Source organism: Mytilus edulis, chromosome 1, assembly GCF_963676685.1.
Source record: "Mytilus edulis chromosome 1, xbMytEdul2.2, whole genome shotgun sequence".
In the NCBI taxonomy this organism is placed as follows: Eukaryota; Metazoa; Mollusca; class Bivalvia; order Mytilida; family Mytilidae; genus Mytilus; species Mytilus edulis.
In genome coordinates, this window is record NC_092344.1 from 51,520,524 (window position 1) to 51,647,844 (window position 127,321).

The following is a 127,321-nucleotide window of genomic DNA, read 5'->3' on the forward strand; positions in this document are numbered from 1 at the left end:
TCTATATAACAAATATATTTCGAAGTCCGTACATACACAACGATTTCCCATATTTGTTTTGGCAATTTTTAAAATCTCGAGTGTTGACATCTGGGCTTATGGTACCTTTGGAAACAAGTGGCATCGACACAGACGTTAAACAAACTTTCAAAGATAACAGGCTAATAACTTGGTTTACATTTAACAAATGTGGTTCTCTTTCAGTTCCCATCCGGTTTAACTTTCAATAGGAAAGCATTTATTGCAAAGTTACTGATGTTACCTTCTATAATCGTAGAAATTCATATAAGATAACCGCAGCATATATACCAGGACTAAAATGTCTGTACTTCAGACCCGTGTTTCGTTTACACTAGATCTATTTGTGAGCCTCGAATAAAAAAAAAGAAGAGCAATGATGAATGATGATTGCGATAGGTTTTGATACAAAAAAATTACTAGGAAGTTTGCAGGTTGCAGAAATATTTGTACCAATTTAATGATAAGCGTTTTGAAGAACGTCGAACATTTCTTCTTTTAAGTAAAAACCAACACGTTGATAATAAAAGCCAACGCGTTGATAATAAAAACCAACGCGTTGAAAGTAAAAACCATCGCGTTGAAAATTTCATACGGTATGTTCATACCGCCAATGACACTCATAGCCACTCATAGCCGCAGGCCACCAATGGGTCTTCAATGTAGCGAGAAACTCCCTCATCCGGAGGCGTCCTTCAGCTGGCCCCTTAAAATATGTATACTAGTACAGTGATAATAGTACTCACGATGAAAAGCGTGTTTAACGTAAAATCGATATAGAATTGTTGTTTAAGACCTTGCAAGCCAGGCTTTATTATCACGTTATCAGAAAATCTGATATGAAATAAATTTAAAAAAAAGGTCAAGCAACACCATTACGCTTTCATAACTTGAACGGTCATCCACATTTAGATTTGGTTTCTCACAGTATATAACTATGTTTTATAAAACAATATAGTGGAGTAACATTAACCATAACATTACATTTTTAATAACCCCACCTAAGACACGGTTTTATAATTTATCCCCTAAAGGTTATTATGACGTTGTGATGTGTCTGGTATTAAAAATCTCGTACCTTGCAATTTCCGTCAACTCAAGATCAGAGGTGATGTAAAGACAATGTTTTTATTTTCAAAATGTCAATATTATATACCATCTTAGTAATCAAATATTGATTGCAAATAGGAAAATTTTTCGAGAGATTTTAAGTGTCAGTATATGTTATTGATGTGTTTATATTGATGTTTTCGTCCAGAATAAGTGAATTCATTTTATTAAAGATGTTGTTTTCTGCAATATTTCAAAAAAGCGTGTAGAAATTTTGTATGAGATCCGTTTTCAACAACATTAAGTAGAACTGGAAAGCATTTGGAATTAACTGAAATTTAAAGTTTTTCAACGACCAGTTTTATAAATTGACCATAAACCCACTAATTCATGGTATGGTATCAATATGTCTGACCTGACACTACGTACTTTTTATTGCTTAATTCTTTAGAATTTAATATGCAATGTTTCGGGTTTTTTCGCGAATAATCCCAGGTAAACCCTCATCAGAGGTCGACCTTTATATATTTATTTCGTATCTAGTATCATAGATAGATGTGTGTCTGTTTCATAACAGGTTTTTTTCAAATTTACTACACGTGCATATAGGTCTACGTTGTAGCTAGTCTTTTTACAGACTCTATAGAGTTATAATTATAGACATAAAGCAGAGAAATATGCTATAAAATAATATTAAATTCCACTTAAGAATGAGAATTGATGGATTTAATAAATTTAATGAAGAAAGTGAACAAAGTGAACAACTATTTGAAAAAGTACACTGTTTTCGTGCCTTTGGAAGGTACGAGAATTCTTAGAAACAATAGCAACATGTACTAATGAGAAAATCTTATATATACGGTCTAAAGTATACATGTCTTGCAAATTTCACCCTAACGAAACAGTTACACTAAGTTAGCATAGATGCATATAGCAACTTCCAAAGAAACCAAAGATTAGAAAACAAATGACTGAAATATTTTTGAATATCTTAACACGGTATTAACAAAATTTTGGTATATAATTCGGAAAGATCCGATTGCCAAAAATAGATAAAAAACTATCTAAATCCAAACCAGATAGTGGTTTTAAAAAACAATAAGAATATTGGCAACATTATAATTAATCATTAAGCCGAAGACATCAATTTGATTCACAATACCCCAACACGGCAGTATACAATCATTATACTGTGAAACAGATGTAAAAAGACGTGATGCCGTTTACTTTCAAGCGATCACGTAGAAAGGAAAATCGAATGGGTCCGGTTATATTCATGTATAGACCCGACCTGGTATCTTCACAAACCTCCCCAATTGTTAAACAGGGAGACATTTGTATATTATCAAATTAAGAAATATTCATGGAAGCCATAGATTTGTTGGAAATTTACACATGGCCTGGGCCGTGATATTCGAATTTTATCCTGAGCGTTAGCGAGGGATAAAATTAACGAATATCACGGCCAAGGCCATGTGTAAATTTACAACAAATCTATGGCTTCTATGAATTATTTCGATTCTAATAGGACAAATACGATCATTAAAAAACTGAAGCGGTGATGGGTATACCGTGTATGTGGCTGTTCTGTTTTACCCACTGTTCGATAAATGTAAAACAAATCTAATAAACCTGCATGAATGATTTCTTAACTAACCACTAGAAAAAAATTTTGATTACTTTTTTTACTTCTCAGTAAACCCAACATTTGCAATTTTAAATTTACATTTTTTATCGCAAGCTGCCGTTAAATTTACTGTTGACATGTTGTAACGCCATGTTGACTTGCTGAAATTAGTAAATGTGCGAATAATGCAATAGAACAGAAAACAAGCAACACCTACCTCAATACTTTATTTTAATGCAATTGTATCCAAGTTTAGAAGGTAAACGCAAAAGAAAAACCTTCAGCTTTGACGTTTTCATTCGTATGACGTCATGTTTTGAAATGACGTTAATGCGCCAAAATCATTACTGGAATTTCGCGGAATTTTAATTTATTTTGTTTTTGTCCATTTTTCCGTTCTCTAATGTGTAAATTCTTTTTCTTATGCGTCAGAATCAGAATAAATGTTCTGTAGGGTTTTCTTCAATTGTAATTGTTGACACAGCGAAAACCACAACCGTTTACACATAGGTTACGATACATGTGGATTTACGTGGGAGGCATATTTAAACAGCCATTTGTGTAGATCTTGGAGTGGGCGCTAAGTATAGTTATATCGAGAATTTTATCACGGTGTTGTTTACCAAGCGAAAGAAGCACGTCATATTAGAATAGGTGTTAAAACATACACGACAGTCTACTGTGAATTTCACAGTATAGCACTGATAATTACTATCTCTATTAGATCTCGTGTTGAGTTATGATAGATTAGATTACGTGAATAAAGACAATAAGTTCTTTCATTATATATATGAATAATTAACCAAAGATGCTGATCAACTTGGTCAGTTTCTGTAGTCTGTAAAAAGACTAGCTACAAAGTAGACCTATATGCACGTGTAGTAAATTTGAAAAAAAAACTGTTATGAAACAGACACACATCTATCTATGATACTAGATACAAAATAAATATATAAAGGTCGACCTCTGATGAGGGTTTACCTGGGATCGTTCCCGAAAAAACCAGAAACATTGCATATTAAATTCTAAAGAATTAAGCAATAAAAAGTACGTAGTGTCAGGTCAGAAATATTGATACCATACCATGAATAAGTGGGTTTATCGTCAATTTATAAAACTATGTTATTCATGTGTTTATATTGATGTTTTCGTCCAGAATAAGTTAATTCATTTTATTAAAGATGTTGTTTTCTGCAATATTTTAAACAAGCGTGTAGAAATTTTGTCTGAGATCCGTTTTCAACAACATTAAGTATTTGTAAATTTGGTCTTGCCTCTTTTGTATCTACTAAAAATTTTTACTGTAGTATTGAAAAATAATTTCTTTTGAACCGATTAAATTTTAATATCTCAAAACAATATTGAAGTCTAAAAATTCACAGATAATATGTGTCGAAGGTTAATGAAAATGTGTCAATTACATAGTTATCACATTTCAAATGTTATTCTAAAATATTAGATATCAATTTATTCTGTAAAAAAGGGACGAAAGATACAAGAGAGAGAGTCAAACTCATAGATATAAAAAAAAAACTGACAAGGCCATAGCTAAAAAATAAAAGACAAACAGACAAATTACGTTTTTTGATTGAGTTAAGCCTGCCAATTGATATTTTATCGTGTTTTTTTCTATGTTGTGATGCTATTGTTTCAGAAAAAGGGAGAAGGTTTGGTACCATTAAAACGTTTAATCCCGCTGCAAATGTTTGTATCTGTCCTAAGTCAGGAATCTGATGTACAGTAGTTGTCGTTTGTTTATGTAATTTATACGTGTTTCTCGTTTCTCGTTTTTTTTATATAGATTAGACCGTTGGTTTTCCCGTTTGAATGGTTTTACACTAGTAATTTTGGGGCCCTTTATAGCTTGTTGTTCGGTGTGAGCCAAGGCTCCGTGTTGAAGGCCGTACATTAACCTATAATGGTTTACTTTTATAAATTGTTATTTGGACGGAGAGTTGTTTCATTGGCACTCACACCACATCTTCCTATATCTAAATAAAAGTACAGAAGCACAACATAGAAAACTAAAGACTAAGCAACACGAACCCCACCGAAAACTTTGGGGTATCTCAGGTGTTCCGGAAGGGTAAGCAGATCCTGCTCCATTTATGGCACCTGTCGTGTTGCTTATGTTATTACAAATCCGGTAAATAGTCTAATTCGGTAAATCACATTCGTGAAAAGGGAAAGGGTATTGTAGTTTCGACGTAAGGAACATATCCGATTTCATCTGTGAAACGGTTATTCCATAACGGTTAACCAACTCGTGATGGCGTCCGTTAAATTTACGAAGGGATAATTTCAACTTCACCATTTGGAACCCTTGTGAGTAGCAATCCTCTATCAAGGAATCATGATATCAAATACAAGCACGGGAATATCGTATCGATTGGGAGATATTTACTCCTTATGTAGGCGCTGCTGGAATGTCGCTACATAGGAATGGAAAGTTCACAATTGGAAAGCTGAAATCATCTCTTTTGTCGTAAAGTTTTGTTTTCAACGACCCTCATTGTCAATTTCTAGATGTAAGTCAAGATATGAGGCAGACTTAGCTGTATCTGTAGTATTCTTTATCTTCAGTTCGATGGGATAGATTTGTTCAACATAGTCACCAAATTTTGTATTATTTAGTGAGAGAACATCATCTATATAGCGGAACGTAAAGTTAAAGGATATTGCTAACTTCTTATCTTTCTTCCTAAGAAGTTTCTGTATGAAGTCAGCCTCATAATAATAAAGAAACAAGTCGGCAAGAAGAGGGGCACAATTGGTTCCCATTGGAATTCTGACAGTCGGTTGAAAAACACGTTCTCCAAACGTAAGAAATATGTTGTCAATCAAGAAATAAAGCATCTTGATAATGTCAGTTTCAGAGAATTTTTGGTTTAAATCAGAGTGATTCTTTACAAAAGAGGGACGAAAGACACCAGAGGGACAATCAAACTCATAAATCGAAAAAAAAAACTAACAATGCCATGGCTAAAAATGAAAAGGACAACAATAAAAATAAAAAAATAGTACACATGACACAACATAGAAAACTAATGAATAAACAACACGAACCCCAACAAAAATTATAGGTGATCTCAGGTGTTCCGGAAAGGTAAGCAGATTCTGCTCCACATGTGGCGACCGTCGTGTTGTTTATGAGATAACAAATCCTGTAAATAGTCTAATTCGGTAGGTCACATTCATGAAATGGACGTAAGGAACATATCCGATATCATTTGGGAAACGGTTATTCCATAACGGTCAACCAACTCGTGATGGCGTCCGTAAAATTTACGAAGAGATGATTTCAACTTCACATTTGGAACTCTTGATTTAATAGCTTCCTTGTGAGCAACAACCAAAGTAGGATTTATCCCTCCCCAAGTCAAGATACTTGTATCTACGTTCACCATTCTTTTTAATGAAATAAAGTAATACCAACTCTTTCAATTTGTCTTTTAGTTTGGAATGGGGAATACTTGTGTTAAGTGTAGAAAAGTCAAATGGTTTAATACTATTGCAAGATGAGAGAGTCTTAGATTGTGTGTACTCTAAAAGATCTTTGGAATTTTTTAATATCCATATCTGATTCTCCCCACCTCTAGAAAAGGCTGTTTCACAATAACTTTGGAGCCCGGCTTTGATTGCTAATAAAATAGATGTTAATAAACGTCCATCATTTACGTCGCCCCCTTTTCTGTTTGTTTCCTTTTGGGTTAAAGCTCTTCATATTTTAATAAGCTTTGAATTTTCAAATATTTTGGCATCCAGCATCACTGAATAGATATTGAATGTCGAAATTCGCATCTGGAGCAGTATCGTTTATGTTATTTCAACATATTTTCCAGAGAGAAAAAAGTTGTGATTGATTGTCGTAATGCAGAACATTTCCAGCTCTGTAAAAAAAAAACACTAACTGGGCATTTAGTTTTGTTTATGTAAGTAGTGATAAACATAATACATTTGTCAGTAAAGGAAAACTGTTGATTAGTTCTGGAATATAAAGTTTCTCATTAAATCTCCAATATTTGCTGATATAAGGTCGCAAATACCGGACACATAACGAATGAAATGTCGTCTGAGTTGTCGAAATTCATAATTGATTTCTTTCAACTCAGACATTAAAGATTAATTTGAAAAAAGGTCGATGCTGTGTAATGTCTTTAAAATAATTGTAAAAAGCAGCTAATATCTAAATTTCGAGTAATTAAAAATTAATTGACGAATATCTTTATTGATTCAGTATATGCATTCGTAGTACCAGGAACTATCAATATACTTAATACTAAATAAGTATAAACTTCTCCTTATTTTACAAATTCGATGAATTTACCATTTTAAAATCATTTCTTATAGTTCTGTACAGAAACATTGTATAATACTTGTCATGTGTCAAATTTTAAGCTTATTAAATAATTTTTAAATGTCCGGTTTTTTCGGTCCAATTTATGCTAACGCTATGAATTACTTGTAACATATCATCACTGCAATATATCTATAACCCAAGACATGAAAACGTCCCTTGTGCAGATTGTCACACCTCCTCAGTGTCCAGTTAAAACAATTCATTGTTTGTTGATAAAAACACATAATTTTCAATGCACATTAAAATAATAAATATCGATTGCGTTCAGCTGATATTTACACTTAATTATTTATTATAATTTGGTTTATTCATTGATCAAAAATTTGTAATGTAAATCGTAATCGATGTTATAGATCTTTAAACAAACACGTTTATGTATATATCAATACACAGTGATTCCAGAGAAAAAACACATGAGTAGAAAGACGACAAAACCTGTAAATAAGATTTACTAAGAAAATAATTTCCTTAATCAATGCATTTATAATATTAATGAACACAGCAATGATAATGCCTTTAGGTTTGCGATATACTTCGGTCGTTCTGTGGCGAAAGGACATTCTCAGACTTTTCTACTTTCAGACATTATCTAGATTACCACACGGTTCGACGCATGCTTTGACATCTGAACTTTTTTTGAATGTTTATCTTCGGTGCATATGCAGCGTAACATACATTTTTTACGTTATATCTCGACTGTTCACAGCTAAGGTTTTTTTTTACATACATTATAGTAAATTACTGTTATCTTTTTCATAATTATATTTCTTTGTATACTCGAACACTAGGTAGACTTGTTTGAAGGAGGAGCTTGATAAATGCCAAGGTCACTTTTTTTTCAAACATCCTGACGCTGTATGCATAAATTATATGACACGTGGAATGTGATGTGGTCTTTATTAATAAAAATTAGAACTGTGGACGTTGTATGTCATTATATCAAATATCAACAGAATGGATACAAGTGAATTTTCAATGTATGATTCTCTCATGAATAAACATTCAGCAAAGAGAATAAAGCTCGAGATTGCAGAAAGGTAAGATAATGTTATTTATTTTGGTTATTTTAGATGGCAATTTTTATAATTCATAACAGGGCATGCTATCATGAATGAAATATTAGCTTGACTTTTTTTTATCATTACTGAAATGACTTTTAGAAACTTAAAAACATGTTTTATTTCATAAGTTCCATAAGATTATATTTATATGTTTAAAATTTGAAGCTGAAAATTAGCACGTGTCTCAACACATAATTTTGGAAGACAGACTTGCCAAAATGGATAGCTTTACAAAGTGAAACAAAAAAACAAAACAAAACTGGACACTGAAAACTGAATTTGTTTGCAATCTTATATCCATTGTCGAATCAACTTTTTTTAATATACTGCGAAAGTACTTTTATTGGTGACTTCTCATTTTATTGCAACTTTTTAAAATAAGGTATTCTCATTTAGCCAACTTTTTATTTTTGATAATTATTGGGTTGTTTGTTTAGTAATAATAAGGTGTCTTTTTAAATTTGACAATAAATTTTTATGTTTTTAAACTTTTAAAAAAAATATATATAAAATAGGCCATAGTAAACTATTTTTAAATAAAATTTAGTATATTTTAAATAATAAATAAATGTTATATCATTTAAACAGAAGAAACCTTTAAATCAGTAATATATGTTCATTTGAGGTTCTGCTTTAATTTACATTTATGTATATTAACAATAACATGTATATTTGGTATAGCATTTTTACTTCCCAATCTGGATAGCTTTTGGTAGTATCATATATTGTTTCAATATCCATTAGTTAGTCACATTATCGGACCTCCATTTTGCCATCAAGTTCAAGCACCATATGTATTCATGTACCATGTACCACCTAGTGACGTGATTGCTTTAATTTAGCACTGTTGTACAATAAAGTCAATTGTTCATATTCAATCATGTATTTCACATTAAAGCAAACAATATTTAAAACGAAAAAACTTTATACTTCAGTGTTTGTTTGTCTTGTATCATGTATTCTTCAAAGAAACCAGACCCTAATCTAAAATTTTGTTAATTATTGGGTTGTTTGTTTAGTAATAATAAGGTGTCTTTTTAAATTTGACAATAAATTTTTATGTTTTTAAACTATTTAAAAAAATATATATATAAAATAGGCCATAGTAAACTATTTTTAAATAAAATTTAGTATATTTTAAATAATAAATAAATGTTATATCATTTAAACAGAAGAAACCTTTAAATCAGTAATATATGCTCATTTGAGGTTCTGCTTTAATTTACATTTATGTATATTAACAATAACATTTATATTTGGTATAGCATTTTTACTTCCCAATCTGGATAGCTTGTGGTAGTATCATATTGTTTCAATATCCATTAGTTAGTCACATTATCGGACCTACATTTTGCCATCAAGTTCAAGCACCATATGTATTCATGTACCATATACCACCTAGTGACGTGATTGCTTTAATTTAGCACTGTTGTACAATAAAGTCAATTGTTCATATTCAATCATGTATTTCACATTAAAGCAAACAATATTTAAAACGAAAAAACTTTATACTTCAGTGTTTTTTTGTCTTGTATCATGTATTGTTCAAAGAAACCAGACCTTAATCTAAAATAGAGAGATATTTATTAGTCTGGCTTCTTCATAATTTGATGCTAATTGTTGAAACCCAGGAGCTTCTGAGCTTCCCCATGGACCCTCTACCAGGGCAACCGTAATTACACCTTTCGTTCATAAAATCATGGCCTAGGACTATTGAAATGTTTAGTAACGCCTTATACCGTATGATTTGGAATTTCTCGTTATTGGTCTTCTGCTGTTAAAGGATCCATCCAATCATTTAAAAAAATCATAGACAATTAATGGAGGAATTCGGCATGAAAATGTTAAATCCTGACACTGTTACTATAAAATATACATGCTCCAAGTCTGGAACCGTTACATTAATGCATAACATATTTATTTTATTTTCATTCTCCGGCCCCTCTTTCAAATATGCTGGAAACGCCCCTAAACCTACATAGACAACAGACTAACCCAACTTAAGGATAGACTACAGCAAGGACAGATCAACTGTTCAGTCTTTGTGTAGTAAAACGTATTCAACTTGATTTTTTTGACAATTAAAGATACGTTTATAGCATTTGTTTATGTTACTGTTTTCTTTGAGTGACATGTTTATGGCCTAATTAACACCTTTGGTGGTCTTTAATCTGTTGATCACTTTATCATGGGTTAATTAGTGTTATTACTATGATTTACAGGGGTCAATGTTTATTTTGTAATTTCCTCAATCCAGACTATTTGTAACCTTCGTTTCTAAAGACTTTAATTTTTTAATTGTTTTTTTTTTTTAGAAAACTAAAATCCACGAATTTAATAAACCACACATGTAAATATTGCTCAAACCACGTTAATTGATACACACGAATTAAAGTACTTTCACAGTAGTAAACAAACTGTTACTCCGCCTCTCCATTGAATTTAGGTGTCAATCTTAATTACAATGCATGAGAAAACGACCAAACAAAGTTGGCAAGCAAGGCATTGAAACTCTTGGATTGCATGCTTTAATATTTTAACTGTAATGCGTTATAACAAACTTCGCTAATAAATTGATTTGCTTAAGAGATAGTATATTATATCATGAAATTGTGATCATCAGTTTATTTTAGTTTTGGTATTTTTTACAGGCCTTTGAACTTTGCAATATCGCCAGATGAACGTGAGATCCAGTCAATTAAAAAGACAAAAATGCCAAGGGTAAGATTTTAATATTATATCATTTATATTGTCTTCAATAAATATGACTGGTAAGCTTGAGAATGCAAAACAAACTAATATGAGTGTCAACATTTAGTTAAGTCGGAGGAAACGACCCTGGATAAATTTTGTAAAAGAAGGGAAATGGGGCATTAATTCATGACATCAAATTCTTTCACGCAATTGAAAAAACGATGCAACGGAAAAAAATACTTTACGAGATAGTAAAACTATTTGATTTTTAGGTTCTAGAATACTTACTAGGTTGCTGAAGGTTACTGTAGAAACATGTGTAACGCTCAACTAATTAGAATCGTACATTTAATTACTACAAAAGAGGGACGAAGTCAAAGTCATAAATCGAAAATAAACTGACAACGCCATGGATATAAATGAAAAGTACAAACGGAAAAACAATAGTACAAATGACACAACATATAAAACTAAAGAATAAACAACACGAACCCCACCAAAAACTAGGGGCGATTTCAGGTGCCCGGAGGGTAAGCAAATCCTGCTCCACATGTGGCACCCGTCGTGTTGCTTATGATATAACAAATCCGGTATATAGTCTAATTCGGTAGGTCACATTCATGAAAGGGAAGGGGATTGTAGTTACGACGTAAGGAACATCTTCGATATCATTTGTGAAACGGTTATTCCATAACGACCAGCCAACTCGTGATGGCGTCCGTAAAACCACGAAGAGATGATTTTAACTTCACCATTTGGAACTCTTGATTTAATAGCTTCCTTGTATCCTTCGTATCAATTGGATGATATATACACCGTATGCAGGTGCTGCTGGAATGTTGCTAATTAGAAATGGAAAGTTCACAATTGGAAAGCTGAAATCATCTCTTTTGTCGTAAAGTTTTGTTTTCAATCGACCCTCATTGTCAATTTCTAGATGTAAGTCAAGATATGAGGCCGACTTAACTGTATCTGTTGTATCCTTTATCTCTAGTTCAATGGGATAGATACGTTCGACATAGTCACAAACTGAAGTGCAACTTGTTTGATATTGTTTCCAATAACATGCTTCTACCTGAGGGTTTTTTTCTGTTTTGTAATGATGACAGCTTTAATCTTCAGTTTGGCTGTAATCTTATTGTACTAAAAATAAAGTTAAAACTTTGAAAAAGTAGACTTTTTTGTTAGAACAAAAATGCACAATGAAGACCCAACCATTGTCAACGGACTGCCTAACCAAATATTTTATGGAAGAGTACTATGGTTATCGTTTGTGGTATAATTATTAAAACTGACATTATCATTTATAATTTTAGGATCCAATGTCACACAGAATCATAGAGAAGAGGAGACGAGATCGCATGAATAATTGCTTGGCAGAACTCAGTCGGCTTATCCCATCAAGTTATTTGAAACAGGTAGAATACTAAATTATTTTATTCTTACTTCGCTGAGTTTTAAAACTGAATGTTGATATGACTTGGTTTATGGTAATTTTGTCAACAGAGATTATAGCTTTAACTTTCTTTATTACATCTTTTTGTGGGAATTTGATTTCGTAGATTTTGTTAATGTACATTCAATTACTAATTTATTATTGCCTTTTCGGCAGGATTGTTCAAAACCAAGAAATGAAGTTTTAACGAAGTAAATGAATTATTCCTCGATCCTCAGAAATGAGAAAATATAAACATATAAATGATTTTAAAAAAATGCATATGTCAATTTAAAATTGGATTCCATAATATTTTTCAGGGTCAAGGTCGTATTGAGAAGACGGAGATTATAGAAATTGCTTCCAAACTTATACGAAACCTGTTGAACTTGCATAATTTTAGAGGTATGAAATATATTAATAGTTAGCGTATCTAATAGTTTCAGTTCAACATTAGAGATGTGATATTTTGCCGAAAATAGGTTTCCAACGAGGAAGCAGGACATTATGCTCCTTTCCAAAAGACATACTTCCGTATACTTTCATTTAAGAGGAATTTTAGCATTCTGATTTAAAGATTTAAGGATTATTTTACACGGGATTTTATGAATATAAGAACTTAAAATGGGTCATTGCTATTCAAATAATCACATGAGTATATATATATATCCTGCTTCCAATATCAGTGTAGGCATATTTACAGATTATCATGGATAGATATAAATATGATATACTAGTCATGGTCATGGTCTTTCGGTTTTGTAAGTAAGTGATTTTTGGAATATATCAACATGTTGATAGACGCACTTGCATTACCAATTCCAATAATTCTCCAACAATGATTTCATAATAAATGGAATAAATGTAAACTAATTGAACAGGTCGACCTTATAATAAAGAAGATGCTTCCAGGTTATTGAAATATTTTGTTACCCTAAGTAAGAAATAAGCCAAGACCTTAACCAAATTTATGTGTTTTTAATAAATTAAACATCTTATTACCCACGCTGCACCAAATTATCTTTTTAGAGAAGGCCTTGCCTCATATCTTAAAATTAAGGATAGTGTCTCAAGCTTAAGCCATTTGGAAGCTTTGTCAGTTTTGCATGTCATGCCAAAAATTTGGAAGACCTAAAGAAGACATATTTGGCTAATTTCTAAAATACTGGTACTCATAACTAACAGACTATTGTCTTTTAATGATCATCCGAAGGACAATGTTTAATAGATTTATTGTACCTTTATATTAATGAATCCAACCAACTAAATTCAGTTGTTTCTTTTCATTGTTATATTGTTCTTCTCAAACATCATAAATACAACATATAGAGCTATCAATTGACAATTTTTGCATTGGAATAATTTTAGAAATGATGGAGAAAGAGTTATCTTCGGATTGTGGTAGAACAAACCCATGTTGTCAAGAAAAGTTTTACATGGGATACAAAGAATGTCAGGAGGAAATACTGCGACATTTAATTGACACTGAAGGGATGGATCATAGAGATGAATTCTTTCAGAAAATTACAACTTTTTTAGATCATAGCAGTAAGAAACATCTTAGATTATCAACAGGTATTAACCATTCTTATTAATGTTGTGAAATGATGTTGATATTAAGCTCATCTTTCCTGAAGGGTCAGTGAGAACTATATTATTTCTCAAAATTAAAACCAACTCTTTTTATATTCCATGCGTTCAAAGAGGAAACTGCAGTTTTCATGACAAAGTATGAGGTTAAAGATTAAGTCCAAAGTAATTCGACTGCAACCAACCTACTTACGTTGTTCATACAATCAACGGTCAAATATCATATGATCATAAACAAAGAGAACTTACAGCAAACAGTTATAAAATTACATAGTTTAAACGAAGTTAAGTTTGAATTGTTTTACATTATCTTATCGGGGCCTATTATAGCTGACTATGCTGTATGGGCTTTGCTCATTGTTGAAGGCCGTACGGTGACCTATAGTTGTTAATGTCTGTGTCATTTAGGTCTTTTGTGGATAGTTGTCACATTGGCAATTATACCACATCTTCTTTTTTATATTAAAGAAAACAAGTGTTAAAAGCAATCCGTAACTTATTTATCTTCTTATCAACATAACCTAAACGCTTTTTGTAATTAAAGATAAAACCGAAAATTATATTTTACACATCTATTTGAAACTAATCAATGGATACGAAATTATACAAAACCACTTTGGCAATTTTATTTTTTTTATCTATTGATACTTATTTATACACGCAATATAGTATGGATTTAAAAGATATAATGCATTTACAAAATGAATGGTAAATAAATGTTCATAAAATTTGAAAAACAATCTCCTTAAAGATATGCGGTTGATATTCAAAGAGCATTAATTTTAATAACTGGCCCCAAACGCATTTTGTTCAAACAAACCAGCAAATGATTGACTGATTTTTGGTGATTCATGCCACTTTAAACACTCTTGACTATATTTGGCCGTCAGTTTTCATTGGAAGTGGAAGTTTGAGTGACGGTAGAACACCACCGAACGCGGACAAGAAAACTGACAATCCTAGTAAATCAAGTTTGGAGTCGAACACACTTGTCATGTGTGGGGTTCAAACTAAACATGAATTTTAACAGGCTAGTACTACTGTAGATCAACTACTAAGACCACTTTGCCACCGATACTCCCATTTAACCTTTTGGAGCGTTGTGATAAAAAAAAAAATGATATTGGCAATGGGGCATAGCAACCTATGAATAACATTCTTGTTTTATAAAAAAAAAGAAACCCGCTGATATAAATAAGTTAAAATTTGCGATATTGGACTTGAAGGGCAAGTTTAATTATTAACGATAAACTTCACATTTTGCAATTTTCTTATAAAGCGGTTTTCATCAAAGTGAGAGGGTTAGCGCTATAAAACTAGGTTTAATCCACAATTTTCTACATTTGAAAATGCCTGTACCAAGTCAGGAATATGACAGTTCTTGTCCATTCGTTTTTGATGCGTTTTGTTTTTTGATTTTGCCATGTGATTATGGACTTTCCGAATTGATTTTCCTGTAAGTTCAGTATTTTTGTGATTTTACTTTTCAGGATGCATTTTGTTCTTTTAAACTGACGAATAATTTTTCTACGACTCAAACTCATAGCTCTGTGCTATGAAGCTTACGCCATAAGGTAAAAAGATAACACAGTTGCATTGATGCATATGCACTCTACTGATAATCTAATATTTCTTCTCTGGTATTGTACTTTATAGTCTCTTTCGGTCTAATTTGCTGAAATGACATGTATTTAACTTTAACTAATACATTTGTTATACTAGTAGTCTTCTTTGTATGTGTAGTTATTTTGGTTGTTTATTTTAGTTTTAGTTCAAATTTTATGTTAAATAGACTTTTTGTTAAATAAATTTTCACCATGCGTCATTGTCTGAACAATAGTCTGTAATACAGTGTACATGTCACTGGGTGTAAAAACTAATACTTTAAATTCCATATCAATTGCGACTTCTTCTTCACAGTATTAGGCATAATTGAAAGTCATTTAGAAAATTCCATGACCAATTGTTCGGTAGTTTATCTGAATATCTTAACAGATGTGTATGAATAGAGATGAGCCATTTTAAAACTGGTGGTGCAATTTTCAAAATAATCTTCGGTTATGTTTAAGATTGGTTGAAGAGTTGACAGGCATTGTTCCAGTACTAGTTTTTCACTAATGTTCTGCATGATGAATATTTTACATTGTCATATCAATGGTTTTGTCTTGGATGTTACATAAATAGCACTAACATGTGTTAAGGTTGCTGGTTATGCAAACAGTCATTGCATTGTCTGTAAGAGAGTTTCGGCGCAACCTTAACTACGAAGAGGTTTGAAATATTATATTTGTGTATGGTGTAATCAGTGTTCATTGTTTAATCATTGACTTTTCTAGGAGATTTTGGTGAGTGTGATTGTTGTGTATCCAACATCAATTTGCTTCCCAACAAATAAGAATATGAACATGTTTTTTATATTTATATAAAAGCTATGTAGTATATTTTATTACTTAGTAAGCACATTCTAAATGATTTAATTATTTGATTTCTTATCTTGAACACAAACTACGAACGTATCATGTGCTCCTGGTGTAACAGTTTAATTTTTTTTTTGTATATAAAATTGATCAACAAATTTCTCGTTATTTGATAATTTTTAATACTTATTTTAAAAGTGTTGCTAATTATGAATAAAAATATATTTAAACCATTTTAAGATGAATAAACTAGACTGGTCAAGATGACCCTCTATCTTAGATAATAATGTGATAAGGTTTTCTCTCTCCTCTTTTTTTCGTTACGGTAGTACAGACATTTCATTTAATTGTTTTCTATTTTAGTAAAAACTGCATCTGATATCCAAGATGTAAAGCCTACTGATTCTTTGACGTCAGAGGCACCAGGTTCAAATTTTAGCATGGGAATTTCAGAAAACAACATTGCAATGATAAAACAAGATGAACATCTTTGTACCCTGCTGAAGCGAACAGAACAAACATCAAGCCGAACATCAGGATACAGCAGCATCAGAAGCCAGTCATTGTCAGAAAGAAGCGTATCATGCATTACACTACAGTCAGTTCAGGGAGATACAGCAGATAGAGATGAACGTAACGGCTCTAGAGGAAGTTTATACTCTAGCGAGGAGAATTCATCCGAAGGCAGTAATGGCAGCAAGAATGATTACCACAAGTCACATGCTTACAAATTTAAGCAAAATATAACAAACAGGTTTTCTAAAGAAAGAAGACCTTGGGATCCAAAAAATGAAAGATCTTCAGATTCAATGGAGGATGAAAATGAACAAGGAAAGCGAAAAATAGTAAGCTACAGTACTTCAAGCCCCAGCACTGAATACAGTCAATATTTAGGATCTGAAAATAGTTCTACAAATAGTTGTTCCAATAAAAATAAAATTCCACGTTACCAGAATGACTTTGGGAAGGATGGTCGTTTTGATTCAAAACTGGTGCCTTTACCTGCCTTTGTACTTCATCCTCTTGGAACGCATTATGTTCCCGTATCAATACCTCCTACACATTTCAAAAGTGTGTTTAAAGACGATTCCAAGGGATCAACAGCATATCATCCCATTAGTATCCCTGTGAATTTCTGTGGTCCAAGTGTTTCTATACACACACAGGTAGAACAGCAGCTCATATGTGCCTTAGAAGGACAGAAAGAGGAACGATGTCATGAAAATTCATAGAAAACGTTTTGAGAGTTTTTTATGCATATTTTTTTTTCTAACAGCGCTTGTGTTTATATTCGAAAAAAGGTATTTGTTTCTCCCAAAAACGTACCAAGTCGTTCGGTTGGTAGATAAAGTATGGTTTTGGCAATTGAATAGACTTGCGCTTTTTAAATATATCTGGAAGTTCGTTATTTTTATTAAAAAAAACACCTTTGATGAATGTTTTGTATACACTATTTTGTATTGTTAAAAGGAAATGTCTGTGCAACATATTTTCAGCTTTATGATTTCTGATTATATCTTATGTGATGAAATGGTCTTTCCTTAAATTTTGCTCAACAACAAGTTACAATCACCTTTTTTTGAATGTGTATTTACTAGGTAAATGTACAATGTATTTTATCATTACTGTATATTTTACCATTAATGTATCATAACTGTATATTTTATCACTTCAACACAATAAATTTGAAGATATCAATTCACTTTTAATAAACTCGTTAGTATTATTCATATATGAAGCACACATGCATGTGTTCGACAATATGCGGAATTTTAACAAGGGTAAATCTCATGAAGATGACTGAAATGGAATTTGCTTAATGCTGTCTCAGACGTTAGTTTAATTAGGTTGTTGGGTAGAAGGTACTAAAAGCTTTTGAATACCGTTGAAGGGTTTTACAGCTAGTGTTAGTGTTAGATAACATTTAATCAGTGGGTATTGTGCTTATATTTAAAAATATGACTGGACAGACTTTCTCGCTCTTTCTCTAATTGTAATCTTTCAACAACAATGAAAAGAAACTTTGAAGACCCACTTATTCAGTAAAACTTGCTAATTGTTCCAATGGTCTAACAATTTCAAATACGCATAGGCTTCTAACAAATACTGATGTTTCTATTTTATAATGATATTTCGTTAGACCTGCATCGAATGTTATATCTGATTCATAGTCCTACCTGGGAGACAGAGTGCTTCTTTTTCAGCGGTGGCGTATACGATTTCTATGAATAAGAAGCTAATGAAAGAGATATTGAAGATACAAAAGTGAATATTACGAAGGCAGCTTACAAATCCGTCACTAAAAACGAAAAAACGACGAAAGGACAAACAACAGTATAAAACAGTATATAAAACAATAAACTGAGCAACACGAACTCTACCAAAATTCTAGGTAATCACTGCTGTTCCGTCTGTGCAATCGTAATACATTCCACGATTGGTACTCGTCCACGACCTATATACTTCATATCATGTATTTTATTTATGCATTGTCTTTGAGATAACTCTCAAACTAACACTGCAAAATATGAAAGAAAGTTTAAATCAACATTGGTAACCAATCAGTTTGATAAACTAAAAAAATAAACTGTTATCCAAATATGAAAGAGATCGAACATAATAGCGCGTCTGGCGTTAATATTAAATTTGAATCCTGGTATCTATGATGAGTTTATTTACAAACACTGGGTCGATGCCACTGCTGGTGGAGATTTATTTCACCGAGGGTATCACCAGCCCAGTAGTCAGCACTTCTGTGTTGACTTGAGTTATCATTGATATGTTCATAATAATAAATTAACTGTTAACAAAACTTTTTTTGAAATTGAAATACTAAGGCTTTCCTACCTCGGGAATAGATTACCTTAGCTGTATTTGGCAAAACTTTTAGGAATTTTTGTTCCTCAATGCTCTTGAACTTCGTATTTTATTTGGCATTTTCAACATATTTTTATTCGAACGTCACTGATGAGTCTTTTGTAGACGAAACGCGCGTCTGGCGTTAATATTAAATTTGAATCCTGGTATCTCTGATGAGTTTATACTAGTATACAAACCAAATATTATCCCTAATTGGAAAAATAACAATAATGAAAACACTTTGATATCAAAATAAAATCATTTACTCCTATCAATACCTAGCTGATATAATACAAAGTTTTAACACTTTACAAAAATATTTTGGATATAAACTGGTATAATAAGCCATACACTTTATTCTATTCACAATGTAGATTAGATTTCAAGATGTTAAACGTTTACAACTACACAAAAAGTTTTAAATTAACATTGACGTGAAAATTCATAGAAACAATAAAAAACTTAGTTTGCAAAACATGTTATTGGTTTTCTCTTCCTTAGTACATCCCAATATACCATACAATCTTCCCCGACATGCAAATAATCCGATATCCGGAGCTCAAAAGTGCAATTAAAAAATGTGAAGGAAATCTAAAAAACAATTAACATCCCAGCATTGAAATACAGGTTTATTCAGGATGTCCTCTTTAGTAACTTTTGTTGAGAGATGACCTCCAAAAAGTGCCGACAGTCTTACGATCTGATAAACACAAAAACATGAATATAAATAGATAATATATAGATTAGCAAATGCAATTGTTTAATGACAGTAAATAGAAAATAGCTTTGTTTAAAGCACTTAATTCTGAATTTCCTATATCATTTGAATAGATATTCAGTATGCAGTTGAAGAATCAGAAGCTATATGTTGTGTAATTTTTTTTATTAGTAACAACTAAATGCTTGTACAAAATTTGGAGATATCAATACACATTACAAAAGATTCGTTATTATTCATATATGAATTAGTTTAATTAGGTTGTTGGGTAGGAGGTACTAACACTTTTGAACACTTTTGAATACTTTTAAAGGATAAGTTAACATTTATGTGACGTATAAAATTTTCTGACGTCAGACACTCAATAAATGTGTTCGTAGATAGTAGATGTTTTTGTGTTCTGTTAAATTGTTCCTTTTAAAATTGTTAAACGATGATGATTGATGTACCAATATTTTGACTATTATATTTATTGTGTCTGTTTATTTAACGCATCAATGTTAAAATATCGGAAATTGATGAGACTGTCATTACAAAAGTGAGAGGGTTAGCGCTATAGAACCAGGTTTAATCCACCATTTTCTACATTTGAAAATGCCTGTACCAAGTCAGGAATATGACAGTTCTTGTCCATTCGTTTTTGATGCGTTTTGTTATTTGATTTTGCAATGTGATTATGGACTTTCCCAATTGATCTTCCTCTAAGTTCAGTATTTTTGTGATTTTACTTTTTAACATTTATCAGTGGGTATTGTGCTTATCTTTAAAATATGATTGGACGGACTTTCTTGCCCTTTCTTTAATTGTAATCTTTCAACAACAATTTAAAAAAAACTTTGAAGACCCACTAATTCAGTAAAACTTGTTAATTGTTCCAATGGTCTAACAATTTTAAATACGCATAGGTTTCTAACCAATACTGCTGATTTCAATATAATTTTATAATGATACTTCGTTTAACTTGCAATGAGTGTTGTGTTGTTATATCTTTATTATATCATTAACTTTTATCAGTGGACTGGACTGTCTGTTTGTACAAACAATGCTTATATTAAATACAGGTAAACTAGTTTCCTTATTGGCCCTCATCGTAGAAAATCAGAAAAAATGGTTGAATAATAAAAATGCAACCATGTGTTTACCGTTCATTAATATAAAGGTCAAGCATAAGGCTAAAGTTCAATACAGCTGAGTAAGATAATATAAAAAAAAATGATGAAAAAAACTATTTTAAAGATGTTCAATTTGATTTCATTAAATGATATGTTATTTTGTTTTTGAAACAAGTTTATATCATTTTGTATTATTTCTTAATGATGAAACCAGTGTGTTCATCAAGGATGGTCTGGAACATATTAAAGTTTTCTTGAACACTTCTGTAATTTATTTATTTATTTTCAGTCTGAAACTTAATAAACTTTCTAGTGAAATATGAAAGGGCATTAATTTTTTTATGTCATCACAAATTTGTGATATTTTATTCTCTGTTAAACTATTTTTAATAATGAACCAGATGGAATGGTAGTGATTGATTTAAGCATTAGTCTTGCAGCTCTTTTTTGTGATGATATAATTGCTAAAAAATAAAGAGTTAAAATGCATTAAAATTGTCCATTTCGTTTTAGCTTACCTGGCCATTGGACAAAGTAAGATATTCCTACTGTATATTTGTATCAAACCTATGAGACAAATTCGTGTAGGGTTATTTCCCTGTAATGACGAATCTACCTATTTTTCTTAAATTCCTGCTTTTAACTTTGAAAGCCAAAACATAATAAACTTGATAAAAAAAAAGAGAGAAACCTCAATCAGCCAAAAGATTCACAAAATGCGATTTACAAATAAGTCAACTTGACTGAAAACGTGGGACAATTCCTTATTTACTCTTTGGATGTTAAGTTTTCTGCAACTAATTTTTTAAATCTTTAACTCAATTTAAACTTGATTTATTACTCTTTAAAATCCATAGCTAAAAAATTATTTCTTATGGTTACTAGTAACTTACACTTAACCGAAATAACATTAACACATTAGGGTCAAATTAAAGTAATACTGTACACTGGATACAACGCCAATTTTGTATATGCATCCGATTATATGGTTTCAAATAATGGCCACAGTAGTATACTTGTGATCAAATGGCATAAATAGATTGAGAGAAAACAAGTCCGGATAAAAAAATTAGTAATAAAAAATTAAAACCGAGGGAAACACATCTGCTATAAGTGGAGAAAAAAGAACACCAGGAATACCCATGTGAACGAAAATAAACGCCAACATACGAGCTGTTTGATAACAACTGCCATATTCCTGAATGGTCAGGAAATTTTTAGAAAAATGGTGGATTCGAACTTGTTTAATGGCTAGTTTACCCGCCCACTTAATGACAATGTTAAAAGATTCGCTAAAATGACAACACTACATGGCAGATATACAGAACAAACACACGCAAGAACATTTATCACAATGAAACACACAAACAAATAATATAAAAGTCGACACAACATATACAAACCACAGAACAACAACGAACAACAGGAAAACCGAGGTGAACAAAAATAAAAGAACATTTATCACAATGAAACACACAAACTAATAATATATTAGTCGACACAACATACAAACCACAGAACAACAACGAACATATTATATCAACGAAAGACACCAAAGAATATCACAAACAGTGACGCGCTTACGTAACTTACGTGCAATATAGCACTTTATACAATTATTTTCACAAAACTCGACCAAGCAATTGTTATGATAATGATGGTATCAAAATGCAATTTTATAATTATTTGAACTCCAAACGATAAGACATTACACAATTATTCAACCAAAACCATAACAGAAATATCAAAAATAAATACTTGAATGTTGGATGTACAAAATACCAAAAACACGTAATATAGCAATGCAAATTCACACTCGGTATAACAGTCATATTCGGGAATATGACAATGATGGTATTAAAAGGCAGTTTTATAATTAATTGACAAAAAACGATAGCCATAACACATTATTCAACCGAAGCCATAACAGAAACATCAAAAATAAATAAATGAATGTTGGATGTACAAAATACCGAGACGTGTCGTATAGAAATGTATAATGTTGCAATTGCAAAACTTATTTTAACTTTTATCTTTGGAGACGTCTCAATAGTAATTAAAATAAATATATAAAAGTCAAGTGCTATATAGTTTATCTCTTCATTTCTTTTATAACGAAATTCGAATAAAAAAAGTTCAGAAAATCCCCTCAAAACAGATTATCTCCTTACGAATGAACCCCTGAAGTTGCAACACAAGTTTGAATATATACTCTCGGAGTGATCTGACTCATTCAGTCAGCAATAGAACCACACAGATTTTTGTTTTGTGTTATTTTTCTACTAACCTTATAAAAAAACGTGCTGTATTGACATTTATAGGGATTTTGATACACAGGTTTGTCCAACATCTTGAATATTGTAATTCTATGTACGCAAAACTCTTCCTCTGTCCAGATTGTCTTGTATAGGAGAACAACAGGAATTATGACCTGCAAGTAATTATTATTATAATGAATCATTATTGAAGACAAGCTACTATCAGAATAGTAAGCAACACTCAAAGCTTTACTTTGCTCTAGTCTCTCTCACATCTAATGCATTGCTCTATGTTTAGTAAAGATTCCTGTTCTCATACTTTCAAAAGTGTAATTCACTTACAGTAACTGTACGACAAAAGTTCGTGAAGCCTCTTTAAAATAGTAGAAGCCGTACTGTTGTATATGAATTTTATATACAGACGTATTTACACTTTTATTCAAATAATGCTCCCATTACCTAAAATGAAACAAGTTCTTGCAAAATTGGGCATGACAATTAAAACAATTTGACCTCATCATTATAGTGATTATTCCTTGACGTCAGAAGGTTATTCGGAGACAAATCTAGATTCATTCGGAAACAAAATACAGCTAAACACCAAAAAGGATTTTTTTAATTGTTTATCAGAAAATTGTTGTGTTTAAAATTTTCAATTCTCATAAAACACCCATGATTTTAAAATAAATAAATACTGATATTAATAAATGACGCTCAATGGGGTTTACATATTTTTGGTATTATAGGTGATATCGTTAGTTATCATTATTGTCCATTAACGTTTACCAAAAAAACATTTTTCCAAGAAAAGTTTGAGCAGGTTGGGACCAAACTTACAATCATCCTTTGGGTATCTTGTTAAAACGGTTATAAATGATCTTGCCTTCGTACCAATATGGCTGCTTAGTCTAAAAATAAAACGCTATTTTTTTTTTTTTTAATAAAAATGAGGAGATGTATTATGCTCGCCCATGAGACAACTATCTACTAGATTTCATATGACGTGAATGTCTATTATCTTATAAACAGTTACGGATAGAGGAAATGTGACAGTGGAAATAAATAAAGAATGTCAAAATACACTTTCTGTTTAGTAGACCCAAACTTTTAAATGACTTCTTAATGGAGTTATTGTCCTTTAAGTCAAATGAAGCTTAAAATCAAAAATATAGTTTAATACGTTTTATAAAAGTTACTTGAATAGCTAAATATTACTATAAAATAAAAACATGAGCTTTAATATAATCAAAATCCTTATAGATGTACTTTAATTGTGTTGTTATCTTTCTAAAATTTTCTAATATGCAGTGACCCTACCTACAAGAACTCTCGTAAGGATTTCGACAACTGCACAGCTCAAGTACGAGGGGATAACCGTGATGAAAGAATGTAAACAAACTGCATTGGAAGGTAAATAGTAATAATTGAACAAATTAAATACACCAAATCATTTAAGAACTGCTAAGGGAAAATTTATGGGAACGCTTTGAAAATATGAAAACAAATGTCATGGTTCTGTCAATACACTTTTTTACGTCTTATAAGTGCACGGTGTAGATTGTATCATTATAAAGATCAGTCGACAATATACTCAAAATATAATAAGCTTGCGATTAACAATCACTCAATATACTGTTGATTTTCGTTAATACGTTACAGATTTGTAATAAATTTAAAAAAAAAAAACACGTGCAAACAGGACTTAGTTCAGTATATATGCATGCATTGGTTAAATAATTTTGAGAACATTATAATTACAGGAAACACATTCCGTATGTCTTTATATGAATATGTTTTTTGTTTTTTTTTTATCTTTTTGGGGGATATTTTGCATATTTTCATGAAAACAGTAATAGATAAATTATAAACAGCATACACAGAATGTCAAATAAGGCAATATAGATGATATTGTTTGTGCAATCCTTATAGGGAAAAAATATATACAATTTTTACAGTATAAAATTATCAATGGAGTAAGATTCCAATTGTACTGAAACCAATAATAATGTAAATGCTTACAGAAAAGAAGTTGTGTTGTTTCAATGGCAACAATTTATGAACCATATGAATAAAAGTTAACCCGGGATAAATAATACACTTGGAAATCCTACATATACACTAAGTACGTTTACGAAGCAGGAGATCCTGGAAAACCACAAATCGGTTCTAATCTACTTTGGTGTTAATCCAAAGGATGAAGACCAGCCAGGATCTTCCATCCTTATATTAGATTCATAAGCTTCTCAAGAATCCTTATAAGGAAAGGTATATTGTAGGTTCTTCCAAGTGTTCCACTAACCCCCTTTCTAAAGTTCTTACTGCCATACTCACTTCAGTTATAGAAGGACTTTAGAAATATTCCGAAACGGCATATTCAAGAAGTGGTGTTAATCAGATGTGGATACTGAAAAAATTCAAAAGAGTTATTGGTCAATTTACAATCTCAATCATTAAAACATTGTACCAACATTAAAACCTTTGATTTTTCAACTCTTTATACCACTATTCCACATACTAAAATTAAAGCTCGACTGAAAGAACTCGTCAGCTTATGTTTCTTTAACTAGTTTCTGCAGGAATTCAGCATACTTTGTGAGAGTCTAGCAAAAAATACACCAAGGAGGATATCACTGCCATGCTGAACTTTTTAATTGACAACATATTTGTTGCACTTGGAGGTTTGGTCTTCCAAAAGACTATTGGAATCCCAACGGGTACCAATTGCGCTCCTCTACTTGCAGATTTGTTTTTGTATTCCTATGAAGCAGAATGTATTCTAGGGCTTGTACAGAAAGGGAAAAAGAAATAAGCCCAGTCTTTTAATTTCACCTTTCGGTATATTGATGATGTACTGTCTCTATATAATAATAGATTCCGTGATCTCTTACATTTAATATATCCAAGTGAACTTCAAATTAAAGATACTACCGACACAGATAAATCTGCTTCATATTTAGACCTTTTTCTCAAAATAACTACTGATAGAAGGTTAAATACCAAAATTTATGACAAACGCGATGATTTTAATTTTCCTATAGTCAACTTTCCATTTCTGTATAGCAACATAGCAACAAGTAAGTTGATTTTGTTGAACGAGGAATCCTGCTTTCTCAAAAGTTGCTAAGACAGGGCTATGAATCAATCAAATTAAGGTCATCACTAGAGAAATTTAACGGTCGCCATCATCAGCTGATTGACCATTATGACAAATGTGTGTCAGAAATCATATCTGATATTCTTCCTTAGTCATAATAACCTTCCATCATGCCAGTTGAACGGCAAACGATTTAATGGCTTCTAAGGTCAAGACAATGGTCACGTGATAAAAGGTCAGAGTTTACGATATTTTGGTAAACGTGCATGCCTCGTGGTTTTTGGACTCGTATCGTCTTATTTGTACTCGTACATTTATAAAAATCAAAGTGTTCAATTCTAAATTGAATAAGCTTCCTTATTTTATATAATTATTATTTAAAAGTGTTGTTCAAGTGTCATAAAATCACGAGTGAAGTGAAACTTTTTTTCTGAAAATTTGCGTAGGTCCACGGAAAATCCCTAATAATTCCTTAAATAGGTTTGGTAACGTGTTGAGGGGTATAAAATATGAAGTAAAACCATTTTTGGCTCTATTTAAACTCTTTCAGATCATAAAAACCCCGGACACGCAACTGTGTCAGCTTATTTGTTGTCATCCTGGACGCATTTTAAACATTTAGCAAAGGATAAAATTGAAAGGAACATTATACCCAGTATATTTTAGATACAAGAATGTTAAAATGTGGAATTCAAATAATTGTTATAATTTAGTAATTAATTATAATTTAGGAAAATAGATAAACTAGCATTATTATGTAAATTAGATATATGAGTATTAATGTTATGTAAATTGAATAATGAAAAACAATATATATTAGTTGACCATGTAGTAACGGACAGTCACGTATTGGACCCTTGTAATTTGACACTTGTAGTTTACACATGTGTTTTAGACTTGGATTTAGACAGTTGTACTGGATTGATATTAGACATGCTGTTTTATTATGTCTCATGAACTTATGTAGTTGTGATATGTGATTACTGTGATTGATTACCTATACTGAATGCTGATTTAATAAACATTATATATTGAACTTTGAATCTGTGTTACGTTGACATGTATTCAAATGAAAGCTACCAGCTAGTTCCCCCAACCTAGCAAGATGAGTAACCAGGTCAGGAACGAGCATAGTACTGGCTTTGGTTATAACATACCTTTGAAACAGACTACAACGAGATGGGTCCTACTCTGGATGACAACAGAATTTAAGCTGATGATAAGAAGGAAACATAAACTTTAAAACAAAGACAAAAACCAGACAAAACACAACAGTGGAAAGTTTTACACTTTACAGACAAACGTGAGAAAACAACTCCAGAACAATCACGACAAATATGTCAAAGATGTCCTACCACCAAAAGAACCGCCAAGTTCACATACACAGTTGCAGAGAACAAATATTTAAATAAAAAGAAATGTTTGTCAAATATAAAAGGTATGGAAAAGACAGTTGCATCATAGTATGCTTTAAAAGGATGGAACAGAAATCAAACATGTGGAGGAAAAAGCTAACATCCTGAATCAGCAGTATGAATCAGCATTCTAGGATATTTATTTCAACCAGTACATAAATACAAGATACTACATAGACATAGAATTTAGGCTACCAAAGATATCTAAACCATCTGAAAAAATTATGAAGCCAATAAATAAGACAAAACCAGGAATTGACAAACATCAACCTAAACAAAGCTACAGATCTTACCTTGCAGAGTCCTTTAAAAATCAGCAGAAGATATTGCTCCATACTTAGAGATAATATACAACAAATCCAGAAAAAGAGTAGTTGTACCATCTGTTGACTCGTCAGAAATTTTATCCTGAATAAAAGGAAAATAAAATAGACCCAGAAAACTAACGACTTGTTTTCTTTTCATCTATCCATTGCAAAATTATAAGGAGCACAGTACCTTATAATAAGTAGAATCATGGACTTCCTAGATGGAAATAAACCTCTGTCATCATACTAGTATGGATTCAGAAAGAATGACTTGTGTCAACAACAACTCATAAACATTGTACAGTACTTTTAGATGGGTACATATAATGAGCTGCAGAACAATCAGGAGTTCCTCGAGGCAACTTTATAGGCCCGCTACTTTTTCTCTTGTTCATTAATGACATAGGAAATAAATTAACAGTTTGTATCAGCATAAGACTCCTCGCAGGTGACTGTTTAGTATACAGAAGCACCAAATCCCAAAACGATACAGAAATTGTACAGAAAGATAACTGGTTTAGAAAAGTGATCTATCAATTTGAAAATGTCATTCAATCCAAAGAAATGCTATGTTCTTCATGTAATCCATTATATCCGAACACGAATTGTAAGACCACACTTCTTACATGAAGCAAAACTTAAAAACTTAAAGTTACAGAACATTACCCATACTTAGGAACGGAGTTGGGCAGCATATAAATTAATATTGGAACTACCACATTACATCCAAGATACTAGTAGATAAGCATCACAATAACTAAATTTTGTAAGAAGAAATGTGTATCGATGCCCACAAGATATCCATGCTTATATTGCTCTCGTTAGAGAACATCTTGAACACAGAAGTCAAGTGTAGGATCCTCATTGGAAGAAGTATATAAAAAGGGTACAAATGATTTAAAACAGAGCGGCAAGATATATAACCAACAATTTAAATTACCTACCTGGCTCAATGACAAAAAACTTACACTCTTGAATAACACTTGCAACCAGAATTACAGTAAACCACTTGATACAATCAACAACTCTGAATGTGAACAGCTTATATCCAAGAACTCTTCTAGACTGGAACCCACCTCCAGGAAACATCTTAAAAGACACCGACTCGGACACCTTTAAGGAAGGCCTCTTGTCACACCTTCATTAGGAGACCAAAAACACAGTGATGCTGTAAATAAAGGCAACAGTAGTATACTGCTGTAAAAGATCATCTATGTTTAACCTGCACAAACCACAAACCACAATTTTCCATTTTCCTTTAATCACAGTTTGTACAGCACTTTTACTGCGTGATAGATTTTTGATTTGAGGATTAAAGGAATAGAAACTTGACAACATGATACATTGCTTATATAAACCATTATTTATTTGATAACAGTGACCATATTGGTTATTTTGTGAGATGTCTTATCAATTTCTAAAGGGCATACCTTAATCATGAGTGGGACTATGTTTTGACTGAATCTTCATTAGACTGAGAAATTTTAACATGGATAACAATTAGATGTCATGTTTTCAAGGTTACAAAAACTTACTTACAGGATATAGAATACATTTAAGGTGGTATGGGATAATAATTACAAATGTTAGAATTTGTTCATTCTTTGCCAAAACGTAGTATAAATTGATATATGATAAATATAATAAAAATGATAAGTCACCGCACATTTTCTCAAGCTACAGGTTATAACAAAATGACACATTTTGTTTGGATTATACAGGAAAAAACATCATTATGCGATTACACTGTAGAAGCTAAACTAAATAATAGAAATGTAAAATAAAATATGAGAAGATAGCTTTTAGAAAATGCTTTTACAATATCAAAAGAAAAGTTAGGGTCACCGCATGATTTCAATCAGTATTTTTCAGATGATAAAAGAGATAAATGCTTTTGTTTTATTTTCAGTCAAAGTGGTATGCAAAATACCAAAATCTGTGACATAATAGAAAAACAAAGGATACAGAGTATCCATCCATGACACAAAATCAATTAATGCACGACCAAAAAAAAATAAAAAAATTAACACAGACAAAAAGCTTTTATTGCTATTCTTCATCTCAGAGTCAGAGAAGCCTTCATCACGGAGCAAAACAAAAAGTCATTTTACTGTAACTTCACCTGAAGACAATCTAATAAACTATAGTTGGACATAACTTTCTGTCATAGCAGATCGGTGATGTCTAATTCCTAAACATAAGACATTTTACTACCAGACCAGTTTGGATATAAAACTGCCAATTTGATCTAAAGAGCTCTGAAAAGACTGAAAAGACTGAACAATAAATTATGAAGTAATTTTCAGTCTTTCAGTCAATTTTCCAACTTCAGTAATGTTCAGACAATTTGCTAACAGTCAACTAAGATCTCTTTAGTCTGTGTTCAGCTTAATTAATAAATTTTATTTACCAGTACACATCAAGTCTGAAAATTGACTAAACCCGACTGAATAATACATTTACTTACAGTGACTAGTGTTTCCAAAACAAGGAAATAATAATACACATTCCTTCAATATTATCTTTTATTGTAATACAATTATTCTCATATTAAAAGAAAAAGTTAGTTTATGGTATTTTCCCTTATGGCCTATCATTCTAAAAACAAATAAAATCTATACAATTATTTGAATGTCATTGGGACACTAATACTTCCTCTAAACATTCTCATTTTCTTTTTCGTAAATAGTTTTTTTTTCTGGTAAATATGTCAATATATCATATAAAATAAATTATCACTGAATACATATGTTTTTATCACAATAAACATGGATTTATGGTTACACATCCCAAGGTATCATCATTCCATGTGTGGTAACCAACACCATTGATTATTCCAAATCAAGTTAATTTGCTGAATTGTCTACCATTATCTGAAACTGCAAAAAAAAATGAATTCCTCAAATCAACATTAAATAGAGATTTCATAGACAACTAGTTGTGTTGGTATAGATTAAGTTTTAACAGATTAAACTGATTTAACTGCTTGTTATTGTAACTCCACTTACACACTCTTGCCTTTATCATATGGCAGCCAGTTTTATTGGTGGAGGAAGCCAGGAAAGGAAGTCATTTTCTATAATGTAGAGTTGCGGTCTTGTTAATGAATTATAGAATAACAAATCAAAGAATTCAAATAGAGAAAATATTTATCAAGTAACTGAATACACATTAACTAATGCGCATATTGCATGAGATAATTATCAGTGTTGTTCGGTCACAAGTTGAATAATTTTTGATATTTGAATTCTTTGATTAGTTATTTTTTTTATTACATTGGCAAATGACTTTTTAATGAAATTAATTGAGATAATGTTAGGAACTATATCTTTTTCTTTGCATTCACAATTTATTTTAATCCGACGTTACTGACAATGCCTATGACGTCAGGGGTGTGAAATAACCACGTTTATTTCACAAGTGAAATTATTGGTTTTTATTTCACCAGGAAATCAATATATATCATTACAACCAATGTAATAACACCCCATATCGTTCCCCTTATTTTCAGTTTAAATATTCATACATAAAAAAATCCTCTTGTTCATATATTTCCAGTTTAAGCATAATATTTTGTTGCTGATACATGGAAGCTTTTTCTAGCATCAAAATAAAAATATATCCTTACAGTCATTTTGAATGCTTTAAAAAATCAATGATATTAACTGAAGGACAAAATATCTGCATTATTATACAACACATTTACTTTGTACACAGATTAAAATGCTTTTCTCAATAACAACTGTCTTCTTCAGCTAAAATCTGATGTTTTGCAATAGTCTTTTTAGTCCCTATTGTTAAATATGAGTTTCAACTCTGAAAGTCAAGACTTTGTTATTACCTGCTTGTTTGTGTGTTTTCTACATTTTCTGTGTTTTTTCTTCTATTCACTGATGCAATTTCTATATCTTTAATTTCATTTACCTGTAAAGTAATCATAAAACAGCTGTAAACTCTATAACAGTTGATGTTTTAAAACATGTTCCTGTATTTTGCAAATCCTGACGTTTTTTAAAAAATATATTTCAAAAAAAAAATGATTTGTTTCCAAACGCAATGTCAAGCAAACTTTTATAAGAACTTGCACTTTTTGCAGTAGATTATGATAGTTTACTTGTCAGAAAGAAAAAAGTACTTTTACTTTCTTAAAAAAAATTAAATTGCCATTATGGACACAAAATCATGTCACAGTGTTCAATTTTTATAACTCCAAAATATCACTATAAAATATCCCAAGGATAGTTGCCATGTCCATAACATAATACATTTGTGATGAATGAGCTTATTAAATTTGTTCACAAACATTTTTAATCTCCACTTTATTTCACATGTTTTTGAGATCTTAAAATCATTGATTTTTAAGTTATCACATTATATATTATAATTGTGTCTAAAATTTTACATTTTGTAATTAATTTTCCTAAAATAGCTAGGTATAAATAAATGGTCATTTCAAATGTCAACATCAAAACTGTGCTCTGATTGGCTGACATTATCGAATTATTATCAAAAAATCTTCTAGGCTTATTTTTAAAAAGACCTCCACTAAGCAATCTACACAATATTTTAAATACCACTGACACAATTACTGTTTGTTTGCTTCTCAAATTAATAAAAATATATAAAAATAATAAAGTTCTGACATATGGTAAAGGTCAAACTATACAAATAAATCATGTTTCAGATATATGTAACTTATTTGCATATCTTGCTTTGATAATAACTTTTTTTTTAATAAACAGATTCTGTCTATTGCATTTTTTTAAATTTTTTTTTTAGATAAATGATGCTTTCTGTATATTTTTCAATATTTTCCTAGGTCCTGCATTGTTGATTATTGTATTTTTTACTGTTAACAGTTTTTGTTTATCTCTTAATGTTTTTGAAGATAAGAAGAAAACAGGATTCAAACCGGTAGCATAAACTTTATGTAAAAACAATAATAAAATTGAGAATGGAAATGGGGAATGTGTCAAAGAGACAACAACCCGACCAAATAAAAAACAACAGCAGAAGGTCACCAACAGATAATGTAGATAGAAATTCCCGCACCCGGAGTCGTCCTTCAGCTGGCCCCTAAACAAATATATACTAGTCCAGTGATAATGAACGCCATACAAATTTCCAAATTGTACACAAGAAACTAAAATTAAAATAATACAAGACTAACAAAGGCCAGAGGCTCCTGACTTGGGACAGGCGTAAAAATGCGGCGGGGTTAAACATGTTTGTGAGATCTCAACCCTCCCCCTATACCTCTAACCAATGTAGAAAAGTAAACGCATAACAATACGCACATTAAAATTCAGTTCAAGAGAAGTCCGAGTCTGATGTCAGAAGATGTAACCAAAGAAAATAAACAAAATGACAATAATACATAAATAACAACAGACTACTAGCAGTTAACTGACATGCCAGCTCCAGACTTCAATTAAACTGACTGAAAGATTATGATTTCATCATATGAACATCAGGCACAATCCTTCCCGTTAGGGGTTTAGTATCATACCATCATAACATATATGAGAAGAACATAACCCGTGTCATGCCAACAACTGTTTTTAGAATAAATGTGTTTAGTTCCGATGCAAAGACCTTATCAGTGACTCAATATTAACGCCAAAATATGCAATCTTTAATGACTTGACAACAGTATCGTAATTATATCCCTTCTTAATAAGTCTATTCAAAGGTTTTGTAAGTTTCTGAGGTGAATACTGACACCTTTGTGCTTTATAAAGAATATTTCCATAAAAAATTGGATGTGAAATACCTGAACGTATTAGAAGTCTGCATGTAGAGCTATATTTACTAATGATGTCTTTATACCGATGATAAAATTTAGTAAATGTTTTGACTAGTTTGTGATATCGAAAACCCTGGTGTAATAATTTTTCAGTAATACATAAATTTCTCTCGTTAAAATCTAAAACATTGTTACGTACAAGTTGAGATATATAAACACCGTAAGATGGTGACAAGGTGATGTTCAATAACTCTGAATATAGTTACTCATTTTTATCTTCATATAACTTTATGCTACATTATCTATTATAGTTTTCTAGGCAAGAGGGAAAAACATTCTTTAAGGTACTGAGTATTAGCATACCCCCACTTATAATTCTTAAAACCAGAAAACATGAAGTGGGTTTCTGAATGATCCAAAAAGAGCTACAACATATCACTGGTACACATTTCATGTTCATTTAATATTTTGAAAGTTTTAGAATATCTTCAAACAGAGAATATTTTTGTAAAAACTTACAAAAAATTAAGAAAAGATGTGAAAACTTGACTTTAAAGGGCAATAACTCTTTAAGGGGTCAATTGACCATTTTGGTCATGTCGACTTATTTGTTGATCTTACCTTGCTGAAAAATTTTGCTATTTACAGTTTATCTCTGTCTATTTAAATATTCAAGAAAATAACAAAAACTGTAAAATCTCCTTAAAATTACCAATTTAGGAGAAGCAACCCAACAACAGGTTGTCTGATGTGTCTGAAAATTTCAGGGCAGATATATCTTCATCTGATGAACATTTTTACCTATGTCAGATTTGCTCTAAATGCTTTAGTTTCAGAGCTATAAGGCAAAAGCTGCATTTTACCCCTATGTTCTATGTTTAGCCATGGTGGCCATCTTGGTTGATTGCTGGGGTCATCAGATAACTTTTTTAAACCACATACCATAAGGATGATTTAGGCCAAGTTTGGTTACATTTGGCCCAGTAGTTTCAGAGGAGAAGATTTTTCTAAAAGTTAATGGACGAAGATGACGACAACAACGATGATGGACGACGATAGTCGCCAATTGATGAGAAAAGCTCACTTGGCTGTTTGGGCCAGGTGAGCTAAAAATGGTGGATTAAACCTAGTTTTATAACTAGTTAAACCTCTCACTTGTATGACAATTGCATAAAGTACTATTATATTGCCAACTATGTGTGAACCTAATATGAAACAATTACTGAAACTTACCATTTGAACAGCATTTCTAACATGTTCCCTTTTCTCCCCATATACATGAACATACAAAACCTTTTCTGTATGTTCTACACCCCTGGTTTCTAATGCTTGGCCTCTCAAAAAAAGTTTGGTTTTAGTCTGAAAAGAAAATCTGTTTTACTTATTTGTAAATCAAGGTGAAAACAACTAGAAATGTAAGATTTGTTAGTTTATTTTGTTTGTGCGGCACAAATGGCTATTTATATAGTAGTAGCATTTATTAATGGTTTTGGAAAGTCCAGAAAAAAAACACCTATTTCTGTTTTTTATGCAGAACAATAGAAGCAAGATGGAAACTTTATATTATAAAATCAAGTAAATAAGTTCTATATATAGGTCAACATGGTCATTGGTTTTCTTCTTACAGATGTAAATTCCCTTCATTTATTGTTTTGCATATTTTTGTGCTCTAGTCAATAAAAATATAACAACATTGTATTCATATAATTTAAAAATGCAAAGCGAAAACAGGTATTTTGGAGTCTCTAGAAGGAACTATTTGTTTAATATATTATTTTAAAAGACACAATATGTTTTGGAATGCTTGTACATGTCAAATTTTATTTTGGAGACCATGTCTTTTATTTTATTCAATCAGCACTGTGGATAGTTTTCTCATTGGCAATCATACCACATCTTCTTTTTTATATCTAACATATATTTTTAATTTATAATGCATTCCCTACATTACACACATTGCTTTGCACAAGTGGTTTAACCTTAATGCTACTGTAAATTCAGAAATTATTGCGTGCATCTATTATTGCTATTTTTCACAAAGGGACAAAATTGGAAGTTTAATTATTGTGATTACAAAAAAATCTGCATACAGATCTATGTTTCAGTTATCAAAATACGAGTTCTTGTTATTGCGATACCAAACCATTCACATTATTAGCATTAATAAAATCCTCGAGTTAATTTCTGAATTTACAGTAATTGGTAGAAATTTTCCTTAAGAACTAACAGTTATCACATACATTTTGTTGGGAGTACAGAAGAATTTCAAGTTTACTTTGCTTTCTTTGTGAATAAGTTTATCAAAAATATTAAATTGTGGTTCTTATTCCTGAAAGTGTGTTTCTTTAGTTCAAGTATATTTTGGCCCCTTTGGGATTTGATAATTAGTGTTAAACAAATGCATTTATCAGCACTGACTGACTGTAACTTCTCAGCATTTGGTTCAAGTGCAACCTGGTATTGAATCAACTTATGAATAATTTCACACAACATGGTTAAAATATCCCCTTCCCTGCATCAAATCCACAGTAAACACTTAAAGTGTCACCTACAGTACTTAACAACCAATAGGTACTAATTGATTTTATAAATTTATGAATATTATATTATCACCTATTGGTTGCTCGTCAAATCACTTTGCTTTTCAGTCATAGCAAAATTGAAACCTTTGACTACACAGTTTGAATTCTTGGATGGGAGAATTAATATGTGTAACAGTAGCATCACTGCTGACAAGTGACATCAAGGTTTAAAGGTGTTGTTCAACTTGTCAATTGTTTTATAACATAAAGAATATTGACGATAATTTGCATCATAGTTCCTAGTTTTAACAGACCATCCTCTTAATTATAACAAGATTTTTTATTGAACTATCTTCTTTTTGTAAACATACAGATGATTTTTTTTTTAATCACTTGTTGTTTTCTTACATGTAAATATCACCAAGTATTCGACAAATTTAAAAGATATATTTTTGTTCATATTTTTTAATCATATACTCCGCGCATGCAGCAGTTCGTAATCTTCAAGCAATGAAGCTGTAACTGTATATCAGAAGAAGAAGAAGAAGTCTTTCACTTATTAATTTTTCAGCGATAAGTTTTAATCAAATTCCTGCTAAAATAATCTTTAATACAATATAACCAGCATCTTCTTTCCTACTTTTTCATATTTGATTTAATAACTATAAACATACCTCTGTTTCCAATGTTTTCTGTTTGGCTCTTAATAACTGAATGAAGTTTATCTCTGGGAAATCATCTAGATGTATTTCAATTTTTTCCTTGAACACTTTTGGACTGAAAAAATGAAAACAATCAAAAACTTCCCTAATCTTTATGCAAACACATTAGATTCAATAGATTCAATGAAATTTTATTTTGAATGCACAGAACGTTTTCTTATCTAAGCTACTCAGTTCTAAAATTTTTGTCCAGACGGTTTCTTTTCAATTTCCTCTTTTTAATCGTATATCAATTCAACTATTATTTATACAGATTCTATATAAATGTTGCAATTATTAAACCAACATATTTTACTTTTTACTTTAAGCATTTGCCAGATATACCCTCTTATTTCATAATTGGTTGTCCTCATTGGAATCTAACTCCATTACAAAATGGGGGGGGGGGGGATGGTAATAACAATAACATCCCATGTGAGTGGACAGACAATATAATATATGTGGGCTTCATTGATATACTATCATACAGATCATTTTGCCTTTTTCAAATTTTTATCTATCCATAATGGATTTCAACAAATAGGTCAAAATACTAAAATAAAACTACATAAAGATCTTCATTTAAAGAATCTTCTAAGAATTTTATTCTAAATACTAGACAAATTAACATTCTGCATATATTTGCCACTGTCGTATGTTGTCTATCTGCAACTGGTTATAAGATAACAGACATCTAAGCCATGTTCACTCTGATGGATAGTCTTCATTTTGGCAATCATACAACATCTTCTTATTTTTTATAAAAACTAGGTTTTACCTGTGACTTTTTGGGGCTTTTTTTCAAATGTTTACCTTTCAGATACTGTAAGTGTTGCTGTTGCTGATGCTAATTTGTCCATCTCATCTCCATCCTGACTTGTTTTGCTGTCCGGTAAACCTTCTCTTTCTCTATCTTGTCTAAGAGAACTCTTTTTAGAAACATTTTCACTATTGGTGTTTGATGTTTTATCTTTTGTTATATCAGTGTCTTTTTCAGCATTTGAACCAGTAGGTTCATCTTTTGGTACGTCAGAACTAAATAATGGCAGAAAGTCTGTATTTTTTTTCTTATCATCTTTAGTCCCTGCAGATAGATCTTTTGGAGGTATGAGATCAGGAATCTTTTCTAAATATAGAGCAATACATTAGCAAAGTATATATGTAATGGTTTGGTTTTTGCTTACAATTCTGCTAGAAGAGTGTCTCCAATAAAATTGAATGAAGTTATATATTGACTCTATCACTGATTCATGTGTTATAACATATTTCTGATCTCAAGACAGCTTCATTCTAAATATTTAGAATTTGTTTGATCATAAATAAACAAAATTGAACTGTCAAGGGAGGAGAAATATTGATTTGCACAACATACAGCTATGGAATTTAATTTTTTCATGACTATTCGACAATATGTAGATGAATTTTAGCTCTTTTTTCTGTTGGCCAGTCCATTGTAAAAATTCAATCATCTTGATGAGTCTGTATGAAAACAACCATTTACTGCAAATTTTAAAGATTCTGTGCTAAAGTTCATCTCACAGTATATTGCTTTTCTAATAAGAGTAACATTTTTTTCATAGTTAGAATGTTGTTACTTATTTATTACATGCAGGTGGTAATTCCTCTTATTCTCTAATACAAGACAATCTGGACAAGTGAGGAGCTTTGCATACATTGAATAACAGATGTTGGATAAATCTGAGACATCAAAATCCCTCTAAATGCCTATACAGCATGTTATTATAAAGGTCAGTAGGAAAGTAACGCCAAATAAACAAACCTATAAAATTCACACAATATGTGGTTCTGTTGATGAATGAATGTGTCAGAACACTCCTTGGACGTTCCTAGTTGATATTTATGTTGGATCTTAAGGGATTCATTGAAAGTTCTTTTGTTTTGAGAAATGGTTTTATGAGAATTTTGTTTTCAAAAATTGATGATAGAAACTTTGACAATTGGCTTTTAAATATTTGACCTTCAAATATTTGGCTTGAAACAATTTTGGTGAAGGTAAATCAAGAAAAGTGCTTCCGACACATGGAATTTATAAAGTTCCATTTTTAATATTTTGGGGTAAAGAAGGTATCTTCTACAATTAATTGTGCCAATTTGTCTGCTTTTTTCTTTCTGAAGCAATGTATAGGTCTCCCAAGATGAAAGGTGTAATAAGGGTTAAAATTCCAACTGTGAAATTAATATCTCTTCTAACGTGAGCAATATGTTTATAAATATAATCTAATATAATCTAAAAGTAGGAATGATGTAATTTGAAATTAATGTGATATTCTTTTTTAATCTAAGTTATGATTTATTAATCACAGCTTATTAATTTTAGCTACCTATTTTCAAAAGAGTAATATTTCAGCTATAAAGATAAAGATTTAACATAAAACATTGTGAATTTGGGAGAAATTGACTTGTTAATTGGAGGGAAAAAAAATTACACTGTTTTGAGGGGGGACACTAGGATGCTCATTTCCAAAATCCCACTTCTTTGTAATAATTTTCCACTTCCAACCTTTTCCCTTCTTTTTCCAATATCACACCTCTCCACATTCCAACCGCCCTTTTCACCCACATGCTAAAAGCTTGTCATCCCACAATGCTGAGCTACCTTACAACAATGCATTTGCTGATGTAAAATTCAAAATGTTTTAAACCCTAACCAACTCAACTTAGTTTTGCCATCTCTAACCAGTTCAAAAAATCATGATAATGATGGTATTTAATATTTGTTGAATTTGTTTGGCAAATTAAGCCCAAAACTGCACCTTCTCATTTCCAATCTGAGCAGAAAAGTTCTGTTTTTATAAAGTTGAACATATTATTATAAAGGTCAGTAGGAAAGTAACGCAAAACAAAAAAACCTATAAAATTCACACAATATGTGGTTCTGTTGATGAATGAATGTGTCAGAACACTCCTTGGACGTTCCTAGTTGATATTTGTGTTGGATCTTAAGGGGATCATTGAAAGTTCTTTTGTTTTGAGAAATGGTTTTATGAGAATTTTGTTTTCAAAAATTGATGATAGAAACTTTGACAATTGGCTTTTAAATATTTGACCTTCAAATATTTGGCTTGAAACATTCTTGGTGAAGGTAAATCAAGAAAAGTGCTTCCGACACATGAAATTTATAAAGTTCCGTTTTTAATATTTTGGGGTAAAGAAGGTATCTTCTACAATTAATTGTGCCAATTTGTCTGCTTTTTTCTTTCTGAAGCAATGTATAGGTCTCCCAAGATGAAAGGTGAAATAAGGGTTAAAATTCCAACTGTGCAATTAACATCTCTTCTAACGTGAGGCATATATTTATAAATATAATCTAATATAATCTAAAAGTAGGAATGATGTAATTTGAAATTAATGTGATATTTTTTTTTAATCTAAGTTATGATTTATTAATCACAGCTTATTAATTTAAGCTACCTATTTTGAAAAGAGTAATATTTCAGCTATAAAGATAAAGATTTAAAAAAAACATTGTGAATTTGGGAGAAATTGACTTGTTAATTGGAGAAAAAAAAATTACACTGTTTTGAGGGGGGACACTAGGATGCTCATTTCGGAAATCCCACTTCTTTGTAATAATTTTCCACTTCCAACCTTTTCCCTTCTTTTTCCAATATCCCACCTCTCCACTAGCCTGGGATCCGGCCCAATCTAGCTGCGCGTCGTAAGGACAAGATTAGCCAGGACCCCAGGCTAACCTCTCCACATTCCAACCCCCCTTTTCACCCACATGCTAAAAGCTTGTCATCCCACAATGCTGAGCTACCTTACAACAATGCATTTGCTGATGTAAAATTCAAAATGTTTTAAACCCTAACCAATTCAACTTAGTTTTGCCATCTCTAACCAGTTCAAAAAATCATGATAATGATGGTATTTAATATTTGTTGAATTTGTTTGGCAAATTAAGCCCAAAACTGTACCTTCTCATTTCCAATCTGAGCAGAAAAGTTCTGTTTTTATAAAGTTGAACATGGAAGATCAACAGCATTTACAACATAACCTACAACCAATACAAAGTGAGTTGAACTTGAAACAAAGAAAATAACTGTAATATCTTACCTCTGAATTTAAGACCCTTCCAGTAATTTTTGTGAACATCACATACAGTTTTAATTGTCTTTATTGCACTGAAAAGACAATTATGAATGTTACTTCAGATATTAATATGAAAGCTTTCAGTGGCAGATATCTGACAATACTAATTGACAACAATAATCCATAGTAATTTTGTGCCAGTCAGGAAACAATACTGAAATTTGTTCACATTATATATTTTTAGGTCCAAATGCAATTTACTTCAAATAACATGTGAATCTTCAAACCCTATACATAGAAACAGTACTTCATAATATGCAAACCACCAAGAGTTGACTTTGACATATAAATATTGTCCTCAGTGGACACAATTCTGGCTTTAAACCGTTCTAAAATCCATTTGGCTGTGTAAAATTTTGACTTCATATTGACATTTGGGCTTCAAACTTTTTACAATTAGTGCATAAAGGCAAAACTGCCAAAATAATCTCATTTTGGAAATCTTGTCATTAACATTTAGATAAAAACAACAGCTTTACCCCAAAAGATATTTTGCTACAAAATGTATTTTACAAAGATTTAAATGTGTGTAAAATATCCTTTTGTGTATTTAAATAAAGCTGTTGCTCATATGTGTTTCAAACTATGGTAAAATATATTAATTTTGACATGCTTACATGTTTATGACATCATAGCAACATCAAAAGCGCACTACATATTAACCTGCTCATTTATCAATAAATTTAAGTGGCTTAGATAATTTTGATATCAGGTTATCTTCATACTCAGTACTATATTTAAGAATTGAATGCTTCTTTTTGTAATTTGATTGGGGTGTAAAAGCGTTGACCGAAGTACATTTTGTAAGAAGTGTGGAAGCACTTCATTCTAAAAATGTGCGCACGGACAACGCTTTTACAACCCTATGAAGTTACAAAAAGAAGCATTTAATACTTATAATTACATTTTTTTAGCTAGGATCATGAAAACATGATTTTTATCAAGTTTTTATTTAATTTACTTGTGCACTTCATTGTGGGACCTCGTGTCATCATGAATGATAAATTTTATTGTGTAACGCAATTGCTTAAGGATTAACGTGAGACTGCAGTGTAGCCAACCAGAATAACGTATTATAATGAAACATATATCTAATGTAATTTTTGTAAAATACCAGTAGCAAGTCACAATATGCAGAGTGAGCATAGCAAACAAGTTCAAAAGAGTTCATATTGTGTCGAGCAGCTGATATTTTACAATATAAATATGCAGACAACCAGATAATTGATTTCTTTGCGTATTTTGCATGATAGTAACAAGTGTTTTGTTCCACCAGCAAACTGAAGATGACTTGATGGAATTAGGTCTAGATTATCAAAGTCAGTTCATTCGTTATGACGCCAGTGATATGTACAGTTGTGGAGTGATCTTCAGTTTACTAAAAATTCTGCTCAAACAGGTAAAAGTGCAGTTCCTTTGTGTTTTTTAAATTTTTTACTTTTCATGTACTGATTTTGTGTCGTGAATGGATAACCCATATCCTTTCTCTTCTATTCTTCTAATTTTCTTTAAATTATTTTATACGCAATGATACCTAATGAAAATCATACCACATCTACTTATTTTCATATTGAACTATATTGTCTGAAAACCTAAAAGGTAAGTTCTATTCAAAGCTAGGAATTTCCAAGAGCCTCTTTTTAAATATTTAAAATTACCTGTCCATAGGTTTTGTTATCTGTAATGAAGGACATGAATCTCCTAACAATATGGATGTACACATACACATTGAGTGAGATATGGAGGTAAGATTGTATCCACCCTGAAAAAAGTAAAAGGTTATGTGAATTAAAACCTAACTCTTTGTTATCTGTAAACAGGTGCAAATTAAAGAAATTGTTAAAAGAATAAAGCTTGAGCTGGCATGAAGCAACTAAATTTCCATGGGATATTTTTTTAATAGATAATTGCAATTGAAAACAAGGGCAATATCTTTTATAAGAGTCTGACAGTTTTGATTTAAAGGACAATGAAATATCTCAACATTTGAACATTTCTCCCCACATAATCTCTATTAATAACTGTTTTCAAGATAATATACAAAAGATGCATTTTACTCCTATCTCCTATATTTAACCATGTCAGCTTGTTATTTGGTAGGGGGTGTTTATTTCTAAACTAGTTACTAGTACAAAGTAATAATTAGTGTGGCCAAATTTGGTTAAAATATGCTCAGTACATAAGATTTTTTATCAAGTTAACAGAGCAAGGTGATGTATGATGACTGATGACTTCAGATGGACACCAAGTGGGGAGAAAAGCTCACTTAGGCCTCTTAGCCAGGTGAGCTAAACAAGAATGAAAGAAATAAAGTTTAAAAAATCAATTAACTGAATTATAAAACTATTTAGGTTTACATTTTTCATGCATTTTTTAAGTCAGCTATATGTTAGTCATCAGTAACTTTTCATTACAAAAGAGAGATGCTAGAATATTTTTAAATATTTGAAACAGTACATTTTAGTCTTCTTATCCTTTATTCAGACAATTTAACAAAACCACAGCAAAACAGAGAATGGAATATCACAAGTTTGGGATGATATTCAAGTGCATCAACCAGATGCTCCGCAGGGCACAGCTTTATACGACCCCAGAGGTTGAACCCTGCTCATATGTGTTTTGAACCAAACTATGGTAAAATATATTAGTTTCGACATGCTTACATGTTTATGACATCATAGCAACATCAAAAGCGCACTACATATTAACATGCTCATTTATCAATAAAATTGCAATAAATTTAAGTGGCTTAGATAATTTTGATATCAGGTTATCTTCATACTCAGTATTATATTTAAGAATTGAATGCTTCTTTTTGTAACTTGATTGGGGTGTAAAAGCATTGACCGAAGTACATTTTGTAAGAAGTGTGGAAGCGCTTCATTCTAAAAACCTGCGCACGGTCAATGCTTTTACAACCCTATGAAGTTACAAAAAAAGCATTCAATATACTTATAATTACATTTTTTTAGCTAGGATCATGAAAACATGATTTTTATCAAGTTTTTATTTAATTTACCTGTGCACTTTATTGTGGGACCTCGTGTCATCATGAATGATAAATTTTATTGTGTAATGCAATAACGGAATAACGTGAGACTGCAGTGTAGCCAACCAGAATAACGTATTATAATGAAACATATATCTAATGTAATTTTTGTAAAATACCAGTAGCAAGTCACAATATGCAGAGTGAGCATAGCAAACAAGTTCAAAAGAGTTCATATTGTGTCGAGCAGCTGATATTTTACAATATAAATATGCAGACAACCAGATAATTGATTTCTTTGCGTATTTTGCATGATAGTAACAAGTGTTTTGTTCCACCAGCAAACTGAAGATGACTTGATTGAATTAGGTCAACATTATCAAAGTCAGTTCATTCGTTATGACGCCAGTGATATGTACAGTTGTGGAGTGATCTTCAGTTTACTAAAAGTTCTGCTTAAACAGGTAAAAGTGCAGTTCCTTTGTGTTTTTTAAATTTTTTACTTTTCATGTACTGATTTTGTGTCGTGAATGGATAACCCATATCCTTTTCTATTCTTCTAATTTTTGGGATGATATTCAAGTGCATCAACCAGATGCTCCGCAGGGCGCAGCTTTATACGACCCCAGAGGTTGAACCCTGAACGGTTGGGGCAGGTATGGACACAACATTCAAGCTGGATTTAGCTCTAAATTTGGATCGTGATTAAATAGTTGACACAGCATAGGTTTCCGACACAGAATGAATGTGGTCTAATGAACTTAAAATATTTTTTTTGCCTTTGAGCAATTCACTATGCTGTTGAATATTAATCCTCTCAAAAAAATGTTTAAAGAAATTTTCTTTTTATTTATGAAATCTGAAATGAGAAAAATTTACTCGCCCCCTTTTTTTTCACATCCCCCTTTCCCTTTTTCCAAAACTGATCTCAATTCAAATTTCTAATGAAGTTTGCAACAATAACTACTCATTTAAATACATCATAAAATATTAAAATGTAACAAAAGGTGCTTGTTATCACTGAATGGTAAAGATTGTTTTAATTTATCAGTTGGTAGTAAAAGTGAATATACATTGTATATTGTATAAAACAATGATTTAAGTTGTTTCAACTACTATTCTGGATAAAGAAAGATAACTCCAATCAATTAAAATTTTCTTGCTATTGCACAATATTGTGCAATTAGATATTTCTTGCTATTGTGCAATACTGTGCAATTGAAAATATTGCTATTGCACAATACTGTGCAATTGAAGATTTCTGGCTATTGCACAATACTGTGCAATTGAAGATTTCTTGCTATTGCTGAATACTGTGCAATTGAAAATTTCTTGCTATTGCACAATACTTAATATAATAATTTTGGATCCTGATTTGAATCAATTTGATAACTGGGCCCATAATCAAAAATCTAAGTACATGTTTAGATTCAGCATATCAAAAAAGCCCAAGAATTCAATTTTTGTTAAAATCAAACTTAGTTTAATTTTGGACCCTTTGGACTTTAATGTAGACCAATTTGAAAACGGGACCAAAAATTAAGCATCTACATAAACAGTTAGGTTCGGCATATCAAAGAACCCAAAAATTCAATTTTTGATGAAATCAAACAAAGTTCAATTTGGACCCTTTGGGCCCCTTATTCCTAAACTGTTGGGACCAAAACTCTCAAAATAAAACCCAACCTTCCTTTTATGGTCATAAACCTTGTGTTTAAATTTCATAGATTTCTATTTACTTATACTAAAGTTATGGTGCGAAAACCAAGAATAATGCTTACTTGGGCCCCTTTTTGGCCCCTAATTCCTAAACTGTTCAGACCTCAACTCCCAAAATCAATCCCAACCTTCCTTTTGTGGTCATAAACCTTGTGTTTAAATTTCATTGATTTCTATTTACTTACACTAAAGTTATTGTGCGAAAACCAAGAATAATGCTTATTTGGGCCCTTTTTTGGCCCCTTATTCCTAAACTGTTTGAACTAAAACTCCCAAAATCAATCCCAACCTTCCTTTTGTGGTCATAAACCTTGTGTTAAAATTTCATAGATTTCTATCCACTCTTACTAAAGTAAGAGTGCGAAAACTAAAAGTATTCGGACGACAACGACAACGACGCAGACGACGACGCCAATGTGATACCAATATACGACCAAATAATTTTCAATTTTTTCGGTCGTATAAAAAATGATGACCAATCATAATCTTACTAGCAAGTTTCATTATGTTTCACAAAGAAATCCATTCCCCATAATAAATGCTGTTCAACGAAACATCATAATTCCTAAACAAAATGGCCTATATCTTAAAGAAATGTTACAAATGTTTATTCTTTCAAAAACAAAAAAAACATTCATTGAAATCAACTTTTTGAAAATTAGGTAAAACATTAGTATTAAAATTCATCATATCTTTTTTTTTATATTATAATTATAATTTATTCAGTTGTATTGAAAAAATCCTTATACTTTACTTTGAATTGATGTATGACATATACATGTTTGCATTTAGTATCATATATTAACAAATTAATTCATGCGTTTCAAAGATGAGAACCTCTGATGAAAAATAGTTTTCATATGTTTAATATTATATATGTATTGTTTATATAAACAGCCATTCTAGCTCACACTTTTAAATTAATGTCATTATAAAGATGCCAAAATCCTAGACACATTCAGTTACATGTTATATCTTGAGGTTAATTTCTCTGGCATTTAATACTTTAAAGTAACACAAACAATAACTTGAATAATTCAAGCTCTTTCCGTGTCCGATTTTCTCCCACATGAGGGCTTGAACTCCTTATAATTATTAGCCGTGTTGCCTGCTCTCTGTGAGACAGAGCCAATCGGTGGCAATCAGGATTATGAGTCTGCACAACTGTCTTGTAATTGTCTTACCAAACATGTGTGTTCAATTAACACAAATCCGATAATTATTAATTATAATTACACCTTATGTAAGAATCTTGGATTTTGATTGGTGGATAGCCAGTGTATTTTTCACCGATTCACTGTTATCAAATGAATGTCGTTAATTTTTTAACGCCGCTGGGGTATTTGCCAAAAGGATATGCCTTTTTTACCCTCTCTGCCGTGGTATTTGCCAAAAAATACTCTATCCAACTGGACGCTTGTAACGTCACGATCATCAATGCGTTTTGAACATTAACATTCGGTGTAATTAAACAGATATAGCATGTTCTTGAGGGGTATTTGAGAAAAATACCAGTCTTGAGAATGAATTTCCCTCGCCTTATGGCTCGTGAAATTTAACATTCTCTCGACTGGTATTTTTCGCAAATACCCCTCCTTAACATGATATATCTGTTTAACATCAATTAACATCAGTTTACATAATTTAACATCAATTAACATCAGTTTACATAATTTAACATCAGTTTACATAATTTAACATCAATTAACATAAGTTTACATAATTTAACATAAGTTTACATAATTTAACATCAGTTTACATAATTTAACATCAATTAACATCAGTTTACATAATTTAACATCAATTAACATCCAGAACTCCTTCTTCTTTAGCTGCCAACTTAAATCAAAATTCCCGTATTGCATAGGGGTGTGAATTTTCGAGTTGACTGTCTTTATAAAGGAAGACGTTCAGGCGTTAATGTAGCCTTCGTAGATTAGCTGAATATGACGACTGAATTATTCAGGTTACACAACAACAGCAATCTGACCAGGAGACACGCTAATCTTTTCTGCTTAATCAGATAAATGTCACATTGTTGTTGTTGTAATAATCATTAATAAATGTAATTAGCAGTACAAGAACACTTGATATTATATCATAATTCAAAGAGTACTGCAAGTCATTGAATGTTGTTTCTAATAAAGGGTTTAATAATCACTTATCCTGGCTGTGATCACTGTTCACATCTATCAGTTGACCATTAAATGATGTTTTCATCATTTGTTTATTTTTCAGCAAAGGCATTTAAAGATTAAGTTGTAACCAGCATTGTGAGGATATAAAATATCATGTAATAAAATGGCTTCTACTAATTTGTATGTCTACATAGGTTGCATTAACATTTATTTTGGAAAAGTATTAAACAAACTGATGTTTAACTGATGGAAAATTGCTCAACCTGAAAAAAAACAACCTTCAACTTGATCTATAGCTTCTTATGCTTTAACTGTATACAAAATATCTAATCAAGAGCTCCAGGCAATACATTACACAATACATAAACTGAGATTTCAAAGCAGTTTCCTTTTTCCATGGACCGCAACTTATTTGGATTTTTTTACTATTCTTTGGAACTTCCAGTTTATGGGTATATTAATACTGTTACAGTACAAGTAAGTGAGAGAAAAAAACTTGATTCAAATTATTTCAGTTTTGGTCTCCAGTTTATCATTAGTAACAATATATCAAAATTTGAAAAGCATTGGTTGAACAGTTCATAAGTTATTGCATAGAAATGACACAATGTGCCATTTTCAAATGTATCAAGGATCATAAATCCTGAACAGTAAACATGGTAAAGGTGAAAATTGTCAATATTTTACATGACTTACACTTTGTCATTAGAAACTACATATTAAAATTTGAAAAGCACCAAAACTACTGCCATATTTCATCATTTTGATTCAACAAATATGACAGGCAGCCACCAATGGCATCAATTTAATAAAAGAAAATTTAGCTTTTTAGAAGACTGGATAAAAAGCAAATTTATTAGTTTTGAGATACCAGTTTATGTATATGTAAGAATTTGAAACACAATTAATGGGACTCAGAACAGCGATGGTTATACTGATGTGCGATGGTTTGACGCTTAAGTGTATTTTTGATCCTTCTGAATGTGCTATGGTAGCATTATGATGCTATTGTGTTGATAGCTATGTCGAAGTGTGATGGAAGTTTATGTCAATGTTAGAACAGTGTCTTGTTCCTTTTGAGTTCATATGATTCTCCAGTTTGAGTCAGGATGCCCTCAGTTGATGTTTGTTACATTGAACTGTATCTTCTAAATCGACTTAAATGAAATGAACACCGGTAAACTACTGCTGCCTAATTGTATACTAATTCTTACCTCAAGAGATAGAATAACTCTACCATTGGCTAGGCTGGACAACATATGTGTCATGTGGGCATATCCTGATGGTGATATCATGTAACCACCCTGAAAAATATAATAACATATTATTAGAACATAATATGAACATCTCAGTTCTCATTATTTCTATCAAATTATTTTTTGTGAGCTTGCTGTAAAAGACCCTCATATTGAAAGATTCAGAGCATGGTCCCAATTTCTGTTTTCTTTAATTTAACAATGTTAATCTAAATATTCTTTTCTTTTACCCATTTTTAATATTTCAGCAAATTTTTATTTTCTATTCTTTTTATTTTTACATCCACTCATTTTCTATTCTTAATTTAATATTTGCCTATTTTGCTCTGTTGTATATTTTTTGTTTTATCCATTATTTTAAATTCTGTAAACTTCATCCAGACCTTCATCAATCATTGGGTCAGAAGGTTCAGACAAGGTCACAGTGCCTATAAACAGAGTGAAATTTCAGGACACAATTTGTGCCCACAACAATATCTTTAGAGCATCAGATAACTGTCAATCATTGATGAAAAATGCAACTTCTGACAGCCTTGGCATCATCTGAATTTATTGACTGTTTTTCAAAACTTTGTTGTAGCTATATGGTTGATGTGATTGGTATACACAATATCTGAAGAGACTGGCTGCATAACAGCAAAAACCATTCATCAGATAACCAAATTACATACTAATCCAAACTATAAAGGTTTATTATGACTATTTACTTACCAAGGGATCACCTATTGCTGAATCAAAACCAGCTGATACCAAAACCAACTCTGGAGAATACTGAAAAGAATCAACATTTGTTTATTGAGTATTATGTCACCAGTAAAAGAAGATTTTGCATGAAGTATAGATAGCATGTTCTTCCTGGGAGCTTCTCTCCAAGAACCTCCATTGGGTTAGTAGTGTATCTAAATCTATTATTTAATGCACCAAGTAAAAGTGCCTACTTGATTATAATATTTAATAGACTATAATTATACAAGTCTTCATTTCAAAATAGTGATGTACTGTTTGCTTGGGTAAATTGCTAACCATGCATAGAGCTCTCCAAGAACCTCCATGGGGTTAGTAGTCCATCTAAATCTATTATTTAATGCACCAAGTAAAAGTGCCTACTTGATTATAATATTTAATAGACTTTATAATTATCCAAGTCTTCATTTCAAAATAGTGATGTACTGTTTGCTTGGGTAAATTGCTAACCCTGCATAGAGCTTCTCTCCAAGAACCTCCATGGGGTTAGTAGTCCATCTAAATCTATTATTTAATGCACCAAGTAAAAGTGCCTACTTGATTATAATATTTAATAGACTTTATAATTATCCAAGTCTTCATTTCAAAATAGTGATGTACTGTTTGCTTGGGTAAATTGCTAACTATGCATAGAGTGTGCTCAGTATTTGAATGGAGTGCACTAAGCAGATTTTCATGCACCAAGTATGCAGGGTAATTGAATGCAGTGTCCTAAGTAGATTATTTTTTCCCATAGGCAGTGACCTTAAAATGTCATATCTTGTTATTATTTTGTGAAGTGCATAGAGAACTCCTTGAAAAGAAAACAAATGTGAAAGAATGAAAGTGTAAATTGATTCTCAGAGAAAATATTAAATACACCAAATCATTTTTTTTTAAATATGCTATGAAAAGTTTAATTAACAAAGTGGATCTCATTAGGGTATAAGCGTGACGCGGGATTGCCGATTTGATGTAAGCGTTTCCCATAGGCAGTGACCTTAAAATGTCATATCTTGTTATTATTTTGTAAAGTGCATAGAGAACTCCTTGAAAAGAAAACAAATGTGAAAGAATGAAAGTGTAAATTGATTCTCAGAGAAAATATTAAATACACCAAATCATTTTTTTTAAAATATGCTATGAAAAGTTTAATTAACAAAGTGGGTCTCATTAGGGTATAAGCGTGACGCGGGATTGCCGATTTGATGTAAGCGTGACACGTGAAAGTCAAATTATTCTGCCGTAAAAAATGGGAAATAAAGTCTTGCGAGACGCGGGAAATTACAAAAAAATGAGAATAGCTTAAGTACATAAAGGAAGCGAGATTACAGGAATCTAACAAAACAGTAAGCGGGATCTGGGATCAGAACCCCCCAATAAGACCCCGAACAAATGGAAAGAATGGAAAATATTTTTTTTAAAATCACTTCTTACACACACCTGAACATATATAATGCTGTGTTAATTGTTTATCAAGGTTATAATCAATAAACACTGGCACCAAATACCAGAAGTTAATTAGCAACTAAAGTTTTTCGATTATCAATCACAGATTAATTTTTTGTTGTTGATTTTTACGTAATGGATTTGAAATAAAATAAAATGTAAGTAGAAATGCACAGATGACTTAGTTAAGTATTTATGCTTGATAACCTTCAATTATTTCCTCAACATTATTAACACCAAAAAACATATGACTTTAAGCAGTATTAACTATTAATTCTTGCTTTGTTGAAGACCCATTGGTGGTTTTCATGAGTTTTCTGCACTTTTGTTGGGTTGTTGTCTCTTTGACACATTCCTCATTGCCATTATCAGTTTTATTAAGTTATCATTGGAAAAACTCAAAAATACATACATAAAAGGATATAAGACTTTTTTTATATATCTCAAAATACTGAGAATATCTAACTTCAATTTTATTATCTATATATAGTAAGCGAAAGGTGGTTGCAATCTGATACATTAACATCCTTAAGGCGAAGTGAACGTAATTAAACTACACAATGGTTTTTTTTTAAATTTCACATATGAATTCTGCTTGTAAAATTACACCAGAAAATAAAATAAAAAAAAGGGGGTAACTGTTTTCGTTTTTGAGATACGAGCCGTTGAAATTAATAGCATGATACGTCAAAAATACAAAGGATATTTAGGGAAAATCATCAAAATTAGAAGATATTTTTACATTATCAAGATTTTCTATTTTGTTGGTCAACAGATTTTTATTTTAAATTGATATACGATTCAAAAATGAAAGACAAAACCATCGGTGCAAAGAAAGTCCTTAGCAACCGTGCTAGTTTTTACACTACTCCTTGTTGAATTTTGTTTTTTTGGCCGGAACATTAAAATTATTCGGTGACGTCTTAGTATACAGTAACGTCGCCACAACTTGTACGTCGTAACTCTATTATACTGTACAATGTCGAAGCAATGTAGTGTGTGTGTATCACCCATCTTCCTATGTATTACAAATGATCTAACGTTGTAAATTGATAAGAAAATAAACTAACTAATTTTAAAGAATATTTCTGTCGCCAAAAAATTGCAAGTTTGTAATTAAATTTACGGCAAATGAAAGAAAGTTACCGTATATTTTATTCTTTTCTATATTAGAGTGGTTTCCACACCTTTTTTAATGCTTGCATGGATTAAAAAAAAAATTTATGAATCAAATATCGAGTTCGAATTTGTCCCGGTTAACACAGTGTTGTCAGAATGAATTGGTCAGTTTTAATATTAGGATCGGGTATACACCTCGTTTTCCATCTTACTTCTGCATGTTTGTATTTAAAAAAGTAGACATATTTTCTGCATATATTCATCTTCGTCATTTCTGCATGGCGTTATTCTGAGGATTTACACACAATATAGTCTACATTATAAACTTATTTCATTAGTCATGTTTACACACAACGCAACTCTGCAAAAAAATTAAATTTTACAAAATTTCCCTTAGCGATCACTTTCCTTTTTCTTTAACTAATGACAAACAATGATGTAATGTTTGCTGAATGGAGTTTGAGTAACATAAGAAAATATTTATTTGTTCCATGCATTATTTGTTAAAAATCCACATACATGGATTTAAAAAATAAGCATAATGCGTACTATGGCTCTTCAACTATTTCCGATCGGTTCTTATACATCCGTGGCTTTCAAATTTTCAGCCTTTAGTGTTCTATATCAAGGTGAATCCAGAAAAGCGCTTTGGACGCTTTAAATTTAAAACGTGTTGATTTCATTTAATCTTCAGAATTTTTTAGGCCGTAATGAGGTTAAAAAGAAGGACTCCCTAATACATTTTAGCAAAATAGAAAAAAATCAGAGTATTTGGTATAACTTCCCGTCGCAGATATTTCATACATATTCAAGATGAAAACATATACCTAATATGGTACTTTTGAGATCGACTTACCTAGTGCAATTACGACAGGAACATACCCAGTACTGTTATACAATAACAAATGTGTATAGGGAAATGCTTTAGCAATGTATATAGTGTAATACTTTTAATTAACTTGTGTAAAATTAATGATATAGAAATCGAAGAAAGTACCAAAGGCGACCTTATGAGAATGTATCAAGTTTGATGCTTTAAAAATTTCACTAATAAAATTTTATAAGAAATTACTCAGTGTAATGCACGGCGATTATTCATAATGTATTGTTACACCGGGGGGTTCAACATTGATAGTAAAAAACTAGTAAGACTAGTCAACCAAAGGCTTCTCAAATCTTGCATGATCATGAACTAGGTGAGAGCATAGAGCTGACCGAGTGCGAGATCCTCATGGATAATCATCGAGGTCGTTAAACATCACTTGCAGTAAACTTTGGTTAAATTTAAAAAAAAAAAAATCTTTAAAATGCTATTGAAAGGTTATAGAACACATTTCACCTCTCATTCCACTAAATATTAAATTGCAGTTACAAGTGGCTCAAAACTTACCTGACCCCTTTTCTTAAACCGTAATAGAAGGAGGGGTCCAGATCCCGAAATCCCAGGCTTAAAAACACGAAATCCGGAGGTCCCGAATTTAAATAGATTTAAATCATGACATCCCGAAATTCGGAAATAGAATTCCCGGATCCCGAAAGGGTCAATCCAGAAATCCCAAGCTTAAAAAACACCCTGATAAAGGTCCTACCCCCTCCTAATACTATATTCTATTCATTCATAATCTTGAATCATTGAGACTTGTTACTTCAAATATGTCAAATAAACTCATCATAGATACCATGATCAAAATTACATTCTCTAATTTTGAATGATGCACACAGACACAATAAAAGAAAACAGGTTTCGCTATATATCTCTTCGAAATTGGAATTTGATAAAGAAGAAATGATGTTATATTTTATCTTACATGTGTACTTTCAATTTCAATTTGGTTCTGAATTTAGATTTAGTTTTCCCATAAATTGCGGACGGAATAGAAGACACCTGTTTATTTTCTGCACATGTAGAAAAAGTTGAAAACTGGGAGCTAGTTGAATGACTTAGTTTTTACTTATTCTAAGATAAATGTTAGAGTGAAACAACTTTTAAGTTACTGAGTAATTTTTTGGGCCTAATTTGTTTATTTTTTGTTTGTTTTCCATCTTTGTTCTTCCGACGTGTAAGTGTTGCACTAGTGGTCAAATTATTCTCTTGGTATCGTCTTATTTCTTATATGAATATAAATCATGTCCTAAAATTTTCAATTGCACAAAATACAAACATGTCAACGTCTTTTCAATTCAACAATTAAATTCACACGTCTTTCATTAATTATTTGTAACCTATTATAAAACTTTACGTTGAGTACTGTGTTTTTCGTTCAAGACTACGGCTTTTTAAAACGATATTGTTGGGTCAATTTAGGTATCATTTTAATTAATTTGATATCAATAGGAGTAAAATTGTTACATGATTATTTGTTCATAATTTTGTTGTGAGGCGTTTTTTCTTTCTGATGATATCATAAACACGAAATGCCTTCTCCTTCGCGTCTAAAACAAACAAACAAAAAAGTTTTTTAAAGTCAGGCTGCACACAGAACAACGTACAGAATGCTTTGATTTCTATGAGGTTTTAAGACAGCACAGGCGTGCTTGTTGGATTCATGATAGACCGCAAAAAGTAGTTTCTCTTTCGTGTGTCCTTTCATGGAGTAAGGGAGATAACTTGCGTAACTAAAGACGAACGTTTTTAATCCCATATTCCGCTAGAGTTGTGCAATTACGTACACTTTGCCTTATATCAGAAGTATGCCAAACAGACAAAAGAATAGATATGATGACCTTTTTTTTTGTCCAGCAGGGAATAAAAAAGTTTACTTCAAATATTCTACACCTATTTTCTTTTTCAAAAGCAATTAGAACTAAAACTGTGAGTGATAACACAAAAGTTCAGTTATGGAATTTAGGTTTTTCTTGGTTTTTTTTCTTTTTTTTAAGGGCTTTTACAGCAATTCTAAGTATAAAATATTTTTGGATAAGGAAACATTTGGTTTCCCGTAGATATCAGTTAAATAGAACAAATCTACAAAATCTAAATTTTTAAATGTCATTGCAAGATTCTAAAAAAAAAAAATTTTTACAGTTAGAAAATGGCATTTCAAAAATAGCAATGCAATCAAATTAAACACAAAATGAACAAACTGATAAAAACTTATTAAGATTTGTAAAGGATTGTCCAAGTGTAAGAGTAACTGTAAATTGTAAGTCCATTTATCAGTACAATACAGATTTCAACCACCACTTTTTTCTTCAGATGAAGTTAAGTAATATTTTTAAGATTAACTTTTGACCAAGTTTCATAACAATAGATTAAGGTTTACAAATTTATCATGTCAAAAAACTTCAATCCCATACTGTATATGTAAATTTGAACTGCAAAAAAACTAAATCCATCTATCAGTAAAATGCAGAAAAAGGAAAACAAGAATGTGTCCATAGTACACAGATGCCCCACTCACACTATAATTTTCAATGTTCAGTGGACCATGAAATTGGGGTCAAAACTTTAATTTGGAATTAAAATTAGAAAGATCATATCATAGGGAACATGTGTACTAAATTTCAAGTATATGTGACTTTGACTTCATCAAAAACTACCTTGACCAAAAACTTTAACCTGAACTTCTCACTTTCATTTTCTATGTTCAGTGGACCATGAAATTGGGGTAATAACTATAATTTAGAATTAAAATTACAAAGATCATATCATGGGGAACATGTGTACTAAGTTTCAAGTGAATTGGACTTCAACTTCATCAAAAACTACCTTGACCAAAAACTTTAACCTGAACTTCTCACTTTCATTTTCTATGTTCAGTGGACCATGAAATTGGGGTAATAACTATAATTTAGAATTAAAATTACAAAGATCATATCATGGGGAACATGTGTACTAAGTTTCAAGTGAATTGGACATCAACTTCATCTAAAACTACCTTTTAGTGGGACAAACAGACGCACAGACGAACGAATGGACAAACGGAATGACAAACGAACGGAGGCACAGACCAGAAAGCATAATGCCCCTCTACTATCGTAGGTGGGGCAAAATAAAAATATACATTCAATTTCAAAATGAAGCATTATCTCTTGAATCATCAAAAAGCTTCACCAAAATTTCACAAAATTCTATAAAGGTTTGACATTACTGTCTAACAAACTTTAACACCATACTGTATCAACATGCTCACTTAAAAGAACAGTTTTTAATGAATTACAACAAAAACACAGAATATGAAGAATCCCACTTTTTAGAATTTCTATGATGAAGTTGAAACAAACTAGCTATTGCGTGATACCATTAAAGCACTGACTAGCTAGTTCTTTTGTTAATAAAATATTAATGCACTGCCTTAAATAGCTAGCCTTTTGTTAGAAAAATATGACATATGAAATTAAATATTTTCGTAAATTAACCATGATACTGTCTTTTGATCATAATAAAACATCTGCCCTAATTTCGTAAAATTCCATGAAAATCTGACAGTGTAATTGATGTTTAAAAATCTCATAGCCTAATTGCTGATGCTATGACGACAACCAAATGAAGGATCCCTATGTCTCACATTCACAACATAAATGTCACATGCTCAACAACTATACCTTTACTTACCTGGGATGCAATAGGCATAACAATCTGATGGAAAGCAGCTATATACTCAGCATCACCCATATATCCCTGACAGTAGACAGACATTAAATAATAATAATATCATATGCAAAAAATATTAGTTATACAGAAAAACATATCCCCTGATTCTATGATAGTAGATAGCCATTTGATAATAAGAATTATTACAGAAGAAGTAAAAAATATACAACTACAGAAAAAAAAATGTTGTATCTCCAATTTTGGTTGCAACAGGTTGATACTATTCCCATTTTATTGGGGACTATCATTATTCTAACATTGTCAAGTGTATAAATCCATATTGCTTAATGAACCAAAAATTCCTATCAAATGACTACAATATGATTGTTTAATGATATGTAGTATTATCTAAGTCTTAGTCAGTTACCTTCAATGAAAGAACAACATATATCAATTGCATTTTTCATTAATCATACAGCAATAATTACCACCATATATTGTTGATTTAGACAATAACCTCACATACTTTTGAACGAGTTTAATGAGTTAATTATACAGCAATAAGTTACCACCATATATATTTAATAGACAGCAACCTCACATACTTTTGAATGAGTTCAACGAGTAAATTATACAGTCATATACCGTATACGGCCGTGTACTGTCCGCTTTTGTGTATAGTCCGCACCCCCTCTTCATCCCCAAATATCGAGGAAAAAGTCTAGTTCGCTTGTATAGTCCACGGCAACTTTTGACAAGACGAACAATGTTGGAAAATACCGAATTTGCGGTATTTTTTTAATTTATTTTTTTGCCGAGATCGGCAATATAGTAAGTATTGTTGTTGAAAAGATCGATAGTCAGTTAAAACTTATGATAAGTTTTTGAATGGTATCTTTAAAGATATGTTTTTAGTCTTTGTTAAAGACCGGCAACACAGTAATTATTGTTGTTAAAAAATCGATGATTAATATAAAATTATGATCAGTTTTTAAAAGAAGACTTAAAAGATATGTATTTAATGATAATCTATTTTAAAAGTTTTCAAAAGACTCTGTTTAATTGCTTAATTAAATCGTCTTTCAGACTATCATTCTTTACATATTAATTTAAAGTCCCAAACAATGAAAGTAAGAACTGTATTCATGTAATAAATGTTAATTAATTCAATCATGTACTATCAGCTTATCACTTTTGATATCATTGAAAGTGGTAGCTTACCCAAGCAAATAAACTGTTTAAAATTCTAAAAATAAATATTTGGTATGCTATTAAACAAAAAAATGTTTGATGTTTAAAAATTGATTAGAACTCATTAAAATGTTACAACTCTTTAATCTTATCATTTCTTTTATTGATTTGAAGAACTGCCTCAGGTTATTGAATTACATTCATCCCTTGTCAAAAGTTGTTAATAAAAAAACAATCTCACATACTTTTGTTGACAGGTGTTGTTAAAACGTGAATTATGTTTCTCAAAATTTGACCTAAACTAAATCACGTTTATCCATCAGTGGAATGATTCTAGCCAAGTTGGACTTAGTATCTGGTGTAATAAACATTTAACACATTTCACTTATATAATGTAAGAGGTTTATGACACCATCAAATGAAAAATTGTTTTGACAAATATTTTAGTACTTAGCATCTTTTAGTATAAATAAATGGTCTATTCACTTTCCCTAACTTTTGAAAAATGTAAATGACATTTATTAAACACTTTTCAAACACTAGATGAACTTTTCATTCATACAACTTTTAAAATGATTCTTTTTGACAAATCTATAATGTATAGTGTAAAGTCTGAAAACCATCAACTTAGACTATGTTGGGATTTTAAAATATAATAAGTGGTAAAAAGAGGGAGAATATACCAACAAGGAAATACCCTGCTAAAATTAAAGGTGAACACAAAGTTGAATGGCAATGGATGTGAAAATGTATAACCACAATATAGCATGAAGGTTGATACCAAGTTTCAGGTTGTTCTCATTCAAAGTTCCTGAGAAAAATGTGACTAAAATTTTACAAACAGTCTTTTTTTTTCTATGGTCGGGTTGTTGTCTCTTTGGCACATTCCCCATTTCCATATTCTCAATTTTATTGTACTTTTGTATTTGGTATTTTTGTTGATCATTGTTAAAGACATTATGGTGACCTATAGTTTCTAAATTCTACATCATTGGGTCCCTGGTGGAGAGTTGTCTCATTGGGAATCAAACTAAATCCTCTTTTTTTTATATAATGTTAAGAAACAATTCAAGAATATCATCATGTAATGACATGTGTGTGTTTTGGGGATTTTATATAAAATTGTGTTATATATTCTTACATGATTCCAGGCAATGTTAACATTGTATCCCTTTCCTTCTCCTTCTCCTACTTTCTCTTCTGAACCATCCTCTGATGATGGGTAGAAACAACCATAATCATATCGATGGAGATTTATTAACAGAACGCTAGAAATAGAAATATTTGTAAATAAAATTATTGACTTCACTTCATCAGTAATAAGAATAATATCTGTACTAAACTTTCATTAAACAAGAATGTGTCCAAAGTACACGGATGCCCCACTCACATTATCATTTTCCATGTTCAATGGACCGTGAAATTGGGTAAAAAATCTAATTTGGCCTTTAAAGTAAAAAGATCAACCAAAAGTAAACATGTGTACTAAGTTTCAAATTGATTGGACTTCAGCTTCATCAAAAACTACCTTGACCAAAAACTTTAACCTGAAACTCGCACTTTTAATTTCTATGTTCAGTGGACCATGAAAATGGGGTCAAAAGTTTAATTTTGTTTTAAAATAAGAAAGATCATATCATAAGGAACATGTGTACTAAGTTTCAAGTTGATTGGACTTCAGCTTCATCAAAAACTACCTTGACCAAAAACTTTAACCTGAACGGACGGACGAACGGACAGACGGAAGAATGCACAGACCAGAAAACATAATGACCCTCTACTATCATAGATGGGGCATAAAAAATATGTTTGTTATGAGCCTAAGTCACACAATGCTAGACTCACTGACCAATTATACCAATTTGATGTTAAAATGCCATTTATAAAAAGAGATACTTTAGGCAAAGCAGTCCCTTGCAAAGTCCCTGCTTTGGTAAGGGAAATCCCAAAGGATATTCTGATCAAAAACATATTATGAGTTGAATGGCATTATATGCTTGAGATTGCAAAAAATTCAATGAATTATAATAAGAATTTTTTAGGGGAAACAATGTGTACTTGAGTTTGCTATATAAATTGGTAAAATTTAGAAAATATAACTAAAATGTCATCATTGAACAAAATTTTACAAAAATCTAAATTTATTTTAATAAGAAGTCACATGTGTTGTTATAGTTACCATACCCCCACATCCAAAAAAATATTGGAAAACAGCAATTTTAGTTGTCTGACCGATTAAAAGACTTTGCATGTTTCAAGTCATCAATATCATGCTGCTAACCAAATATCTGTGTTACTGTTGTAATGGAGAAATGTGACGAAAAATATTAACATAAAAATAAGAAGGTGTGGTATGATTGCCAATGAGACAAACTATAGGTCACTGTACTGCCTTCATAAAAATAAAGTTAATTCATTTCAACCTTGAGGTTGAAAATATCAACAAACAATAAAACTGAAAAAGTGTGGGACTAAAATATCTGTAGGAGGATTTAACAGACAAGATGAATGCAATATAGCACAACCCCAAAATGGAATGTGAAAAAATATTACCTGTTATCACAATAAAACTGAGAAAAGTGTGGGACTAACTAAAATTAAAATGAAGTTAAATCATTTCAACCTTGAAGTTGAAAATATCAACAAACAATAAAACTGAGAAAAATGTGGGACTAACTAAAATTAAAATGAAGTTAATTCATTTCAACCTTGAGGTTGAAAATATCAGCAAACAATAAAACTGAGAAAAGTGTGGGACTAACTAAAATTAAAATGAAGTTAATTCATTTCATTTCAAGATCATATCATAAGGAACATGTGTACTAAGTTTCAAGTTGATTGGACTTCAGCTTCATCAAAAACTACCTTGACCAAAAACTTTAACCTGAACGGACGGACGGATGGACAGACGGAAGGACGCACAGACCAGAAAACATAATGACCCTCTACTATCGTAGGTGGGGCATAAAAAATATGTTTGTTATGAGCCCAAGTCACAAAATGCTAGACTCACTGACCAATTATACCAATTTGATGTTAAAATGCCATTTATAAAAAGAGATACTTTAGGCAAAGCAGTCCCTTGCAAAGTCCCTGCTTTGGTAAGGGAAATCCCAAAGGATATTCTGATCAAAAACATATTATGAGTTGAATGGCATTATATGCTCGAGGTTGCAAAAAAATTCAATGAATTATAATAAGAGTTTTTTAGGGGAAACAATGCATACTTGAGTTTGCTATATAAATTAGTAAAATTTAGAAAATATAACTAAAATGTCATCATTGAACAAAATTTTACAAAAATCTAAATTCTTATAAGAAGTCACATGTGTTGTTATAGTTACCATACCCCCACATCCAAAAAAATATTGGAAAACAGCAATTTTAGTTGTCTGACCGATTAAAAGACTTGGCATGTTTCAAGTCATCAATATCAAGCTGCTTGCAAATATTTGTGTTACTGTTGTAATGGAGAAATGTGACGAAAAATATTAACACAAAAATAAGAAGGTGTGGTATGATTCCCAATGAGACAAACTATAGGTCACTGTACTGCCTTCATAAAAATAAGGTTAATTCATTTCAACCTTGAGGTTGAAAATATCAACAAACAATAAAACTGAGAAATGTGTGGGACTAACTAAAATATCTGTAGGAGGATTTGACAGACAAGATGAATGCAATATAGCACAACCCCAAAATGGCAAGGCCGTAACTACCCTTGAGGCAAGTGAGGCAATTGCCTCACTAAAATTTCGACACTGATTTTTTTTTTATACATATTTATCAATAAAAAAGTCATTTGTTGTTCTGTCTCAACCTTAATTTCTATAACTTGCCATAATTCCTTTTAAACCATTCTTCCTGGATATAACTCAGAATCTCAACGGGTGAAATTTCTCGGTTACATTAACCTAGTAACGATAATCATCATGCATGGATCTCTAGTTAAAAACAGGCTCTTGTAGAAAAAGGAAAAGCGACACTGAAGGTAAAGAAGGAATAATTCTAGTAAACTAGTTTTTTTTAGCACAGAGTTTGAGTATTGCATATAACTTCATTAGAACAATCCACAAACGATAAGTAGACTGACAAATCAAGTACAGGTCTTCGGAAGGGGGCAGTCCTGTCTGCGTTTTCATATCTCCGTTTTTCACCAACCTTTGACAAATCAAGTACTGGGCATCGCAAGGGGGCAGTCCTGTCTGCGTATTCATTTCATGGATGAGTTTTTATCCATGTTTCTTTAACCTTAAAAATTTAAAGAATATATCCCATATTCCAATTTGATATTATTGAGGAATGGTAGAACCTTAAACACAGGATTTTGTCTTTACTTATTCGGGACTATGGAATTTCGTTTCTTTATATTCGGGTTTTCGGAAAAGGACACCCCAACCCCTAAAGTTTACAGATTCTGGAACTAAAATACCACCAACCATTTCCAGAAATAATTTGAAATTACGGACCTACATGTAAACGTCAAAAACTCCATTCCAATTCCCCTGTACCCATATCATATATACTTACTCTATAGCTAGAATCATATAATGTATATTATCTCATTCTACCCCTAGTTTGTCTACTCTTTGTCAGCATAAAAGCGAGTTTAATATTTTGTAACTGCGACTGTATGATGGTGCTTACAGAAAAGCTTAATTCCCTTTTGCAAACAAAACTGTTACTACCGATGCTGCTACAGAATTGCTGATGGAGTAGGAATTGGAAGAAGACATTGATCATTGTGTTTATGATAATGTGCAACCTTTAGAAACACAGACTGCCCTGAAACGACTGAAAACTTGGAAAAGGGCATGCATGAGTGGCGAGAGAATGTGTGGTCTTGCCATGCTCCATGTTCATCGCGATAAGGATATTAGCAGACCAAATTATCATTCTGAAACGATTTGACTGAACCGGCCATAGAAAAATTTGGCAAACTCTACTGACTCGATGTTTGTTCTATGTTCTGGCAGCAGACTCAAATCAGTGAAATTTGGATGATTATCTTGCATATAAATTTAAATAAAGTTGTTAAAAATTTGGTGTTAGCAAAAGTCTTTAAATAAAAAAAAAATTATATAAAAAGTGTCCAAATTCAAAACATTATCAAACTCTCTAAAAATGCCTAGAATGCAGGATTTTGCACGATTCATTTCATACCCTCTAAAAAAAAAATTTCGCCTCGCTTCGCTCGGCTCAATTATTTTGCCTCACTCAAATAAGATGCCTAGTTACGGCCTTGAATGGAATGTGAAAATATATTACCTGTTATCACAATAAAACTGAGAAAAGTGTGGGACTAACTAAAATTAAAATGAAGTTAAATCATTTCAACCTTGAAGTTGAAAAAATCAACAAACAATAAAACTGAGAAAAGTGTGGGACTAACTAAAATTAAAATGAAGTTAATTTATTTCAACCTTGAAGTTGAAAATATCAACAAACAATAAAACTGAGAAAAGTGTGGGACTAAAATATCTGTAGGAGGATTTGACAGACAAGATGAATGCAATATAGCACAACCCCAAAATGGAATGTGAAAAAATATTACCTGTTATCATTATAAAATTGGTGCTGAGTTCCGTTTCCATGATGAACATCCCAATCTAAAATCAATATTCTATGAAACAAAACAAAATAGAAGATTAGTAATATATCAACTCCTATCACAATAATTAATAAATTCCTTTCAAGTTGAACTAAAAATATTCAACCTATGTATGTTACTCCCATAAATGAAGCAATTTTTTCGTTTGAGTTTTACAGGAATTTCATATCCCTTATGAGAGATATATGAACTAACCTTGGAAAATTTACAGTAATAACACCTGAATAAAGTTTTTTTACCGGTGCAATATTGATTACAGATTTCAACACCTAGCAATTTTTACATTAATTAGCTCAAGTTTCCACTTAACTGATCAGCCGTTTTACATTTCTGCATTTTGGCACTACGTTTCTGCATTAAAAAATTCCTACGTTCCTGCATTGTTTTTACATTGATTTTGTTAAAGGTTATTTACATTTCCACATTTTAATTTTCAATGTATGACTCTTCCGTTTGCAAGGTAAACCCATTGCCCCCTGCTCACCAACTGGGAGGTGGAAGTAGGACTTCAAGCAGGAAAACTTTTTATGATTAAAATGAAACCATCAACTTTAAATGATAAAAATCATACATGGTCAATGTTCAACACTAAAAGTTTATATATACAGATCATATATGGTCAAATATCAATTAAAAGTCAATAGTAAACGTCAGTATACTATTGTAAAGTACATGTAGCACAGTTTACATATTTGTCAAAGCGGCAAACTTGTATCCAACTGACTTAATCTCTTCTCTACCGTACTTGAGAAACTGTCAGTTGGATATGAATTCAATTCATTCGCGATAATTTTTACGAACTGGTTGCTATTGCTGATAAAGACCAAAAATAAAGTCTTATACATCATTATTACCATTATTTACAGTTGAAATACAGGTAAAAATGCGGAAAGGTGGTATCTGTTTATTTCGGAAAAGTAATGCACGAAAATGTGGAAATGTGAAATTGGATTTTTGCAAAAAATGCGGAAACGTAATACGCCCAACTGATCAGATCCAAGATACTTGACCAATATATGTATGTTGTAAACTTTTAATGACTTGATATCAGAGTAAATGGATAAATAAGCACTACAAATTAACAACGTTCTAACCTTTTTAATCCAAACTGTTCCTGTGCATACTTAGCTGCAATTGCTACATTATTGAAGAAACAGAAGCCCATACATTTTGTACACTCTGCATGGTGCCCAGGAGGTCTACAAAATAGGATTTTATTAACACTAAATAAAACCTATCTGTGGTATTACATTCATTAAAGCATGAGTACTTTAATTGAACATGTGAATGCCAAAAAGATCAGAACTGCTATAAAATTTACCACATGGTTGCAGTAAAAAGGAAATTGACAACTTAGTTAGGAAACAGCATACAGTATGCAGCAATAAACAGTCTAGAAAAAACTTTAAATTGACACTCATAATATTAAACCACCCTCTTTCCATTGCTTTCTTATAAATAAGTGTTTTTGTTTGTGTCATGTATGTGCATATGTATGGAAACAGCATCTTCCATAGATTTGGTATCCATCAGTTAAAATGCAAAATATTCTTTGATAAATTTGGTTTCCATCAGTTAAAATGCAAAATATTCTTTCTTAGATTTAGTTTCCATCATTTAAAATGCAAAATATTCTTCTATAGATTTGGTTTCTATCAGTTAAAATGCAAAATATTTTTCTATAGATTTGGTTTCCATCAGTTAAAATGCAAAATATTATCTCTTCACCATGAAAAATCTGAATTTACTTATTTGATACAAAATACTACAAAAAGAGGGATGAAATTGTCACAAATGTCCCCAAAATAAAGTCTAAATAGATTTCAATACATTTGAGTGATACCTTAACTATTGACATTTATCAAGAGGTCAAATAAAAGTCATATGCATTTCACATGATTTTTTCATAAAATTTAACTGAAAAGTTTGAGCCTTAAACATAACTTATGTCGTAATTCTAAAACAATACAATAATTTAACACCTATGGACATTAGGGATGTAAAAAACGTACATACACATAAACATATAAACTCATTTTAAAGGCTACATAGCTTTTTAGCTATCTAAATATTAATATTATTGCACAATAACTTTCATATTTGAAAAAATTACCAGGGCCAGAATGCAAAACCAACTTCGTAAATATATATCAGAATACTGTAATTAACACTTGTAATATCCTAAATGTCAAATGTTCTATATTTTTTGCAGTATATTAACAATCATTTTCAATATGATACAAACATTTTTGTTTGTTTTTGTAAACAATTTCAAGGTTAAATATTACCGGTAAGTGTTATATCATTTGATGAAGGTCATGCAACCAAAAAGGTCAAACAACTATAAACATGTTATAAGACACAAATTTAAATTCCTATACAATCCAAATAGTTCTTGTATTTATGAAATAGTTGATCTTAAAATAATAATTTTCCATTTTATTAAATATAGGTAATATTGGTTATCTGCTCTTTGGTCAGGTTGTTGTCTCTTTGACATGTTCCCCATTTTTATTCTCAATTTCATGTAATATTGGTTGCTTTCGAATACAAACTTATCATAAGGTCTATCTGACTTTTTTCAGTTTGTGAGAGAGCTGTCATGTTTACAGACCAATAAACTCCTTTAAAAGTACCTTTATTATTATAGCTTTGGCAAAATGAAATATCATGAAATGAAAAAATATTGTCTAAAGAGAAGTAATCCTTCAACATTAAAACCATTTTATAGATATCTTATTTATTACGTAAACAAAAAGAAAGCCAAAAATGAAACAAACAGCATTTAAACTGTTAGCAGTAAGAATCTTTCATATTCTGGATCAACGAAGCATAAATCATTTGAAACAATTGTTACTTAGAATTATTGAGTCTCAGTTTGTAAATCTTACCTTACAACTGCCACTCCACTTGAAGCCTGAAATTAATATGCAAATAAACTGTGTTATTAAATTTCATATTTAACATGCTCAAAACAAGAGGCTGTCAAAATGACAACTAACTAGTTTTTTTCTGACAATAAGTAGTATCACTGTTTAAGAAATCAAGGCAATTTTTCTCCTTAAAGTTTAACTTGAAAATCAACTAATCAATTTTTAATGCTTAACCAATTTGTCATCAGAAACTATATAATAAAATTTGAAAAGGATGAGATCAGTTGTCAAATTGAGTATACATGAAATACCATGATCCAAATAATCAGGGCTCATAACTGCAGAATGGCAAAAGTGAGAACTGTCATTATATAACTTGACCTCAATTTTATCATCGATTACAAAATCCATTTTTTTATATTTTTGAAGAGCATTGATTTAATTGTTCTCATGTTACTGCACAGAATTGACATAAAATATCCTTTCTCAATTATTCTAGGACCAAAATTCCACAACAGCAAAAGAAAACTAGAGGCTTACTCAAGAGCCTGTATCGCTCACCTGATTCTACTTGGGTTTTTGAAATCATATAAAAAAATATAAAATTTTGCTAAAAGTAACAACACTTGGCCAGCACCAAAAAAGGAAAGGAACATTCATGTTATGTTTGATTTTATTCAATTCAGTGGTTCTTTAGAAGAAGACTTTTGTATGCATTTCCCATAGAGTCCTATGTTAAACTAAGTCCCCCACTGGCGGCCATCTTGGATGTTGCAATGACAACAAAGTAACAACACTTGGTCAGCTTCTCATTAGGAACATTCATGCTATGTTTGGTTTCATTCCATTCAGTGGTTCACTAAAAGAAGACATTTGTATGTATTTCCCATAGGGTCCTATGTTAAACTAAGTCCCCACTGGTGGCCATCTTGGATGAAGGATCGGCTACAAAGTAACAACACTTGGTCATCATCTCATAAGGAACATTTATGCTATGTTTGGTTTCATTCCATTCAGTGGTTCTCTCTAAGAAGAAACTTGTATGTATTTCCCATAGGGTCCTATGTTAAACTAAGTCCCCCCACTGGCGGCCACCTTGGATGTTGCAATGACAACAAAGTAACAACACTTGGTCAGCATCTCATTAGGAACATTCATGCTATGTTTGATTTCATTCCATTCAGTGGTTCACTAAAAGAAGACATTTGTATGTATTTCCCATAGGGTCCTATGTTAAACTAAGTCCCCACAGGCGGCCATCTTGGATGAAGAATCGGCTACAAAGTAACAACACTTGGTCAGCATCTCATAAAGAACATTTATGCTTTGTTTGGTTTCATTCAATTCAGTGGTTCTCTCTAAGAAGAAACTTAAAATTGAGAATGGAAATGGGGAATGTGTCAAAGAGACAACAACCCGACCAAATAAAAAACAACAGCAGAGGGTCACCAACAGGTCTTCAATGTAGCGAGAAATTCCCGCACCCAGAGGCGTCCTTCAGCTGGCCCCTAAACAAATATATACTAGTCCAGTGATAATGAACGCCATACTAATTTCCAAATTGTACACAAGAAACTAAAATTAAAATGTATTTCCCATAGGGTCCTATGTAAAACTAAGTCCCCCACTGGCGGAAATCTTGGACATTGGAATGGCGACAAAGTAACAACACTTGGTCAGTATTTCATTAGGAACATTCATGCTATGTTTGGTTTCATTCCATTCAGTGGTTCACTAAAAGAAGACATTTGTATGTATTTCCCATAGGGTCCTATGTTAAACTAAGTCCCCCTGCTGGCGGCCCTCTTGGATGTTGGATCGGCTACAAAGAAACAACAATTGGTCAGCACCTCATAAGGAACATTCATGCCATGTTTGGTTTCATTCAATTCAGTGGTTCTCTAAAAGAAGACATTTGTATATATTTCCCCTAGGGTCCTATGTTAAACTAAGGCCTAAATTAAAATATTGTTTGTTTGCCTTTTTTTTACCCTATGTTTGAAACAGGGTAGGAAGGTAGGTAAACTATTTTATTTTTCTTTCCCCAAAAATATCTTAGCTCGGTACATTTTATGTCATGGGAAGCAGGTAGGTATAATATTTTATTTTATAGAAACAAAATCTGCCTGATGTAATTTTTGTTAGTACAAATGTATTGCTTTTGTTTAAGTATGCTTTTGCTAAAAAGTTTCTGGGACTATTATACTAATAGTCCCAGAAAGTTTTAAAAAAAATTTATCATGTAGAATGTGAAGTTAGAATTAATTGCATAACAGTGTGGTCGACAGTAAAACGTTTGTAGGTTGTAACTTGTTTGTCAACGGCTATGATTTTATGCACACCCAGTCTGTCAGAGGCCTTCAAGTGGGGATTGAAATATTCACTTGTTACACATTCCGATACATAAAATGAAACTTTCTTTTTACAAAGCTTGAAAGGAATTTGTTTTAAATATTTATAATAATTATCACATACAACCGTGTCATTTATAAGAATAATAATGTTCAGAGATGGTATTATTTAATAATAATAAAAAAAAAATAGGTTTATCCATTGTAAAAAAAACTATTAAGTTGATGGGGTTAATTCACAAAATATCTCATTGATTAAGAGCACAACTACTTCTACGGTGTGATCATTTAAGAATTGCCTACTATTTATTCAATGCGTATACATGTGGGTTTTGTTTGTGAAGAGTTCTGGATAATTAAAAAATCATTTGATTTCTTTGTTTAATACCATAAAACGATTCATTCTTTCAGATATTTGTCACTTTGCCTTATCTTCAAGTCCAACACAATTTCTCACGTTTCTTACAAAACTTATATTCTTGTGATGTATTCGTTTGTTGAAAAAAAAAGTATAGATATAGATAGATATAGGAAGATGTGGTATGAGTGCCAATGAGACAACTCTCCTCCCAAGTAATAATTCATAAAAGTAAACCATTGTAGGTCAAGGTACGACCTGCAACACAGAGCCTTGGCTCACACCGAACAGCAAGTTATAGAGGGCCCCAAAACTACTGGTGTAAAACCATTCAAACGGGAAAACCAACGAAAAACGAAAAACACATATGAACTACATAAACAGACGACATCATGCATTGTAACTTTTAAAGCCAATTAAGTAAAAAAAATAATCTGAAAGAACGTGCGATATCATATTAGGAAAATTGATGGTCAAACCATAACAAAAAATCAAGTAAAGAATTTTAAGTAATCAACCTTTATAGCTTGCTGTTCGGTGTGAGTCAAGACTCCGTGTTGAAGGCCATTTTTATTTATTTTCAAATTACAAAGGTTATTCCTGATTAGTATTTTTAATTATTTTATTTAGGCGTTTAGAACCTTTGGTGACCTCACAGTTTAAATTTCTATGATAAGTACGTCGTGAGCAGTGGGCATTACAGACGAACGTTCACCTAATTTTCCCCAGTCAATGAATGGCCATAGCTACACTGTTATGAATTTCATTCTAATTCATATGCACTACTATATTGTTTTCAAATATAAAAATATAGGGCTGTGCGGCATATTTTCAACGTTTATATGCCTAGAACTTTTAAGAGTTTTAAATTCCACTTCCGTCGTACGCTTACCTTGACCTAAAGGTTTTCTATAAGAGATAACTTTATCCTGGTAAAATATGTCCGGGCAGACATACATTACTAGTAGAAAAAGTCCCTAGAGAGTTTAAATTTTTGTGTGTGCCTGTGTTTCCAATAAAAATGCTACAAGACTTGAAACTCAATTGTCAAGTATTTTACATTGCATTTATAAATGATCTGTATGGAAATCAAAAACTTGTGATTTTACTGCCAACTATTGTCCATTTTACAGACCTTTATATGTCAGATATAAATAATGTGCTGGTTGAAGGCTAACTCAGACCCCTGTTGTGTTCACTTATCGCTACACTGACTTCAGTGCCAGGGTCTCACTAATTAGCGACAAGAAGTGAAAAGAAGGCTATTTAGCGACAAGAAAACTTTAAAAATTATTATTAGAATAGATATATAGAAAAAAAAGCATTGAACTTTTTATTTTTTAGATATATATACGGGCAGTAATAAAGTGACTCATTTTTTTTATATATATAATATTGATAGAATTAAACATTTGTAAAGAAGAAAGGGATTATAAAGTTTTTATTAGACAACATATGTTAAAGATCATGTATGCACTGTTTTCAGCAAAGTGAAAGGTATGAATTAATGAGTCAAGATAACACTTGGTGTTTTGCCTGGCTGTGGTCTGAACAATTTCTTTCAAAAAAGGATGTTTGGCAGAATTAATATTGATGACAGTTAGCATATATCATCATCAATATTTTGTTTTTTTAAAGGACCTTTTTTTAATTATTTTAATAATCAATTATTTTAAGTTTTCTTGTCGCTAAATAGTCTTTTTGTCACTTCTTGTTGCTAAATTCATTCTTCTTGTCGCTTCTTGATGCTTCTTGTTGCTAAAATTCTTCTTGTCTCTAATTAGTGAGACAGCGGTGCGAAGCTATAGATGGAACAACTGACCAGTTTAGTCGAAGGCATCATTAACATAATCATCCTGATCTACATATCACCAAAGGCCATCCCTACATAGCGGGATACAAATATGTTGTGCACATGTTGACAATTTTGTATTGGACAAACATTTTGAATGAACCCTACTCTTCAAATAAAAAGAAACAGAGTAAAGTTCGTCATATCATGCTTTCAGCTTTCAACATTGAATTCAAACAAATGCTTTGAAACTCTAAATGCAAGTGTTCATGTCAAACGCTCAAGGGATACCAAACGGACTTGACCATATACAGGAAAGATAAAACCTGAGGATTCCGGTAAAAAAGTTTTGAGCCAGAAAAACAAATACAAGATTTTTGGTAGGAATGAAAAAATAAAATAAAATAAAATCTTACTTGTAAATACAAATAAAATATTTTTAAGCGGAACGAATTTATAAGGTCGATCGGTTAAGGGCAAACAAACAATATTTTAATTTAAGCCTAAGTCCCTGCTGGTGGCCATCTTGGATGATGGATCGGCTACAAAGTAACAACACTTGGTCAGCACCTCATAAGGAACATTCATGCCATGTTTGGATTCATTCCATTCAGTGGTTCTCTAAAAGAAGACATTTGTATATATTTCCCATAGGGTCCTATGTCAAACTAAGTCCCCGCTGGTGGCCATCTTGGATGATGGATCGGCTACAAAGTAACAACATTTGGATGACGACAGAGGCCGGATGCCAAGTGATGAGAAAAGCTCACTTGGCCCTCAGGCCAGGTGAGCTAAAAATTTCAATGTCAAGCTCTACAGATGATTTAGAATGTCATTCCTGATAAATAATGGGACCCAAAGGCTTTCTTTTTGAGATACAGAACTATACATCATACTATTGTATGTTATCTCATAAGGAACATTCATGCCATGTTTGGTTTCATTCCATTCAGTGGTTCTCTAAAAGAAGACATTTGTAAGCAATTCCCATAGGGTCCTATGTTAAACTAAGTCCCCCACTGGTGGCCATCTTGGATTATGGATCGGCTACAAAGTAACAACACTTGATCAGCACCTCATAAGGAACATTCATGCCATGTTTGGTTTCATTCCATTCAGTGGTTCTCTAAAAGAAGTCATTTGTATGCATTTCCCATAGGGTCCTGTGTTAAACTAAATCCCCCACTGGCGGCCATCTTGGATGATGGATCGGCTACAAAGTAACAACATTTGGATGACGACAGAGGCCGGATGCCAAGTGATGAGAAAAGCTCACTTGGCCCTCAGGCCAGGTGAGCTAAAAATTTCAATGTCAAGCTCTACAGATGATTTAGAATGTCATTCCTGATAAATAATGGGACCCAAAGGCTTTCTTTTTGAGATACAGAACTATACATCATACTATTGTATGTTATTAAACTTGCATTTATCATTTTATGAGTAAACCCTACTGTTAATTTACTTTCAATGATACACTGAAAAAAATATTCTGTGTAGTACAAGTAAAATTACTTTTGCAAACTATATAAGCTAATCAAAGGGTTTCGGTATATGCTTTTGCAAATTTGTCCCCATAATTTATAAGATTCTGAAAAATGAATTATCCCAAGTAGTTACCTGTCCTGTCAATACTGTATGTACAACATTCAATAAACTTCCTGTAGCTAACAAGGCACAATTATAAGTTTCCTAAAATAGACATGAACAGAAATTGTAAGTTCCATGTTTTGATAAAGCTCATTATCATGTATAACAGAGGTTTAAATAATTATAAGATGGGCTAAAAGGGGGGTATCTGTAGGAAAAACGCGAAATAAAATTGCCATTTTCAATGAACAAACAATTAAAAATGTCTTGCATATTCATCTTTTTAACAATTTCATGAAACACGGTGAATAACAAACCCTTTTCACGACTGCACGTGAAATAAAAATGGCAAAACATGTTGCACAAAAATAACCCTTTACCACCCTCTTATAAGAAAACCATATATACTCTTGTAAATCAAAAACTGAAAGAGAAGCACTTCTAGCAAAAGGACAAGGTGGAACTAATATTAGGATCTTGCATTCAAATAGAAAATACAAGGAAAAGAATGCATTGAGCTCTTTTCACAGAATATAGTGGTTCAATTCCAAAATGAGATAAATTATAAGAAGTGCTATAAGCCAAAAGTTTAAAAATAAGCAGATGCAAATATAAACTTGAATTATATTACCAAAAAAGACTTAATACAGTCTAAGGTTAACATCATGCATCTGATTTTGTACCCAAGTTCATGTACAATGAATAAATTTTTAACAGATGGTTTAAGTTAACTATAGTATAAAATAATATTGAAGAATAAAATTCTCATTTAGCTATCAATTTTTTACCATTACCTACTTGACACAGGTAAATAGAATTATAGTTCCATGCTAGTTTCCTCAAATCAAATACAGTCTTCTCTGCTAATTCTTTCATTTCTTCTACATATTTTGAACTAAAAATTATTGAAAAAAAATATTCGAAATTTTTTGAAGTTATGTAATACATGTAGTAACTATAGGTGAAGACTCTGTTCCTTTACTTTTTTGTGTATTTTTGTTGTTCATGTACTGATTTTGTGTAATTGATAGATACCGCATATCCTTTGTTTTTCTATTATTTCTTTCACAGGTATTATAGCTTTATAAAAGTTTTTTTATTTTATTTCAAAATATTTATACTTATGTCTCAGTCACAACAAATGACGTCATCAGACAAAGGAGAATCAATGGATTCACACATCTCATATTCATTGACTGTGAATTATATAAATGTTTATCATATGTTTAGTAGTAAATACAGTAGTTTTGCATATTTGATATATAGCCTGCTGTTTAATCCATATCGCGCAACTTTGATGTGCACCCTTTATCGCATACCCTTTATCACGACCCTATCAATGATCACACCCTTACCCTTTATCACACCCCTACTTTTTTTTGTTTTTTGGGGTTTTTTTTACATGAAGTCAGTTTTGGTTTTTAGTCTAAACATCAACCCAACAATGTTAGATCTGTAAATTTGCTATCGCAAATTTTTGGTCCTTCCCTCGCCGGGATTCAACGGATTTAGACGAGTCTAAACATCAACCCAACAATGTTAGATCTGTAAATTTGCTTTCGCAAATTTTTGGTTCTTCCCTTGCCGGGATTCGAACCCATGCTACTGTGATATCGTGACACCAAATCGCCTGCACTGCAGCCGTCCCACTAGACCACACGACCACCTGGGCTCTCATAAAAAGAGCTTTCGCTGGCCGTGTGTTACCTTTCCTCATCAGTTTTAATCTAGCGGAGTACTACAGTACATGATATATAAGGCATGAAGATGTTATTGTTGCAGATCAGCTAAATTATCTATAGTAAAGGATCCTACAAATTAATGTAATATACAGTCACAGAAAATAATTATATTTATAAGTACATCTGAGTCAGTGACAACTCTACAACAGATGTATCCATCGGATCGCCATCAATGATGGTGATATACTCGCCATCAATGCTGTTGTAGAGTTGTCACTGACTCAGACGTACTTATAAATATAATTATTTTCTGTGACTGTATATTACATTAATTTGTATATATATATATATATATATATATATATATGTAAATATTTGTAGATAACTGAAGATAATATGTTGATTTCTACGTATGTTTTTTCATTAGATTTTATTTCTTTTTGAATGCTGTCTTTATGTTTTTTCAACATTTACTTGAATTCATTTTAATTTACCTGTGTATGAGCTGTAATTCTGATTCTGTTGCATGTCGTGACTGAAAAAAATAAAAGAGACGGACCATTAACAATACAGTTTTTGGTACACTACAATTGTTCAAATCTTTACATAAGCAAGACTTACATAAGCTTCATAACTCATAAATAGTAACAAATTAATTATTGTAATTTTATGAAGTATTGGTTGTTTAAGTGTGAAGTAAGTACTATTGACAGAGTCAAGGAAATAAGGTACATAAAAGCTTAACATTATTTTTATCAATGATACATTTAATAACTTCATTATCAAAAAATACAATTTGAAAAAAAACTGTTTCACAGAATATATACCTACTTGTACTCTAAGACACCTCTCTGAAAGACCCAATTCTACATGTTTATCAAATATTCTAGTGATTCTGTCTGGATCTTCAGGATGGCCTCTGGAACATATAAAAATAAACTTTAAAGTTTCTTTTATCTTCTAGGAACCAAATCATAAATTTTGTAAGTGATTAATTCTTTTTTACTCTCATTGTTTTTTTAAATATTAGTAGAGATTGAAACCTAGATAGTTCAAGCTGTTATTTAATATAAGCTAGAGGCAAATGACTAAAGCTTTATCAACTGATTTCTATTTCAAAACCCTAAATGATGTTAAACAGCCCATTATTCTATTTTCTGTAAACCCCACCCAGACCCTCAATAACATATTGGTACTTTTAACTGACAGAAATTAGTATATTGGTATGTGTTCCATTTACTCACAGAGTCAGTGCATCTTTTGAAGTATGGAACATCAGTGAACAATAGTTAGTGATACAATGTATATCGTTTATTATTGCAAAAACTTAAAAATGCTTTTCAAAAGTATATGTCTTTTTTAACTAGATAAATCTGTGAACAGAGAAGATAGAATATGTACAATTGTGTACATTTTTGTCAAGCATCCTCAAGATTTAGTAATATAGATATTTACTACTTTAAAACAAGTAATTTTGTTGATTTGCTGCGCTTTGTTTTTGTGATAAATAACTTAAGCAAATATATTAACTGGAAAAAGAAGATCCATCACAACTATTCATGTTGGATTTGTATATTCATAACTCTACTTATATTACGTTTGACATATTCACAATCATTTATGTTGGGTTTGGCATTTCCACAACTATTTATGTTGGGTTTGGCATATTCACAACTATTAATGTTTGGTTTGACATATTCACAACTATTTATGTTCGGTTTGATACATTCACAACTATTTATGTTGGGTTTGCCATATTCACAACAATTTATGTTGGGTTTGACATATTCACATTTATCTATGTTAGGTTTGGCATATTCACTACTATCTATGTTGGGTTTGACATATTCAGAACTACTTATATAAGGTTTTCCATATTCACAATAATTTTTGTTGTGTTTGACATATTCACAACTATTTATGTTTGGTTTGACATATTCAGAACTATTTATATAAGGTTTGACATATTCACAACTATTTATATTAGGTTTGACATATTCAGAACTATTTACATTGGGGACATATTCACAACTATCTATGTTGAGTTTGGCATTTCCACAACTATTTATATTAGGTGTGACATATTCACAACTATTTATGTTGGGTTTGACATATTTACAACTGTTTGTGTTTGGTATGACATATTCACAACTATTTATGTTGGGTTTGACATATTCACAACTATCTATGTTGGGTTTGGCATATTCACAACTATTTATATTAGGTTTGACATATTCATTACTGTTTATGTTGGGTTTGGCATTTCCACAAATATTTATGTTGGGTTTGACATATTCACAACTATTTATGTTGAGTTTGACATATTCAGATTTATTTGTGTTGGGTTTAGCATTTCCACAACTATTTATGTTGAGTTTGACATATTCACAACTATTTATGTTGGGTATGCCATATTCACAACTATCTATGTTGGGTTTGACATATTTAAAACTATTTATGTTGGGTTTGGCATTTCCACAACTATTTATATAAGGTGTGACATGTTCACAACTATTTATGTTGAGTTTGGCATTTCCCCAACTATTTATATAAGATGTGACATGTTCAAAACTATTTATGTTGGGTTTGACATTTCCACAACTATTAATATAAGGTGTGACATGTTCACAACTATTTCTGTTGGGTTTGCCATATTCACAACTATTTATTTTAGGTTTGACATATTCACAACTATTTATGTTTGGTTTGGCATTTCCACAAATATTTACTTTGGGTTTGACATATTACCAATTATTTATCTTGCAATGTTCCTCTATTTGCCAAAGTCTTGAAAATATATTTCTAATGAAAAATATTGGTTACAATAAACAATAAAACATCTACTTGCACACTTATATGTATTCCATAAAATGACAGCCAATCCTTTCAAGTGTAGATTATCAGCAGGCTTAAGTTTGAGCTATTTGGTTATTATACATTTTTTGTCAGAAAGCTTTTGGATGCAATATAAAGTTTCTCTCATTACCAAAACCTATATAAATGCAAACCAGTTAAATATAAGAAACAACTTCAAGAAGATTGATTGATATTCTCTGCTAGTTTATTTGTCAGGTAAATAGTTTAATATCTGCTGTCTGACAAGTAATCAACACAGGTGAGAAATTGTTTTTTTAATGAAAGAATATTTAATAATGGTTTACCTAGAATCAGCCTTGTGTGCCCGCATATCATCATCATATACTATACAGGTCCTGTTATAATAAACAAGAGAAATTTAATTAATCAAAAAATGCAATACACAAATAATACTGTACTCAGTGCCAATAGAAAACAAACATGTTAGGAGCCTAAAATTCAGTGTTTGTCGTTTGTTGCTGTGTTAAATACTTAATTTTTCGCTTTTTTTTTTGTACATTAATTAGGCTGTTAATTTTCTCATTTGAATAGTTTTACATTAGTCATTTCAGGGTCTTTTATAGCTCACTATGGGGAATGGGATTTTCTAATTGTTGAAGGCCATATAGTTGTCAATTTCTGTGTTGTTTGGTCTTTTGTGAACTCATTTTCTTTTTTATATGTCATAATAATACCTCCCCCCCCCCCTTTTTGGTCCTACTTTAAAGACAATACATTCAAGTTCTTAAAATGCATTCTTCATATATTTGGCAATATGTAGTTTAATCTGGGATCAAATTTGTTCTATTCAAAAAGCATATTAAAGTAAGTTTAATAGGAGTCAAAACAATACTGTGTATATAAAAATAAGAAGATATTGTAAGATTGCCAGTGATGCAAATCTCGATCCAGAGACGAAATGACATAAAACAACTATAGGTTGAAAGCATTTGATTACACCATATTCTTAAACTATTATCCTGAACATGCATGAAATATTTGCCACTGGAAATAAAAATCAACCAAAAATCAAACAATATTCTTAAACTAAAATGAGCAAGCGTATGTATGTTTGTCATCACATAAATATTCACCTGTAAGGAGGTCTCAATAATGCTGTCTCTGCAATCAGTTGATCTATAATGGGATCAAACTTTTTCTGTAAAAGATAAACTTCTTGGACTTCTTCTGGGTATGTGTATGTTAGTGGAAACATATTTGATTCATTTTCTTCTTTATTAAATTTGACATCTGATCTATAAATAGAAGAAATAAAACAATACTTAAATTTTAAATAAACTATCTTTTTTATATATTGATTATATTTATGGAATTCAAGAAGAGCCTAAGATCTGTCAACAACATTTCTGATATATGAGTGATGTCACTCAGGAAAGATGTTAGAATGATTTTGAAAATCATCCTTCATTATAAGCTGTATACGACAAAACATGCATTCAGAAAAAGGTTAAGAATGCATCTAAGCACAAAAATACTCATTTAAATTGATAAAATATTCGATTAAATACATACTGCACATAAGACATGACTAAGAGATGTGTTATGTCTTCTTGGACTTAAAGGTGATATTAAGAAGTGTCCCTTTTAAGGTCTATCAATATTAACAATAATCATTAATTTATTTAAACAAACAGTTTACAACTTTTTTTCGCTACTACTCCTTAAAAACTCTAAGATGGACTACACCTACTAATAAAACAGAGTGTGAATGCATAAGCACTTTTTCTACAAAAATTGGAACAGAAGATACAAAGGTCATAAAAAATCCTACTACTTAGTGCAGTTCATTCCTACGACATATGTTTATATGTCGTACACAAAGGATGATACTATCAAATTGCTGAACTTGATGGACAACATATTTGTTAAGTTTGGTGCATTGATTTTTCAACATAGTTATAATTCCAAAAGGTACTTAAAGTGCACCCTTACTGGTCGACTTTTTTTTGTATTTATATCAATCAAAATTAACACAGAAACTTCTGAAAAACCAAATGAACAAGAATGTGTCCATAGTATACAGATGCACCACTTACACTATCATTTCTATGTTCATTGGACCATGAAATTAAAGTCAAACGCTAATTTGGCATTAAAATTAGAAAGATCGTATCATAGGGAATGTGTGTACTAAGTTTAAAGGTGATTGGACTTCAAAAACTACCTTGACCAAAAACTCTAATCTGAAGTGGGACAGACAGACAGATGGATGTACAAACAGACACACAAGACCAAAAAAACATAACGTGCTCCTGACAAAACTGCTCCAAGCATTTGTAAGTAAGAAAGATGGAAATAAGCACTTCATAAGTTTTAGTCATCATAATAAATTGGTGACTTATACAATGTGATTGTGAATCAACCCACTAGGGACATGTTTTTAGGGTCTGATTTTTTTAGAAACTAAAATTGTCATGTCATCTGTAAATTCTTTAACTAATTGCAACATTATGACTGAGCATGGTTTTATCCTATCAATACAACTCATCCTTTCTTAAATCTTTACATTTTATTTTGAAGATGTTTCTTTCTTTCTATTATAGTGGACTTGATTGGCATGTTTGCTATTTAGTTGCTATATTTACTTTTTTATTATCAATAATATAGACAAAAAATTCCAAATTTGCTAAATATGAAAATTTCAGGGGCAATAACTTTAAAATGGAATGTTTAATTTTCTGAAATTTTCTGGTTATGTAGATCTTGACATTCTTAAAGTGTTTATCTTATCAATTATCAATAGATTTACCAGCAGACGCCTAGTGATGACAACAGCTCACAGTTACCTTATAAGGACATTAAAATCATGTTTGAAGAATTCTTCATAAAATGTTTATTGTGAAGTAACAAACTGCCAGGCCAAACTGTCTGGGAGATAATTATATTAGGAGATTTAGTAAAATGTCAAACGTTCTGTATGACAGATATATAATCTTTTTTATTCATGCTGTTTTATACATTAATCTAACGTGTAAATTTTAATAGGTTACCTAGGTGGTAATTTGTTGACCTCATCAAAAGAACATAACTCTTCAGTATCATCTTCCAGTAAGTCTTGGTAATGAAAGCAAGACCAATAGGGCCTCAGTACTTTAATTACGTTTAAGATGGTTCCTGCAACGCTAAAATAAAACAAAAATTCATTACGTTTCCATCTTACATAAAAAAAAAAACTTAACTAGGAGGCTACAACATGAAAAACATGTAAATAAGACTCATTTGTATGTCATCTTTTTGTATTTCTATGTCAACCTTAATTTTTGGTTGGGTTTCATTTTGTTCAGTCTTTAATTTTCTTAGTTGTGTTTTGTGTGCTGTTTTTCAGCCGTGATTTTGTCAGCTACTGTGCTTTAAACAAAATGTACCTCAATCAACACTTTTACATCCAAATCAAATTACAAACAGGTGCTCTGCAGGGCTCAGCTTTATACAACCCCAGTGGTCGAACCCTGAATAGTTGGGGCAAATTTGGTCACAATATTCAAACTTGATACTGTCAGAATTTGGATTGTGATTAAATTTTTGACATAATATAGGTTTTTGTCACAAAATTAATGTGGTCAAAGATCTAACAACTCTATTGCACAATACTGTGCAATTGAAGATTTCTTCTTGAAACTTTCAAAATTCGAAATTTGAAAAAATTTTAAAAAAAGGAATCTCTTTAAAAAATGGTAAACAAACCTGGGCACCCTCCCCCAACTTATAAAAACCCCATTTGGAGCAATAACCCTCAAACTCAATCCCATGCTTTCCTTTGTAGTATTGAACCTTAAAGTACAATTTCAGAGAGATCCATACACTTAAACACAAGTTATTGTTATGATTGTTTGGAAGCTAGAAACATGCTTCTTTTTGGCCCCTAATTCCTACATATTTTTGGCAAATAACCCAAAACTTAATCCCAGCCTCCCCTTTGTTATATGGTACATTGTGGCACAATTTCAGAGAGATCCATACAATTAAACACTAGTTATTGTCTGAAAACTAGAAAAATGCTTGTTTTGGTCCCTTTTTGGCCCTTAATTCCTTAACTTTTGCCCCATAACCCCTAAAATGAATCCAAACCTTCTACTTGTGGTTTTAAACATGGCCGTATAATTTCAAAGCAATTAAAATATATGTACACAAGTTATTATCCTGAAACTAGAAAAATGCTTCTTTAAGGCCCCTAATTCCTAAACGGTTGGGACCAACATCCCCAAAATCGATCCCAATATTCCTCTTGTGGTATTTCAAAAAGATCTGTTCACTTAAACTAAAGTTATTATCTGGAAACTAATGAGTCTTCGGACAACGCAGACAATGACGCAGTGGATAACGCAGACGACAACAACATAATACCATTATACGATCTTAATAGCTGGACACACCTAGTACATAACCCATCTCCAACTAAGGGGTTAATTTGAAGTTCACATGAATACAGATGCACATGAGGTCAAATTAATCAATTGCAAGTCATTACACAAGAGTTTTATCCATAAAAGACTCACCAGTCATGCTTGAATCAAAAAGTAAAAAAATACAAAATGAGTATGAATTTGAAAATCATTGAGAACTCAAAATTCCAAAAACAAAATTGCTAAATACATGTACAGTAATCTATTCCTGGAGTAGAAAATCCTTAAAATTTTGAAGAATTCAAAGTTTTGTACATGTTCCAGACCCTATGAGTATTTGGACCGTACGTGTACGGTCTGGACCGTATGCGTACTTTTTCAAAATCCGTATACGGTCAATATTAAGAAGTTGGTCAAGTTTATTAGATACAAATGTATATAACAGATCAACATAACTTATATCTCAAATTAATATAAAAAGTTCAATAGTAATTGAAATGAAAACTTAATATTTAAACTATTTAAAAAAATCACGCTTATTAAAATCTGTTAATCTCCTGTATTTAGCATGTCAGTAATTCATTAATTGCAGCCCAGTATGCTCATTGAAATTGAAGTTATCGGAAGTAAACATAATGTGGGAGGACAATTGTTATAGAATATTTAGGAACTTTACAAAAAAAATGCATAAACAAAACATGTTAATGTAAAAAAAATATGACATTCCTTGTGGAAGCAAGACTAGTGTCACCTTGGGCCAGAGTAACAAAATAGGATTCAGATATACAATTTAACAAATATTTAATGTCAATTGTTCGCTTATTCACTTCATCCATCTATTTGTAATAATAACAATTTGTATAACTAAAAATAAAGATTTTGATAAATGTTTGTTTAAAGTTTAACCCATATGATCTCAAAACATGTCTGGTCAGCTTGACTGTATGCGTATACTCATACGGTCCGACCGTACGCTTATGGTCGGATCGTACGAGTATACGCATACGGTCCGGACCGTACGCGTACGGTCCAAATACTCATATGGTCTGGAACATACACACTTAATTTATAATAATGACCATACAAAAACTAAAGAAAGCTCTTTATACTGTTTATATGTTGTCTCATATATACATATATGTCAGTTAAATCTTACCTATCCGATGGTTCATTTTGAGGAGGTAGTAATGGACAGGGATCTCTTAGTAGTGCCTTCAATGTCAAGGCCACAGATTCTGACAGAGATTTAATACAGTAACCACCCTAAAATATTCAAATATAATAATCAATTATACATACTTTATGATTTTTCATTGACAATGGAAAGCTAGTGGAAATACTTATTTTAACTATGAGTTATATATATGTTTTTCAGACATAAAGTTTATAAATAGAAAGTAGTACAAAAAAATCTCAAAACATTCTTACCATAAAGGTCATAAAAAAGAAATCAAATATCAACAAAGGTCAATTCTATATGAAGAATATAATTATGTGTATTCAAATCATTTAAGATTCAATCATTACATTATTTTCCTAATTATTTATCATATTTGTACCTCCAGACAAACACACACTCTTCCATCAGCTAATCCCATCAAATAATGAGTCATGTGACCAAAACATGCAGGTGATACCATCATTTCTCCCTAAATAAGATAAAACAAGTTCTTATATACAACCAATTAAAAAAATTCTGAAGACAATTTACAACCAATTTTACATTCTTCAACATCACCATGCAACAAACATGAAGCTTGTTCACTACATGGTATTGTTACCTTTGCTTGTTAAAAAACTATTTGAACAAATATTTGTACATATAAATGAAAACCTCCCGTATATGAAACTATAATTTTGGCTGATCATAATTTTCTTATCAATAAAGTAATAAAAATATGTAAGCATTAAATAAAAAATTAATATACACTGATGGCATTTATACTAATTTAACTTATAAACTATATCACAGATCATTTTATTTCATATATCATGTGCAAATCTCTCCAAGAATCAGACAATGATAAAAAACATTGAAAAATAAAAACCCGCTTAAGTTTCCATTAATTAAAATTTTTTAAAAGTACAGGGATATTGGTCATCATATATCTATAATATTTAGTTGTTGATACTGCTGATCTGAATACATTATAAAGATGCTTCAATAATTCAAATACCCTACATCAAATGATCTTATAAAGCTCAAAATGACTTATGCAGTGAGAGCCTGATATTATATTGTATCTTTTTGATTTTAAACTTTTTGTAGAAAGTTAAGGTTTACAAAATGTATACCTTTCATGTTTAAATTATTTTTAGGAGGAGCACAGTAAATACACATTACATATACCTTATAGTCCCCTATGGAACAATCATAACCAGCAGACACTAAAACTAAGTCTGGACAAAACTGTTAATGAATAAGAATTAGCTGAATTAATTCAAACTTAGTATAAATAGATAAGTAAGCAATTTCCAAAAGTACACAACATTTTTCAATAGTGTACTCAGTACATTTAATTCAACACGTTCTTTCTCTTCTGAAAAATAAATTTAAGTATTGTAAATGCAGAAATGCTTGAGATGTTTCTATATTGCTATAATAACGACAGTACAGTTTTTGAAAAAATGATGCTAACAAAACGAATCTAAGTTATTTACAGTGGTAAACAAAGTGATTCAAAAGTAAGAGTCCCACTACAAATTAATAATTAAATTTAACAAATGTTGTGTACTATGGATGCTACAACATAAAAGCTGTAAAGAAATCAGTGATGTTACGTGAGAAAGAAGTTACTGGAAACAAACATAGTTTCAAAAATACTGAACAAAAACAGTTAAGGATCATTTCAATTTAAACTAATATGACAATACTTTCATTATGTTACAAATAAAGAATGTTTCAGTTAATAGACCCATTCCATATTATCTTCATTTCTGCACTTAAGGATGGCAAAGATATTTAAATTCCAGTGAAATAATGTCCTTAATCAGGAGCAATCATTCAAAAATACAAATTTTAGGACGTTTGTTGAATCTTGTTTTTTATTTAATGTCAGATATTGGAAATCCTCTGGTTTAAAAATTTTGCACACTTCTTTGTTTTCCTTTCAAATTAACTTACATATATAAGCATGATGATTTTTGAAAATCTTATAAAATCCTTGTTATTTCCTTATAGAAAAGAGGTGCCAATGTTATTTTCAAGGATATGATCAAGGCTACTATGACTTTTCGAGAGTGCAAAACATCATAATTGCTATCTTTTTTTCAGTTTTCATGCTTAAAAAATTGTAAACTATTTGAAAATCAATTCAATAGTCATCTTTTTTACAGTTTGCATGTTTAAAAAATAGTCAATAGTTAGAACATCAAATTTTTTTTCTTAAGACAATGTCATCTTTTTCAGTTTGCACGTTTAAAAAAATTGTCAACAATTAGAACATAATTTGTTTTTCGTAAAACTTTTTTTATCTTTATCAGTTTGCATGTTTATGAAAATTTTAATTTTCCAAGGATGTGCCTGAAGCTATTATGACTTTTTGAGAGTGAAAAATCTTAATTGCTATTATTTTTCAGTTTTCATGTTTTAGGAAATGGTCAACTGTTTAAAAATCTTTTTTTTTTTTATAAGTCATTGTCATCTTTTTTACAGTTTACAGTTTGCATGTTTAAAAAAATAGTCAATAGTTAGAACATCAATCTTTTTTATAAGTCAATGTCATCATTTTTCAGTTTGCACACTTAAAAAATTGTCAACAATTACAAAATTATTTTTTTTATAAGTCATTGTAATCTTTTTCCTGTTTGTAATCTAAAAATAGTCAATAGTTAGATCATCATTTTTTTTCAGAAGTCAATATCATCATTTCAGTTTGCACGATTAAAAAATCTGTCAACAATTAGAATTTTTTTTTTTTTCATAAGTCATTGTCATATTTTTCCTGTTTGCAATTAAAAAAAATGTTAACAGTTAGATCATCAATTTTTTCAATAAGAATTTTTATATATCAATTTTAATTGTCACCAATAGAAAATAAAATTCATAAGGGTTTCGCGGAACCCAGTGTCTACTTTTGCTGTAAATCGCAGGCTCAACAAAATTGAGGAAAAACATAAACAAATTTTCCTCTTGATACTATCTTTAGATTGTAAGAAGCTTCTGTCAAAGTTTGGTAAAGTTTGATAGTTTATGAATCTAATAAATGTTTTAAAGGGGCACTAGCTGTCAAAGTCGTGGTCACCGATTTGAGTCAAATTTTCATATTTTATTTATAACAATGTAAAACATTTATCCAAACTATCAAAAGTGTGAAATAAACAGTTTACAGAGCATAGGGTCAATAATATGTAGTTTCGTTTCGTGTATATTTGAGTCTAGATTCCATCTAATTAAATATCGAGTTGACCTCAAATGACCATGTAAGCGATGTAAACATAAATATACTAATGATTAGATATACAGTAAAACCTGTATAAACCGGCCGGCTACGGGACTATGACAAGGGGCCGGTTTGGACAGTGAGCCGGTTTATTCAGGTTTCCGTTTTGACCGGAAGTTAATGACTTGTGACGTCCGACATTTTGCATGTAAAAGTTCTCTCTGATTGTAAATTATATCTGATAAATCAAAATACTTTCACTTCGTTTTTCATTGTTTGCATTTGCATCATAATGTTCGCGTTGTTTGGATTGTAAGACGAGAGTTTCGATTTACTCCCATGATCAATAATTTGAAATGTTGGAATGGCCGATTAAAAAGCAAGAATATTATCAAACGTAATTTCATCACTTTCGAAAGGTTGTCGTACAGTGTACAATATCCAGTGATTGTTGTCATCCGGGTGTTTTTCATTATCAAGGTCATTTGTTTAGGGGTTCACAACAGGGAACCCAGGATTTCAAAATCACGATGTGAATTTCTTACTCCGCGATTTTAATTTGTTTATCCAAGTTAAAACGTAAGTTCAATCCGAGATATATTATGTGTTTCTTTTCGTTTAATTGACACGTTTATAATGTTTTAATAAATAATACGCTCACTACTGTACGATTGTAGGTTCACAGTTTGACACCTGACTAATTGATTATCACGAAAAGCCATATTGTATAAACAAATATGTTTTGATTGCATATCGATCATTGAAATTAATTAGACAAACCGGTTTTGACAGGTAATAGTTAATGTAATTAAGAGTATTGGGACTTCATAATTAGACCGGAATTCGGAATACACAGGGTCCGGTTTACAAAGGGTATTTTAACAAAGACTTTTAATGGAAAAATATGGGACTTTCATTTTCAGCCGGAATGGACAGGAAACCGGTTTATTCAGGGTCTGGTTTAATCAGGTTTGACTGTAAATAGATTAAGCCAACACGTGCATTTGAATTTTTATATGTCTGATTAATTTTATTTAATAGATTAAAAATATATGTTTCTCGTCGTTTTTACATGTAGAAGAAAGATTTTAGTGGATCGAATCAGTCATCAAATGATTTACCTTTGTTTCGCTTTCAATGTTGACATTCCTTTCCTTTAAATAAACAGTACACGTACAAAGCATGCGTTGTCCATCTCTAGTTAAGGGGTTAAATTGAAGTTCACATGAATACGGATTTAATGAGGTCGACTTATTAACTTGCAAGTGAATAAGTCATTATCGATATTATTTAGCTTAATTTGACAAAATTGAACCATTTTGGCTGCTAAAAGCGAATTATAATTTCACTATTTCACTTTTATTATTGATTGAACAAAAACAAATCATACTTTAAATTTTTATGCATCTCGTAGCTAGTGCCCCTTTAAAGGTACAATATATTAACAAAATTTCCTTCTAGATACTAATTTTTGATCATAAACAAGCTTCTGTCCAAGTTTGGTACAAATTAAAAATAGTATAAGAGAGTCATTAAAATTTTTAAAATTCAACCACAGAGTGAATGTGTTGTTTCCTGGCAGAAAAACTAAGTCCATTTAAAAGAAAATACGGAATAAATTAATTTATTTTTTTACAAAATTTACTTCTGGATACTATCTTATGATCATAAACAAGCTTCTGTCCAGGGTTTGGTACATACCCAGGATAGTTTAAGAAAGTTATTAAAACTTTAAAAACTTTAACCACAGAGTGAATGTAATGTTTCCACGCAGAAAAACTAAGTCCATTTATAAGTAAAATACGGAAAAAATGGAATTTCATTTTTACAAAATTTACTTCTGGATACTATCTTATGATCATAAACAAGCTTCTGTCCAGGGTTTGATACAAACCCAGGATAGTTTAAGAAAGTTATTAAAATTTCAAAAACTTTAACCACAAAGTTGAAGGCTCGACAAAAATGTATGTTTTAGGCTCTTAAGTAGTATGTTTCATACTGGTTCAATTTAATGTTAATATAATGGAAAACTATTGGTAATCCTTAATTCTTTTTGTTCAGTATATATATATTTTTTTAATATTATCTAAATCTGTTTACAATTTTAACAAATTATCTGTAAGAATTTTTCAAACATCCAAAAAGCAAAAATAAAAACTACATATATAAGTGATATTGGTTTCAAGTAACATGTGACATGCTGAAAGAAAACAGAAATATAGGTTACAGTGATCAATAGCATACAAGCACAGTATAAAAATATACCACAATATACTGGTACCTCAGGACATCCTATTGCACAATCATATCCTGCTGACACTAAAATAAGGTCTGGACAAAACTGAAAACACATTCACATCATTACTTCTTACACAGAATTATTCTAAGTCAAATGCTTATGAAACAACAGTAACAGTTTGTATTGCTCAGTCTTTGGTTTTCTATGTTGTGATTGGTATACTGTTGTTTGCCTTTTGGTCCTTTTTTGGTTTGTAATTAATATTTGAACTAGCTCAACAACTTGAAAGGCCTGCCAAACAAAATTGCTAAATTCATAATGTATTTATAGAACTATTCTGATTGTGTAATATGGTAATGTGCCTGTTTTTGTCAGTGTGTGGAACTGCCTAGTCATACAATTTACAGTCTTAAATTAAAAGCTCTTCTATAGTGTCTGTGTAAGGCCACGGTTTTTTAATTTGTTGGTTTACGGATTTTTCGCATAAAAAAGTCGGGTCGGTCGGTCGGAAAAAAAAAGAAAAAAAATATCTTTCAAAACAGAAAAAATACGCAAAATAAAATATATATTTCACCTTACTAACAAAATGTTAGTCTTATATGCTGTTTTGTCATCATTTCTTAACATTAAGTTCGTTGAAATATTATTGATCAGTGATCATGAACATCGCATGACATCGTTTAATAATTTCCTGTAAAAAAGGGGGGTTGCACGGACAAAGACGAAATTAAATCGTCATTTCACAAACAAGAAAAACAGATTCGCGTAGCTCTCAATCAATTCCAGAAAACTTGGTGAATAATGATCTTCAAGCACAAAAACTGATAAAGAAAAAAATATAAAAACGTCGTACAAAAATAAGTTTCAACACACGTGTCGAAAAACGTAATAGACTCGTCCACTGGAAAAACGACAATATCGGGTTAATCAGTTGTCATGCAATCCGGTTTTTATCCCAATGATCGATATTTTTTGTTATCTATGAAACATGAAAATTTCAAATGATTTGTTAATATTCAGTACTTTAATTGATGTATTCCACCTGTCCACATTTGGACAAGCCTATTTCTCTGAGATGATGCATCTTACGGACTGATGACAAATAAGGGAAACGAACTTATTTTGTAAGTGGTTTTAAACACAGGTTTCGTTCCACAAAATTATTTGCGCAAAAGACATTTCAAGGTCAGTTATAATTGATTTGTCTATTTTTAGAAAACGTAAATTATTTTTCACAACAGAAAGTGTTACAGTCAACTTTGTTAATGATTAATGCATTTCATTTCATAATAAAGAAAAATTTAATTATTTTTCAGGGATAATGCATTTAAAAGGGTCGGCGGGAATAAAAAAGCATGAAAAGTCAATTTTTTTTTTATTCTGAAAATCGGCAAAATCGGGTCGGCGGATCCGTAAACCAACAAATAAAAAAACCGTGGCCTAATCCATACACAACATGCATTAAATCTGAGCTTTGCCACAATGTAGTGTTTGCTCAACTTTGACAGCATATGGAGACTTGTAAACACTTATGTTGTTTAATATCTTATGGTTTAAATTTCAGGGTTTGTGATTCCTGTATTATATATTTCAAGGTTTTCACTCTGGGTTGCTGCTCATGTATAAGTATCTCCTGATGTTCATTTCAGTTTCTATTTCCCTGCTAGATATGTGCAAATGTTAATTTTGGGTTTCAGCTTGTTTGTTTTGTATCTATCTCATTGGTGTTTACCAAATAAGTCTGTTTATTGATTTCTTCATTTTGAAAATCACTCCAGTTGAAACAACTGTTTTAAAGATTTAATCTCCCATTATGAAAGGACTAAGACATTAGTTTCTGTAAAATACTAAAATATCTAACACTGATTACCTCATATGCTACAGGCAACAAAACCTGGTGGAACACAGCTAAGTAGTCCTTGTCAGTCATACCTGTCTTTTTTGATAAAAAAAATAATATACTAATAATCATTAGAAAAAATGAGCTGTATATCAAAAATCATATATAATTTACATATGTCTATGGTAAATCATAGATTTGTAAGGCCCAGGTTCAGTGCCAGTGGGTGCCACATGTGGAGCAGAATTTTCTTATCCTTCGTGCACATCTGAAACCCTCCTTAATTTTGGTGGGGTTCCTGTTGGTCAATTTTTAGTTATCTATTGTGTTTTGTGAACTGTTGTTTGTCTTTTTGTTGTTTTCTGGGTTTTTTGCCATTGTGTTGTTACGTATTTTCAACTTACATGTATGATTTTGAATGTCCCTTTGGTATTTTTCTCTCTCTCTCCTTTCCAGCTACAAAGGAAGCTACATTTTTATTTCGCTAGGAAAAACAGGTAGCTACATTTTTATTTCGCTAGGAAAAACATGTAACACTGCCTTAAATCTAATTTGAGATATAGTTAAAAGAATAAAAAACAAAACATAGAACGGTGAATAACAGTATGGAAGAAAAATATAGAACTTGCTATTCTCAAATGACATCATTTTTAGTGCATATCTCAGTAAAAACAGATTACAACATTTAACATAAATGGATGTCAAACAAATTTTTACCATTAACACATCCAATTAATCTTACTTGATTCAACGGTACATTTATATTAAATCCTTGGCCTTTGTCTTTCCCTATGAAGTCATAGTCTGATTCTCTGAGGTTTGGCCAATAGTTTCCATACTCATAGCGATGAATTGAAAAATACAGTACCCTGGAAGAAAACATTCTCATTATATGTGCTTTTTCATATTTGACATTGTGGCATTATAATTCAGGCTTACTTATTCCTTTTTTTTTTCTATAAATAAATATTACTTAACCTCATAACTATAACACAACATTTTTGGTTTACCAGTAATTTGTCTTAAAATAGTAAAAAGGGCAAAGCTTTCCAACCAATTACCATTTCATTAAATTTAAAATTGTTCTTTATTCTGTATAAATGTATATATATTTACTTATCAATTTAGATATTTTAGTGAAAATGAGTAATGCAAGGGTTTTACAAATAAATTGATTCATGAATACTAGATGTATACCACCTTTGTGTAACAAACCATTTAAGCTGAACCTATAGAGCTATCTAAATTTGAATAAATCACAGAAAAATAAATGTTTTGCACTAGGCTAAGACATATACATTTGACCTCTTAGCACTGCATCAAAATTGATACAATGTCTCTCCACTCAAGACAATTAAATTTTCAAATTTAAACAAGACTTGATGAGCATTTTTAATACCTTAATCATAACTGGTGTGAATGGAGAAATAATATAACCTAATGCTACAGTGGTGGAATCTGATTTTCAAGAAATTTAGAAATTAAAATTGATACTATAAGCTGGTAGAGCATCAATTAAGGATAAAGGTAAGATAAAAATATTGATAGGTCATGGACCTCCTTTTCGAGATATTTGAGATATAAAATATGGCGGGAAAAGGCTGACTTGGACTTTTACCTTATATTTTCATTGGTATTATTTGGGTCTCATAACACAAGAAAGAAAATCAAGAATCTTCTAAAATTTTGGTAAATGACCTTTCATGTGCTATTAAGTCTTATATGAAAAAATAAATGGGTGTTATGGGGCAAAATATTTTACATTGTATTGTATGGAAAAACACCAAGGAGTTTGAACATTTGACACACATTCCAAAACCTCATCTACCGTAAGTACATCCTTAATAAAAGACAATATGAAGGCAAACTTTATTTTTGTTGATGATCTGCAAAATGATATGTTCTCTCTATGTGTTGTCATCAGACATGGTTGCCTTTTTTGTGACATCATAATAGCAAATTCAAAAGAAAAGCAAGAAAATGGATGTCATAAAAGATTTTTTATCAATGAAAACCTGCGATCAAATGAACCCCATATTAATTTTCAAAATTTAATCAACCTGGTTAGGAAAGTGCAAATAGGTGAATATTAAGAGAAATCTGCCTATAAAACCAAAAGCAAAGAAATCCATTCCTTATATAACGAGGGTCATATAAATCACTTTGGCCCATTTTAACAAATAGGTGTGTAAAGTATATTTGACCTCATAATCTCCAAAAATAAATGCCACTGAATGGAAGATTTTACTTTTCTATCCTTTTTTTTTCATTTTTTTTTAGCATTTGTAAGGATTTTATCTATTGGCTTAGAATTTGATTTGCAAAGTCTTTGGTGATGAATTGAAAGAAAAATTTAATTTCCAATGCTTTCCATTTCATTTCAGAAAACTATCATGCCTTAAATGTGACAGAATCAAGGTGAAACCTCAATTTTTAAAATTTTAAATTACATAGAAACTAAAGTTTGTTTACTTAGAAAAAAATTAACGCAAACAAAAAACTTTATTGCTTTCAAATTTTTCAATATTTCACACAAGCTGCCATAACAACCTTTGAGATATGACATTCAGTGAATTTGATGATTATCAATGTTTAAGACCCTTTCTGATCATGACCTACAGTAAATGGCATTAGGTTTTAATGTCAATGATGATAAAAACATAAACTAGCATATATAAGACCATCAATGACATTTCCGGGTTTATGGAGGTAAAACGTCATTGTGAGAAACACGTTATTAATTGATTATGTTACATCAAGAAACACGTTGTTGTCTCCAGCTCAAAACTGGAGGGTTGTAAGGTATGTGATGGTTCCAAATAAATACTGTCATTGGTAGAACATAATTACTACAATGTACTATTATATTTTGAAATAATGTAAAAAAAAATCTGTTTGAAATTTATAGAAAGCTGATTGATTACTTTATAAACAACCAGATGCTCCGCAGGGCGCAGCTTTATATGACCGCAGAGGTTGAACCCTGAACGGTTGGGGCAAGTATGGACACAACATTTAAGCTGGATTCAGCTCTAAATTTGGATTGTGATAAAACAGTTGACACAGCATAGGTTTCTGACACAGAATGAATGTGGTCTAATGAATATTTGTTTGCCTTTGAGCAATTCACTATGCTGTTGAATATTAATCCTCTCAAAAAAATGTTTGAAGAAATTTTCTTTTTATTTATGAAATCTGAAATGAGAAAAATTTAACCCCCCCCCCCCCATTTTTTTCACATCCCCCTTTCCCTTTTTCCAAAACTGATCTCAATTCAAATTTCTAATGGAGTTTGCAACAATAACTACTCATTTAAATACATCATAAAATATTAAAATGTAAAATAAAGTGCTTGTTATCACTGAATGGTAAAGGTTGTTTTAATTTATCAGTTGGTCGTAAAAGTGAATATACATTGTATATTGTATAAAACAATGATTTAAGTTGATTCAACTACTATTCCGGACAAAGAAAGATAACTCCAATTGAAAATTTCTTGCTATTGCACAATATTGTGCAATTAGATATTTCTTGCTATTGCGCAATACTGTGCAATTGAAAATTTCTTGCTATTGCACAATACTTAATATAATAATTTTGGATCCTGATTTGAACCAACTTGAAAACTGGGCCCATAATCAAAAATCTAAGTACATGTTTAGATTCAGCATATCAAAAAAGCCCAAGAATTCAATTTTTGTTAAAATCAAACTTAGTTTAATTTTGGACCCTTTGGACTTTAATGTAGACCAATTTGGAAACTGTTGGGACCAAAACTCCCAAAATCAAACCCAACCTTCCTTTTATGGTCATAAACCTTGTGTTTAAATTTCATAGATTTCTATTTACTTATACTAAAGTTATGGTGCGAAAACCAAGAATAATGCTTAGTTGGGCCCCTTTTTGGCCCCTAATTCCTAAACTATTGTAACCTAAACTCCCAAAATCAATCCCAACCTTCCTTTTGTGGTCATAAACCTTGTGTCAAAATCTCATAGATTTCTATTCACTTTTCCTAAAGTTAGAGTGCGAAAACTAAAAGTATTCGGACGACGACGAAGACGCCAACGTGATACCAATATACGACCAAAAAATTGAAGTCGTATAAAAATAATTAAGAATATGTTGATGCTGGCTAATAAATTCTGTCAATGGCAAACCACTAAATGACTTGAAAAACCTCTTTTTTAACGAATCTCAAGATAACATGACTGGGTGTTTACTTTCAGTTTGTACTTTCTAAATATGCATAAACCTATTTTAGCCTAGGTACCTCAATAAGCCTGGAAATAAAGTGACTAGCCATGTTTTATGCATAAATAATAATACCTTGGATCTTCATAAAACATTTTTTGTGTGGCTTGACCGTGATGAACATCCCAATCCACAATAAGTACCCTGAAAAAACAAACAGGAAGCTGGTGAGAGGTGAATGGCAAAACACATCTCATAGTTAAGCATGCTCACATGAAATAACAATCCAGTATATCCCACCATTCAGAGGGAGGTCAAATTAATCCATTTTATATAATTCATGGATAGATCGTTTGTTTTCCCTTTTGAATTGTTTTACACTAGTAATTTTCGGGGCCCTTTATAGCTTACTGGTTTGATGTGTCAAGCCAAGGCTCCGTGTTGAAGGCCGTACCTTGACCTATAATGGTTTACTTTTATAAATTGTTACTTGGATGGAAAGTTGTCTCATTGGCACTCATACCACATCTTCCTATATCTATTGTTGAAATGATAAATCAATTAATGGTACATTGTATAACCATTATGGTTAAAACACAAAACTTACAGAATCTGGACAGACCCAAAGACAAAAAAATGGTCAGATCACATTGGAGAAAAGACATTAAAATAAAAATTAAAAACACCTCTATAATGTAATAAAATATTCATTTACTATATCTATCAATGGTAATAATGTTGTATATGAATTCCTCTATAGGAATATACTTACTTTTTGACACCAAGATTGTCTACTGCATGTTTTGCTGCTATGGCAACATTGTTGAAAATACAAAATCCACATAATGCATCATTCATAGAATGGTGACCTGGAGGTCTGAAAAAAGAAATGTGTAATAACTGATAGCAGAAATAAACAAAAATACTGGGCAGCATATAACTGACCACACATCAACTACCAACATTTGACTCCTCTTTATAATAAATGAAGCATTTTGTTAAATTTTTTTCTGAGAAAACCTCTTGATTTGGGTTTTGCTTCAGATCATGAAGATTTTTAATTAACTTGTACCATTGAATTTGCTATTTTCTTTTTATTTTGTCACAATCAAAAGGAGATAGAAGTATCTTTCATAAATACATTTCTATTTTACCTTGTGATAGCCAGTCCATTTGTAATTTTCTTCTTTAAGATTTGCTCCATTAGTTCTATCGTACTACCCAAAGCAACAAGTGCACATTCATAGGATGACTGTAAAAAATTGTATTCTAAGAAACTATGCAGATATACTGAAGAAAATTTTAATGAAGTTACTGATTCTCTGGATTTGATATCATCCATCTATACTCTATAGATCAATTAAAAATTTTGGAATAATAGCAGACAGTGAGAGTATGATAATATCAGATTATTACAAGGCATTTTCATATCGCATGTATTATCAGCCCTAGGTTCAATCTCAGCCCAAGAGCCGCTGGGCTAGAGGGCTGATAATACATGCGATATGAAAAATGACATGTTATGATCTTTTTATCATATGCTTCAACAATGTAGAAAAATAACAGATTGATATATTGATCCTTTTACGTGGTTCCCAAATAGAAGTTCAAAGAGTGAAAAGTTCACTGACGTCAGACCTCAAAGTAGAAGGTCTGGTAAGACCCTTATTTGGCCCCAAAATATAGCTGTTTAACAAAATTGTTAAAATGTAAACTTTTAGTTATTTATTGCAAAGAAGAATGGTTCGGCTACATAGATATGTGCTGTTTTTGACAATAAAATGCACATATATCTGGTAATAGCATCATAAAGTCATGCTAAATTACTGAAATCTTCACAATTTTAGCATTTTAGTTAAATTTTGGACAGTTTTTGTCTTAAATGAAAGTGGCCGCATTTGTGTTCATTCATAATATTGAAATGTAAGTTGTATTTGATGATAATACATAACATATATAAATGTTGAGGATGAACACGGATGTGGCCACTTTTATTTTAGACAAAAACGATCTGAAAAGGGACATTTTTTGGCATATTTCATAGGCGGATCCAGGGGGGGCCCTGGGGGGCCCGGGCCCCCCCTTTTGTGGGGAAAATTTGGTTGATTATATAGGGAATCATTGAAGCATGACTGGAGCGGGCCCCCCCTTAGGAAAAGTTCTGGATCCGCCACTGTATTTGATAGATTTTTCATATTTAGGCTTGAATCGGAGCATTTTTAATGACAAAATCAGTTAAAATCTGTCACATGAAATAATTGAATCAATTGAAATAGACATTGAAGTGTTTAAAAGTGTCCAAAATCTTTCGTCAGATGAACCTGAAATTTGCGGCCAAAATTGGCCCTTACCAGACCTACTCCTTTAGTACATTTGATATGAAATCTTTCTATCATATGCCTCAACAGAGAAGAAAAACTTTTTTAAAGTGGACAAATCAACAACAAAAAATAATTCAACAATATACATAATGAACACTGTTTGGAAAAATCTACTTTTTTTAAAGTAACTTTCTAAAATATGTTTGAAACTTTAAAAAATGCATTTATTTAATAATTTGTTTAGTTTTTTGTTTGTTTTTTGTTTTTATTATTTTACACAATATACCTTCCAGTATCCAAATATTTGGTACACTACTTTGTAATGTTTTTTAACTTAGGACGTAGCATTAAAGTGTATTTTCCAGAATTTGCCGAGTATCACTGGATGCCATGTGATAACGTTACGGAAAGGCATGTGATAACAGTTGAAGCATGTGATAAACTTTTCATATCAGCCCGCTAAGCAACAATTTGAAAAATATGGAATTTACGTAAAATTTAATGCTATTATCATACAGTAAAATTCATATGTTATTTAGTCTAAGTATATAATAAAACAATATATTTTACATAAACAGGGAATGAAAGTCCTTGGGTTAGCTTTTTTTATGTTATGAACATAATTTATATGTTACCTTGTTAAACCTTGCTTGTTTTGATCAAATTTATGGCTATTTTTGTTCACATTCAAAATATCTGTGCCAAGAAAGATAACTCAATTCTATCACTAAACCAAATGCTCCACAGGGCACAGCTTTATCCAACCGCAGAGTTCAAACACTGAACAGTTGGGGCAAGTATGGATACAACATTCAAGTTTGATACAGCTCTGAATTTGGATTGTGATTAAATAGTTGACACAACATAGGTTTCTGAATGTGGTCTAAGAACTTAAACTTAAAAACTTTAAAATTTTAAATTGGACATTTACCTATTATGGTCCAATATCCAAAATCTAAATACATGGTTAAAGTTTAATTTTGGACCCCTAATTCCTACACTGTTATGACCGAAACTCCCAAAATCAATCCAAACCTTCCTTTTATGGTTATAAACCTTGTGTTTAAATTTCATAGATTTCTATTTACTTATACTAAAGTTATTGTGCGAAAACCAAGAAAATAGCTTATTTGTGCCCTTTTTTGGCCCCTAATTCCTAAACTGTTAGGACCAAAAATCCCAAAATCAATCCCAAACTACCTTTTGTGGTCATAAACCTTGTGTTAAAATTTCATAGATTTGTATTTACCTAAACTAAAGTTATAGTGCGAAAACCAATGTGTCTTCGGGCGATGATGACTACAACGAAGACGATGACAACGTCATACCAATATACGACTGCAAAAAATTTTTGCGGTCGTATATAAATCATTTTGGATTGGCAAAAAAATAAGACAGATCAGATAACTGTACAATTGCTTCAGAATTATTCACAAGAAAAAAAATCCTTTTTGCAAAACAAGAAAATCTTGAACTTGAATATCTATGGACTATTATTGCGTTAGATAAGTGATCCAATCACACTAATGAATGATTATACATAAATTCATACTTCCAAATGACTTATTATCCATACCTACCTGATTACAATACACAGAATCATAATGTTGACTGAATTCTTGCAACTGTAGTTTGTTCATCTGACTTGTTGATTGGACTTTTTCTAATAATTCCCTTGTGTGCTGTAATAATACCATATCCTCTGTCCCATACTGTGTCTGAAAATACATAAAAACTTAAAATCAGAATATTTTTTTCTTATTTATAGGAAAGTTTAGAACCTGAACCTAGAAAATAGCTGTATACTTAGAGATCCAAAGATGGAAGACATGGATGAATGGAGAATAAAATTACAAGGCAATTACAAAATATGATGCTTATTTTTGCTTTATACCACTAGTTTCACTACCAAGACAGGAGCAGATGTGAAAATCAAAGTGATGATGTGGTTTCCATAACTACGTATTTTATGTGACAGAGATGGGGCCCCATTCACAAACTTTCTCCTTTCTTCTTCCATGGAGTAATGTGAGTGTTATATAGATTAATACAAAAACAGTAAAATACAATTTGTTTTATGTTCAATGAGGAATGTGCCAAATGCTGAGAAGAAAAAAAACACTTTGAAATGAATTAATTAAAATCTCATGATACAATGAAACTGACATTCAAAACACAATATGTTGGGCTTCTTTTATTTTGAAAGGCTGTTAGACTATTTATACTTACTACATCAAGTATTGAACACTTCAATATTTTGTTAATCAACATAGAAACCTAATGGATAACTTTTTGATTATAAGCTTAAAGTAATACAATTAATAGTTAGAGTTTACAAAAAGTAGCACTCAATTCTTAAAATTAACATGTTTTATCATGTCATCAGTTATTGTGCTACACATGCAAAATAGTTCTCATGGTAAAGATAACATTTTAAATATTGACATGATTTTGAGTCTTATTTTTTGGAAAAGTTATTAGGGTTTTTATGTAGCTTATAGTTGCATGAAATTTGCTAATTCATTTAGAAAATGATAGACTTTATGGTATTTGTAAGTGAATAAATGAATTGTTCACATCAATAAACTTCTTCCAAATGATCTTTACTAATATAATGAATTTGGCATCTCAAATAGCTTTTTTTATATAGAATTTCAAAAAATTGTGAAGAAAAATCCCTTAAAAAAGTTTTATAATAGTAGAAAGAAAATAAGATTACCAAAAAAGCCTTTTTCTTCATACCTCTATTCTTATACATCTTTCTACCAAATGAAGCTCAGAACATCTTTTGAAAGGCTCTGAAATTCTTTCTGGTTTCTCTGGAAAATTGGGGTCCCAGTCATTCTTATGCTTGAGCATTAATTCATCATAAACAAGACCTGTCCTGAAATGAAATATAAGTATATGAGAAACAGAAAATGTTTAATATGTAAATCTAATATATAAAGGAGTAAGTTCGGTAAGGGCCATATTTGGCCCCAATTATAAAGTTCATAGTTACAAGGTAATACATGTTTAAAGTTGCCCTAAAGACATGCTAGAAAGTTAAACAGAACTGTTTTTGTCAAAGTTTAATTCTAACACGTTGATTTTTACATCCAAAAAAGGTCAAGATAAGGGATTTTGGTGAAATGTGACAATATCAGCTAGATTTCAACCAAATAAAGGACCAGGAAACATAGAGCGCAGGCGTCGACAAGCTTAAGATTCAAATAAGACATGTGAAATGTCTTCACACACATTATTTTAAAAGATCTTTGTTGTCGACGTATGCGCTCTATGTTTCCCGTCCACTAATCTATGGAAATTCTACCATTTTCGTTGATTTTTTCGTGAAAAATCAATATGAGTACAACTTGTGACGTCATAATGAAACGCAGAAACGTAAAATTTTCAACAAAATGGGTTATATCCTAGCTAGTCAATGTATTAAAATGTAGCTATAATTTATCGTGATATAGGTTGATAAATACGAATTTTAAATTTACGCTAAAAAAGGGGGCCATTTTGGGACTTTATCGAACATACTCCTTTAAATGCAATAGTATTTCAGGTATCATATACTTCATAGTTGATCAAGAACCACAAGACGAGGCCTTGATCAGTGAATAATGAAGAAACATAAAAGGAGTAAAGATCTAAATCTTAAAACACAAACACTGGAAGAATTTTTGAAGGCAATCTCAATGAAGCTGGTACTGATATGCAATTGATGACATAGAATATTTCCATTCAGTACATCACATGTGGGAAAAGCATTAACACGAAGATTTTATAAACAGAGATTCTACAATGAAGAACTCATTAATTGTCCTACTGTTGATTTGAGTATTACTGCAACTTTAATTGAATTTGAACAACATTACTGTACAAATTGAAAAATTGAAACAATTCTTAATATAATCATCAATACCGATTCAAATTTCTCAGACATACATCCTGTAAATTTATTGTAATGTCAGGTTTAAAATTTTACACAAGAATATGTCATGATACCATGACAGCTCTCAAAAAGTATTTTTCAGATGTTTGGCCATGGCTCATCCACAGTTATGAATACATTTATCTTTAAATTGATCATGCCTTATGTGAAAAGTTTTGTCTTCAACTAAATTTTTCCAACCTTGATAATTTATGTGATTTCAAGAACCAGTTTTCTGTAAAATCTCACAAAATGAATTGAATAAACTGAATTTGATTTCCTATCACAAGAATCTCCACTGTTGTTTTTTTTTCAGAAATAATCAATTCAATGTAAAGATATAATTTCTCAGTATCCTAAATAATCAAATACTATATCTAGCCTGGATACCTGGCCCAATCACACTGCGTCCATGTAGCAGAGCAAATCAGTAGGCAGGACCTCAGGCTAATACTATATCATCATGCACTTGATTTTATTACTTTATTAACATTAGTCTTCTATAAATAGATTTAAAGCAGTTGTCTTAATTTTCGCTTGATTAGTTGTGGTTACTTCCTCATTGTTACATGTGGAGAATTGAATGGAATAATCTGACTTTTTACATAAAAATGGATAACCTTGATAAACCAAAAAATAAACATGCCCTCTGTAGGATTTGGTTGTTATGTTTAGGCCATTTTTGTTTTTCGATAATCTAAAACATTTCATCTCTAATAAGAACTTATCAAGACCTCAGTATTATATATGCCCTTATTTTATATTCAACCTTTCTGTTACCTAACAAAATCATCCCTTCCTGATTCTACATCATCTTCATGTTGTATTTTGATAAATTGTTTAACATCTGTAGGTAAATAAGCTGTATCCCTATGACAACACTTTTCATTCCCAAACAATTTATGAAATGGCCAAGTAATAGCTGAGGCTGCATTCCTTACAAGTCCTTGACCCATTATAACGATCCTTCAATTTATTTCTTACTTATCCTTTCAATAACTAGAAAAAGTGTGTAAGAGAGCAGCCAACGTTTTGATCAACACCAAACCACAATTTCCAGAATCTGTTTTCAAATAGTTTTCACATAATGAACGGAATAAAATAAATCTGCCTTCTGATGACAAGAATCTTTTATATTATTTCCAGAAATAATGAAAAAATCATATTTAAACTAGATCACAAACAATGAAATACAATACCATCATGCACTTAATGATACCTTTAATTCTAAATCTGTTTTAACCTCTTAACCTCATGCAGTTTAATACTTCCTCATTCTTACCTGTGGAGAACTTTTTTTTTTAAAGTTTATTACTTTTTACACACTAGATAATCAGACAGAGATACTGGTTATAATTGTTTCAAATTTATTGTCTCATAAAATAAAACATTACAAACGACAGAGAACCATTCAACACCTGGCCAATCTTCAGTACAATAAAATCCCAGAAGCGGATACCTTGGGTATGCAGGGTTGTTATGATAAAAACAAAAAAAAATAAAGTTTTAATTTTTTTTGCACCTTTTCTTCTTCTATGACAAATCATGTAAAATGCATTTTTCTTTGAAACATTTTATAATTACAAAATATTTTTTGACAATTTCAAACCTCCAAACGACATAAAGTTTTAGCTTGCATTACTAATTAGTTTTATTATTATAGTTTAGTCAAATAAGAAAATATGACCTTCCAACAAAGCAGCCAAAGGATGTACTATGATTTAGAAGATAACTGTATTGTATTTTAAGCTCCGACGGAATCAATTGGGGATTTGATGGTCGCAAATTAAGTTTACTTTACAATTGTCAATTGATGCCATGTAAGAAAGTGACGTTATCCAATCAAAATGAACGTTACAAACGTTGTTGTATTAGAATGATTGATTGTTGGTTGCTTAACATCCAGTGGCAAATATTTCATGCATGTTCAGGACAAGATAAACCATGATGAGTATCTACTGTAGATTCATTATTATTCATGGGATACAAAGTTTAATGGATTTCATGGCTAAAGTGTTAGTTAAGTACATATTTTAATGTTAAAAAAAGTACACATTATCTATGGGTTTGTAGGCAGAATTTTGCAAAACAATAAAATACAATTTCCATAAATATAATTTCCATAAATACAATTTCCCTAAATACAATTCCCTAAATACAATTTCCCTAAATACAATTTTTCTTCAATCCATGAAAACAAGTACAAAATGTAATCACAAAAAAAATATATAAAGTATTCAACAATTAAGTTCAACAGAGAAGCTACACAACTCCAGTAAACTTACCCAAGAACTTTCTCAGGTTTCTGTAGTGATATGGACTGAAAACCAAAATAGGTATGTTAGTTAAATCAACATCAAATCTATTTTACAAAACTTTTATAGTGTTAAAATTCACAACTACAACCTACAGTACACAACAATCTTTATAGGAGATATGCATGTTTATCAAAATACTTGATCTTAATAACAAATTTGGTTTATCTTCTCATCTTCTCCTTTGGTAAAATTCAGATTAAACTATGAATCCATTTTACATATATAATGTGAAACTAACATATTTCAACTTATCATTTTATAAGGCAGAGGAGCTTGATAAGATACTCCATGGTCTTCTGTCTGCATATGTGTGTTGTCATTGACCTACTTTTTCTGGTTCAGTGCACAGTGATTAAATTTAATAGTGGATTACAGACAAGACTAATGAATGTATCCCTCAAAAACTTCTGAGTTCTACAAACTTACCATTGCTGAGAGAGTTTGAACATAATAATCTTCCTCGTCAGGTGAATCATTTTCGGCCATAACCTTTTCTTCTCTTTTTGTCTTTCTTTCTTCTCTTTTTTGAGCAACTTCTTCTCTACCTTTTCTCTTTATTTCCTCCAGTACTTCTTTATGAGACTTCCTTTTCTGTAATAGTTCTTTAACTTTTGTCTATTCAATATTTCACAGAAAGGTACATAAACTGGTGGTTAATATTAAAAATATATTTACTTCAATAAAACATCAAAAAAAGAAATTGAAATATAAAGTTAAATTTCTCTTTCTTATAAAATAATTCTAGCTTATTACCACATAAAATTAAGTAATCCAATGAAAGCATTCAGAATACATGTTGTTTTTCAAATGCAAATAAGACATATTTCATTAAATTCAATACACATAGACTAGTTGTCAAAATACATGTCAATGTATGCACAAACATCTGTCCATATTTTGATCAATGAATTCTATGATATGTCAGGCTCCAACACAAACTTCATAATAAGTATTTTCTAGCAAGGGTCAAATTTTAAAGAAGCCTTTGTATTTGAACTGCAGATATTGTTTATACAACTTGTAAGAAGTCAATAAATTTAGTGTACCTACAAGACAATTTTTCATATAATAAATATTTTCAAGGACCTAATTTCTTATAAAAATATTATCATGTACAAATGTGATACATGCTGATAGTAAATACAACTTGTCAAGTAAATAGTATGGGTAATACACTCAATGGTAATAGTTTACAATGAGCAATCCCTGACAATATGGATGTATTAATTATTAAGTCAATGTTGCAAAGACTTTAATGAACCCCTAATCTGTATAACATCATGTAAAGAGTGAAAAACATACACATTGTATCTTATTCTTAGGTATACAAAATCATAGCCTCAGTTTATGACATATTTGCACCAAGATCTATAGGATGTGAGCTAGTGTTCATACTTTACTCTGAGATAAAATGATTTATTTGTAAATTTGTCTTGGCTTTATACTAGATATTAGTACCTAAGAGTAATTCTAGATCCTTTTGTTATGTCTTTTGTATCTATATTATTATTTTTTTTGTACTTCTTACGAATCTGATAAGTCAAATCATTTTTACAGTTTGTTCTTTATGTTGTGCTATTACCATTCCATCTCTGTGACATGGGACTGGGAGGATTGATAACTAATAAAGATGTTTAACCTTGCTATATGTGTCTCTTCTCTCAAGTCAAGAGCCTGTTTTTTCTAAATTTGTCAATGATTTCAGTCAATATTAGTAATATTTGTGTTTCTTTTATTATAAATCTGGTTGTCAGTATTTGGTTTGAACTGTTTCATATTTTGTCTAGTTATGCCTTATATTGCTGACTATGCAGTATACATGGGTTTTATAGCTATTTGTGTTCCATAAATTATGATCATGAGGGCAAATACATCATATACATATAACATTGTTTTTCATTCACACTAATTGTAAGTTCAGTCAAGATATTATTGATGCAATCTTTCATGCATGAATTAGATAAAAGATTAAGTCATAAATTATAAGAATAAAAATGCTAATTATGATCATTAATGATTTTTTAATTCAATTACAAAAAAAAAAACATATTACATGTAGTATCTATTAGTGCTAATTTATTCAACCATATATATGGTTATTAACAATTGATTCTTTGTAAAAAATAATTCAAATACAGCCAGAAAAAACCTATAATCCATCAGCACAAACTTATCCTACCATATGGTTTTCAACAATGTATTCTTTTTAAACATATATCTGAATCTACAATGTTAATCAATCACATTGCTGAAAGAATACAAGAGATCAGCCTTCAACATGATATTCTCTCAAAACACAAGTACTCTAATACTAACATAGAAAATGCTTGCATCCTGTTGATGTCATTTGGGACAGGCACATATAGGAGCTGTCTGGTCTCTTTTTATACATTAATGAATAACACAAATATTGGACAGATGGACAGAACAACTGAAAACACCAACCAACAATCAACTATTCAGTGCACTTGAAAAAAGAGACATAAAGATTAACAAAAAAACTATCCCACACTGACTAGATAGTCTGACATGAAATGATAGGGATACATATATACCAGTTTTACATGCAAATGAACACCCCCTTTGACCATAGCTATCTAAACCATTATTCAAAACTGCAAAACTCAGCTTCCCATACATGTAGGTTGACCAATAAATAACTAAAAATGTATACACACAAATTTATTTCAGCATACATGTAGTGACTGTACATGTACATGAACATGTATATACAAAGCTGACAAAAGAATTGTTTATATATCATACTTACATCCTCTTCTGAAAGATGTTCATCCTTTAAATTACTTTCTTTATCACCATCAAAGTTTGTTGCTGGAAGCTCTGCCATTGTCCATTTGTTCTACACAGAGAAAACAAATCTTACAATTGAAATCAATAAGGTTCAACATGTTCGATGTGTAGGTTAAGATACCTTTTTCAAATTTTTTTATATTACTTTGTAATACAAACTTCTTTTTTTGAACAAGCATTATATATGCCTATAGCAACTGAAACTAATATCAAAAGATCTTTCCATTATGTATGAAAATTATTTAATGGTTATAAACATGATAAATGTAGGTTACGGAGCAGGCAAAATAGCCATTGCCTTTATCCAATTGATATAGAACATGTAGAATTGTAAAGACTAAGTTTTTATATTATTTATCTTTTAAAATGAAGTTAAAAGATTTTGACATCAATTTGAATTTCAACATGTTACATGTACATGTATATTCAGTTTATATTTTTTTAATATAGGATTAAACGCCTTTTTAAAGGAATTTATTGGTGTATAAACTCGACCAATTCACTCACAAACAAATAAAACTTATAATTCGTTAAAATTGGAAATAGGAAAAATATGTTTCCAAACTTGTAACCTCTATCCCACGTAAGTTGTAAATGTATATCTGTGTCATTGAATAGACATGGCGCATGAATTTATTTGTTGGCTTACACCATGTACACAAAAATATGTTCTCCCTGAAATTTGCAATCTGATAAAAATAAACTACAAATATTCTTATTATTATTCAAATGAATCTTTTTGTTTTTGTTACTTTATTTAACAATTAACTTGCAGTGAAATAAATTTTGTTTTATGTCTGTGTCATTATCGCCGCCATCTTGTTTACATTGGTTACGAAAAGAAGTTTGTTCAATGTCGTCTATCAAAAAAAAAAACAATGTCAGATCAAGATCAACTACCGGAAGTCATCTCGACCAATCATATCAACATATTCCCTAATATGCAAATTATATAAGAATTATATTACAATATATTTGTTAATAAGTTTTCAGTGGAGGCCAAAAGTAAAAGTTTTTCTTTAAAAAAAAGTGTGTGTGGAAACTTGAGGTAATCTGCCAAGAGAGGTCTAGAATACAAGATTTTGCTTAATCTACACTCAGTTCTTTGCTCGTTGTCATCCACTTTGGTAGGGCAAGTTAATAATTAAAATATGCACAGGAATCGGAAATTCTATCAAAAAATTCTCTCATTTCTTTAAATAATAAAGTCAAATATAAGTAGAGCTTCTAGTAGAGTGGATAGTCAACTTTATTATTTGTTGAATTCTATTGATCCCATGGTCAAATTATGGACTTTGTTATTTCTAAATCAACTCCTGCAGTAGTCCGAGATTACTCTGACATCCAACAGCTGTTTTGCCAGACAAGCTGGGGCCATGGGACGTCAGAGCTCGTCCCATATCAAAGAGTGGATATTTGCCCATCCAAAATAGATGCCCTGCTTCGTCTCTTCTGGTGCCAACTAACGGCCTTAGAATTATATAAATCGGGTATCAATTTGTTCATTTTTCATTTACATACCTGTCAACTGACCCGTATTCTGCAGGTGTGACCAAAGATTTTCACAATTCTGAGGGATCACCCGGGACACCCGTCGGGTCATTGAATAACCCGGGAATTACGAAAATGACCCGTTTTCACCCGTATTTCTTAGCCTTGATATTGATTTCATAAGTAATATTCCTTTGAAATACATTTGTACTGGCAAATTCGTAATTGTTCCATGAACAGGAAGTTCATCTAGCTGTGTAAACTGTTTAATGAAGTGACCCATTAAGTGCATGGCTTCACTTAACAGCTTTGGTGTCAAACACACTGTTAATTAACACCAATTACCTTAGCTTTAGGTCGTAAATAAATTGCTTCTGGTGCCAACTAACGGCCTTGGAATTATATAAATCGGGTATCAATTTGTTCATTTTTCATTTACATACCTGTCAACTGACCCGTATTCTGCGGGTGTGACCTGAGATTTTCAAAATTCTGAGGGATCACCTGGGACACCCATCGGGTCATTGAATAACCCGGGAATTACGAAAATGACCCGTTTTCACCCGTATTTCTTAGCCTTGAGATTGATTTTATAAGTAATATTCCTTTGAAATACCGGCAAATTCGTAATTGTTCCATGAACAGGAAGTTCATCTAGCTGTGTAAACTGTCAAATGAAGTGACCCATTAAGTGCATGGCTTCACTTAACAGCTTTGGTGTCAAACACACTGTTAATTAACACTAATTACCTTAGCTTTAGGTCGTAAATAAATTGCACTGTTGTTTTACAAACATATTTCTACTAGAGTTACTTCCCCTTATATGTCACCATTCAAAATTATTCCTTATATTTCCGTTTTTTTTTGGGAAAAGATTAAATCTTAAAAAAAATAAAATTCAAATACATATTGAAATATAACTTTTCATTATTTTAATACCTTTATACAATTTTGAAAAAAAAGTTAAAAATTATTTTGTACATCTATACTTCCTTTAACTGTATTACTATATTTTATTATAGTATAATTTCAATGTGCAAGTTAGATTGTCCTGACCCATGGCTCCAGAATATTTAAAGCTCACCAAACGCCTTCGGGCACGAGCCGACCGTGCGAGGGCTGAAAGGCCAGTCAAGGTCGTTAAACACCACCACATATATAAGTTAGATTGTAATGAATGATTAGGATGATGTGTTTGAAGACTGAATAGCTGGTTTGAAATAGTTTAAAATTACTGTTGATAAACTATATCCTGATGTTTGAGGGTAAAATTAAGAACACACGACTGTGTTACACAAATTTATAAAAAAATCTTTAAAAATAACTTAACCAAGTGAACATGCATTGATGTTTTGGTAACTTTGATTTAAATTATAAGAAAAAAGTACCATAAATACTGAAATTCAGCTTGAAAAAGTTCATACACGTTATGACCTGAGATTTGATTCTTCAATGTAGGTCATGACCTGCATTTTCATCGTCACAGGTTGACAGGTATGCATTTATCTCTTCATTTATCATGTTTATGTAAGCTTCACCTACATTTTTGTACCTGCCACCATTTATTTTTTCCATATTTAAACAGTTTTCACAGTGACCTATCGATTCAGACATTTTTACTTTTATTTTCAAAACACCCGTTGGACATCAGAGTAATCTCGGACTACCCCTGCAGTTGTATTATGTATTTATATGATTCATGTATATAATGTATATAGCAGTTACCTTTCTCTGCAAATAAAAATCTGTATTCGGTATTCTGTAGTTGTAGCTGTTGACAGTGGATTGTCCGGATTGTAAATCAAATTATCGTTAGTATAATTTCTCACTGGTATAAACTATCGTATATTTGGAAAATCAACAATAGCATGAAGGTTACAATGTACCAAATAAAATTACATGGGCGCAGCCATTTTATGAAGGGAACATGACATAGAGATAAAAATAGATGGCTCTCTGTGATTGGTTGTTATATCTTTTATAAATTTTTCTTCTGGAAAGCATTATGAATGAAGTTTCATGCAAGCACAAATTTGTCCTAAAATGTATAGTATGAAATGCCGAAAATAATTTTTTTATGTTGCTCAAAATTAGGGAAAATTTTCTGCGAAATCGTCAGGTATCGTGAAAAACCCCAAAATTCACCAAGAAAAGCCATGGGACCATATATATTTGAGTGCGGTAAAATCACAAATAGATATAGAGCTTCAATTAGACAACAACAGATTTTCCATAATTAGTTTAATGAAAACGCCTTATTAGGAGATAATTGCTAAAAATAGCATTGCCGGCAACGGGGCCACCATTTAGTTCTTTATATCCTGAAGCCTCCATGAAGGGCCGTTATAAGAGTGGGGAGAGAAATGTGTTGTCACGTTTAAAATCAGACTGGTGGTTAAGCTTAAAACAAGTCAGTAAGGAGCACCACCACAACAAAATTTGATTACTGCCTTTATATACAGGAACGTATATATTAATATATTGTTAGATATACTGTTCCCAGTGCCTTATAAATGTTCATTAGAAGAATTATTATTGTGGCAGTTAGGATTATTCATGTTATTATGTCATTATTATTTCCCTTGTTTAAACTAGGATTTGTATAGTAAACTTATTTTAAAATCCTTGTTTAAAACTATAAATTTCATATTTCTTTATTTCAGATGATTTAGATGAAGCTTATTCTGACAGTATATATTTGTTAAAATGCATAGCTTTTGCTATTTAAATTCATTGGTTAAAGATGTTTATTTATATTTGCAGATCTTTGCATCTTCGCAAACTTTGATTATCTTCTGCAAGTTATATTTTATATAACTGGTTTGAGGTTATCATGTTGAATCCTCTGAGGACTGACATTCAGGCCAACCAAGGGAAGCCAAGCTTTCCAACCACCCTTTAGGTTAGTGAATCTGCTACATCGCCTTCTTAATATGGGTAAATTAAAAAGTCATTGAATGCTCCATTTCTACTTTTGGCTTTACATGATAAAAGTTGTATTTTGTTGATTAAATCAGTGGCGGATCCAGAAATTTTTATAAGAGGTGGCCCACTGACTGACTTAAGTGGGGGCCCGCTCCAGTCACACATCAGTGATTCCCTATATAAGCAACCAATTTTTTTCCCAAAAAGGGGGGGAGCGGCCCCCTGCCCCCCCTAAATCCGCCTCTGTAAATTATATATTGTGGTCCGCATCCCCGAATCTGCAGCAGAATTGCTCCTGCTACATTATAAAACAAATATGTAAATAGATATGACTGTTTTTACACTTCAAAATTTGCCATAGGACAGATAAACTGCAGCATCCAGAAAATTTAAATTGAAGAAAGAGCATGATATGAAATTTATATACAGAACCATTATATATCCTATGTTTGTTTATTAATCAGGAAGAAACAAAAAGATTGGCTTACAAGTCTATGGTGCGATCAAATCTCGAATACTGCTCTTCAGTTTGGTCCCCTACCCCCCCCCCCCCCTAAAAATAACCGATGATCGCCAATGTAATGTATTGATTGTCACATGTATGGATTTGTATTATCTCCCTTACTACATGTATGATTGATGGGTTATTTCCCTTTATTGTTTACCGCCTCATGTTCATTATTAAATGTGCCTTTCTAACGATCACATGTGTTATTTTTTTTACTGCTTACTGGCGTGGCGGTAGCGGTTTAAGAAACTCACATCTCAAATAACTCAACAATTTGAACATTATTCCACTCTAGAAGGATCTAGAAGTAAAAGGTGAGCAGGAAAATTTGTCATTTAATTTGACTAACACGACAACATTTTCTATTGTTGGACTTAACTGATCTTTTCAAAATGGCAGGCACACGTGCTCCAAAACAATGGTCACTCTCAAAAGTTGAAACAATAACATCGTTTGAAGCATGGAGACAAAACTTACAATATACCTTGTCCTTTGATCAAAACTTCGCAGCATTCCTTGTTGATGGATTTACATGGCTGAAGAAAACCAACGCCAATCCTTTACATGGCATTGCTGACGATGGCGAGGCGGTTGCCGAAGCTTACCGACGAACATCAGCCTAAAAGTGCACACATTTGGACATTATAATTGGGCAAATAGCAAATTACTGTCCGATTATTTCAAGAAACACTATAATTAAAAATTCGACATCAATTAATTCTATTTGGCAGTCAATTCGTCTACACTGCGGATTTCAGTCTACTGGTGGACACTTTCTTGATTTTAATAGCATCTTTTTGGAACCAAATGAGCGTCCGGAGGACTTATTTCAGCGATTGGCTAGTTTTATTGAAGACAATATGCTTCGTGCCGGTGGCAATATTCATCACCACGGAGAGGTACCTGAAGCCGACGAAGAACTATTGCCTTCCTTGGAAAACTGATTGTACTAACTTGGTTAAGACTTATTAATCGTGACTTGCCAAACCTAGTGAATCAGCGATATGAAACTGAGTAACGGTCAAAAACATAAGCTTCTTTGAAACCTGAAATTTCACAGGCACTTGATAGTTTACTTGACGAAGTTCATTCAGCAACTGATGCCAAGGTTTTACGGGCGTCAATTAAAGACAAACATTTTGACAGAAGTGCAAACAAGACAGGTACAAATGTAGTATAAGAACTGGTCGTCAAATAAAGTGTTGTATTTTATGTAAGCAAGCAGGTCGTCCGTCCCAACATTTTTTAAGTGCTTGTAAATATTTACCTGATGAAAACAAACAATATGTCCAGAGTTAGGCAATCTTATTGTACAGACAATGTTTATAATAAACAAGTCTCATTTTTAAATGATAATTTAGGTCCTAGTAAGCTTAGAGTTGTATCTGCTTTAATACGGGTGAGCACTAAACAGTCCCCTTACTTTAAGGCATTTTATAAACATTTTCCGCTTGAGTTGACACTAGATACGGGTGCTGAGGTGAGTATGATAAAAGCTTCTTCCGCGGATTACATCGGCGTAACAATCAAGAAAAGCAACCATTCCGCTCTACAAGCTGACGGTGTTACCCCGTTAAATATAGTTGGTGAATGTCATTTCACACTTTCGAGAGACGGAATCCAGGTACAGTTAGAGGCCCTAGTAGTGAACGACTTGGACGTTGATATCCTCGCCGGTATCCCTTTCATGTCATCGAACGACATCGCGATTTCCCCTAGCAAACATAAAATCGTAATACGCGGCAAGGTAACTGTTATGTATGGTAGCCCAAACAAGGAACTTAACTCTAGTAATACTCGCGTACGCAGAACACAGGCCTTTCTTAATCGGACTCCATCAGCAAGTTCAGTAGTTTGGCCAGGATATTACGGCGAGTACGACATCCCATCGGAAAAAGAAATGGATTGCATTCTAGCTATCGAGCCTCACACTGACGCTTCTCGTACGAAAGATTGGCCCAGTCCGCAAATTGCTCAGTCGTCGCAGGCAAAATACGCATCGTAAATATCACGTCGGAACCGCAATTCATACAACGAAATGAACATTTCTGTCGAGTGCGACTTACGACTACCATAGACAACGCACCAGAGGCTCCGGACACTATCCGTGACATAAAAACAACAAACTATATAGACACAACACATACTTCCCAATTTTTCAAACAAGTCTCTGTAGACCCGGATAATTTACTTAGTCCAGATCTCCAAACCCAGTTTAATGAACTTCTGCGAAAGTTCAGTGAAGTTTTTAGTCCTAACTTTGAAGGTTATAATGGGGAAATAGGTCCCTTTGAAGCATCTGTTAATATGGGTCCTGTCCAGCCTCCCCAAAGAAAAGGTAGAATGCCACAGTATTCAAAAAATAATTTGGTAGAACTCTTAAACAAATTTGACGAATTGGAATGTAAAGGAGTGTTCCGTAAACCCAAAGACGTCGGAATTTCAGTCGAGTATATTAACCCTTCATTTCTTGTCAAAAAAGCTTCTGGTGGTTTCCGACTTGTAACGGCATTTGCCGATTTTTGGCAGATATAGTAAGCCGCAACCCTCTCTTATGCCCGACGTGGATTCCACACTCCGTACGATCGCACAGTGGAATTATATAATCAAGTCTGATCTTACGAGCGCATTTTACCAAATCCCCCTGGCAAAAGATTCGATGAAGAATTGCGGAATCGCGACCCCTTACCGTGGAGTTCGCGTTTATACACGTTGTGCGATGAGAATGCCTGGTTCCGAAACGGCTCTTGAAGAACTAATGTGTCGTATAGTGGGGGATTTCTTACAAAAAGGTTGCGTAGCTAAGTTGGCAGATGATTTATTTTGTGGCGGCAATACCCCGGAGGAGCTTTTATACAATTGGGAGTGCGTTCTTCAGTCGCTACAAAAATCAGGAATTTGTCTATCACCTAGCAAAACTGTTATTTGCCCAAAATCGATAACAATCCTAGGTTGGATTTGGTCACAGGGTTCAATTTCCGCTAGCACACACAGAGTAGCAGCAGTAGCCTCGTGTCCTGTACCAGACACTGTGCGGAGTCTTCCATCATTTATCGGTGCGTACAAGATGCTAAGCCGCGTCATACCGAATTGTTCCAACTTAATGGCCCCATTAGAAGAGAAAATAAGTGGTATGAAGTCAGCTGGCAAAATTATTTAGTCCGACATGCTAAGAGAACAATTCGAGTTTGCCCAAAAGTCTCTGAGCTCCCGTAAAGCCATCACGCTACCTCAATGCAGTGATCAACTGTGGATAGTCACAGACGGATCTGTCACTAAACGCGGTATCGGAGCGACCCTATACATAAATCGTGACGGTAAAGTGTCCTTAGCAGGATTTTTCAGTGCTAAGTTGCGTAAACATCAAGTGTTGTGGCTACCGTGTGAAATCGAAGCGCTTTCCATTGCCGCTAGTGTCAAACATTTCAGCCCCTTTATTATTCAGTCAAAGCTGCAAGCTAATGTGTTGACAGTAAACCATGCGTGCAGGGCTTTGAAAAACTATGTCGTGGTGAATTTTCGGCCAGTCCGCGTGTCACGTCGTTTCTTTCCGTTGTAAGTCGATACCAAGTCATCCGACTTTGCAAGCAGGAACGCACCTGTTTGTACAGAGCCTAATTGTCAGGTTTGTTGCTTTATATCGCGTACCTAAGATTCTGTCGTACGAGCCGTAAACATTCAAGACGTACTCAATGACGAATTTCGCTTACCTTTCACCACCAGGTCGGCCTGGATTAATATTCAATCAGAATGCCCTGATCTTAGGCGCACTCACGCTCATTTAAAACAAGGCACTCGGCCCTCCAAAAAACTGACACACATCAAGGACGTCAAACGTTACCTGAATGTTGCATCAATCGCCAAAGACGGTTTGTTAGTTGTTCGGCGTTGTGATCCTCTTGCTCCACCCAACGAATTGATCATTGTTTCACGTAGCGTTCTTGACGGACTCACCGCTCTTCATATTAAGTTGGACCATCCTTCAAAACACCAATTAAACCTCGTCTTAAAACGTCACTTTTATGCTTTAGATATGCCAAAAGGCGGCCGAACAGGCTAGTGACTCCTGTCACACATGCGCGTCTTTAAAACGGTTCCCTAAGAGACTCGTCGAGCAGTCTTCAGAAGACCCACCGGACTTGGTTAGCATATCTTACGCAACCGTCAACTCATCCTGGTCGTCAGAGAAACTGTAACGTCGTACACTAGTACGTGCTTTATCAAAGACGAAAAACTGGGTAGCTTGCGAGATGGGCTAATACACTTATTGATACCTTTACAGCCTTTAAACGGTCCCAGTGTTGTCGTTTGAGTTGACCCGGCCCCGGGTTTATCGCCCTTTGTGTGAAGATTCATATTTAAAGCAACTCAACATATCAATTGAAATTGGCCGTGTTAAAAATCAAAACCAAAACCCAGTTGCCGATAAAGCCATCGCTGAGCTTGAAGACGAGTTACTTCGCGAGGAACGCGATCATTCTCCTTTATCTGAAAATACACTGGTTATTGCTACCACGAGACTTAATTCAAGGCTTCGCCAGCGTGGATTGTCCTCCCGCGAACTATGGACTAAAGAAGTCAGTTTACTCATGAACAATTGCCAATTTCTGACATGAACCTTATTCGCGCACAGCACGAGGCCCGAAATAAAAATCACAAATTTAGCGAAATTTCTAAATGCAGTCGACCGAGTCGTCCGATCCCTGATATTACTATAGGGGATTTGGTTTACTTTTATACCGACAGGTCAAAGACCCAATCGCGAGATCGGTACCTTGTTGTAGCGCGTGATGGCGAATGGTGTTTCATCAAAAAATTCTCAGGCAATCAACTCCGCGCCTCGTCCTACATAGTAAAACTTTCAGAATGTTATAAAGTTTTAAACACTATAAGTGTCCAGCGAAATCCAAGATATTCTCAGAAGGTATACAATCAGGAGTCTGATTCAGATGACCATGATAAAGATAGCCTTCCTGGTCCTATCCGTGACCTACCACCAGATCGCGCGGAGCCCCCGCCTTTTCTTATTTGCGAAAATATCGACGATGTTGAAAATCTGAACGAGCCGACTGGGCAACCTGATAATAGTCTCGAATATGACTTGACACTTAGTAACTCGAGCAATGAACAAGATAATAAACGCGTTCTCCGTAAGCGCTCCAAATTGTAAACACCAGCGCGGTTTAAAGATTTCATTGCCTTTTAAATGTAATGCTCACTCGTCACCTTGGGTTAATTGTTAACTTTGAGATACGTCATATTTCTTTCTGCATTTCAGTTACTGCTCATTTTATGTTTATTACAATGTATATGCACAGTATCTTTTGTTTAACTACTTATACAATAATATGCATTCGATGAAGCTATAGAGACTTTAAAGGAGAAAAGAAATGTCAGAATTATTTTGTTTCTTATTGATAGTTTTGTGCTTAATTTATGCATATTGATAACATCTAATTTCATTCATGTTCTTACAATAACAGAGATTTAGTAAGTCTAATCTACCTATAGAATCACATGAGTGAACAGATGATCACATGACGCAAATCAGAACGAGGTTGATCCTCTGTTATGCAAAGTTAGACTATTTATTCAGGAGACGAAAATTCAAAATTTCATATGTGTTAGTGTTTGGATAGTCAGGACTTGTTTGTAGTTTGAAAGTTTTACTATAGTGATGTTATTCATAATTTTCATTTGACATGTAATTACGTTTGTAAACAATTTTCTTTGTTAAGTGTGTTTGCGCTGATAGAGAGGGCACGTGGGTTTATGAAATTCCGAACAATGGCAGAGGAATTTATTATTTTGGATCCAGTGGTGGAAAATTGCAATGTTTTCCAAGACCAGATAATAGTGGTGAAGGATGATGGTTCTCTTCAGTTGATTCATACTGGAGCTCCATCATCTTCACAGCCTAGCCTAACTATGTACCTTTTATTGCAAGTGTTGTAGTTAATTAACAGCGACCGCATTTGTTAGCTCAATACAATGAGGAATTAATAAACAACCAAAAGCTTTACTTTGAACAGCAGAAAGCTATTAATGAGCTAACCAAATCCGTATTTGAAATTCAAAACGAGGTTCTTCACAAAACAGCTGATCCGATTGCGCCCATTGCGCCGACGCAGTTGAGAAACAATAAACGGGGCCAATCTCCGAATACATTTTATGACAGTGTTTCGGAGGAGGAATCGGAACGGGACTATGACTCTTCTCAGGAGGATATGGCGGAGGAACCACCTCAAAAAAGAATAAAAGTTACGATGAAAATGTCCAAAATGGGAAAAATGTAAAAAGTTGAGAACATTTTGTCTAAGAAACCAAAATTAGGATCACCGGTACACGAGGAGATAGCAAAAATCGTTAATCAAGGGGCGGAGTCTGCCGTAGATCATAAAAATAAAAAGTTCAGGAATTAGTGGACAAATTTGTTCGGCCAGAGAATTGTGAATTTCTAGAGGTTCCTAAAGTGAATAAAGTGTTGTGGAGTTCTAAGGAAACATCTAAACGTCTGAAAGATAATGACAGATCCCTGCAAAGAACCCAGGGGTATCTTGTTAAAGGGATGATACCGGTTGTTCAGCTGATGGAAAAGTCTTTGAAAAGCTCATCGGAAGAATCGGAAGAAACGTTTGAACTATCCCTGGACTCCCTAAATTTGTTGTTGTATGCTCATAGAGATCTGTCTATTCAAAGAAGGAAGTTGCTAACGTCAGCTTTAGACAAAAACATATTTAGCTCTGATCATGAGCCATGACGATGAGAAAATTTCGCCGAAATATTTATTTGGGGACAGAGGAAATCTGGAACAACGGATGAAAGAAATAGACGATAGTACAAAATTGGGCAATAAAATGAAAGTTAAAAGTGCATGGAACAGGGATAAGGCACATGTACCTGAAGTTAAGGACACTTATTCTCAGAATGATAATTTTTAGTCTGACAATGGAAGTTTCAAAGGGAAAAAGTGGTTTTAAAAACATTTTTTTAGCCAAAAAGGCCCAGATACGACGAGATCAGAAGAAACCCTTCAACAAGAAAGGAAAGGGGAATCTGGGCCATTAGAAATGGACACACATTTTAATAGTAATGTAAGTACATGTACATTATTAAATCTTAATTGTCTGTATAATACTACTGACAACTTTTTTGCTGGAAAAATAGCTCAGTATAGCGAGACATGGAAAACAATTACAAGTGATAGGAACCTCTTGAACATTGTATGTTAAGGTTATCACTTGGAATTTGAATGTGAACCTTGTGGTAAATGTTCACGGAAAGAAATTAAATTTAATGAAAGTGAACAAATAGTTATCGACAATCTGTTAACAAAATTTTTACACAAAAAGGTTATTGAACCTGTAATTCATCAGTATGGGGAAGTATTATTTAGTATTCTTATTAGGCCCAAAGCTGATGGTTCATTTAGATTAATATTAAATTTAAGAAATCTGAATGAGCATTTGGAATATAAACATTTCAAGATGGAAACTTTCAAGTCAGCATTAGAATTAGTAAAAAATGAAAGTTTCTTTGCAAAGTTGGATATTAAAGATGCATATTACAGTTTAGGAATCAAAAAGGTAGATAGAAAATTTTTGAGATTTACATGGAAAGGTCAATTATATCAGTTTACAGCTATGCCTAATGGTTTATCACCAGCTCCTCGTATTTTCACAAAGTTGTTAAAACCTGTGTTATCTTCTTTAAGGAAAGAAGGATATGTTAATTGTGCGTATATTGATGACATTTTATTGGTAGGGGATACTTATGAGGAATGTCTAAATAATGTTCAAGAAACAATGAAATTGTTTGATAGCCTTGGATTTACTATACATTAAGAAAAATCAGTTTTTGTGCCTGCTCAAAACATTGAATTTTTAGGGTTCATTATAGACTCTTTTTGCTATATAGCATGGTAGTGAAACTAGCACCAAAGAAAGTTGCAAATATTGTGGAATTATGCAGAACTTTGTTAAGGAAGTGTTTTGTTACTATACGTGAATTTGCACAGTTAATTGGAAAGTTGGTTACTAGTGAACATAGTGTCTTATATGCACCAGTGTTTTACAAAACTTTAGAAATACATAAGGATGTTGAATCAAAATTGAATAAAGTATCTTTTGATGCTAAGATTATATTATCAAATGAGAGTAAACAATGTATAAACTGGTGGATTGAAAGCATTCATGATAGTTATAAACCGATTGTTTTTAAACCACCAGATATAAAAATTGAATCTGGCAGTAGTATATTAGGATAAGGCGCACTTGATTTATATCTTTGTTGATGTTTACAAAAGAGAGACAAAAGATATCAGAAGGACAGTCAAACTCATGAATCGAAAATAAACTGACGACGCCATGTCTAAAAATGACACTGAGGACAAACAGACAAACAATAGTACACATGACACAACATAGAAAATTAAAGAATAAACAACACGAACCCCACCAAAAACTAGGAGTGATCTCAGGTGCTCCGGAATGGTAAGCAGATCCTGCTCCACATGTGGCACCCGTCGTGTTGCTTATGAGATAACAAATCCGGTAAATAGTCCAACTCGGTAGGTCACATTTATGAAAAGGAAGGGGTTTGTAGTTTGAACATATCCGATATCATTTTTGAAACGGTTATTCCATAACGGTCAACTAGCTCGTGATGGCGTCCGTAAAATTTACGAAGAGATGATTTCAACTTCACCATTTGGAATTCTTGATTTAATAGCTTCCTTGTGAGCAACAACCCTCTATCAAGAAAATCATGATAGGAAATGCAAGCACGGGAATATCGTATCAATTGGGAGATATATACCCCGTATATAGGTGCTGCTGGAATGTTGTTACTTAGAAATGGAAAGTTCACAATTGGAAAGCTGAAATCATCTCTTTTGTCGAAAAGTTTTGTTTTCAATCGACCCTCATTGTCAATTTCTAGTAAGTCAAGATATGAGGCCGACTTAACTGTATCTGTTGTATCCTTTATCTCTAGTTCAATGAAATATTCACCAACTTTTGAATTATTTAGTGAAAGAACATCATCTATATAGCAGAACGTAGAGTTAAAGGATATTGCTAACTTCTTATCTTGCTTCCTAAGAAGTTACTGTATGACGTCAGCCTCATAATAATAAAGAAACAAGTTGGCTAGAAGAGGGGCACAATTCGTTACCATTGGAATGCCAATAGTATGCTGAAAAACACGTCCCCCGAACGTAACAAATATGTTGTCAATCAAGAAATCAAGCATCTTGATAATGGCAGTTTCAGAGAATGTTTCGTTTGAATCAGAGTGATCCTTTACAAAGTAGGATTTATTCCTTCCTAATACAAGATACTGATATCTTCGTTGGCCATTCTTTTTTATGAAACAAAGCAATACCAACTTTTTCAATTTGTCTTTTAGTTTGGAATGTGGAATACTTGTGTAAAGTGTAGAAAAGTCAAATGTTTTAATACTATTACAAGATGAGAGAGAGTTAGATTGTATGTACTCTAAAAGATCTTTGGAATTTTTAAGTATCCACATCTGATTCACGCCACCTCTAGAATAGGCAGTTTCACAATAACTTTGAAGCTCGTCTTTGATTGCTGATAAAAATAGATGTTATGCAGTTTAGGTATCCAATACAGTGATGGAACATCCAGTTCATCATCTTTGGTTGAAATTCTAAAGGAACATAGAACAGACCTACGATTATCCAGGATTTCCTCTTTGGTAAGTGTCATGAGGGTATATGTTGGGTTTCCACCTTATATGGCCATCGGATGTTCACGAGGTCAACTCGATAGTTAATGAGATCGCGTCTAGACTAAAATACACACGAAACGAAGCTACATAATATCGATCCCATGCTCTGAAAATTGATTATTTTAGATTTTTAATAATTTGGATAAATGTTTTAAATTGTTATAAATCAAAATTAATGTGAGAATTTGAGTCAAATCGGTGAACATGAATTGGATAGCTAGTGTCCCTTTAAGTTAAGTTCAGGACAGCTGGTTCAGGATACACGTTGCCATTTGTAAGGAGGAGTGAATGATACACAACAAATCCAGGGAAGTAACCCTGGTACGGATCCACCGGTACATAAAGTACCGTCTGGTGTGAAGGACCCCCTGAACGTTACACTACTAATAAACCTCTGTGTCTTCATTATATACTTTTAGTCCCTTTTGATCCATTAATACTTTTCATTTCCTCAAAAATTTTGTTTCTGAGAAAGGAGGGGTGTTGGGAAGAAACTAGTTGTTGGTAATAAAGATAACTTGATGCAGATAACTATAAATATTTTTGATTAAAGTCAGATTACAATTTAACCCTTCAAACGTTTTCTAAGCGGGAGTCCTATAAAAATATCTTACCTGATACAGATACCTATCCATTTTCTTATGACAATTAACACAGCAACAATATTGCACCAAACATTTAAGCTAGTAAAGTTATATGGCTATAAAGGGGCACTAGCTGTCAAATTCATGTTCCCCGATTTTACTCAAATTCTCATATTTTATTTATAACACTGTAAAACATTTTTCCAAACTATCTAAAGTATAAAATAAACAATTTACAAGACATGGTCTCAATAAGATGTAGATTTGTTTCGTGTGAATTTTAGCCAAGACGCCATCTAATTAACTATCGAGTTGACCTTCTATGACCATACAAGCAATGTAAACATAAACATAGATATAAATAGATTAAGCAACTCGTGCAATTGGATTTTTATAGGTCTGTTAAATTTTGTATTATAGATTAAAAATTTATGTTTATCGTCGTTTTTACCTTTATAAAAATGATTTTTGTGGATCGAATCAGTCAATCAAATTAGTTTCACTTTCAATGTTGAAATTCTTTTCCTTTAAATAACCATACACGGACAATGAATGAATTATTCTATCTCTTTCTACGGGGTTAAATTGGAGTCCACATGAATATATATATATACGGATTTAATGAGGTCGAATTATTCACTTGCAAGTGAATAATTCATTATCAATGTTTATTAGTTTATTTGACAATATTGAACCATTTTAGCTGCTAAAAGCGAATTATTATTTCACTATTTTACTTTCATTAATGATTGAACAAACAAAATTATACTTTAGATTTTTATATATCTCGTAGCTGTTGACCCTTTAATATTATGGATCTCAGTTTTCTCAAACTGACAGATGACCGAAATTAACAGAAGACTCCTTATTGGAGGAGTTACGATTTTTTAACATTGACTCTATAAACCAAAGACTGTTAAGAGCCTGTGTCGCTCATTTAGGTCTACCTGCAACAGACACTCTCTAACATTGTGAATAAGAAGCAAATTTATGGCAAAAATCTCTTTTTTGGTTGATCTTGTATTGCTGAACATTTTTTTCTGTTTACAGTTGCTCTCTATGAAAATAAGGAGATATGGTAAAACTATGCTCTGAAAAAAAAGATGAAAGAAAAAATGGACTATCGATTTCACCAAATTTTACTTATTTGTAGATTGTGTTTAACTGTTTTCTTTGCTATCTCAAGTGTCTATATCTGTTATAGTTTTCAAGATAACAGACAAAAATGAAGAAAAAAATGGTAAAAATAGTCATCCAAGAGCAAAAACACTAAATATAAGGAGACAACCAAACATTTCCTCAATTTGACATATTTGAAGATATTGTCTTGCTGATAATTTTTTTGGTGGTATTTAAAGTGTCTATCTATCTATTTTTCAAGGTATATAGACATGAAAACAAATAAATTGGGTAAAAATTGTCATTAAGGAGAAATAACTCTAATGAGAAGTTGAATGTTGTTATTGACCATGTTTGATTTGTTTGTAGATCTCATCTTGTCTGTATATCTGTAAATAGTTATCAAAGGTACCAGGATTATAATTTAGTACACCAGACGCGCGTTTCGTCTACATAAGACTCATCAGTGATGCTCATATCAAAATATTTATAAACCCAAATAAGTACAAAGTTGAAAAGCATTGAGGATCCAAAATTCCAAAATGTTGTGCCAAATACGGCTAATGTAATCTATGCTTTGGATAAGAAAGTCCTTCGTTTTTTTCGAAAAATTCAAAGTTTTGTAAACAGGAAATTTATAAAAATGACTACATTATTGATTTTCATGTCAACGTCAATGTGTTGACTACTGGGCTGGTGATACCCTTGGGGACGAAATGTCCACCAGCAGTGGCATCGACCCAGCGGTGTAAATAGTTATCAAAGGTACCAGGATTATAATCTAGTACGCCAGACGCACGTTTCGTCTACATAAGACTCATCAGTAATGCTCATATCAAAATATTTATAAAGCCAAATAAGTACAAAGTTGAAGAGCATTGAGGATTCAAAATTCCAAAAAGTTGTGCCAAATACGGCTAAGGTAATCTATGCCTTAGATAAGAAAGTCCTTAGTTTTTCGAAAAATTCAAAGTTTTGTAAACAGGAAATTTATATAAAAAAAAAAAAAAGACCACATTATTGATTTTCATGTCAACATCGAAGTGTTGACTACTGGGCTGGTGATACCCTCGGGGACAAAACGTCCACCAGCATTGGCATCAACCCAGTGGTGTAACAATTTTAAAGGTAACAGACAAAACATTAAAGCGGCTGGAGTGTCTTCCTCCATCTTGGGTTTTGAAATAATAAATCAGTAATAATAAATGTACAAATTTTGATAGTAGTATATAATTCATGTGTAATACATTTCTTGTTAATATAGAAGATTGCGTGTTTCGTCATATTTACTGATGTATTTTGAACAAAAAAACTCAACAGTTTTGTTTGATTTCTTTTTTTTTCTTTTTTTCCTCATAAAGGGGAGACAACTCAAATACAAGAGGCTCTCAAGAGCCTGAATCGCTCACCTTAATTTTTTTGGTTAAATCTCTCATCAATGATTATTTTGGCTTTTAAATTTATTTAAATGTTCTTTGAATCGTCCTATTTTCTTCAAAAGCAAAAAACAAATCATTTTCTCCTATGTTCTATTTTAGCCATAGGAGCTATGTTTCTGACATACAAGGAAATGACATATAAAATTTATACTAGATACTCTGAAACTCATTTAGCCTAAGTTTGGCTGAAATTGATACAGCAGTTTCAAAGGAGGAGATTTTTTAAAGTAAGTCAACATGATGAACAAATTGTGAAAAAAGTCTTTAAAGGGCAATAACTCCTTAAGGGGTCAATTGACAATTTTGGTCATGTTAACTTATTTGTAGATCTTACTTTGCTTAACATTTTTGCTATTAACAGTTTATCTGTATCTATAATAATATTCAAGATAATAACCAAAAACTGCAAAATTTCTTTAAAATCATCAATTCAGGGGCATTATACCTGAAAAACCAGTTACCCAATTCGGCTGAAAATTTCAGGACAGGTAGACCTTGACATAATAAATACTTTAACTTTCTTGTCTTATTTGCTCTAAATGCTGGAGTTTTTGAGATATAAGCCAAAAACTGCATTTTACCCTGTGTTCTATTTTTAGCCATGACGGCCATGTTTTTTGACGAAATGAAAAATAAAGCACAAACTTTATTTTATACACCCTACTGATCATTCAGTTGAAGTTTGGTTGAATTTGGTTTAGTACGTAGTTTTAGAGAAGAAGATTTTTTAAAGTTAGCAAATATGATGAACAAATTGTGAAAAATTGTCATTAAAGGACAATAACCCCTTAAGGGGTCAATTGACAATTTTGGTCATATTAACTTATTTGTAGATCTTACTTTGCTGATCATTTTTGCTGTTTACAGTTTATCTTTATCTATAATAATATTCAAGATAATGACCAAAAACTGCAAAATTTCCTTAAAATTACCAATTAAGTGGCAGCAACCCAACAATGGTTTGTTTGATTCATCTGAAAATTTCAGGGCTGATAGATCTTGACCTAATGAGCATTTTTACCCTGTCAGATTTGCTCTAAATGCTTTCGTTTTGGAGATATAAGCCAAAAACTGCATTTGACCCCTATGTTCTATTTTAAGTAATGGCGGCCATGTTTTTTGACGGATCAAAAATCGAAGCACACACTTTGTGCAGGATAATCTAAGGAACAATCATGCTAAGTTTCATCCAAATCCATTCAGTAGTTTCAGAGGAGAATATTTTTAAAAGTTAGCAAATGTGATGAACAAATTGTGAAAAATTGTCATTAAAGGACAATAACCCCTTAAGGGGTCAATTGACAATTTTGGTCATATTAACTTATTTGTAGATCTTACTTTGCTGATCATTTTTGCTATTTACAGTTTATCTTTATCTATAATAATATTCAAGATAATGACCAAAAACTGCAAAATTTCCTTAAAATTACCAATTAAGTGGCAGCAACCCAACAATGGTTTGTTTGATTCATCTGAAAATTTCAGGGCTGATAGATCTTGACCTAATGAACATTTTTACCCCATGTCAGATTTGCTCTAAATGCTTTCGTTTTTGAGATATAAGCCAAAAACTGCATTTGACCCCTATGTTCTATTTTAAGTAACGGCGGCCATGTTTTTTGACGGATCAAAAATCGAAGCACACACTTTGTGCAGGATAATCTAAGGAACAATCATGCTAAGTTTCATTCAAATCCATTCGGTAGTTTCAGAGGAGAATATTTTTAAAAGTTAGCAAATGTGATGAACAAATTGTGAAAAATTGTCATTAAAGGAGAAAAGCTCACATGGCCTTTTAGGCCAGGTGAGCTAATAAGGAAAGATAACTCAGATAAAGTAACTTTTATAATAGAATGTGTTGTGAATTTACCTTTTTTTATTATGAAGCAAGAAAAGGAGTACAGTGACTGCATTTTTCTTTTTCTTATTTAAAAGCCTGTGTTACTTATTTATGCCAGTCTGCATCTTCAACAATGGACACACTCCAACATTGTGGAATAGAAAAGAATTCTTGAGAAAAATATCTTTTTTTGTTGGTCTTGTATTGCTGATAAATTTTTCTGTCTACAGTTTCTACTACAAAGGGGTGTTTTGGACCTTTACTGCCTACCAGGATCTTACACAGTTGGTATAATTTCTCTCTATCTTTAGTTTTTTCCCAAAACCCGAAAAAATGCAATCCCACTGGTAAAGTGTCAACTAATGATTTTAGCAAAATTGGTTTAATTGTACATTATATTTGGCACTTTAGTTTCAGAGATTTTTTTTATAAAAGTAAATGACGACAGACGACAAAGATTCTGGACGACAATGGACACCAAGTGATGAGAAACACTCACTAGGTCTTTTTGCCTAGACCATAGAGCAGACAACAGCCGAAGGCCACCAGTGGGTCTTCAATGTAGCGAGAATTCCCGCACCCATAGGTGTCCTTCAGCTGGCCCCTAAAAATATGTATACTAGTACAGTGATAATGGACGTCATACTAAACTCCGAATTATACACAAGAAACTAAAATTAAAAATCATACAAGACGAACAAAGGCCAGAGGCTCCTAACTTGGGACAGGCGCAAAATTGCAACGGGGTTAAACATGTTAATGAGATCTCAACCCTCCCCCTATACCTCTAGCCAATGTAGAAAAGTAAACGCATAACAATACGCACATTAAAATTCAGTTCAAGAGAAGTCCGAGTCCGATGTCAAAAGATGTAACAAAAGAAAATAAATAAAATGACAATAATACATAAATAACAACAGACTACTATCAGTTAACTGACATGCCAGCTCCAGAACTCAATTAAACTGATTGAAAGATTATGTCTTCATCATATGAATATCAGGCACAATCCCTCCCGTTAGGGGTTTAGTATCTTACTATAATAAAATATATGAGAAGAGCATAACCCGTGTCATGCCAATAATATTTTTTTTTTTAAATAAATGTGTTTAGTTCCGATGCAAAGACCCTATAAGTGAATCAATATTAAAGCCAAAATATGCAATCTTTAATGACCTGACAACAGTATTGTAACTATATGCCTTCTTAATAAGTCTGTTTAAAGGTTTTTTAAGCTTTTGAGGTGAATACTGACATTTTTGTGCTTTGTACAGAATATTACCATAAAAGATTGGATGTGAAATACCTGAACGTATAAGATGTCTGCATGTTGAGTTATATTTACGAATTATTTCCTTATACCGGTGATAAAATTTAGTAAATGTTTTGACCAGTTTGTGATATCGAAAACCCTGGTGTAATAATTTTTCAGTAATACATAAATTTCTCTCGCTAAAATCTAATATGTTGTTACATACACGAGCGAATCGTACAAGTTGAGATATATAAACACCATAAGATGGTGACAAGGGAACGTCACCATCTAAAAATGGATAATTAACGATAGGAAATGAAAAATCATCTCTTTTATCATAAATTTTTGTATTAAGCTTCCCGTTAATGATATAGATATCAAGATCGAGGACAGGGCAGTGGTCATTGTTAGTATTAGCTTTATTTAAAGTAAGTTCAACAGGATGAATTTCTTTAGTATACATACTGAAGTCGTCAGTATTGAGAGCCAATATATCATCCAAATATCTAAAAGTATTGTTAAATTTTTGTATCAAATGTTGTTTCGATGGGTCTTTGTTAATTTTAGTCATAAATTGTAACTCATAACAATATAAAAACAGGTCCGCAATAAGTGTTGCACAGTTAGTCCCAATTGGAATTCCAATAACTTGACGATATACGGAATCTCCAAGCGAACAAAAATGTTATC

The 127,321-nt window shown here is 31.8% G+C and overlaps 2 protein-coding genes across 9 annotated transcripts; one reads left to right on the forward strand and one right to left on the reverse strand.

The window, feature by feature from the left end:
* The first annotated feature begins 7,923 nt into the window (after positions 1 to 7,923).
* LOC139519657 (uncharacterized) lies at positions 7,924 to 17,951 on the forward strand. Its single transcript, XM_071311865.1, has 6 exons — positions 7,924 to 8,092; positions 10,768 to 10,837; positions 12,127 to 12,228; positions 12,566 to 12,650; positions 13,614 to 13,820; positions 16,616 to 17,951. Exons 1-6 carry the CDS (start codon positions 8,010 to 8,012, stop codon positions 17,482 to 17,484), a joined length of 1,416 nt encoding a protein of 471 aa, XP_071167966.1. The 5' UTR covers positions 7,924 to 8,009; the 3' UTR covers positions 17,485 to 17,951.
* A 12,572-nt stretch (positions 17,952 to 30,523) lies between these two features.
* LOC139513678 (histone deacetylase 6-like) lies at positions 30,524 to 109,082 on the reverse strand. 8 transcript variants are annotated; one of them, XM_071302391.1, is made up of 36 exons: positions 108,934 to 109,082; positions 105,677 to 105,766; positions 103,333 to 103,521; positions 102,874 to 102,908; positions 99,409 to 99,550; positions 98,247 to 98,384; positions 95,500 to 95,597; positions 95,118 to 95,222; positions 94,481 to 94,549; positions 90,894 to 91,020; positions 90,182 to 90,247; positions 88,354 to 88,413; positions 84,041 to 84,100; positions 83,250 to 83,339; positions 82,847 to 82,953; positions 80,338 to 80,469; positions 78,421 to 78,582; positions 77,632 to 77,682; positions 75,302 to 75,389; positions 74,965 to 75,005; positions 73,587 to 73,683; positions 72,819 to 72,890; positions 66,719 to 66,744; positions 64,922 to 65,026; positions 63,771 to 63,839; positions 59,358 to 59,484; positions 57,047 to 57,112; positions 49,912 to 49,971; positions 49,159 to 49,248; positions 42,757 to 42,860; positions 41,063 to 41,130; positions 37,799 to 38,111; positions 36,959 to 37,061; positions 34,996 to 35,121; positions 31,858 to 31,940; positions 30,524 to 30,895 (listed from the first exon to the last, which is right to left on the reverse strand). In XM_071302391.1, the coding sequence occupies exons 2-36, from the start codon at positions 105,752 to 105,754 to the stop codon at positions 30,886 to 30,888; spliced, it is 3,357 nt and encodes a 1,118-aa protein (XP_071158492.1). In that variant the 5' UTR covers positions 105,755 to 105,766; positions 108,934 to 109,082; the 3' UTR covers positions 30,524 to 30,885. The 8 variants fall into 8 exon arrangements, with proteins under 8 accessions (XP_071158492.1, XP_071158499.1, XP_071158526.1 ...); XM_071302398.1 differs by having other exon boundaries at positions 103,333 to 103,497; positions 108,934 to 109,073; XM_071302425.1 differs by lacking the exon at positions 84,041 to 84,100 and having other exon boundaries at positions 103,333 to 103,497.
* Between the last annotated feature and the right edge of the window lie 18,239 nt (positions 109,083 to 127,321).

Bases quoted from the DNA above. Each gene is read 5' to 3' on its own strand.
- LOC139519657 (XM_071311865.1), top strand. From the start codon at position 8,010: ATGGATACAAGTGAATTTTCAATGTATGATTCTCTCATGAATAAACAT. The intron at 12,651-13,613 runs GTATGAAATATA...GAATAATTTTAG, and splicing joins GAACTTGCATAATTTTAGAG to AAATGATGGAGAAAGAGTTA. The intron at 13,821-16,615 runs GTATTAACCATT...TTTCTATTTTAG, and splicing joins ACATCTTAGATTATCAACAG to TAAAAACTGCATCTGATATC.
- LOC139513678 (XM_071302391.1), bottom strand. From the start codon at position 105,754: ATGGCAGAGCTTCCAGCAACAAACTTTGATGGTGATAAAGAAAGTAAT. The intron at 91,021-94,480 runs GTATTATTATTT...GTTTTCTTCCAG, and splicing joins ATGTTTTATGAAGATCCAAG to GGTACTGTATTTTTCAATTC. The intron at 35,122-36,958 runs GTATGTTTATAG...TTTTCTTTTCAG, and splicing joins AGAAAACATTGGAAACAGAG to ACTAAAACCAAACTTTTTTT.